The following is a 144,179-nucleotide window of genomic DNA, read 5'->3' as shown; positions in this document are numbered from 1 at the left end:
TGGTTTCCAGGCACTCGACCTGGCTCTCCCGCAGCCAGCGTCTCCCCCGCGGACGCGCCACCTTCCCTCTTTGTTTTCCTCACCTAACACCCTAAGTCCCTCAAGTATGCATCAGGCGACATTGCTTTTAGCCCCTCACCATTTGAATGACTTCCTCCTAGATCAGCTGCAGTCAGTCAGACTTTTCTGTTGATTTTCCTGTAAAAGCGCCTTCCCTGAACCCAGGTGCTGCCCTAAGTGGGTGCAGGCGGGGCACCTGAACCCCACGCGCCCAGCTTTCCACCTAAGAGGCATCAGCATCTTCGGTGGTGACATCGCGCTGTTAACTCATCGCAAGTTAGTGGTCCTCTCAAGGCTCTGCTTGGATATCTCGACCCACCCGGTGAGGGCTCAGGACTGAGAAATAAACTTGCTCTGTCTGGGTGGAGACGCAGACGCGCAGGTGAGTCCGGTGAAACTGGCGCAGCTAACCCGAGGCCTCGGCCCTGGGAGGGAGTAGCAGCCGGGAGGGCCCCCGGCGGTCGGGCCGAGGGAGGTGGGTCCACGTCTGGGGGACGTCACGAGACCCCTTTCGGATCCAGACCCCCGTCTGCATAGACGCACACTCCGGGGAGGCTGAGTTGGGTTCAGCTAGGAGCTGGACCACAGCGCGGCCCACGGCAGGACGAGCGCGCAGAGAACGGGGACCAGTGGTCGGAGGCCTGTCCTGCAGGGCAGGTGGTGGACTACCAGGCTGGACGCCGCGGGCGCCAGGGCTGCAGGGGGGGCGGCCCAGAGGCAGGTGCGGGCGGCAGAGACCCTCTTCAGCTGTCTGCAGCAGAGGGCAGCTGTCGCAGGGCTCGGAGATGCTGAGAGCGGGGGGAGCGCCTGGGGGCAGGGCCCACGAGGGCCTGGGGGTCTGCCGCGGCCCCTGTGCTGGTCTTGGGAGCAGTGGAGTTACTGCCTGGGGCACAGTGGTGTTGGAGGGCGCAGGGAACCTCAGCCTGGCGTTGAAGCAGGTGAGAGAGAGGCCTGTGCCTTCCAGGAAGCTGCTGGAAAGATGACAGGACTTCAGACAGGCAAAGACCGGGTCCTGCAAACAGCAGAGGAGAGACGGGAGACGCTGCGCCTGCAGGTGTGACGCATAGATATCAGGCCTGGGCCTGCACGTGTTTCCTTACACAGAAAGGTTCTAAACTAACCAACTGGGCATTGGTTTTAACGGAAGATTTGTGCGAGAAACGACAGTGAAATAGCCATGAAATGTTGACTTCCCTAGCTGAGGGTGTCCAGGGCCGCCCCGTGCCTGGGCCCTCTCACTGCCCTGGGCTCAGCCCTGGCCCGGCCCCCAGCTTCCCACAAGAAGCAGTCTTTCCAAGACTTGGGGCTTAGAACTGTGAGAGGCCAGGTCAGACCCCAGAGGGACAGCCTACAAGGGAGGATCGGAGGGGCTTTTCTTGACTTAAATCTTAACGGTTTGAGAATCAGGCCATTTTTACAAGTTTAATTTGAGGCTTCCTGTATCGCTTAACTTTCATAAGCGTACCAATTAGGAGGAAGTCTCAGGTGAGATTTTTCTAGTTCATTCTTTGACAATCCAATCCATAAAATTGGAATCCTACCAGGTAGATCCCTAAAAAGGCATCTACATAGTTATGCCGTGATAAGCTAGGTGACCCTTTGGAAACCCATTTGGATCCACATCTCTTTCTTAATAAGGATGTACAGACAAGTTGGAAAAAAAGAACGATTTGTCATATATATCAGTTTGAGATCTGTTTTCAGATACGTAAGACATGTCCATTTAGGCTTCTTCAAGAGGCGAGTTCTAATTCATAAGCTAGTGACTCCCTCTTTTTCTTAATTTGCCTCTTATTTTGCCCTCGACTTAGTATCTATTTTGCCTCTGTTATTTTTGCATTTATTGGATTACAACCGTCTTAATGAAATTGAAACGAAAAGTCCAAAGTGCCCAGACCAGGCGTCACATCAAGCCCACTTGGCTGGCTAGCCAGGTATCGTACCAGCAGGAACGCCTGCTTGGCAGGGCTGTGGCAGCCTCCTAATTGCTTGTGACAAGGGACTGCCTTTTGATATTGACCATGTTCTCCTAATTATTTAATCTTTGACAACATGAAAACATGTTTAACCACATACCATGAATAAAGATCCAGCATGACTTTTCTCCCGAGGCCTGGTTTAGACTGTGTGTTCTGAACGCTAACAGCAACGAAGGTGAAAACACATTTACTTCCTGTGCTCCGTGGAGGGGGACGTGGGGGTGGGCTGGGGGGAAACATCCCGGCCCCTCCAGCTCCCCTCCCGCCTCCCCCCAGGAGTCCTCCGTTCTCAGCCTGACATGACTGTCTCGTTAAAAAACAAGATGTTGATTCTGGTGTTTTAAACATGCTCATCTTTTCTACTTCGGAATGTTTACATTTACATTTATTCGGTTCATGTGTCTGTTTCTTTCACTGGACTCTAAGCTGCTTGCTGGTAGGGCCCTTACTATTTCATCTATTTACCACCTGTGCTTAGTAAATATTTGCTGGGTGAATGAATAAATGAGAAAACGAACACTCTCATGAATGACTGAATATTAACTTACGTTTGCCTTAGAGGACTGAGCTAATGGCACAAGTGGAAATGCTGAGGCCTCCCCTTGGGAAATTCAGAAGAAAATCTGCCGGTTTTATTAATTGCGGCAAAAATCTATTCACATGAAGATTCACATCCTGGGTCTGAGCAATTTAGCCCAATGTTCTGTAGCTGACCCAGGCACTCGAAACTTTTTGATCTGGTTGCATAGTTTTCTCTAAGACACCAACGTCTGAAGTTTAAACTTTCCTTCATAATTTATCACACTGATTTGCATACACCGGAGGTATTTATCTGCACTTTCCTGGCAGAAGTGCATCCTCGGGTGACAAGGGACCCATGTAGTCTGTCTACCACCTGAGCCCCTCGGTCCCCAGTGATGCTGAGAGCCTGTCCGGCACTCTGCCCCGTCAGCTTCTGTCCATGAGGGAGGCCGTGTTGGAATCTGTGCCGTTAGACTGACAATCGCACACATCTGGGGTTGTCAAACTTTTTCTGTCAAGGGTCAGGTAATAAATACTTCAGGCTCCGTGGGCTTCGTGGGTCTCTATCACAACTGCTCGACTCTGCCCTCGTAGCACAAAAGCAGACACGGACAATACATAAACAAGACGGCATGCCGTGTTCCAATAAACCTGAAATTTGAATTTCTTGTGCTCTTCCATGTCACAAGATATTAGCCTTCTTTTGATTTCTTTCCAGCCCTTTAAAAGTGTAAAAAGTATTCTTAGCTTGTGGGCTGTCGTTTGCTGACCCCAGTAATGCACGGAAAATGTCTCCTTTCTGTAATATGGGAACGAGCGTGAAGCCTGCAGGAGATCAGGGTAAAGACAGCAGGACGCAACCGGAAGAAGCCATTTTTGGGGAAAGGGCAGCATTCTTATTCACGGTGGACTTCCTTTCACTTGGCTTCTAATAAGCTTCGGGTGGCGCTCAAGGCTGCTCCGGCATCCATGTTCTGTATTTGTCTGTTTTGCCCACATCTGAGTCCCAAGGATACTTTCCAGGCTGGAGCCATGGCTGTGAGGTCCCAGGGAGCTCTCTGCTGAGGATGTGTTTCTGCTGGCGCCCTTTTCTTCTGTGTGAGAAAACAAAGGATGGATGGACCACGGCTTATTTATCCATCACCCGCTGAAGGATATCTTGGTTGCTTCCAAGTTCTGGCAATTATGAATAAAGGTCCTATGAACACCCATGCAGGTTTTTGTGTGGACAGAGGTTTTCAACTCCTTTAGGTAAATACCAAGGAGCTTGATGGCTGGATCCTACGATGAATACGTTTTTGTTAGAAACTGCCAAACTGTTTTCCCATTTTCACCAGCAATGAATGAGGTTTCCTTTTGCTTCACATCCTCACCAGCATTTGTGTCACCAGTGTTCCAGGTTTTGGTCATTCTCATAGGAGTGTAGTGGTATCTCGTTGTTTTGATTTGCATCTCACTGATGATGTATGATGTGTAGCATCTTTTCGTGTGCTCATTTGACATCTGTATATCTTCTTTGATGAGATATCTGTTAAGTTGTTTGGCCCATTTTTTAGTTAGGTTGTTTGTTGTCTTGTTAAGTTTTAAGAGTTCTTTGTATATTTTGGATAACAGTCCTTTACCAGATGTGTCTTTGGCAAATATTTTCTCCCGGTCTGTGGCTTGTCTTCTCATTTTCTTGACACTGTCTTTCATAGAGCACAAGTTCTTAATTTCAATGAAGACCAGCTTATCAATTATATCTTTTATAGATCATCTAGGTTTTCTCCTATGTTATCTTCCAGGAAGCTTATAGGTTTGCATTTTAAATTTAGGTCTCTGATCCATTTTGAGTTGATTTTTGTGAAGGTGTAAGGCCTGTGTCTAGATTCACTTTTTTGCACGAGGATGTCCCATTGTTTGAGCACATTTGTTGAAAAGACAATCTTTGCTCTGTTGAATTGCCTTTGCTCCTTTGTCAAAGATCAGTCGACTATATTTGTGTGGGTCTATTTCTGGGCTCCCAATTCTGTTCCATTGATCTATTTGTCTATTCCTTCACCAACACCATACCGTCCTGATTACTGTAGCTTTATAGTGAGTCTCGAGGTTGGGTCGTGTCAGTTCTCCACCAATATTGTGTCCCCTGATTCTTTTTTCAAACTTACTTTTGAAATGAAATGAAATGAGATATAGAGAAATATGCCTTTGAATCATCAGAAATCAACTTCGTCCCAGGACGTTTTAATTTCAGGAGGATTTTTCTGGAACTCATTCCAGAAATAGACAAAGAAAGGGGGTAAGGCTAAGGAAAGATTTATGTGCATTTTTTCTTCTTTGGTAAGTCCTGTGCTGCAACTCCCATTTGTCACACAGAGCTGCATTATCTGATACTTATACTTGAAAATCAAGAATAATACATTCACATATAGATGGAAAGTTATTCTCTTAGAAATTCAAGGAGCAAAATCAGCTGTCGATAAGCTTTTAGAAGGAAACTAAAGGATTGCCAAGAATGCGAATGTGATAGAGCATTTCTAGTAATATATGAGACCCTATTTGCAACACCTGTTCTAAACTAAATAAAACATTATATGAAGCATTTGGAGCAACCTCTTTCTGCCCACATCTTTTGTGTTATCACAGAAATACAGAATGCACACATATTCATATCATTATGGACACATGTGTCAAATTGATCATACTCCAAAATCTCTATGATCAAAAAGTTCTCAAGTAATTTTAGTCCTTGACATAATCCACTTCTCAGTTTCAAGACCTTTTAAAACCGTTTCCATGAACGCTGACTTAATTCACCCATGTGTGCGGCGCGAAGTCTGGAATGAGAAACACCACAGGGCATCAGAACCAAGAAGGGGCTCTCGTTTCAAAACAAAGCCAGTATTTGGGTTTGCTTTGCCTGCACAACTGTACTTCTGCACACATGTCTTAGTTTCAGGCACATGGTTCTTTTATTCAAAGGTTAAGAGTAGGGGCCAGGGTCTGCTCTGCTCTTATGGTTCAATTTTCCAAAATTTGTAAGCTATAAGGAAGAGATCATTCTCACTCCTTGAAACAGTTTCCACACGTGTGTCTTCGTCTCGTCACTTTGGAAGAATGTACTTCCTGGTGATCATTTGTTCTAGGCAGGCACAGCGTAGAACCAGGTGTGTGGGTCCAAGCCACCGCACCCCAGCAGCCCCCATCTAAACAAGACGTGTGGAAACACAGGAAGGCACGGGTGGCTCTCACTGTCATGGGGGAGCCGAGTCCATCTGCATTCTTTTTTTTTCTCTTTCTTTTAAAAAGATGCATTTTATTTTATTTTTTTTTACATTTTTATTGGAGTAGAATTGCTTTACAATGCTGTGTTAGTTTCTGCTTTATAACAAAGTGAATCAGTTATACATATACATATGTCCCCATATCTCCTCCCTCTTGTGTCTCCCTTCCACCCTCCCTATCCCACCCCCTCTAGGGGGTCACAAAGCACCGAGCTGATCTCCCTCTGCTATGTGGCTGCTTCCCACTATCTATCTACGTTATGTTTGGTAGTGTATATATGTCCATGCCACTCTCTCACTTCATCCCAGCTTACCCTTCCCCCTCCCCATGTCCTCAAGTCCATTCTCTAGTAGGTCTGTGTCTTTATTCCTGTCTTACCCCTAGGTTCTTCATGACCTTTTTTTTTTTTTTCTTAAATTCCATATATATGTGTTAGCATACGGTATTTGTCTTTCTCTTTCTGACTTACTTCACTCTGTATGACTAATCCTTTCTTTCATGCTTCCACCTCAGAAGTCCTCCTCTAGAGAGAGAGCCAGAAACCAAGTCCAAGCAACCCTTCAACGAGGTGCGTTTTGGGGGAGTTTTAAGGCAACTCCATGGACCCACAGAATGAGCATTTCTGGGAATCACTACAAGGGGGTGTCATGAGGGTGTCATCGTACAGCGTCTGAAGGGGACATTGTTGAAGACACGGGTGGACAGAGGTACAGAGTATGTGAGCAGAAGCAGGGCCCAGCCGTCAGTGTTCTCGGGCTGCAGTAGGTAAACTAGGAGTGTGAAGTGGCCAGATACAGTGAAAAGGCTCAGGGCATCTCACAACCCCCCAGAGAGCATTTGGGATTAAAACCGGGATGCACAGCCCTGGCAGACATGCCCGTGGACCGCGAGTCTGCAGCCTGTGGGGAGCAGGGAGCGTGTCGGCGAGGGAACCACACACACAGACAGAACGTCGGAACTCAGGGCCCGAACAAAGGCCATAAATGGAGCTGAGTTCCGGAGTCACTGCTGGGTCTTGGCAGAAATCTCGTTAAGATCCCAGTCAGAGGGTGGGAGCATCCGACCAGCAGAGGGAGGGGGACGGAGTGACAGTTCAGATGCTGCGGGAAGGCGGGCCATCACGCATTCCTTTATTTATTTATTTTTTTTTTTAAAAGGAGGTGCTTTTAAAAGAGGCCGCAGGACCGTGGGGCTCGAGGGTGGAGATGGGGGTCTGGCCTCCACAGCAACCATTCCCTCCCCTTTGGTGCCCAGGTGCCCTCCACGTCCTGCTGGTTCCCAGGGGGCTCAGGAGGCTGGACGCAGAGCCCCAGCCAGCGACTCTTCCCCCGCCCTGATCTGCTGCTTTTTCTCAATCCCGGTCTGGAGACCACCTTGAGGGGCGACAGGGAAATTCCGTTTCCAGACCCATCCTGTTCTTGGCCTCTGGGCCGCGGCTGCCCACAAGGCACCATTTAGGGGAAACAAGGGGCTGGAGGGAACCAGAAGCCGCTACCATGTTGCACGTGTGTTTTTTGACATCTCGCTTGAACTTCAGCCTGGCCTGGACTCCTGAGGGAGGGTTAAGAAGAAATAAACTCCGTCTCATACCGCCAGGTACAGCGATGGGGAGATGGGCTGGAAAAGTCCTAGATCTCTTCTGAGCCCTAGTTTGTGCTTACACGGGGGAGGGCAGCCTTTACTGCAGCACCGTCCAGCTGTGAGGCTACCAATCTAATTAGAAAGGCCAGGAGCCCAGGCCCATTGTAGCGCTGAGACAGGACACACAAGCAAATCCAGTTAGACAGCCTTCCTTCACAGGTCTGAGCTGCCCTCTGGCCAGGTGCTAATGAACGACCCGGGCCTTCCCGCCACCCCCTGGAGATGGGCTTCGCCCATAAACGGGGCCAGATGACACTGCGGTGGGTCCAGAGCACACCATCCCCATCCCCATCCCGCGATGGGCAGTGCGGGTACCTGCTGGTCGGCCTTCCTTGGGCGTCTCCCCGCCCCTGCCCCACGCAGGGCAGCCCTCCCCTCTGGACGGCCCTGCAGCCCGACTGAGCAGGTCAGACTCGCACTAACAGGTGGAAGTAAATCAGAACCACGGCTCTCACTTTTAGGAATGTTACTTTCTGTGCACCGGGGTCTTGGGTAACTCGAAACAGACCCCTGCTCTCCGCCCCGCGGCCGGCCCTCCACGCCGTCGCTGGCAGCCCCTGTGGCTTGCATTAAAGTGCCTGTGTTGGCAGATTTCTCCCCGCCAGTCGGTCATCTGTTTAGTGTTTGGCGTGTCCCACTAGGCCGCTGTGGTCACTCGTGAGTCTATTCATTAGAAGGAGAACTAGTCAGAGAACGTGGGCTGAGGGACCACGCAGCCACTTCCTACAGGAAGATGGATGTAAGGTAGGCGGCAGGTCCCACTCCGACACGTCTGATACCAGCAGCTATTGTTGGCACTCGGCATGTGAAAAGCACACTTTTGTCATCACCAGCATCCAAAAGGAGAAGCTTTCTGTCGAAAATGAGAGCCACGTTGTCTGGGTTGGTAGCGTTGGAATTGTGTCGAGGTGTCCATTTTTAAAGCTCTATTTTCGTTAGGTAACGACTCATTGAAAACATCTACTTCGTGTTGAAATCGGGCCTTATCAGGACAGGGAACACAAAGGCTCCTTAAATGCTGGGCAGAGGAAGGAACACTGTGTCTGTGGGCAGGGTGGCACCGACAGACACTTCCTTCATTCCGGTCAGCATTTCAGGGACCAAAGCGTATCTCACGCCACCGATTTATTCCCAAAGCCTCGTCACGAGACGCCGGAGCCAATTTGTTTTCGTGCAAGGAGCTGAGAGAATCGTTAGCTGGGCAAACTAACCCCAAAATAGTTTTGCTACCTCCAGCCTTGGCAGAGGTGGGAATTACTGAGTAATTATCATGTGCTTATGAATGAATGATCAATCTTCTGATGGCTTTTGACCACGAAGAATGAGATTTTGAAACTATCCTGGATAGTGAGTGTTGTAATATTCAGATCTGGTTAGCATTTTGTGAAAGTGGCAGTTTGCTTTGGCAAAGATGTCCTGTGTTGCATTGTTTCCGGAAAAAGCAGGTAAGCCGATGGATTTCCTGTTAGCCGACGTGGCTGTGAGTTGAGGACCCTGGCAAGACAGGCTGTGATGATGCTGGCTGGAACCGGTTCCTTTTTCTGTGGTTTGTGGGGCTGGGTGCCCAGGGCCGGTTGTCAACGGCATTGTCACAGAAAAGCAGGCAGGAGAAGGAAAGATACTGCAGAAAACTGAGGCCCGGTGTCGTTGGCAAATCAACGGTACCTCAACGGCAAATCATTCGGCAAAATGTACACTTGGCTCGATAAAAATCGGCTCAGCATCTACTCTGTGAAACCAGGGAACGTGCACAGACTTATCTGCGGCTTCCAGGAACTTCTAATCTAACTGGGGAGCTAGACACTTCAATGAGAAAACATAACCAAATATTTAGAACAGCCAGCTGTGTATTCATTGCAGAGGCAGGGTACGTGGTATACTGTTTGATGTGGCAATGGCAGTGTCTTTTTCAAGGTTTTAGGATAATTTTTTAAATCAGTAAAGTTAGAGAGAGCATATTTATCGAATGGGGGGGCACGGAGGTGAAGGAGGAGTTTTATGCTGGGTGAAAGAGCAGGGATCTGGAGGAAGCTTGGTACGCGGGGAAGAGGATTCTAACAGAGCAAGGTTTCATGGCAACAGAATAAAGACAAAACTTAGATCCTAAAACGCAAAGGGAAAGTATTTCAGAGCAGCCGCCCTGAGGACAGACTGCAGGATCCATGGGTCAGGAAAGGAGGAGAACTGGGCTGACATTTAGGGAGCAGCTGCTGGCAGCTCTGCTGGACTTTTCTCTTTGGTCCTCACAGCAACCCCCCACCCCCACCCCCGGGCACCTTGTAAACATCTCTGTCCAGTTTTCAGGACCAGCTTGCAGGGCGGATGCCCTCTTCCTTTTGCAGATGGGGGAGCCGAGGCTCAGAGGGGTTAAGGCACTTGGCCAGGGTCCCACCAGCAGCCAAGAAGGACAAGAGATGGGGTTTGCCAAAAAGTCCCTGCCTTTGTTTATTTATTTTTAAGCATAGCGTCTGTCTCTCCAGGATACGGTGTGTCACTTTATTCATGAATGGGCATGCAGCCCCCGTCCACAGGGAGGGAGCAGTTCTGCTCCGTCAGAGGAAGGCCCATTCCGGTACGCGGCAAGCACAGGGATTATGTCGTCAGGTGGCCTGTGTTGGACTCTGCCACTTGTGAGCTGGGTGGCCTTGGCCAAAGCTTTAAAACAGCAGCGGCATCAACATCAACACACGTCTCTAGGGGTGAGGCCCAGGCTTTGCTGCAAAAGCTCATGTGTTGAGAAGCAGGCTGTGCGAGGGTCCAGGGGCAGGAACAGGTCTGGGGTTTTCTGTGACCCCCGTGGTCACTCCAACCCTCAGTATATTGTGTGGAATTCTGCAAAGTCCGATGGTCCCCTCCCCTCAGGGGTCACTAGAGAAAGGTGTCACTCTGGATACTTCTCTCGGGACCCCTGCTGAGTCCAGGTGGGAGAAAAAGCAGGAATTTAGGCCAAATAGGGTCCCCTTGGTAGGGGGACACTGGGCCACGGGAGACAAGGAGACAGCGCCGAGAAGCAGCCCACCTGCGGTTGAGAAGCGCTTTTGTCCATGGCAGTGGCTCTTTACAGAGTCGGCTGCAGCAGGACCACGTGGTGAGATGTTTCCAGGGCTGCACCGTCACAGCTGTCATGGGGAACTGTGCCTCCACACCCGCCAGACCCCGGAGCTGGGGGCCTGCTCTCCTCACAGGTGGATGGGATGGTGCTGGGGGGCGGAGTGACCCCAGGCTTAGGAAACCCTTCTCTCTTGGGGCCTTCCTGGCGGGGCACATCCTAAGAAAGTTCTCAAAGGGCTGGTGGCCCGTAGACAGCGCACAACACATGCGGGGTGGGTGGGGGCATCTCATGGCCACGGGGTGGACGGGGCAGCACGAGATGCTTCCCTGCGCCCAGGAGCTTCGTGGCAGGGAAGGGGCGGGAGCTCAGGGCCGCGCATCTGTGCGGGCGTCCGTCCTTCCCTGAGCGACACGACGCAGCTTTGCTCTGGGTTTCCTTCTACGGGGAGTTCGCCCGTTGGGATGACTCTCTTCGAGAAGGCAGGAGCGTTCTTCAGGAGCTGAGCCTTTGCTTTTCAAAGTTTTCATTTCCTTCTTCCCTCCTCGCTGGCCCCCCAGTTGCCCCAGGAGATCGTCCCTCCCCTTCAGGCGTGCCCACCCCCCGCACGGCTCGGAGGCCGAGGCCCAACGGCCTCTCCTCTCCTGCTTCACCCTCTGGTCAGCTTCCAAAGGGACGCTTGGACAAGTTAGACACCTTTAGTTTACTTTTTTTTTTTTTTCTTTGCAGTACGTGGGCCTCTGACTGCTGTGGCCTCTCCCGTTCCGGAGCACAGGCTCCGGACACGCAGGCTCAGTGGCCATGGCTCACGGGCCCAGCCGCTCCGCGGCATGTGGGATCCTCCCGGACCGGTGCACGAACCCGTGTCCCCTGCATTGGCAGGCGGACTCTCAACCACTGCGCCACCAGGGAAGCCCTATTTTACTTTCTTAAATAGCCGGTTCCTTTCCGTTTATCTTGGGACTCATCCCCCCTCCAGCTGCCTTACTTGATATAGTGTCACATTATTTTATTTTATTTTATTTTATTTATTGGCGTAGAGTTGATTAACAATATTGTGTTAGTTTCAGGTGTACAGCAAAGTGATTCAGTTATGCATATACATGTATCTCTTCTTTTTCCAATTCTTTTCCCATTTACTTTGTTACAGAACACTGAGTAGAGTTCCCTGTGCTATACAGTAGGTCCTTGTATAGGTTTTCAGTTTTTTGAGGAACCTCCAGACTGTTCTCCATAGTGGCTGCACCAGTTTACATTCCCACCCACAGTGCAGGAGGGTTCCCTTTTCTTCACACCCTCTCCAGCGTTTACTGTTTGTAGACTTGTTGCTGATGGCCATTCTGACCCATGTGAGGTGATACCTCATTATAGTTTTGATTTGCATTTCTCTAATGATTAATGATGTTGAGCATCTTTCCATGTGCCCCTTGGCCATCTGTATGTCTTCTTTGGAGAAATGTCTATCTAGTGTCTTGTTTTAAAATAAACTGATTCGCACATGCGGACACAGCTCTGAAACCCACAAGTCATATGAAGACATATACGCCCGTCCACGTCTATAAGCAGCACCTTCTGGAAAACACCATGTGTGGTCTTCACCCCAATGCCGTCTGCTCACATCACATAAAGAGACTGGAAACATCTCCAAGGCCTTTGTCAAGCATTCTTCATCTCTGCCTGCAGACAACTGCACAAGCCCAGTGTTTAAAGGTTGGCTCTTGTTATACAAAGTGTTTGCATGAAAACCATCACAAAAATCACTTATAGAGGGAAGAAAAAATATATTTGGTTTGGAAAGTCTTAATAGAATCAAAATGAATTACTAGGTCTCATAGTCCAAATAAAAACTTTCCATTTTAGATATTCTTATAGGAATGATTTCAGGATATTCAAGTAGGTGCAACCAACCCAAACATGGATTATCTGAAAACTGTATAATTTCCACAGTGTAGTTTGGAAAAGAATTACAAATATAAGACTCAGGATTGGGGGAAATCCCATGATGAAGTCTGTCATGGTCTCTGTGGTCCGTTAGGAGCTGTGAGACACACAGAGGAAACCTGGGCTCCCCAAGGCAGCCCGTGGGTCCCCCCCTACCCCCATGGGACTGTGGATGTACCTTCTGCCAGCACTGCGTGGCTGGAGAACCACCCTTGTTAACCTGAAAAGAAATGCCATTGAAGCACCGTAGGGGGAAGAGCATCTGAAATGACGTCCAAGGGAAAAGGCTGAGAAGCCTGGTCCTTATCTTGGGTACCACCCGCCAGCTTTATCTCTGCACTTTGCAACCGGGCATTTGGGCCTGGGATTAAGAACTAAAAAGAATTCATTCTGATAATGAGAGAGAGTGTCAGGGATTTTTCTTGCCACGTAAAATAACTTAATTCCCTGAATTAAGAAATAATGGACAGGAGAGAAGCTGGCGAGCTGACCGGAGGCTCGGACATGACCTTGCAGGGGCTTGGTGGGGCTGGGGTGGGATGCAGGCAGACAAACATCCATTGATTGGAGACGTGCTTTCAAGAGCCTTCTGCACAGGAGTTGGGAGAGGCATTCAGGGTGAGGTTAACCCCTTGAGATGCACCTTCTAAACAGCCAGCTGTGGACGCCCAGGGATTTCCCCCCATCGGTGAGTCGGGATCCCCTTTAAAGCTAGTCACCCCAAATGACTCCTTGGCCTTGTCAGGGAAACAGCCAACTGTATTTGGTCCACTCTGTCCCGAAGGGATTCTAACCCGGAAGGAAATGCCATGTGTCAGAAGGTGGCTCTGAGAACCCTTTTCTGTTGTCTTTCTCTTGCCTGGAGATTGCTCCCTGTGGATCCAGATCCTCTGGGAATTAAAAGGGACAGGGGTCACCATAAGTTTGTTTTCGAAGTCTGTGAGTCTGTTTCTGTTTTGTAAATAAGTTCATTTGTATCATCTTTTTAGATTCCACATATACGTAATATCATATGGTATTTGTCTTGCTCTGTCTGGCTTACTTCACTTAGTATGATCATCTCTAGGTCCATCCATGTTGCTGCAAATGGCATTATTTCATGCTTTTTTTATGGCTGAGCAGTGTTCCAAAGGGGAAATTCACCAAAGGGGAAAGGTGGGGTGGGGGGAGGGATAAATTAGGGGTTTAGGGTTAACATATACACACTACTGTATATAAAATAGATAATCAACAAGGACCTACTGTATAGCACAGGGAACTCTACTCAATATTCTGTAATAACCTATATGGGAAAAGAATCTGAAAAAGAATAGATATGTGTATTAATATATGTATAACTGAACCACTTTACTGTCAACCTGAAACTAATACAACATTGCAAATCAACTATACTCCAATGTAAAATGAAAATTAAATTTAAAAAAATTTTAAATTCTGCTGGATCATGATCAATCAATCAATCAATCTATTGTTTATATTTCTGCTCTTAAAAAAATAAAAGAGATAGGGGTGATTCTCTCATTAACCTGTGATGGAGAGGTGTGTGTTTACTCTAAGTACCTGCAATGGGAACTGGACCCCAATTTCCCCAGGTGTTTGGTGTATGATAGCTTCATTTTGATTTGAGATGCTTCTCAAAATGCTCCCTTGCTGACCTACGTGGGCAAATCCAGAACACATATTCATGTCCGAAGGTATCAAATTTCTCATTTCCTTCAAGCTGAAAATTGATAGCTGAAAAGGCAACACAGGTCAAAAAACAACTCTGGACTCAAAAGCTCCACTAACTGTGAGACTCAGGACAAATCCCTCAAGCTTGTCAGACTTCTGTTTCCCACGCGGTCAATGAACATGACATCACTTTCTACTTTTGAATGAGGCACTGTTGGGCGAAAAACACTTTTGTACTATTTTAAAAGGTGAGCCCAATTTTAAAATTATTATTTGTTAAAGCATGAAATTACATTTTTCTCTGGGATTGCTCATAACCTGCATGCTAAATTTTGAAAGTGGTTGTCTATTTTACTAAGTGTGTGTTATTTGGGCTAATGCTTCATTTAAATGCATATACTTGTCATTTATAAAATGAGTTTAAACTAGTTTATTTAGAACAAAATGGTCAGTTGTAACACACTATCCTAGTTTCTAAATTTGCTCTTTCTGAAATTATCTGAGACAGCATGACTGTATTTGGGTTCAAACATATGAAAAGAGCAACAGTGAACAAACAAACATCCTTGATCAAGCTGTCACTTCCCATACCACATGCTTGGTGCCTACAATAATTTTTATTTAAATATCAATTGAAAAATTTAGTCTTTAATATAACTGTAAGCTAGGCCCTCCCCCCAAATCTGGGTCTGAGAAAAGATTTCCTGATTCAAAAATTATGTTTCTCTTTATATTCTATATAATTAAGCTTCAAAAATGCAGCTTTCAATGGCAGAACAATTCAAAAACATCTTTACAAACCCAGATTCCCTATAAACACAAACCCTTGGCATGTATACAGTGCTTTCAGTTTACAATGTCCCTTTCCTCTGACCTTTAGGACAGCCCTGAGAGGAAGCTAGGTTTATTTTTATGCCCATTTTATAGATGAGGATACTGAGGTTAGTATAAACTCATTCAAGATTACATAGCTAAGTGTGGGGCATGGGGAATCAAGACTAGAGCCCAGAGATCTACCCTCAGTTCTAACATTTGCTTTATTAAAGCCCAAAAGAGAAACAAACTTATGCAATTTCTCTATAGCCCGTCACCTAGAATTCTTCAAATCCAGCCTGATCTCTGAGCATATGTTAACTTATTCTAAATCATACAGAGACCAACCTATTACAGCTTAATCTTTGTAAGGTCTGTATCAGATTCAGGAATAATTCTGTCTGCCTGCTTCTATTAAGGCTCAGTTTTGGTCACTCTTTATAGAAGCTTAAGACACTGAATTACGTATTTTAGTGTTACAGGAAAAGGTTAGTTCCGGAGGATCTGTTCGATTTAACAACTAAGGATTAGAGTGTGGTAATTTATGCTTTGGTGCTTAGAAAGTTTATTTTCTGTCCTGGTTTACTCCCTGTCACAGCCAGCCACCTGAGTGTTTGGGAGAGCTGCGTGGGTGTTTTGGAGTTGAGGGCTGGCCCTTACTGTATAGACATCGGGTGAAGCACAGCAAAGGGAATGCAGTTATTTTCCGGTCGTCAGTAGCTAAAGACTTTTGAATACTTGGTTATTTTTATTACATGACTTTAGGATCCTCACCAGGCATCCTTATGGCTCATAAGAACACATGCTTTTCTTAAATGCTCATTCACACTAATTTTGGGATGAGGCCTGTGATTTCCATGAGGATGTTTCTATGTCTTCAACGCGTATGTTTCCTCGGGACAGTAGAACATCCGAAATTGCTATTGCTTTTCTGTTCTGTGTGCCTGGTCATTGTGGAAAGAGGATGTGCTGACACTGGACTGTAATTATTCCTCTCCTGTGTTGCCTAAAATGTGGCCAGCCCGCCTTCTTTAGATTTCCAGTGCACGTGCCTCGGGCTGTGGTATTTTATTTCTGAATGGGCTGCCTGTGTTTTTGTTGGTGGAGGTGACTCATTTTCATGACACCTTCAGATATGCCCCCTCTCCTCCACTTCACTGTCTTCACTCCCATTTTTTGTCCCATCTCCCTCCCCAATTCGACCTCAATTTTCTCCTTCCTTCTCTCTCACTGGAAGCATCTCCTGTGAAATAGGTGGGATTTTGCAAACCCAGGGCAGCTGCGTCCTTCTAACCCCTGAGTTGGAGCCAGCAACCCTACTCACGGTTGAGAACTGCTTTAAAGAGTGGGCTTGGGCGGTGGGCCGAGGGGGTGCTTTGCAATTACTGCTTCTCATCAAACTGGCCACCCCGAGCCATTAAGCCACTGTAATAGTTTTGCTAATTTGATTTCCTGCACATAAACAACCTTGGCTGCTCTTTGAAGTTCTCAAGAAAGGTATGAGGGGTTTCAAATTGCAATAATTCAACTCCCAGCATAAGGCGAATTCATCTTTTTTCTTTTTTTTTTTAACAAATAAATCAGTAAAACAGAAGTTAATTAAAGTGTAAACAATGGGTAGCATTGTGGCCGGGCCTCAAAAGGAGCCTGTGGAATTCTTTGTGTGATGGGTTTTACCTGATTACCCTCAGCGGGTGCGGCTCAGGAAGGATCCTGTTACTGAGGCTTTTGCTTCTTCCCTGAACATAAAAAAAGACAGAAAACCAACAACAACAGATGCTTTTATTTTCCCTCCCTGAGCTGGGTGATCACTTCCTAAGCCCACTCTTTGCCAGGGAGCCCTGCCTGGGCAGGCTATCTGAGGGCCTCCGCCGAGCGGCCCCCGCGTCGGGTGGCCACTTCCTCAGTGGCTCTGCAGAGAGGATGTCACACTGCAGAGTGGCTGACACCAGGCCAGTTTGTGCAAAGGACACTGGCTGCCCTCAGCTCTGATGCCATCGGCCCAGCTCTTCAGATGCCAACAGAGACCCCTCCCCTCACAAAATGCAGGCTTGGCCGAGACAGGTGAAGGGGAGGGAGGAGGTGCCCAAAGTGACACAAACGCCAGAGTGATTTCAGGACAGATCCGCTTATTTTGATCTTGAGAGAATACAGAGGAATGTGCTAGGAGGGCAGGCGAGAATTCCAGCATAACCAGGGACAGGACTCGTGTGTCCTTTACAGATCAGGTGGGGTCAGAGGAGGGACTATTTTGCTGAAGGAGTGAAAATCCAAAGACTAATAAAGTGGCATTGCCCACTGTCACCCATCACAGTACATCTAGCAAGTAAACGCGCTCGTCAGTGGTACCTCTTGTCCATCTACAGCGCTGATCGCCTGTGTGTGTGTGTGTGTGTGTGTGTGTGTGTGTGTGTGTGTGTAAGCACGTGAGTATGTGCACATGCCTGTACCTGTGTGTTCACGTATGTGTGGATCTCAAAGTGGGGAGAACAGCGGAGCCTGCAGACCTGGGACCAAGGCAAGCGACGCAGAAGGGGGTCCTCCACGTGGTAAGCCCTACGGAGGAAGTCTCCCCTGCAAAATAATCCATCCCAGACTGTCTAGAAAACCTTAATTTCACTTTTCCTGCCAGAATTTCTGTCATTAATGATTCAATTTTACAGTTAACAAGATTCTCTTTTAACAAGCAGGCACTCCTCTTAAATGTCTATAGGCCTTTATATATCTTAGAATCAGTTAGTCTAATGAAAAGCTTTCTTTATAACATCAAGCTAAAAAAAGTCAGCTTAACGGAGAAAAAGGAGCATAGTTTTTGAAACATACAGGTGCCATGGGGATGGGAGCCCAGAATGAGGGCTCTGGGGAAAAGTAAGGAATACAAACCGTAATAAAGGGCGTCAGAGTGGATGGGGCATCGGGAGGGAGTAGTTGCTTTCTTGCTAGTTTTTGTCAAGGGCTGATCCTGGCTGTGAGTGCCGGAGCCCAGGAAGGATTCGCAGGAGGCGGCTGGCATCTGAGGTACACGTCTACCCCTCGGTGGGAATGGGGCTCCCTGTTGCCCTCAGGTGCTCTGAGCCACGGTGAGTGTCCTGGAGCTGACAGGTTCTCTCCAGAGCTGCTGAGGTGACCAGGGTTCCCCAGCAGCATGCGGCCCATTACCTGCACCCCCGAAGGGATCTCCAGCAAAACTGTTAGCCAGGCCTCCAGGGCTGCCTGGCAGCCTCCAGCAGTGACATCCACTGACTTTGACACTGAAAAGTGGCTTTTACAATATCTGCAGCTCTAACACTTATTTATGGAGCTAAAATTTATCCATAACAACAAGTGTTGTTTTTTTTTTTTAAAGATTTATCATTAGCTACGAAATTTACTGCAGCTGGAAGGTTAGAACCACAGTCACCAAGGGCCCCAACTGTGTCACAAAGAGTGTCTATTCATTTAATCATCCCAGAGGCTCTGTCAGGTCAGCGTCTTCAGTTGCAGTATGCAGGTGGGGAAAGTGAATTCCAGAGCCAGGAAGCGTGAATGCCGGGATGCAAACACTTGTATGCCCACTCCCAGGCTGGTGATCTCCCCACATGCCAGGCTCCTGGCTGAGAATTGGTGCCCAAAACGTCACGCACATGTTTACAAATGATGGAGAGTCTGCAGGTCCAGGGCTTTAAAGAAACCTCACTGTGGGTAGGTGTCAGTTTTAATTAGAAGTTAGAGCCCAGCATTAAGCACCTGGAGACCCGTCACCGAGGGGCTTCCTCTCCCCTGCCTTTAGTCCTATGAACTCTCAGGCATGTCCACCAAAAAAAGCCAATGAAACCCAAAGTGCTTTCCTGCCTGGGGAGTCCTGAGTCTCCTCAGTTAATGGTGAGGTAGGAAAATGGTTCTGTCTCAGCCGCTGGTGACGGCTGCCCTGGGCTTTACCTGCTGACAGTTAAAAGGGAACGGACACATCAACATTTGCTTATCTCACTTAATGAAGGTTATCACGCAGAAAGGTAAATCAATAATGGCTGAGATCAAACATACCGATCTCCTTCTGAACACACAATGCCCTCATTTAATAAATCTCAGCCCTTGACGTGTCCCCCTGTGAACACAGGCGCTGCCAGCCTGGCCGAGGCCTGCAGCTCAGGGCACTGCTGTCAGAGGTGAGCCAGGGACTCTCAAGTCCAGGGGCTTCCTAATCGACCTGCTAACCGAGCAGGAGACCAGAGCGGGTGACTTGAAGTCCCTGCCTCACTCCCTTGCTGGGGAGAAAGGCTGACTGTGGCCCCGGGTGAGCCCAGGCCAGGAGCCAGGGAGGGGCAGACGTGCCATCTCCTTAGTTAGGCAGCTGCATCTTCCTCTCAGACCTTCAAAGGCAGCCTTGTGTCCCCCAAGGCCGGGTTTCTGTGTGGAGCTGGGAGCCGTCTTAAAGAGAGGATTTAAAACTTCTGCAGGAGTTTCCAACTTTGAAAAGTTCCCAGTGGTTGGGCCCCCTGCCCTCTGCTCCAAGGGCCTCTGGCTGGGGACAGAGGGGGCCAGGCTGGGAGGAGGCGCTGGAGGGGCCTGTCTTCCTCTATCTTTCCCCCCTTCCCACTTAGGCTAAGTCTCACGTCACCAAAATGAGACGACTTAATTATGCTCTCAGAAATGGGATCATCACTAGTGAGGGGATGTGCCTGTTAGACCCCTGCCATCTTCTAAAGGGAAGTAACCCAGCAATAACCAACCTGCTTTTCTGCTTCGTATAACTTCCTTGTCCCTCCCCCTCCCACCTACGAAATCTTTCGTTTTGTACAGCATCTTGGAGCTCCTGTCTGCTAGACCGGATACTGCCTGAATAGAGCCAATAAGATCTCTAGCATTTGCTCTATTGAATTTTGATTTTTAACAGTAAGGATCTATTAATTTTTAGATAATATTCGACACGTGGGATAGAAAGGCAGGGACATGCTCCTTGCACACCATGAAGCCACGGGTTGGGGGATCGTCTGAGCCTTGGTCAACTTCTCTTTGGCTTTCAAGGTGAAGAAAGTGAATTAGAGAGATTTCAGAGAGGAATTCCTGAAACTCTCTGCTTATGGAATGATAATCTCTAATGTGATATGTTACAGCAGGATTCTAGTTTAATGAGGATTCATGATGTTAAAGTTATAAGAATATTCTGTTATGCTACCTTCTAGGATTATTAATAATGGAAAAGGCAACATGTCATTCTTTAAGATTACTCATTTTTTCATTAAGATTATATGAAAGGATTACAAATCAAAAATCTCTAGAGAAAACATTCTATGTCTCTTTCTCATACCTTCTAAGTGCTCGTGGTTTAGCCAAGGAGTTAGCAAGGCTGCCATGTTGCACAGGTTGTGCACTGCTCCAATCCAGGGAGCACCACGCATAGACACCGATGGAAACAGTGCCTCCGTGGAGGTGTTCACTGCACAGTCTGCACAGCCATCAATGGTGGCACTGCTTTTTTGGCACCTGCCATGCGTTTGGAGTAGGGGCCATAGATGTAGACCATGTCTTTTCCGACAAAGGGGCTGTGTGGTCTGACTGTGCTTAGGCCATGACAGCACCCACAGTTGGCTCAGATTAACAGCCAGGGATGACCAATCAACCTCTGCTTTGAGCCTCACTCTCAGGGTCACCTGTGTCCTGGTCATTTTCTATTTTCTCCTCCAGATCTTAGCTCAGCCCTTGTCTGTCATGCCCAGGAGCCTGACCTCTCAGCCTGTGTGGCCCATGCTCCTTGGCCCTTGGGCTTCTGGTTGGATTTGGCCAAAGGGAAGCTCTGGCAGGTGGCCAGGGAGCAGGAGTTGAGAGTGTGGGCGTTCACTTGGGCTCGTCTCTCTTGTCAGGCTGTGGTTTTGGTGGCAGGTGCCCTCTCAGCTGTCCTCACAGCTCCATCCCTGGGAATGCTGCCCCCTGAGATTCCAGGATCTCCCGCGTCTCCCTCGACCCTCGCAGACCTGGGGCAGTGCCTTCCCTGGTCCTTGTCCCTGTGTCCTCCACCACGCCTTCACCCTCTGGCACAAATGTAATAACTCTCCCCAAACTCCGCTCAGTCACCCCTCAGAAAGAGCCATGTGCTCACAAATCTGCAGTTTTATTTCACTTCCTCTAGCCCACTTATGTCCTTGACGTTGGTCCCACCATGTCGTCATTTCCCATGGGCACCTGGCTGCTGTCCCCCGCCCCCAGAGAGAGCCCTGTAGCCATATCAGTTCTCCTTCTACCACGACTTGATTCTTTTTTTAAAAAAAATTTTAAAAATTTTTATTTGACCATAGTTGATCCACAATGTTATGTTAGTTTCAGGTACACAGCAAAGTGAATCAGTTATATCTATATCTATTTATATATCTATATACATATATATGGCCATTCTTTTTCAGATTCTTTTCCCATATAGGTTGTTACCGACAAGGAATTAATCTCCAAAATATACAAACAGCTCAGGCAACTTACTTCTTGAACCTTCCCTCCCACACGACTGAGCTTCAGCCATCTCATCACCAAGGTCTCCTAATATCACCGCCGGGCACTGTTTGGGAAGTTGATCTGAGCCTCTTACTGGAGTGTGAGCCCCAGAGCGTAGAGGTCGTGCATGCCACCTTTGTGTTCCCCATGGTACTTAGACAAGCCCCCTGCATGTCAAGGCCACTCAGTGTGTTTTGGTTGCACCAAGTAGCATCTGGAAGGAAGTGAATACAGCACAGACGACATTGCACGTTGTGATGGGGGCACATCCAGTCTTTCATGTGGGTCTTCTAAAACTATTGGTTCGGGTGGAATTGCACTGTATACCCTTATCTGCACTGTTTTTAGTTAACGATGTGTCTTGGAGAGCTGTCTGTATCAGCAGGGAATTTTTAGTCTGTTAGTTTATTGGTGTCTTTTTAAAATACGGAAACATCATATACGTATATATGTGAAAATCTCTCTTTCATAATGAAGAATTTTGGCATACATAAAATGCTGAGAATAATATAACAAAATCTTTACCTGATTTACGTATAACATTTTTCCATTTTGTTCAGATTTTTTTTTTTGTAACTAGGGAGGGGAGAGCTGACGCCCTCTTTGTACCTTCCTCACTGTCCCCATCGTTCCTCCTCTCCCTTGCTTTCTTCTTCCCTCTCCAGAAATCATCATTATTCTGCAGTTGGTGGATCTTTCTCATCCATGATTTTATACTTATACCACCTATGAATGTACCCATAAACAGTAGTATAGTGTTACTTTTTGTATTTAAAATCATCACAAATTCTGCTGTAAACTCTCTTTTAACATTAAAATTTTTTTTATTTGGTAATAATTTGAAACTTTAAAGAAAAGTTGCACTTAACCCAGATTCACCAGTTTTCAATATTTTGAAAATATTGAAATAATAATAAATTAATAATAATAATACATATTATTTATAATAAATTATAAATAAAAATAAATAATAATAATAAATAATGTATCATTCCCTCACACACAGACACACACAGGCATGCACACACACACAATATTTTCCTGAAGCACTGGAGAGTAGTTTATACACATCATGTCTGTTGACCCTTTAATATGTCAATGTTTCTTCTTAAGAACAAGAATAAGGATATTATCAAATTTAGGAAATTTAAGATTGACATAACATATTCATCTAATCGGCAGCCCATATATTAATTTCATCATTTATCCCAATAATGTCTTTTATAATAACTTTTTCCAGTACACACCTTAGCCCAAGATCATGCACTGAATTTAATTGCCATGTCTACCCCCTTTATCTGGAATATTCCTCAGCTGTTCGTTACCTTTTATAATGACATATTTTAAAGCACATTGGCCAGTTATTTTATCAGGTATCTCTAGATTGGAGCTATCTGATATTTCCTCATGATTACACTCAGCTGCAATACCATTATGATTATTAACAGATCGGAACTTAGTTCTTCTTTCTCTGTCTCTGCCTGTCTCTTGATATACCAAGCTTTCTCTTTATTGGATTAATTGGATTTGCATTATTCGTCATTTCCTCTGTATTGGTTAATAAGTTACAGGACTCCCCCTCTTTTTAGTAGTTACCTTCAACATTTTAATATACATGTGACTCAAAGTCTCCAAGTCTTAATATTGTGGTCTAGTATTATTGTTCCCGTTAAAAATGCTTTCACTTTAGCCGTTTATAGGCTGAAGTCTACAATTTACATTCCTGTCATGTTCTTCTGTGGAAGGAACCTACATCTGTGACTTTCGCCAGCCCCCTCAGGTGAGGAGGCAGACCTTAACTGTTGATGAATTTGGGGGAGGAACTGAGCTTGTAGAGAAGATTCTCCCTTCATTCCTTCTCCTTGGGATCTGGTCCTCACAGCTAGGATCCTGCTGGTCCTCCATTCTGTGTCCGTTACCTGGGAAACGGCACTCGCCACAGTGATACGCACAGTTCTGGGAATCAGGATAAAGAGGCCCGTTACTGACATCATCTTACTTTCTCAAATATCAGCTTTTTTTTTTTTTAGTTATGAGGGTAATATTTGATCTCCAACTACCTACTCTTTTGTGTTTTGTGTTGACTAGTTCCCTACTCAGGTGTGACAGATGCATGCATTTTATTGAACTTCTTTAAACCCTACTTAATAGCTACTATTTCCATTGTTGTTATCATTATTATTAATGTAGTAACACTTTGATGTATGAATATAATTTTATTGTTAGTATTTTTCTTAGTTTTTGCTTCTTGAATCTTGATACTTTCTTCTGAGGTCAATTTTGTAACTAAAAGGTGCTCTTTAATCTTCTAAATATTGTTAATCTATCATCTTTTTTAGGATTATCCTATTATCTCAAGTTCTGGGGGTGTTTGTTCTTCTATTTGTTCTTTTGTTCTTCTGTCTTTCCTAGTGTTTTATTTCTTTTTCTGACATTAACTTTTTTGGGAAGCCCATCCAAATGGGGGTTGTTTTTCTAAGAGTTCTGTATGTATAATTCATGTTGACAGTGTCTCTGCAAAGCAGTTTTGCATTTATTTTTATCTGGGCCCTAGAGTTTCTTAACTGTCATCATTTTCTCATATTGTAGCTTCTGTCACTTAGAGGCATAGTATAAATATTGTTGCCCAACACACACACGGCTCATGTTTGGAGTTTGTGTTCCTCCCCTTTTCCAACCTAATCTTCAGTCAGAGAGGAAGTTCCCAATGTCCTTTGCTGGGGAGTCATGGAATTTTTTTGTGTCACCTTTTCACGGACCAGAGACAGTACGGTCTCTCAAGCCCACTGCCCTGATTTGTGCCAATGTGCCAGAAGTTTTATTCACCAAGGTTTTGTACCACTGATGCAAATGCCAATACAGTAAAAAAAAAAAACAAAAAACAAAAAAAAGCCATAGTGTCCTAGTATTATTATAAAAATAGTTTTGACCTTTCAGATCCCACGTCAGGACCACATTCTGAGAACCAATGTTTTAAGACGTTGTACGTTGCTATTCATATAGGTTTAACAGCGAAGGGTATGGCTTTGGTTCCCCTTAGGTTTTCACACCAGCAGGGAGCTCTCCAGAACCCTCTGAAATGCTGGTCAGGTGGTTTTCTGCTGGACTGGACAAACTCTGGTGGCATCTGGCAACTTTCCCCAGGCAGCAAAAAATAGAGTCCATGACTGTTGTGTCATCTATGTAATCACAAGGGACCTGTGGCTCTTCCTACCTCTCCTCCCCCCAGATCTCTGGAACGTGGCACAGAGTCACAGACGCTCAAAACTTATTTGAACGAAACTGGATTTGACTGAATGTGGCACTTACTTCGTATGAAGTTTTAAATTATATCAGACTTCTTTTTAAACATCTTTCTTGCAGTATAATTGCTTTACAGTGGTGTGTTAGCTTCTGCTTTATAACAAAGTGAATCAGCTATACATATACATATGTTCCCATATCCCCTCCCTCTTGCCTCTCCCTCTCACCCTCCCTGTCCCACCCCTCTAGGTGGTCACAAAGAACTGAGCTGATCTCCCTGTGCTATGCGGCTGCTTCTCACTCTAAGATATATTGAAAAAGGATCCCACAGAATTAGATTTATATGTTTGACTTGATGTGGAATAATCTCTTCATTCCACAAACAGGTACCATGCACCTCTCACGCAGACCCGACAGATATGAAGGAGCAAGCTGGTTCTTGACATTAGTGGTTTACAGCCCAGCGTATGTACTAAGAAATACAAAAAGAGGTGCTTTATAGAAACTAGAGAAGTAGACGTGAGACAGAGTGGAGGTTCAGGGAAGAGAGCGTTCACCTTTACCTGGAGGCAGGTGGGGTCCAGAAAGGTCTCTTAGAAGAGCTAAAGGTTTGAAGTGAGCCTTACAGGATGAGTGGATGTTTGCCAGGCAGTCAAGTGTGGGAAGGGTATTGCGGGCAGAGAGACAGCTTGTGAAAATGCAAGAATGCAAACACTATGTAGCTCAGTGTGGCTGGAACATGGGCGATGTAGAGAAGTGAGGGTTAAGGGTGAGGAAAAGATGAACAGGGAAAGTAGGAAGAAGCCAGATTATGTAGGATTTTTAGGTAAGGCATATGGATACCATCCTGAAAAGGAGGAGGAACCACTAGAATGTTTTAGGATGAGGTTGCTTTTCCGAGAAGTCACTCAAACACAGACCTTCGTGGTGGAAGAGGGGACAGCGTTTGAGGACCACTGTTGGGCTGGGAATCCGTCCTAACAGCCTAGAACTGAGGGAGAAAGAAGAGGGCAGTGGCTACAGACTGAGGGACTTGGCTGTGTGCTCAGTTCAGCTTATAAAGCACAGTGGATCAGTAGGATAATTAGAATTCTGAAATCATTCATGCACGACAAATTTTGTTACATCATGTACATTGTTTCGGACTCATTAACAGCCTGAGTTGGAGCTGAAGCTATTTGAGATTTGTGGCTGGAATACATCGGTTTCTGTTCACACAACTGTTTACATTATTTGGGTAATTTCTCATACCTTAGGCATTAGAAATGGAGGACACACTTTATTCTTGGTGGTTTTTGTCGAAGTGCAATATTCTTAATCTCAGTCCTTGATCTTTACAACGCTCTCTATAGTATATGCCAAGAAATGTAACCAAAGGCTTTATGGTCTGAGAATTTCATTCCTTTCATTATGTCATACTAGAACCTATAATCACAAAATATCTTTTAAAGCACTAACTTCTGAATTAAGCATTTACTGTGAAGTTGAAATTTAAGTTCCACTCACATAAAGCAAACATTCTTGTGAATAACCCTTGGATTTTATGTCTTATATTTGTTTCTATCCTTTGAATTATAGCCTTAGGCTTGTTAAATAAAATGCATGCATAAATATATAATAAAGTAATAGGGGCTTCAATTTCTTGAAAACACTTAGGGACATCATCAGCTGTGGAAGGTGCCGTGTGCTGCTCAAGGCATCACCTTCCAGCAAGCCTGTCGGCCTTGGTATTTTTCACCATTATTCAAGTTGGGGATTCAGTCTTGAACTGCCCTGATCACAAAGGTGTGTAGATGGTTGACTTCTCATCACTTTCCTCTAAACGTGATAAGATACACTGGAAGATTTTATAGTCATTTTATCACTCTCCATGTAGAAGAAGCCACGTGTTCTTAGGCCACTTTCTATTGACATTTTTTCCTTATGGTCAGTGTTGACCCTTCTATGCTGTTCCAAGGGTGTGAAGAGGTCGGTAGAGTCCTATGTACAAGGCAGCCTTCTCTCCTTCTAGTGTTCCTCAAAACTTATCTTCACCTTTAGAGCAAATCAATTGTAGTGGAAATTCTTGATTTCCCCAAGCACTAGTGTTTTAGAAATGAAATATAACTTTCCAAATTTTAGATTCCCCTGGAAATGGAAAAGAGGAAATTGTTAGGAGACAGTCATTTGTTCATTCTTCCCGCATTCATTCTGTGCTCACTCTGGGGCAGTGTCGTGTACAGCTCTGAGGATATAAGGATGAATAGACAATCCTTCTCGCCTTTAAGGATCTTAGTGTCTGATGGAGAGAAAGACGTCTTTGTAATTAACTGGAGTGTGAGACAGACTCGAAAGATGTAGAAGAAAAGTGTAGGCGAAAATTAAAGTTAAGATGTGTAACTGACAAGATAAAGCACAAATTATGTCAAGGTACGTTGTGATTTACATGTGGGTCATGACACCTTATACCCTATCGGATAAGGGCCACAGAAACTGTCATCATTTGATAATAAAGGTAGGCATTGGCTCATTTCAGAACGCATCTGAGATATTATATATGCTAATAGTGTTGATAGTAATGACAGTAAGTGTAAAATGAATAGTGGATAGCTCCAACGTGCCAAGAACTTATAAAGGATTTTAGGAATGTATCGCATTTGATCCTAGAGATAAAACCAGGTGTCAGGGAAACAGCAGAGCAGGTGGTTCATGAAAAGGACGTGGGATCAGATACCCTGAGCTGCAGCCCTGGGTCCATCCTAGTTACACACGTGACTACATGCAAGTTACCGAACAACTCCAAGTCTCGGTTTTATTTCTTGGGGAGAATGGGGGTGACTCATTCAGAGTCACTCTTATGAGAATATTGAATTAATTCACCTAGCACAGTATGTTACTATTTTTTTAACCTATGGGAAAAACCCTGGTTTAGAGAGTTTATATAACTTTCCAAATTCCACAGGCAAGTTAGCGGCTGAGCTGAGGTTCACCCAGATCTACAGACTCCAAAGCCTGAATTCTTTTTATACTAATATTGGACATATTTTAACAAGTCTTTATATATATTGATGATATAGTTATAAATCATATAAATCTTAAAGACTTCCAACTTCAACCACCATGACATCTAGAAATAAAAGTTGATTTTACTTCCTCATTTTAGATTACAACTTTGTGTGCACTTCTCGTGTGTCTAATAAGTTTAGCTTTAATTAAATGACATGATTTTATGTGGTATTAAAAGTTGGCCTGTCTAAATCATCCCATGAGCTGATATCTGATTAGATTTAGAAAAGTCTGCGTTATGATGGAGATGTGTAAACACTGACCCACTCAGACATACAGAGTTCCCTTTCCTGACCACTGCCTACATGATGCTATCTTTAGTTTTATTAGTTTTGGAACAATTTGGGGAATGCGTTTTACAGCTGAATAGTGAAACTAATATTTAAGTAATGCTAACACAGCAAAAACAAAGCAAAAAAAAGACTCTCTGCTATTTTCTTTGCTGTTGTTGTGAGAAGGAGCACGTTAAAAGGAGAGGACTTGGCAGCCAGGGTAGAATGGTAAGGCTGGCAATGGCAGGGGTGTGCTCTGTGCTGCAAAACTTACAAAATTGCTTCACTGCCACATACGCCTCAGTTTTCTTGAAGTTCTGTTCTTTCTTTCTAATGTGCAAACCATTAGAAAGTACCAAACCAAGGCGTAAAGCACTAGGAATTTCTTTTTTTTTTTTAACATCTTTATTGGAGTATAATTGCTTTACAATGGTGTGTTAGTTTCTGCTGTATAACAAAGTGAATCATCTATACATATACATATATCCCCATATCCCCTCCCTCTTGCGTCTCCCTCCCACCCTCCCTATCCCACCCCTCTAGGGGCTCACAAAGCACCGAGCTGATCTCCCTGTGCTATGCGGCTGCTTCCCACTAGCTATCTATTTTACATTTGGTAGTGTATACATGTCCATGCCACTCTCTCACTTCATCCCAGATTCGTCCCTTCCCCCTCCCCGTGTCCTCATGTCCATTCTCTACATCTGTGTCTTTATTCCTGTCCTGCCCCTAGGTTGTTCAGAACTTTTTTTTTTTTTTAGATTCCGTATATATGTGTTAGCATATGGTATTTTTTTTTTCTCTTTCTGACTTACTTCACTCTGTATGACAGACTCTAGGTCCATCCACCTCACTACAAATAACTCAGTTTCATTCCTTTTTATGGCTGAGTAATATTCCATTGTATATATGTACCACATCTTCTTTATCCATTCATCTGTCGATGGACACTTAGGTTGCTTCCATGTCCTGGCTATTGTAAATAAGCACTAGGAATTTCTGGTAAGCTTTAGGGAAGGGAATCAGTGGATGATTCCTCCTTCAGCACCTGAAAAATGTTGTGTTACTTTATTCTGGCCTCCATGATTTCTGATGAGAAATCTACTGTCATTCAAATTATTTTTCCCTATAGGTAATATATTATTTCTCTCTTGCTTTTTTCAAGATTTTAAAATTTGTCTTCAGTCTTCAGAAATTTAACTATACTGTGTCTTGAGGTGGATTTCTTTGGATCTGTGCTGTTCAGAGTTTTCTTAAATTCCTGAATCTTTAGGTTTATAGTCTTCTGCCAAATTTGGGACGTTGCAGGCATTATTTCATTGAATACTTTTTCAGCTTCATCCTCTTCTGCCTTTCCTTCCAAGATTCCAGTGACAGGAATGTTAGATCTTCTGTTACAATCCCATAGGTCCCTGAGGCTCTGTTCATTTTTTCAGTCTCTTTACTGCAGTAGATTCTAATATTAACTGCTAATTCAGCCTCACAAGGAGCTGGTGAAATCCTTAAGAAAACAGCCTCTATTCTAATTCCAATACGAATTTATCTTCTTTCATTGCCCTGGCTCTATTTAGTGTGTGTTACATATTATTCCTGTCTATTTTATGCTAGTAATAAATAATCATTATGATGATAGTAATAGTAGAGTGGTAGTAACTGACACCTATATAGTTCCTTCTACATAAATTAAATGATTTAATACAATGACTCAATAATTAGTTACCCTTATTATTCTCTTAATACAGATGAGAATTAATGAAGGGGGTGACTCAGTGACTTGCCAAGTTCCCTCAGTTAGTAAGTGGCACAGCTGGGGTTTGAACTAAGACAGATGTGGTCACTTTTCTGTTTCAGAGAGTTTAGCGAAAAGAGCAGAGAACTCTTACTAAATCTTTCAATTGGCCATTACTTCAAGTCCAAACTTGAAGCACAGTCTTGACCCCTCACTTATTTCTCAAGTGGCTTTGATTTCTTTGAAATGTCTGCCACCAGTGATTAATTATCCTACGAATGGCTTCTCTGGCTGATGTTCTCTGGTGCGAGACCCTCCATCTAACATGGGTTTCTGAGGCTCACACATGTCTTGCTATGTCTCCTGAGCATGCAAGTCCCTGACTGCCCTTTACCTGGGCCATTTCTCAGGGCTCTGTTTGCACTGAGAACAACCTTGAGGGAGCAGATACCATCTCCTCTTGAAAAAGGAGCAGGTTTACGTCCACTAACTATGAAAGCAGTGTTCCCCCCAAACTTAGGGTTTCTCACCTGCAATGCAACCCAGGATAGGAGGAGGTGTCCTCCGTATCCCCATGCTCTTGTGGGGTGTGGGGCTTGGGGAATTGAGGCAACTATGCTGACACCCCAGCTACTGTTTTGCTGTGAGTAATAACATTTTTTATCTCTGCCCCAGATGTCCTGGGTCTTCTGGAGCATCAGTGAAAGCATGGCAGGCTAACTTGTTAGTTTGCAGGTAGGGAAGAGTTCCAGACCCTTCAGGTTTGACAGTGATGCTGGTCCCCTCTTGCTTCCTAATTGGAAGTGCTCTGGGGCTCAGCTCACACTTAGATGTGGGATGAGTAAGTCAAAAATTGAGTTCAGGCAGAAAATAAGTCCAGAAGCATGAACTTTCTGATTCTTCCTGTGTAACGTTATTAGAAAATTTCCTTGATTAGAGCAGTTTCACATTCATCATTCCATGCCCACAGCCAAAGAGACTAAATTGATCTTTTGGTAATTTGTTATCTTATCCATCTAACTACCCAGGGGAAAATTCTAGAAGATACAGGCTAATACCTGCTTTTTTCGTCAAGTCAAAAAATAAAGACATTTTGGAGAAATGTGATGAAAATAAAGGCTTTATGCTTGAGAGAAGTGTCAGGATTAAAAAAAAAGATGAGATGAAATAAAAGTGGAACATACTCACTTGGAAGTTATTACTTTACACATAATGAAGGCAATGTTTGCTTTTGTTTGATTTAAACTTATATTTTGCCTCCGAAGTCTTAACTTTCTAGATACTCTTTTAAGGTGCTGGGTTTGTCACCTGCCTGTGACACAGCCCTCACTGGGTTCACCTGAGGTCACAAATCCATCCATCATCTTTAACAGTAAACACCAGACATGATGATGATCACAAGACAGGAGGGCGTAGCCTGTCCCAGAACCATTATGCAGGGTTCATGCAAACACTTAGCCGATACTGTGTGAGTGATGTGTAGTAGTAGTAGCCTTGAAGGTGGTAGAGAGTTTATTGTCTGAAAAGAGGCAACTGCAAGAAACATGAACAGAACTAATCTAATGACAGTCTGGAGTGGGGTTAGGAACTGCTAGGAAATGTCAGCAAATTAGCATCAAATATTCCTCTTCTGAGCTTCCCTGGTGGCGCAGTGGTTGAGGGTCCGCCTGCCGATGCAGGGGACACGGGTTCGTGCCCCGGTCCGGGAGGATCCCACATGCCGCGGAGCGGCTACGCCCGTGAGCCATGGCCGCTGAGCCTGCGCGTCCGGAGCCTGTGCTCCGCAACAGGAGAGGCCACAACAGTGAGAGGCCCGCATACCGCAAAAAAAAAAAAAAAAAAAAAAATTCCTCTTCTGTTGTTTTTTCTTCCAGTATCATACCAACACACACACACACACACACACACACACACACACACACATACACACGATTCTCACACAAACTAAAAGATTCAAGGGAGAAACTGTCTTCAGAGAACAGACTTATGTTTGTCAAGGGGGAGGAGGGAGGGCGGAGGGAGATGGACCGGGAGGTTGGGGTCAGCAGATGCAAACTAGTGTATACAGGATGGATAAACAACAAGGTCCTCCTGTAGAGCACAGGGAACTGTATTCAATATCCTGGGATAAACCATAATGGAAGAGAATATGAAGAAGAATATATATATATAAAGCTGAGTCACTTTGCTGTACAGCAGACATTAACACAACATTGTAAATCAACTGTACTTCCATAACATAAATTTTAAAAAAAAGCAAAAGAGAAACTGTCTTCTAACGACTTCAGACTAAGCTGTGTCCTTCCAGCAACCCAGACAAAGTGGAGATGAGAACAGGCCGGGAAGTTAAAGTTTAAAAGTTTCCCCCTCAGTTTCCTCCTTACTGAGAGAGGTCTGGCACAGTAGGTGATTTCCTCAGGGCAGGACACTCTGGAGGAAGACGAGTTTCAGTGTCTCCGTGCTCCCCATTTCTGTCCTTTCTCCCTCCCGGCCACCCCGGTTTCTAAACAGACTTGCCCATGCTGGGTTTTTTTTTTTTTTTCATAGTTTGCTAAATATGCCTTTTAAATATCCTATTTTCTTTAATTTCCTCTATTTTTTCCTCTGGTTTTTGTCTTTGTTTGTCTGGTTTCTGGGCAGGAGGCTCAGCCTGGTTTACATGTCTTTTTGTGTATGTGCTCTTTTCAAAACAATTCCTTCCTTTCTCATTCATTTATTTTCTCATCAGAGAATTGAGTGATGTGCAAAAGGGACTTCCTAACTGATCCTTCGGGGTGAATGTTTCCTTCTGTGTCTTTAAAAATATTCTTTGATGATGTTGGAAGATGGGGTTTAGTGTCTTCCTTACATATTTTGCTGCTGAGTGAAATGATATTTGTTTTGACGGATGATGCTCACTTCTCTTTCCTTCCTCTACTGACCTGGGTAGAAATTGTGCACATCTCTGTGTGTTTGCAAGCCTGAGTGTGGCGTAGCTGCTGAGGAAATGCTCTGTTTGTGCTGGTGTGTTTGTGTGTCTGCGGGTTTGTGTGACCGTGTACGAGGCAGGGGAGATGCATGGAAGAATGCTCCACTGCGCTTTGGCATGTTTATTTTGGAATGTCATCTCCAATCAAATCTAACATTTATAACTGGCCTCCCTTCGTGGCTTTCTGGGCCACAGTTTAAATGCCCAAGAATAAACAAGTCAGCTCTGAATGGAAGATTGTGGTAACAACCGAGGCAGCTTGCATCTCAGCAGCTGCTTAAAGAGTAAAATTTCTTTCGTGGGTAGACTTGCTTACAGCTCTGCCTATGGGCTGTGAAGAAAGCAGATATTTCATGGAGTGAATGTGATAAGGGCTATAAGATGTTGAAAAATAGACAAGATACCTTGTCTGTCATAACAGAGAGCCCCCAGAGTATAGGAAGTTGAGCCAGAATGCTTTAAAAAGAATTTCTCCCAAAACACCACATTCTAGTGATTTTAGAATCAAAGAAGATTCAGTTTTTCAGTGGGATATCTATTCTGCAGTTATTAATACCCAGAATCGTATATTCCTGTGGAAGTGCATAGGTTTTAAAGATGTCTAGTTGCAAAGAGAAGTGTAACTTAAGTTTTATTTTCTATTTGAAAGTAGAGAGTGTTTTTTCACAAATAACTCTACCCAACTTACTGACGCCTTCTCTGGATTTATCAAGCAAAACAGCACAGTGTCAGGAGTAATTTGCCAGTGTCTTCAGCAAGCATGAACTTCATACGTGTTTCACATTTAAGAAGCCAGCAGAAGCTGTCAGCTTGCCCAGCCCAGGGGTGTCCCACTGAGATGGTCCACGGCTGTCAAGTGAAGGCAATGATATATTACTTCGCTGGTGATGGTGCAGGGTGCCTGATTCAGAGGCTTCTCTTATGAGATGTTACTCACCGTGGTGCTTTCCTTGATCATTATAAAATATATTGATTCCTCCCCTTTGCTCTGGCCAATTGAAGTGGTCTGAGAAAAGGGGTTTCACAAACAATTCAAATGGATTCTATATCATATAACGCTAGCCTTACTGCTATCGTAGCTCGAGGCTTTATCAGTGAAATCTAACCATTTTCTGGATCCTCACATGAACAAATAATAAGGCAGGAGTTTATTCCTTGAAACATCAAACTGTGGCATTGGGGGTAGTAATGGTGGCCAGAGTGACACATGACATGTTCCCAAATGCTTCATCATGTCCCCAGACTTTAGTCCGAGAGAGAAGCAGACCAGCAGCTGTTGACCCAGAAAGGTGGATCAACAATCATGGCTGCAGCGTGTATTAGTTTCCTTATCTCTGCAAGCTGGGTCCTGTTGGGTTTCAAAGCCAGCCACCTCCGATGGACAGAATGCCTCGAGCCATGACACGTGAAGGGGTTACCAGGTATCGCCTAATTCTGTGTTTGCTTGTAAACAGGCAGGTGGAACGCACTGAAACTGATGAGGACAGCTCCAGCCAGGATGAGACCACAGCCCACGGCAGTTACAAGAAGTCCATAAATTTTTTCAAGGAGCACTTAGCTTGTTAAATGATTGTTTAAAAAATGTCGCTTCCATGTATTAAGTCTGAATTGTCTTTAGATGAATAGCAGGAAGTTATGTCTATCTTTTTAAAAAATATAATGTCTATGTTCATGCAAACAAAATGAAGTAAAGCATTGAAGCTTTATCTGTATACTTCAAGGCCCTAACTTGCCTTTGTCTGAATATTACAGGAGAAAAATCTTGCTGGATGTGAATAGGACCTAAACTCTCTGCAGAATTGATCTAATTCTCATTTTATGGTTTTATTTTTCATATAACCTACAGGACATGACTTTTAACAAAATAAAAAAAGAAGACATTGTTATTGAATACAGGTTACATATTGACAGGAAAAACTGCCTCAAGATTGGTTGAAAGAGACATTGATAGGGTTTAATCATCTTCCATCTTAATTTCAACTGTCACCAATTAGACATAGTTGGTGTTACGCCACCAATAAAATTTGGACTCTGATTTCTGTAGTCTCTAAAGTTCTACAATTGTAGAGTTTATAGCTCTGTTGTCTTTAAATTTAAGTATCATTAATGTATTTACAGATATTTTTACTGTTTTTTTTTCTGTGGCAGTTATGCACATACTAATCTTTTTTTCCCATGCTTACTGTAAAAATAAAATTCACCAATGGTTATCTAATGATATATATCTGACAACCCCTTGGTTACGGTAAATTTCACACATACTGACATTACTTTGTGAAAACCGATTTTTACCTCCACTCCCATCCCAGGAGAATGTTCTGACTACCTCAGTAAAGTCCAGCAGATGAGATCAAGACCTGGGTCAGCTGGTGAGCACATGTGAGATTATCAAGAAAATTGGCCTGAACAGCTCAAATTCACCAATAAGCCATGCCCTGCATGGTATTTTATTTATCAGGAATCTTCATAAACACTTCCATCATAATTCTCTTCAAAGTCGCCTTGGCACACTCGGATTTCTTCCTTCTTAGGGTCTTTATAACTCTGCAAGCATGAACTGATAAACTGACAGATGCGTGGGGGGACTCAGCCATCCCATGCCCAGGTCCTGCTCTGAGAGCCAGCGAACACTGACTGTCGAAGAGTGAATTAGCTGCCTCTCTAAGGCCTTTAACAGAAGAAGTTTCTCCAGTAGTTGTTCGAAGCCTTTCTTAACCTTAAGTGGCACCTGAAAGAAAGCTGTAGGGCTTCCCTGGTGAGGCAGTGGTTGAGAGTCCGCCTGCCGATGCAGGGGACACAGGTTCGTGCCCCGGTCCGGGAGGATCCCACATGCCGGAGAGTGGCTGGGCCCGTGAGCCATGGCCGCTGAGCCTGCGCGTCCGGAGCCTGTGCTCCGCAACGGGAGAGACCACAACACCGAGAGGTCCGCCTACCACAAAAAAAAAAAAAAAAGAAAGAAAAAGAAAACTGTAGATATTAGAGGGTTGGGAAGGGGATTGTTGGACTCTGGTGATTCTTGGCCGTGCACGAAGCCTGCTACATTCCCTTTACTGGGATCTAACACAGATGGAGGGCTTACTGGGGGTGCTAGGTGCCTTGGCAAGTGCTCTCTACTCAGAGTAGAAAGTACTATGAGAAGCCCTTTCCCCCCAGAGAAAATGGGTGGAGCTCTTCTTATGGAAACCAACGAATCTGAGTACATGTGACACAGGGGTTCCTGACTAATAGCGGGAGAGAAGCAGATAAGTCACTGACTTGGTCCATTCAAGGCGTTATAGCAAAATACCACTGAGTAGGTTACTTATAAACATGAGAAATGTATCGCTCACAGTTCTGGAAGCTGGGAAGTCCAACATCAAGGCACCAGCATAGTCACCTTCTGGGAAATCCCTCTTCCTGGTTTACCCCCAGTGCCGTCTTGCTGTGTCCTCACCTGGCGGAAGGGTCGAGGGATCCGCCTGGAGCATTAAACCTCCCAACATCATCAGCCTCGGGGGTTAGGATTTCAGCATGTGAGTTTGGGGTGAGGCAGAAACATTCAAACCAGAGTAATCACGTCTGCACACCTAAGACCAAGACTCATTCAAGGGCCCAGAAAAAGGTATGGAATTTATTTGAAATTATTAAGGAGTTTTATTTTTCTACCAAAGCAAATACTTTCTTCTTCTAAATGTCTGTGCAGCAAACTCTTTACTATTTTTTTTTTTCACTGCGTGTGCCACCCTACTGGCCTCTTTATTCCATCAGAGACAAAGAAAAAACGGTGTGAGGATCAACCTTTCCTTGGGAGTGGGTTTAAGTGATGCCAAGAGAATGGTTTCCAGGGGGAGAAAAACTACGCAGGAAACCTGAACAACTTTTATTTTTTATAGAGCCAAGATGTTGATCTATTGCCTGTATCCAGATCAAAATTAGAGAAAATAACATTAGATCATTATAATTACAAAAAAGTAGCATAAAACTTGAGGCAAAGTATAGAAAATGTTATTACACAATACTTAGTAATTGTATTGAATCTTCCTCTTCTTGCTAATTTAAACCCAAGGACCACTCATTACTATAATTCTACCCCCCAAACTCCACTAGAGCCTCCCACCCGGCTCCCATCCCTTCACCCTCTGCAGGTAACCTAACCTGTTTTACTGAGACAAAGTTATACACAAGAGATGTGAAACCGTTCAACACCCTGCCTTCTTATTACAGCTCTGCCTGCTCAGCGAAACTTCCCTTTTGTCTCTGGCTCCTGCCCCAAGCCAGCCTCTCCCCAGGGCCACTGATCCTACATTCTTTCGTCCCATCACTGTGTATCTGCAGTGTGTTCCTTCTGCACTAATTTCTTTTCCTCAATCTATACACACGGTCGATTGGCCCATCCTTGGAGAAGCTCCTGGGCCCACCCCATTCTCTAATCATGGTCCCTTCTTTCTTTCTCATCCAATGTCATCCATTCATTCAACAGAGGTTCACTGAGCATCTATTAATTGCCAGGCAACGTGCTAAGCTATTTTTATCCTATAATAAAAATAACACATTCTTTTTCAGATGGAAAAAAGCACATAAATTTTAGGTTAAGCACATAAGTATAGAAATGAATAGAGAATAAAAATCACAAATACTCCTACTTATATACTAAACGTTATTAATACTTAATGTATAGCCAACCATTTATGTATAACTACATATTGATAATGATGTACTTTAGATGTAGATATAGAAAAATACAAAATGTGACTTACAATGTAGCCACCGTTCTCTCTCTTCTTTTTTAAGGTTGACATTATGAAATGTTCCTCATACTCTTGGATTGTCTTTGAGGCACAATTTGTGATAGTTGCACGGTGTTCCGTGTGACCTGAGTAGCTAGCACATGACCAGACACTCATGGTCTTATTTAATTTTGTAAAATTGGTCTGGGATGTGGCTACCCTGCTAAGATTAAGTTTCCTAGCCCACTTTCCTTAAGGTAGGACCATTAATAGTGGTGTGTGTTACTTCTGGGCCAAAGCAGTTAAGAACCAGGCATTTCTTCTCCAAGCCATGACTTCCCTTATCTATTGACTGGAAATCAATGGCCAAGGTCACTCTGGAAGCCATGTGTTGAAGACTGACAGACACTCTGTCAATTAGGGACACTACTGACTCCCAGAGTTAAGTGCCATCCTATCTACCCCTACGGCCAGCTACATTTTACATAATGAGAAATAAAATGTTATGGGATTAAGCCATTGAGATATGGGGTTTGTCTGTTATATTAATTAGTGCTACTTTAATACAGACATTAGTACTGTAAAGTGGATGCTGCCAGATGAAAGTCTTAAAATATGTGGCATTGTTTCAGAGACCAGGCGGGATACAGTAGGAAACCCGACCCTGAAGGCTGGGAGGATGGAGGTCCGGGTCATGGCGTGACAGGCCATCTGGCTGAACTGTCTCCTCTTTGCCTTCTTCCCGGCACTTCTAAACTCGTTCTAATCAGGCTGCCACCGCACTGAGCAAGTGGAAACCCTTCTCCAGAGTCTGTAATGACTTCCCAGTGATGAGGTCAAAAGGACATAGTGAATTCCTTGTCTGACTTCAACTCTTTTTTTTTTTTAATGCTTGGCTTTTTATTTATTTATTTGTTTGTTTGTTTGTTTGTTTTTGGCTGTGTTGGGTCTTCGTTTCTGTGCGAGGGTTTTCTCCAGTTGTGGCAAGCGGGGGCCACTCTTCATCGCGGTACACGGGCCTCTCACTATCGCGGCCTCTCTTGTCGCGGAGCACAGGCTCCAGACGCGCAGGCTCAGTAGTTGTGGCTCACGGGCTTAGTTGCTCCGCGGCATGTGGGATATTCCCAGCCCAGGGCGCGAACCCATGTCCCCTGCATTAGCAGGCAGATTCTCAACCACTGCGCCACCAGGGAAGCCCTGACTTCAACTCTTTATAGCATTTCTGAGACAGCGGACAGGGACTTTTTCTTCCTTGTTGCTCTCTGCTTCCTTGGCTCCTGGGTTTGTCATTTCATCGTCGCATCACTGTGATGATTCAGTATTCGTCACCATGCCTTCTGTTCCTTCCTGGGTCTCCTCCCCGGCCCGGTCCTTGCACGCTGGGGATGCTTGCTGTCCTGCCTTTGTGCTTCGCACTCGCGTTTTCTCCCTCCGTGCACGCTCCAGAACGTGCCTCCTGGGTGCTAGCAGCTTCCGTGTCTGTGTGCTCACCTCTCCCGGGTGCTGCGTCTGGCTGCTACGGAATAGTCCCCACCTCGGTGTCCACCCAAGACCTCCCACGAAACAGAACCGATTTCACGGTTTTTTCCTCCTGCAAACCTGCTTGCTCTTCTATTCCTCGTGTGGGTTGGTTGCTCCACGATTCACTTATTCCCTGGGCCGTTGAAGTCATTCAGTCTTCTTAAATATCCACATCCCGTTCTGTGGAGTTGCCAATATTCTTCGTCCACGTTTTGTGCCCCACGTTCAGCTCGTCATCACCTGCAGCATAACTGTCCTTTTGGGTTCCCTTGCCTTCGGTTCTCACGTGGTCCACAGCCCCGTTCTCCGTATCAGCCCCTTAGTGAGCCTCCTAAGGCACGGTGTGATGGTGCCGGTGCCCATCATAATAAAGTCTGTTTGTGCCCGTCAGCATACGGGACCCAGGAGGAAGCCCAGTACCCCGCGAGGTCCTGTCTAGGTTTGCAGATTCAGGCCCACAGCCCAGGAATATGCAGCTGCTAAGTTTCCCTGTTCAGATGCGGTTTCACAGTGTTGCGCCTCGGCGAGTACTTCTTTCCCTTGGATGAAAGTCTGTTCTTCTATTATTATGAATATTGCTGCTGTTGTCACTGTTATACTCTGTAAACTTGTATTATTATTGTTATTATGCTAAGTGTATTATTGTTGTTACTGTTATTTTCTGTAATCTTGTAGTTATTTAACAAAACTCACTCGTCAATGGCACAGGAGGGGCCTCCTAGACAACATTCTCCTCTGTTACTATTGTTTCTGTGCATGATGTGCTCCTATCATCGCTGTATCACACTGTGCCATTAGCCGTTTTTAATCTGCTTGCCATTCGTGTCTCTCTCGCTAGACTCTGAGCAAAGACCTTGTATTCACGGCACACAGCGCAGTGCTGTGCTCAGCAGCTGCTGTACGTGTTTGTCAAGTAACAGAAGCTCAAATCAAGGAAGATTCAAAGAGCAATACTCTCATACATAGAACTTCTTTTCCATTATGGGTCTCATACATTTGTGAATCTAAGTTTCTCCCCAGTTCCTACACCAGAAGCGTTTACTAGGGAGTGTACACGTAAAGAGAAAGCCGAGCCAGCTCGGGCTACCTCACTGTCACTTGGTTGGCGATGTCTTCCCACGTCAGGCAGGGCAGGAGGCAAAGGGAATGTGCTGACGGGCAATGCACGGCCCATCAAATGGCAGCATTTAGAGGGAGACTGAGACACAGGGAGGTTTAATGACCTTACCCAAATCACACTTCTGTGATTAAGGCAGGATTAGAGCTTGGTCAGGTTCTAGAGCTTTCCTCTCAGATGCTGACTACACTGCCATCGTGCAGGATAAAAAAAAAGATGGTGGAATTGTAGGTAGAAGATGATCACAATAGTCCAAAGTAGAATCTGAAATTGGAGATGAGAGCGTGGCCGGGAGAGCAGAGCGGGTCTGAGCCATGTGTTGGGGGCGTGATGGAGAGACGATGGTGACCAGTGTTGGCATGTGTGTGGGGGGGTGTGCGGGAGACATGCGGCCCCCACTGCCAGCCTCCTGGCCTTCACCCTCCTGGGTGATCCCCTCCCCTTGGGCTTGGCTGGACCCGGTGACCTTCTCCTAATGCAGAGGGGGGGAAATTGATGGGCGTCACTTCTGAGGTTCGGTCACAGACTCTGTGCCTTCTCCCCGCTGACCCTCTCCCCCTAGAGCAGAGGGTGTCTGGGATGGACCCACCAGCCTGTCAGGCCGAAAGCTGCCTACAACCATGGACACAGCTCGGAAGCCGAGACTCGGCTTCATTTGAGCCCTGGGATGACCGTGGCCTTGAGCGACACCTTGATCCCAACCTGGTGAGAAATCCTGAGCAGAAAACCCAGCTCAGCCCTGCCTAGCTCCTGACCAAGGAAACTGATGAGACAGGTGTGGCGTTTTGGTTACACAGTAACAGATCACTAATACAGGGAATAAGAAAACAAACATCATTATGTTAACATTTCTGAATTGTAACTTTTGAAATCTGTGATTATTAATGAGGGGAATTCTTAGTGGTAATATTCAGATACCTCTTAATACTGGTGTGTCGAAATATCATGTTTTAGCTTCTCTTGGCATATATGATGTGACAGAAGTATTTTTCTTAAACGTATTTATTCATTCTTGGTATAGGTACTACATGAGAATTATACATGTGTGTCTCAATGGTCAAGAAATTATGTAAATGTTCATTAATCATAAAGTAATTAGAATACATGGTTAAATTAAACCTCAGTTATTGACAGATAGCTATAAAGAATCAAAGCAATGTCCCTTGGCCTTACCTTGTATTAACATTTCCTTGTGTAACAAAAGTGCCCCCAATTCCTTGAAAACATGCACAGCATTTGGCTCTTCCAACGCAAATTTAAGTTATCATTTTACATACCCTACAACGTAGCAAGTGGCTGCAGCTCCCAGGGTCCTGGCTAATTACGTGTGTATGTGACTTAATTTAAGTGGCCGTCTTGTTCTGGTCATTACCTTAATACTCCCACCTCCCTATCTCTGTTTGAAATTACCTCCAGGATGAAACAGAACGCTCTCATTCTAAGGGTAGAAAAACATTCCTTGTAAGCCACTTTTCAGTCACAGGTCAACAATTTTGATAGCTGGCATTCCACTGGCCAGCAGGGTGGAGACCGACGGTCTCGTGGCTCGGGGACTTACCGAGGTACTAAATACCCGCCAGAGGATAAAGACAGGTGTCGTCAAGGAGGGCAAGTACCATGGCACATTTTATTGTGAGCTATGGCTGCATGATGAAGTTTGGTTCCCCAACAGGCATAAATCACATTCACAGATTAAACTCGTTTTCTGTGGCCTAAAGGAGCTTTTCTAGATTCGGTCATTAAATTTTTCATTTAATGATTTTCATATGTGGAAAAAATGATGTTTTCTACAGAGATGGAATGGTTATCCGTACTCCAGAGAAATTTACAGCATTATATTGCCGGAGCTTAATAGAGATTTAGGTTTCATGTGGGGAATATACCGAAGATAAAATTTAATGGTGCGTAGAACCACAAAGGTGACTGGTCCTTGTAAGTCATACGAAAAAGCCGTAAGTGATGAGACTAGCTATCTCCTCACTGAAAGAAAACTGTGAAAACCCACATTTACAATAATGCCTGTATCATAAATTTTTATTTCTATGTACTCTTGCCTATCACCAAGTATCACATAAGAGCACTCCCTTCATTCTTAGATGTGTTGACTGTAAGTCTATATTTAACACTAAAAAATGACAGCAGGTGGTGTTCTACTAATCTACAATTTAAAAAGATGCTTTCTCCCTCTTTGTACTTACAACACAAAATAAAAGCAGGTGGATTTAAATGATTTAGTGGGTTTCTCCTAAGTTTTCCTCCTCACAAAGGATCCCCAGACACCCTGTACGTCCCCATAAAACTGTATTTTTTCCGCCTCATTTTGGCACCCAACATGAACTAGCTTTTCTATATGGTGCCTTTTGCTCTGGACCTTTTGTGTCTCTTCACTCCAACCAACATTTTCAGTCCTATGTTTTTATTCCCTCAATTGTTCAGAAGAGGGCTGTCAAATAGAAATTTCTTGATGATGAAAATATTCCACATCTGAGCTGCCTGAGATGGTGACCACCAGTCATGTGTGGTTATTCCTCCCTCGAAATGTGACTAGTGCAACTGAGGAGCTAAGTTCTTAATTTCATTGCATTTTAATGAGTTACAATATAAATAGTCACCATGTGGCTACAGTATTGAGTGGCGCAGTTCAGATAATCAAGGGATTTACATGCTTCGTTTAAATGTATTGTTCCTCTCAGTATACAACTCATTGTGTTCCCTTAGCATTTTATTTATTTTATTTGGTTTTATTGAGCGCTTGTTATGTGTCAGGCACTGTGCAATGTTCATCAACACAGATGAACATTGTATTTCTAATTTCCATTATTTTTATTTATTTCTGAACACTAATTGGCTACTGAGCCTCGTAGGAAACTACCTTTGACCTTAGAGTGACTTGAGGGTGCTTGGAGCTTTCACATGGAGCGTTGTGGTTCTCTCAGCGATGTGCCCTTGGCGCTGGGCCTCCTGCTGGGATTTCACAGTCAGCTGGGGGCGGTCTCTACCATGCACAGTCAGTGAAACTGTGCATATGATTCAATGGAAAATACGTTAAATAAAAGGACTTTTCTGTCTCTCTTTTTTGCCTTTTCCCAAATTCTCTTTGAGATTTTACATTAAAGCAGTGAGATTTCCTTCTAACGGATTAAGAACCTTGTATCTAAAAAAAATGATATGACTTATCATGAACTTATTTATACAAAACAGAAATAGACTCACAGACATAGAAAACAAACTTATGGTAGCCAAAGGAGAAAGGCAGGGAGGGATTAATTAGGAGTTTGGGATTAACAGATGCAAACTACTATATATAAAATAGATATGCCACAAGATAAGCTACTGTATAGCACAGGAAACTATACTCAGTATCTTGTAATAACCTATAATGGAGAAGAATCTAAAAAAGAATATACATATGTATAACTGAATCAATTTGCTGTATACCTGAAACTAACATAATATTGTAAATCAACTATATCTCAATAAATTTTTTAAAAGAACCTCGTATTGTAATGTCTATGGCATTTTCATAGATTCTCTGAAAACTAAATCCCAAATTCCCATATATAAAAAGACACCACTGAATGCATTTTACTTAAAAGTGTTCAGGTATTATAGTAACAACTAAGTAAATTTTTCAGAACATTTCTGCCTGATTTGATTAAGATCAAATTTATTAAAATATGTCCGAACCAATTAAGTACATTGTGATATAATGTAAAGTACAAAACACCCAGCAATGATAATAATTTCTATCAACATTTCACATCTGCAGTTAACGTAAAGCAGATGCTATAAGACATGGCCCATTGTTTTATATTTGCATGTGACAACATATTTTGATGTTTGCTTTTTAATTGTAACATCATGTAATGCAGCTTTTAAAAAGTACGTGTGTGGTAAGTGTCAAAGGCTGAGTTAAAATTTTATTTCCAAAACTCTTTGTAGCATTTCCAATGATCCTATCTTTTTCCATATACTTGACAGGATCAACAGATTTGGATTGCTGAGAATGGAGTTATGGGCTCCACACTGCAGTGAGCAGGCACACACACACTTTGCTTGTGCTGTTTCCTATGTCTAGATGATGAATCAAAATTATCCTTTTTTTATTTTCACCAAGGAACTTCTTTCTAATTTACGGGTGGGGGGCCAGTGGTGGCCTAGCCTTTCAGAGATGCCCTGTGACTCACACATGAGAAAAGCTGGGACCCTTTACTTTAGGGAACAAGTAGGAAAATGGGGAGAATCCTCAAATTTTCTTTTTCTTCTTGGTCTCAAAGTGACTGTGCATGGATGTAGGAGAAAAAACTTTCCCAATTAAGAAAAGTTCTTATTACCATTAAGATGTGTCTGAGCAAAATTGGTTAAAATGTAATGACTGCCTTGAGATAGAATTAAATGAGAGGCATATTAGAACGTGAAAGTACATTTTATTAACATACTTTTTAAAGTTTATTAAAGTAAATATTTGCACAGAAACCATAATTCAATAGCACAAGTGGAACTAGGTTAAAGGAAACACGTGGACTTCAGATCTGGTGCCTTGGGGCCCACCTAGTTCTTGACTTTCTATGAACACTTGCTGGTAACACTCCCAGGTGGGCCAGAGCGCAGACGCCCCGTCTTCGTGGCATCCTTGAGCCCATGGTCCCTCTTTACTGCACCTCTTTCTTCCTTCTTCCCTATGACGCCCTCACCATGCAGTTAATCAGTAGGTGCTGTGCGAGGGTCCCTCTCCCACCCCCATGAACTTCTCCAGCAGGGGGCCTGTGAGGAGACCAGGGCCCAGCTTCCAGGAGCCCCACAGGGTCCCCGGTGGAGACCCAGACACGGCATTTGGCAAAGAACTGAAGACAAGGCCAGGCACAAACACAGAGTCAAGGCTCAAACACATAGTCCAAATCCAGTGTTCTGGGTCCATGGTTACAACCAGTCCCAGCAAGGAGATCACAGGGAGGGAAAAAAGGACAGGGAAGGTGTTGGCCCAGAGAGGGCACAGGGGTCGGTAGAAGATGTTTCACTTCTACACAGACTCTGTGACCTACGGGCACTGGAGCTATTTTGGAAAGTAGGAGGAGACCAATGTGTATAATGAATGGTCTTATCAAGGAGCTCTTGGTGAGGAAATGTATCGCTTGCTGCTAAGGAGAAATCATCACATGTTCAAAAGATACTGACAGGTAGGGTCTAGTTGAGGTGGAAATGATCCTTATAAGAATGGGACACACATGGGCTTCCCTGGTGGCACAGTGGTTGAGAGTCCGCCTGCCGATGCAGGGGACGTGGGTTCGTGCCCCGGTCCAGGAGGATCCCACATGCCGCAGAGTGGCTGGGCCCGTGAGCCATGGCCACTGAGCTTGCGCGTCCGGAGCCTGTGCTCCGCAACAGGAGAGGCCACAGCAGTGAGAGTCCCGCGTACCGCCAAAAAAAAAAAAAAAAAGTATGGGACACACTTTCTTTGCAGAGCATGGTCATTGCTAGTCCATACATGTGATGTTGTTTGTTGTTTTCCTTATTTTTCTCCCAGAGGCAATTCCTGCGTCACTCACTGAATTGCCATGTGGTTGGTCCACCTGGACAGTTTTCAAAGAGTAACTCGCAGGGTTGGATGGTGCTACGGTTTGGTTCCTCCAGGCCTCAGAACAAAGGGGTCCAACTGACTTACAGTCCATTCACGTGTAATGGCCTTGGCCATTACTGTAGTGCACGTGCACACACACACACACACACACACACACACACTGCAGCCCTTGTAGAGATCTGACCATCAGCTTGTCAAATAGACAAATGATTCCAAATCCTGAAATAGACCTCAAGAATATAGAAATGGAGTCTTCATCATGACAGGAGACTTCATCATTCTGCTCTAAATTATGCCTTTTATAAAAATTCTCCAGGTTATTTTTACAGAATGCAAGGACAGTTGGAAACTGGTTGATGGTTAAAGATCAAACTGGAGAAGAAGAATATACCTTATTTTCCACACAGAAAATTAAACAACCAGTTCCTATCAAACATATGTGTGGTTCTGACATAAAGACAGAGTCTGTGTGTGTGTGTGTGTGTGTCTGTGTGTGATGTATTTTCGGCTTTCTTTCTCTAGCAATAATAGACACAGAGAATGATGCCAAAGGGAATTTTCTCACTTTTTTCCTTGTTTTCCATTGAAATGTGTTAAAAGTCTTCACATACAATAGCATGTGTAGTGGATTAAGATGGTTTCTTCCTGGGTTACTTACTTTAGGATCAAGGTTTTGACATTGTTCTAACTGCATTAGTTTTTAACTGTTGAGGGTGAAGGCCTCTTTGAAAATCTTATTAAAGATGTGGACTCTCTTCCTAGAAAAAGTATATAAACATACTTGAAACCTTGGCCCATGGGACTGCCACCCCGGGTCTCTCCCACAGGGCCACACAGCTGAAGCCTGGGGTTCTCAGGCTGGTCCCCAGACCAGCAACCTCAGCACTACTTGGGAGTTTGTTAGCAAGGCAGATTCTTGGGCCACTCCCCAGACCCACTCAATGAGGAACTCTGGGGGTGGCCCTGGAAATCTAGACTTAACAGAGTGATACTCATGGATCCTGAAGTTCTGAGGACTGTTGTCCCAGGGAAACTTGGAGCTAGGAATGCAGCAGCTTCTAGGTAAGCAATCAGTGCTCCTGCAGGGCATAAACCCTCACCTGGATGATGAGAGAGGACACATGTCTCTGGGTGGATCGTGAGGAAGTTAGCCCTTCCTGCTGACATCGTAAGCTATCGGGAATCCACTTTGGCTCCGTATAGAATGATGATCAGGCTTAACACTCCTCTTGTTCTTCATGACATGAGCACCCAGCATAGGGTCCAGCTCAACACAAACACATCAGTGTATGTAACAGATTCAACCATTGTAGAGGTATGTGTCTACAGATTCTTACGCTCCATCTAACGATACAAAAACTATACCAAAAAGGACAGATTCTGTTTGAAATGTGTGGAGATACATAGAAAACACTAGGAGAATTCTTGAAATATAATCTAAATGATGACAAACATCCTATGAATTGTCTGGTCGTGACGTGTAGAAGCGCCTTGAAGGTTTGTGACTGTTGGTTTCCAAGGAAGTACTTTTGGTAAAGTGAGAAATCACAGGAATTAAAATCTGAAGATCTCAGCTCAAGCCAGCTCCACGGCTCACAGGAGCTGTGCAAACCTGTACAATTGCTTAACTTCCTCGAGCCTTGGTTTCCTTCTCTGTAAAATGGAGCTAATATTATCTACCTCACAGGAATATTAGGAGGACCAAGCTTAACACATTGTCTAACATGTGGCATGTGTTTTTCCATAAGTATGTTTTCTTCATTTTTCCCCAGCTAGAGTATTTATTTTCATCTTTCCTCACTCCCCTGCCCTAGCCCAATATATCAATTCTTTTTATATGAGGAGTTAGTACAGCATAAACTTTCCAATAGGCTATTGAATCAACTTGGTATAATACAATATTTAGGGCGTATTTCTATCAGTATACCTTTAAAAGAAAATAAATGCAGAACATCTGCTTTATTGCTTTTCTAGATTAAAAACAATCATTCTAAAGGAGTAGAGGTCTCAACTTTCTGCATCTTGATCCTACTGGGAAGAATGTAAAAGAGTTTAAGAGGCAGAATCACTTTATGTCTCTAGAGACTTTTGTGTTTCCCTCATTTCGTAGGAGAACTGGGAGTAACTTTTGCATTGGACATAATTTCACTTGGATTGAATTAGATCATTTAAGCATTTTGCTTCTATGAGACTTCTTTTTGAAAACACCTTTTGATGGGAAAAGGGAGGGGAGATCTGGGTGACTTCTGGAATGCTTTTGACACATGTCTCTGAGAGCTGAGGATAATGGATCTTGTTTTGGGGGAAGGTTCTGTAGCATCTTGCTACTCAATACACTCTCCACAGGGACCATCAACATTGGCCACCATGGGGGCTGTTCAGAAATGCAGAATCTCAGGCCCATCCTCAGAGGTACAAAACCAGAATCTGCAGTTCAACAACATTCTCAAGTGATCTGTACTCACTTTACAATTGGAGAAGTGTGGGCTTCCCTCGTGGCGCAGTGGTTGAGAGTCCGCCTGCCAATGCAGCGGACACGGGTTCGTGCCCCGGTCCGGGAAGACCCCACATGCCGCAGAGCGGCTGGGCCCGTGAGCCATGGCTGTTAAGCCTGCACGTCCGGAGCCTGTGCTCCACAACGGGAGAGGCCATGGCAGTGAGAGGCCCATGTACCACCAAAAAAAAAAAAAAAAATTGGAAAAGTGCTAATCTGGTGTTTGCTTTTGACAAAATGTAACCTTTTGTATCTGTGTGCCTACTTGTGATATACTAAGGGAGGATTTCCCAGGCTGTTAGAATGAGCCTTCCTTTCCATAGAAGGAGGGAAAATCAAATATGATAGAGCGCTTCCTATAGCCTCCCAATGGACCCAACATTCGAACTCGGGTCTAAGAGCTTTTCATCAAGCCATATTATCCATGGGATATAAAAAAGCAAGAGTTTAGAACTCAAACACCCATAGACCCAACCCTGAGTGAGAGTGTGAGGTAGGGTGTTAGTTCACGCTGTCCCCACGTCACTGTCCTGCACACCCTCCATCCCAGCCTTAAGCACACCCTCTTCCTCCTTCTGTTTCTTTCTCACCTAAGAATTCCTTAAGCAGTGACAGTAGCATATTTATGAATAGAGTTGTCTTTCCTAGAGATCTTTATTACAGCCTTTTAAAAACTGAGGCCCCCAAAGTCTTGATACCCAAAGGAGGGTAAGTATAACTGTGAGATTCTAGACGTCATAATGGATTGAGCTTTGGAAGTAAGATCCCCCATCTTGAACTCTTTTTTGTTTTCATTTGTTTTAAATTCAATTTTTTTAATTTTAGATTGGAGTATAGTTGATTTACAATGTTGTGTTAGTCTCAGGTGTACAGAAAAGTGATTCGGTTGTACATATACATGTATCGATTCTTTTTCAGATTCTTTTCCCATATAGGTCATTACAGAGTACTGAGTAGAGTTTCCTGTGCTTTACAGTAGGTCCCGTTGATTATCTATTTTATATATAGTAGTGTGTGTATGCTGAATGCTTTAAAACACACTAGGGACGTGTCTGTTGGTTTGTAAAGTCTGTTTAAAACCCAAGAACTGTGTCTGTGTCAGAGATATAGGGGAGGCTGCCATGTGCATGACACTTGGAGTCAATTTTCTTCTTGGGTTTACCATCTTGCAAGGTTTCCACCAGCAGGAAGCTACGGTGGACCCAAATTTGTAATGTAGCTGGTGCCCCCTGCTGGAATAGGGTTTCTTAAATTTCCATCTCTTGGGGTGTCTGTGCCAGCAACCCTGTTAAGACAACAGCCTTGCCAACATAGCCTACGGGCATCTGGGTAAGTCATTTAATTAACCTCCGCTTCAGGTCTCTGACATGTAAGAGTGGGGTAACAATAGCAGCCAATCCTAAATTTCTTGTTGAAAGGTAGAATTAATTAGGGAAGACAGTAAAATACTTTATGAAAACCAGGGACTGAAGAGTGATAAATGTTTGAACATGCCTCTGCTATTCTTGGGCAGGAAGATGACCATGTGATATGTATTCTTATTAAACCTGCTGTTGCTAATTTTGTCTCCTTATTAATTCTCACTACTCTCCGAGTTGAAATGCATAGACACACCTCACACGTCCCAGTTGATGTTATATAAGCTAAAGGATCTGGGTGATCGTGGGCTCTGGCTCATGGGTGTGGGGAGGACGGAGCGCCCCCGTCTGCAGGTGCATCTCGGCACTGCAGGTATTGACACTTTGGAAATCTGCTCCGATCTGTGCTTTCATTGATAAGGAAGCAGGCTATCTCTCTGCACAATAGTGAGAGTGCCGTCAGGATCCCAAAGAACGAATTCCCCTGGAAGACAGAAGGGAGTGGAAGATTGAAGACGACCTTCCTGATACAGGAGGAAGAAGTGTCCTCTCCTTCTGGTAGAGCAGCTGATGGGAAAAAGAAGAGAGAATGGATTTGAGTGATAAGATCAGCATGGGTCCCGTTTCCTTCCTTGAACTAGAACCCCAGTGGGGCAGGGGGAAGTCTGCAGACAGAGTAAAGATCTAGGAACTTTCCAGGAGCAGTGGCTATAGCTGGGGGGCTGCTTGTCTCCAAGAGGAGCTGTGCTCACATTTGCATCCTGCCTGAGGCACCAGCGGCAGAAGCATAGGGGTGAAACAGGCAGGCCTGTGGTTCCCGCTGCCTGTGTGCGGTGTGCCAGAGGTCAAGAAACAATCCCGGTGGGAAATGGTGAAGGAGTGAGGGATCCTGGGCTTAAGACCAAGGGTGCAGTTTGCTAAACCTTCAGGATTTGGGGCAGGTGGCTGGGACCATGGATTTCGGCAAGGAGAGCCATCACAATGCCCGGATGGTCCTGGTATCAGACACACCATAGCGGCTGTGGGCCGGCGGGTAGACAAGATCACCCACCCGCAGCAGACACTTGAGGATGTTATGGATCCAGACGACCCTGCTCTCCGACCACAGTAGGTCCACTCCAAGTGCCCAGATGCTGTCTAGGAGGGATAAGGACCACTGAGGATTCACCCAAAAGAAATAGTAAATTATTGGATCAGACTAAATTCACCAGATGGAGAAAGTAGATAAGCCCCAAGAAGTGGAGAAGCTCTCGTGCACAGCCTACTTTAGTGTACACATTTGTGGCCCCTCTACATGGCTGAAAAACTGTACCAAAAATGCACAGATTTCCACCGATGGCCCAAGTATTTTAAGTATTATCCAGTACAAAATTGTTTTATTGATACTGTCGCCTGCACCGTGGAACTTGTTACGAAGGACCTGGTCTGTGTTAACCTATGAACTAAATGGATTTTTGTAGGCCCTTAAAGACGTAAAGTGGCCTTTACCACATGATGTCCAGTTAATAAAATTATTATGGGATATGACGTAAACAGAAAGGATATATGCCATGCATGGAGAAGAAATCGGCGATGGAGGATTTTAGCTTAGATAATAGCCAAATTTGTTCTCTGTAATGATACAGAGGTCTGAGCAAGAACCAAGAAGCCAGATTCACTGACATTTACAAACAAGAGGAATCTGGGCTGTTCTCTGGGTTTTTGTTGTTGTTGTTGTTGTTGATGCTGCTTTACAGACTCAAGGCCCACTTTTAAAATAAATGTATGGGACATATACACACTACCATGTGTAAAACAGATAGCTAGTGGGAAGCAGCTGCATAGCACAGGGAGATCAGCTCGGTGCTTTGTGACCCCCTAGAGGGGTGGGATAAGGAGGGTGGGAGGGAGACGCAAGAGGGAGGGGATATGGGGATATATGTATATGTATAACTGATTCACTTTGTTATAACGCAGAAGCTAACACACCATTGTAAAGCAATTATACTCCAATAAAGATGTGAAAAATAAATAAATAAATAACTGTATGGAATGGACAGTTGGAGAAAGTATGTTTTCCTGCTTAAAGCCATTGTCAGTGACGTTGATACTAACGACATCACTATTATGACTGTTGCCATTTCATCTAATATTCATTCACTTAACTAAACAGCAGGACTGAAAAGACCCATGGGATTTGGACAAGCGTGTCCCTGGGGATGTCCAGTCTGGACTGGACGGTGTAGCCCCATCTCTTCCTGCTTCTCCCTGATAAATACAACTATACATCCTGGAAATAAAGCAATAGACAACCGAAGGAGAAAGTGAGAGGAGGAGTGAAGAAGACAGACTGACCGGCGACCCCTGAGAGGAGGGGACCCATGGGGGTGTCCATCCAGCAACGAGGCCGTCAGGCCTGGTGTTGCCTGACATGCAGCTGGGCAGAAGGTAGGCCCTGGTCCAAGGGGAGTCCTGCCGGAAACGTCACTTACCACCTGGAGATGCCTGGCAGGAGCCCTTCTACAACAAGCCCACCTGTCCAGGAAGTGCCTTTCACATCGACCTCAAAGCCAACACTAATTAAAAATGATGAGAGGGCTTCCCTGGTGGTGCAGTGGTTGAGAGTCCGCCTGCCGATGCAGGGGACGCGGGTTTGTGCCCTGGTCCGGGAGGATCCCACGTGCCGTGGAGCGGCTGGGCCCGTGAGCCATGGCCGCTGAGCCTGCGCGTCCGGAGCCTGTGCTCCACAACGAGACAGGCCACAACAGTGAGAGGCCCGCGTACCACAAAAAAAAAAAAAAAAAAAAAAAAATGATGAGAGACTCGGGTTCTGTATGGATGTCAATGTAAAACCTAAATAAAATGTTAACACATAGGACCCAGGATCACATTAGAAGAATAATATACCATGGTCGGTGGGTTTATCTCAGGAATACAGCCTGTATAATATTCACAAATTATAATACACAATACTATACCATGGGTTTACCATGTCGCTTGGCACTTGGTGACCATTTGGTAAAGTTTTGTGAGATGGATGAAGTAAAACAAGTTGGAGACCAGCAGCCTTGGCCATGGGGGAGACAGCCACTCTCGGGCGCGCCGTGATCTGTGACTGGTCCCCGCACTGCCTGCTAGCAAGCAACCTCCTGTGGAGACCAGGAAAACAAATCGCAGGAATGAGAGGAATGGCAGGCCTTCCTGATGGAGCATCGGGCCCGGATTCCACGCTCAGGAAAAGGGAGCAGCCATCCCTGACACAGTTGGGAATATCTTTTTAGTGTTTGAGTAATTCTCAGTGTCAGATCCATTTAAATTTTCCGAACGTGCAATGTAAAACAAGTGCTCAGCTGGGGAGAAAAGTCCAAGAGGAGAAAAGACTAGAGGCTGCAGACTTGTTTCCACTAGCCGGTGGCCAATAAATGATGTCTAGACGCTGTGTCTTGCCCCATCTGGAGAGTTCTTACATAATACACGAATCGGGAGAAACAGCGGGCTCTCCGCATTTTGCTTCCTTTACGATGTCCTTGCCGACAGGAAGACAGCTATTCTACTGAGGCCAGTGAACCCCATGCAAACTGCCTTCTGCCCAGCCTTTCTCCCCCTCTGACTAGCCAAGCGGTTTGGGGTCGCCAAGTCGTATCTTGGCTCAGGACTTTCTTATACTCTGAGAATTCATACGAAGAGTATTATATACACTTTATGACTTCTTTTTTCAGAGCCTGAAACCAAAGAAATGTTTAAACGTTTTAGTCTCTCTCTCTGGTGATTACGTGTGTGTAAGCGATCAGTGTTTTCTAAGGGAAAGAAAAGTGCAGATTTTGTTTGGGGAAGGGAGCAGCAAAGGAAGAGTGTGTTTCTTGTGAAACTGCGAGCAAATGAAATAAGCGTGACGAAGAGAGCGTGCGACTGCCTCCTGGCCTTGCACAGCTCCTTACCGTTGGGTAGACTGCAGCTATCTATGCTTCACTGAGCTTTCTTTGTTGCCCAGGTTCCTGCGCAAAGGAGAACAAGTCTCTTCATTCCCCAGGCCTTCCTAGGGGGAGGGGTGCTGTCCCAGGGGGAGGGCTCGGGCCCCAGGAAGGAACCTGGCCCCTCACAGCGGGCAGGAGCGGAGCTCTTGGAATTTTCCAGAGCGTCCTGTGGTGCCCCTTGGCCCCACCTCCTGCGTCTTTGGATGGCTGGCAGGAGGGAAGCTGTGGGAGGCTTTGAGAATGGTTCCTGAGCAGGTGTGGTCCCAGCTCGGCTGCTGTCCCGGGCACCTACGGTTGGCCTTGGGCTCTGGAAGGTGCAGTCTGAGTGCCCGTCTGGGAGGTCACGCCCCGTGTAGGGACCGAATTCTGTCAACGGCTGCCGAGCCGTACACACCTATGACTCTGCTCGTTAGTAGAGATGTCTCTGCTACTTTGCTTGGGGGGCGTGTGACATGCTTTGATGGGACAGGACATAAAAGCACGAAGCCCGTCCTCCTTTGGTCGAAGGCACACAGCTCAGCGCTCCCTCTTCAATTCGCCACGGCTTTGTTTCTAACTGGTACGTTTCCGTGTTTGTCTGTCTTGGGCTGGCGGTTCCTGCCGCGCATCTGGAACAGGGAAGCAGTTGTTACTCACGCTTTCCTCATCCTCCGAATTCTAGGTCCTCATGCTTCTCTCACACCCGAGAGTCCGGCTGCTGCAGCTCCGCACGCAGCCCTCTTACAGGCGTCTTTTACTTGCCATCATCTCTAAAACCTCAGTGTTTTAACAAGAACGACAAGTATAACTCTGAAACCTGCCGTGGGCTCAAGAGCAGGGGGAGCGTCTCATTATTTCCTGGCCGCTAATATTTAGAATGAAAGCTTGGGCTAGATAGGGCTCAGTAAAATGTGGTGTCTGCTGAGGTTCCGTTTAGGTGAAATTCCTCCAGAATTAGACCCCGAGACAAGGATCTGAACGCGTATAGTTTGGGGGGGAGGTCCTGGGTCAGGATAGAAGGAGGGGGGAAGTGATACAGGGAAGGGAAGGGAAGGCAGCCGATAAAATGTACCTTACCCAATCTACTACCACAGGGCCCACGGGAGCTTAATCCCACCGAGAGATTCTGGGACACATTGTAAAACACGTGCTTCCGAATTTTCCCACCCAAGAAGCAATGGAGCCAGTGCGATTAACCAGCAACTTCTGAAAGTAGATTAAGGGCTGTTTCCTGGAGTGTTCATTCCCTGCCACTTCCAGCTTGCCTTGCTGGGACCAGAGTGACCTTCCATGGCTCAGGAACTGAATGCCCTCGGACACAAAGATGCAGATAGAAGCAGCTGGAATTCCACCAGACACACTGACAGCCCAAGGTCGTCCAAGGGCACTGATAGAATCTGCTCCAGTTAGTTGTTTCTAAGTGAAAGTAGTTGTTTATTGTACTAATGTCTCTGGCTATAATTTTAAGGCTATCAATGACATTTTTATCACAGTCATTTCAGTAATATAAAAATAAATGCTATTTTAATAAAGTCCAAATTATCTCTTTTTTATCCCTCATACTTTTGGTGTCATGTCTAAGAATCCACTGCCAATTCAGGTCATGAACGTTTGCCTCTGTTTTCTTCTAAGACTTTTATGGTTTCAGTGCTTATATTTAGGTTGTTGATTGACTCTGAGTTAACTTTTGTACATATGTGAGATAAGGGGTCAAGTTCACTCATTTACGTGTGGATATTCAGTTGTCTCAGCACCGCTATTCCTTCCACAGTGAGTGATCTTGGCGCCCTTGTCAAAAATCCACAGGCCATGATGTATGGTTGATTTCTGGACTTTCAGTTCTACTCCATTGGTCTAAATATCTATTCCTATGCCAGCACTACACTGTTTTGATCACTGTGTCCTTGCAGCAAGTTTTGAAATTGGGAAGGAGGAGTCCTCCAACTTTGTTCTCTTTTTCAAAATTGTGTTGGGTATTTGGAGCCCCTTATAGTTCCATATGAATCTGATGAACTGATTAACCATTTCTGTAAAAAAAAAAAAGACCACTTGAGTTTTGATAGGGATTGTACTGAATCTGCAGGTCACTTTGGGCAGTATAGCCATCTTAACAATATTAAGCATTCTAATCCATGAATATGGGATGTTTTTCATTTATTTAGGTCTTTTAAATTTTCTTTCAGAAATTAAAACAGTTTTACAGTTTTCACTACACAACTCTTTCACCTACTTAGTTGATTTTACTCCTAGATATTTCATTCTTTGAATGCTATTGTAAATAGAATTATTTTCTTTCTGGATGGTAATTACTGGTATATAGAAACACTGATATTGGCATGTAGATCTTGTACTCTGCAATTTGCTGGATCATTTGTTAGCTCCAGTTTTTGTGCGGATGCTTTGGGATTTTCTATATATAGGGTCATAACATCATGAAAAAAGATAGTTTTACATCTTCCTTTTCAATTTAGATAACTTTCATTATTTTTCTTGCCTAATCTATCTGGCTGTAACTCCTAGCACAATGAAATCAGGGATCTGTGTCTTATTCCTGATATTGGGGGAAAGCTGCTAGTCTTTCACCATCAAGTGTGATGTTAGCTGTGGGTTTGTCATAAGTACTTTTCATTATGTTGAGGATACATGATATTCTATTCCTGTCTCTGAATGTACATTATGAAAGGGTGTTTGATTTGGGGAAATGCTCTTGTGCATTTCTGTCAAATTAGATGATCATGTGACTTTTCCCCTTCATTCTATTAATGTCATTTATTACACTGACTGATTTTCAATGTAATATTGAAATGTTGAAACACCCTTGCATTCCGAACTTTTGTACATCAAAAGACATTATCAGGAAAGTAAAAAGACAACGTACAGAATGGAAGTAAATATTTGCAAATCATATGTCTAAAAAGGGTCTAGTATCTAGAAAATATAAAGAACTCTTACAACAGAGGGGAGAGGGTTAATCACCAAGTCAGCCATGGTACAACACCAAATTCCTAAACCTGTACACATGAGAGACCATATTCTGCGAAGCTGTGGTGGTTTGAAAGCAATCCCCTGTGCTCATTTATGGAGGGAAAAACGATGTTTTCTATGAATCAGGCGCCAGTTATTGGAATTGTGTTTATGGCTCTCAACTTGGCAGAAATTCTTTTAATAACTTTTTAATATTTTATCTTGGCATATGTCACTTCATTATGGTATCGTGCTTCTTGATTTTGAAGTCCCTCCCTTCCTTCCTTCCTTTTTTTTCTTTATGTTGTTTGTTGTTATTGTTTATGTCCTGGAAAAGTCTCAGCTAATAACTCTTTAATATTTCTTCTCTCATTCTCTATTATTTCTTATGGGACTCTGATGAGGTGTATAATACATCTTTTCACTTTGTCTTCCATATCTTTAGGTTTCTCTTTTATACTTTCTATTTTTTGGTACTACTTTCTGGGGAGTGTTTTCAAAGCTATTTGTCATTCACTGTCTCTTCAGCCCTATCTAATGTATTGATCAGACATGATACACTTGATTTTTTACTCTCTATGGTGATATTGTTTTTTTCTGTGATACATATTTGTTTCAAATCTGATCATTTTAATTATCAGAAGGAAGGAAGGAAGGAAGGAAGGAAGGGAGGGACTTCACAATCAAGAAGCACGATACCATAATGAAGTGATATAGAGCCATAGACAGAAAGGAACATCGCAAAAGCATCAGAGATAAAAACAAATGACCTACAGATGGATGACCATTAGACTAACAGCAGGTGTCCCAAAAGCAACAATGTAAATCAGAGGATGAGATGCTAACCTTAATATCCTGAGAGAAAATAATGACCAACATCAAATTATACGATATATGTTGGTACAAAACAAGCCATTAATAATTCTTAAAGAAGATAATCTATACATTAAAAAATAATTCCACTGAAAGTCTAAAGTCCTAGACTTTAAATGACAAAGACTAATTATCTAACACCTTGATCAGTTTTTCTTGTCCCTCTTGTAGATCCTTAGGCAAACTTGGCATTTATATCTCATAAATTAACATTGGCAGTCTAGGTTAGTTGTATTCAGTTTTAGGTTGCTTTTGCTGAGTCTCACTCCCACTGGATCTTTTTTCTGATTTGTTTTGTGATTTTCTTTTTAATTGTCAGTATATGATTCTTGAAACTTTGTGAAAATTATTTGAGTTCTGGGTTTCAGAGAGTTTTTTCTGTCATTCACCTGGGACAAGCTAAAACTAGATACTGTCCATGGATTTTTGGAGGTCATGGAAATAGTGTGTCCTCTAGCCCCCAAACACACATAAGGTCGCCCCTCTGTTGTGAATTCGAATGGAGACGGCTTGCAGTTCTCCTAATTAGCCATGTCCTCTCTTATCTGTCACCCTGCTTTTGCCTAGAGTCTGCTCTCTCTTTTTCAAGGCTAGGGAAGCATTTCCTAACCAACCAGCCCTACTCTGATTAATTAAGGTTTCCTCAGGCTGGCACATCACCTAGTTCTTAGCAGTTTTTTTTTTCCCTTAAATAAATAAATTTATTTTTTTTGGCCATGCCTCGCAGCTTGTGGGATCTTAGTCCCCGGACCAGGAATGGAACCCGTGCCCCCTGCAGTGGAAGCACGGAGTGTTAACCGCTGGACCACCAGGGAATTCCCTCTTAGCAGTTTTGACACTGTATTTCAATCATCTGAAACCTTCTTGAAAGCAGGCACACTATCTTTTCCATCTCTTATCCTCAGGGCTGAGCACAGTCTTTGCCACATCCTAGACATGTCATAAATCTTTGCTGAACAAATGAATAAAGACAGTTCAAAATGAATAAAAACAAAAACATAATACTCCCCTCTTGCTGATGGCTTGACTGCAGCATCACATTTCAGGCCCAATGGTGAAGAATAATTGAACATATTTACCAGTTCCTGTCATCAGGGACAGTTAAAAACAAATTACCGCTCAAACCAAAATCATGATATTGGGAGAGACTCCTCAGGATTACTGCATGGGTAACACTAAACAACACATGCAACAAACTCGCTCATCTCATTATGTGGGGACCATGGAATGTGTAGCTTAATCATCCCAGTGGAACCGTCTTCGAGCAGCTCTTTCCAAAAGCCAAAGTTGATGTCAGTAGAAAGAACAGCCTGCAACTCCCTGACGGCCGCCTGACCTTGTGCTCCTGACACACCTCTGCACACATTTGGGGGTTTCTGGGAGGTGGCCTCTTGATGCAATTGTGCAGATCTGAAATTGTTGTTTTGAGGAAGTACGGATTCTGCCTTTCCAGCTTTTCCTGCACAAATCTGTAAAACGTGGTTAGAATACAAGCAAATTTCCTTGATTTACATCAGTTTGTCATCTACACTGCTGGCATCTCAAGCTTTGGCTGTTCTTTTGACGAATAACACAAAAACACTCACACTCCAGTTGCTTTTCAGCTTTTTATGATTTGCCAAATATCCAGCTAAGAAAGAGGACCTTCAAAGGGGAAAGTATGAGCAGTGTTCACTCTTCCTTCTTTAGAGCCCAAATCTCTGTCTCTGTATCACATCAGAATATCAGAAAGTCAAGAGCTGGAGTTGATTCCCTTGGATGTCCATAGAAATTTTTATAGTTCAAGAATAGATGCCTCGATTCAAGGTCAGGGTAAGAAATGAACATGAAGAATTTGTTGTTGAAACCAGACCTTACCCTAACCTACGCGATAGATTGCTTCTTATTTAGCCTAGTGATATTTATGGAGCACTTATTGTGCCAAGAAAAGTTTATCTTTTCAAGAACTAGTAGACTATCATTAGTTACATAAGTCAAACTATGCTGTGCCTTGAACTTCCTTCTTCACTTTTGCTGCCAGAAAGTTTAAAAGTAATTTGGGGGCTCAACTGCAGTGATTTCCTTTTAACCTCACATTCCTAGTGCTGTTCTGTCTCCTCCACTCTCTTCCCGCCCTCCTGGTTCCGTTCTCTTCTTGGGTCTTCTTATTGCACCCCTATTCAATCTTATTAAGGTTTAAACATTTATATTTAGTGACCTAAAAAAAGACAAGTTTCTTTATAATAAATAGTGGTGCAGCAGCACTGCATTTTTATTCTTTGTCAACCAGCGGTCCAGGGCAGCATTAAGAGTCTTAAAGATCATGATGAAATACACCAAGTATTTCTGGCTTAAAGGAACTTAGTGTCAGGTGGAAACTGGAATACCTGGGCTCTACAAACTCAAAGTCCTGAACAATGAAGCTATTTTTAAGGGCTTAACTGCTTTTCCTCAGTTCTGTTGTATTGTGAGATCGGATGAAGCAGCACTGCTGACATGGCATTTAGAGTTGGCTGTAGCATGACAAAAGCCATCATTCTGGGCCACCATCTCTCATCCAGCGAAAACAACTCAGAAATTAGGAGCTTTTTTTTTTTTTTTTTGCCAGTTGGATATGATGGTAGCACAAGTTACCTAAGTTTCTGAAGCACCTAAGCTAACATATGACCTGTCACATCTATGTAAAAGTTTTTAATAAAGGCCCATTTATGTATCAATATCATCTGTTAGCAAAGAAGGTATGATGATGACTTATTGAAACACAATCTAAATGATTTTGAAACAACAACAATAGGCATACTAAATTGTAGCCCAGCAATCGAGGGGGTGGATATTTTAGAAGATAAGAAATATCCTACCTTATAATCCCTGTAGACTATGTAGTGTGTGTGTACTGTTCACACAATCATCTTGCTCAGTTTTCACAATGCTGTGCGTTGACTAGGGCAAGATTAGTACCTAAGATTCTAAGGTTCAGAAAACTCAATTCCAATTCTAAATCTCTGAGACAGCAATTAAAATAAGTAAACTAGATTTACTTGTATCATCATATATATATATATATATATATATATATATATATATATAACTAAAATAATAAATAATGATTAATAAAAGTTAATTGCAATGCATGCAAACATACTTCAGGAATAATGATTACACTTGGGAGATATACAGAGGATGAGGTGGACAGTTGTGTCTATAACATGTCATACAAAAAATAAAATATAATAAATAAACAGGGAAAAAGCTAACATTCCTTTAATCTGGATTGTGAGTATATAAGTGCCTGCTATAATGTTTTTTTGATGTTTGAAACATTTATTTCAAATAATTAAAATTTTAAATTAAAAATCCTCTATGTCTTTGTGATCTCATCACTTATCCATGGTCACATGCATAGGAGTTTGATTGGAGCTCTTCCTACAAAAAACATGTCTGCCCAAAACATCAGAATGTGGCTTTATTTGGAATAAGTTCTTTGCAGATGTAACTAAGGTCAAGATCTCAAGATGAGATCGTCCTGGATTAGGGCGGGCCCTAAAACCAATGACAAATGTCCTAAAAGACAGAGAAGGAAAAGAAACAGAGATACAGGGGAGGAGGCCATGTGATGATGGGGCAGAGACTGGGGTGACGTGTCTACAAGCCAAGAACGCCTGGAGCCACCAGGAGCTGGAGAAGGAAGGATCCTCCCTGGAGCCTCCAGAGGGAGCCGGCCCTGCCGACATCTTGATTTAGTACTTGGCCTCCAGAACTGTGAGAAAACACATTTCTGTTGTTTTAAGCCACCAAGTTTGTGGTGATTTGTTATGGCAGCCCTGAGAAACTGATACAGAGGGAAATATAAGACACTCACTGCATTTCCAGACTCGAGTGCCTCTTGCATTTACTTCTAGAGAGATTCCAGGAAGCCAAAGTAGCCAAGATGCAGACTTGCCAGGCTCTGCCGCATCATGGGTCACGCACAGGTACTTGGAGCCTTTATAAATACACAGGGAACGATGCCTTTCCAACAGCAGCAAAGGTGGATGGTTTCCTGCAAGATGGTGAGGAAAAGAATGTTCTTCTTTTCCATTTAAAGGTTTTTCAGCAAAATGTCCAGATTTCTCTGTGTTCTTCCTTTACCATTTGCGGGACTTAAACAGGCACCCAACTCAGGCTGCCAGACGAATCCTACACTTGAGAGTCCTGTCCTGGGTGGAAGGAGATAAACATGGGGCCCTTGGGAGGTCAGATGTGGAGCCATGGTCAGACCAAGCACCGAGCATGAGGTCAGGGCTGGGCTCGGCCAGTGTGACCCCGGGTCCTGAGACCAGGGAGCAGCTGGGGACCAGGGAGGGAGACTGCAGGCTGGTACACACAGTCGACCCCTCTGCCGGTGCAGTTGGAAGCTGGGGACTCAGCTCTCAACCTGTCCACCCCTCCCAGCTGAGCAGCAGGGCGAGCCCCGTGTGTCCTTGGCCGCTGCCCGCTAGCTGAGCTCAGCTGGCTCGGCCAGAGAGGCTTGTCTGAGCTTCCTCGCTTTCTTGGCAGGAAGACCAGAGAAAAACATCAGCTTTGGAACGAGCCTGTACTGGCGAGTGCAGCTCACTGCTCTGTGGACAGCAGATCATTTTTCCATGTGTGTGTGAGGCTTGCATGTGGGCTACAGGTTGGTGGGTGTAATGGACCCACCCTTGAGCTTTGGTCTCGGTTCCACAAGGAATTGATGTTTCTTGAGGGGGCTTGAGGTCACGCAGCAGATCGCTGGTATTTCACCCGAGTGGGCCAATGCTTTTGCTTCTTTTTCATTTTCTTGCCCTATTTCCTTCTCTCTCTTCCCCTCTCTGTCTTCCTCTGTCCCTTTCTCTTTCTTTCCTCCCTCCCTCCCTCCTTTCCGTCTTTCATTCTCTCTCCCTCCTTCCCTCTTCCTTCCTTCCTTCCTTCCCCATCCTCCCTTCCTTTCTCTTTTTTTTTCTTTCCCTCCCTGTCTGGATTCTCCTTCTTCTTCTGTGTCTGTTAGCAATGGGTATTCAGTGGGCTGTGGTAGGGCAACTGGGGAGCCATAGAGCTGAGAGGTTCTCAAAGCATCATAGATCAAACCCCTTTTTAAAAATATTAAAAGAGACTCTAACTCTCCTGAAGACAGTGGGAGCGGTGCAGTGTGGACTAAGGCAGTTCATTCCCAGCACGAGGATGCTTACTGAGACCACCGTGTGACTGGCTCCCTGCCAGGCACTGCAGAGGTCAGAACATCTGTGTCATCTTACAAATCCAAGTTTGCACAAGTCTTTCTCCTGATGCTTGGCCCGTACTAAGGAAAAGACAAGAGTTCTGCTTTTCAAAACACGTTCAGTACTACTGGGGAGACAAGGGGATTTTTCAGAGCAAAACCAACCAAACAGAACAAAATATGTATATAAAAATAAAGGAGAGGAGGAAATGGCTTGAGTAATGGTCTCTCTGCATCAGAAGGGTTTCCTGACACCAACCTGGAGCATGGTTAGTCCTGTGGGAGGGCCCCACCCGCAGGAGCAGCATCAACAGAAGGATTATAACCTCAGGAACCGAGGACTCTGACTTGGCCATGGCGCAGCCTTCGTGCCGGATGACGGTGAGGACTATAAGCCTGGATACGTGGGTTGTTAAAAAAGGGTGAAGCTTTGTCACGTTTGTCCTTGGCTCCATTCTAGGTGGGCTAATGGTCTCCTTCTTTGACCACAGATTGGGCCCTGGGATTGGGCTGTGAGAACACAGCACCTTGCGATGGGGATCCTGACCCGACCTGGATCTGGCTGCAGTGGGCCTGCTCAGGGGTGTTTGTGACCCCCATGGGCATGTCCATGGCCACACACATACTACTGCACATCCAGCCCACGTCCCCATCTCCCGGGACCAGCACTTCTGCATCCTCCGGCCCCACCTGGACAGGGAATACCGATTCTCTCTGCCAGGCCTGATTCCCCTTTGCGAATTGATCCCAGTTTTTCCTATTTCTTTCAGAAAATGGTCCTTTCAGGAAGCCTCCTGCCCTGCCACAAAATCAATTCATCATTTCTTCCTTTCAAATCATTATCACTCTAAGTGGGTCAATGTTTTCCAAATTCTAAATCAAACGGACAAAACTTCCCTCTTAAAATCAAACAAAAGAAGGACATAAAAAAGAAAATTACTTTTTGCATAACTTTTCCCCCCAGTACAGTCACGTCCCACTTATTCACACACATCCAAAATTTTCAAAGAAATTGACCCTTATTTACTTAAATTAGTTCACTGTGTGTTTGTTTGCTTGTTTTTTTTTAACTTGGCTTCTGCTCTACAACACAACTGAAATCATTCCTACGAATGTCATCAAACATCTCCCCTTTGTTACGCTGAACGGACCTTTCGGGTTCTCAGACCCTTCACTCATCCCCACATTTGGGACCGTTAACCGTCTTCTCTTTGAGGTATTCCTCGTTCTCTCTCTGTGTGTCTCTGAACATCACTTGTTTCTCTGAGTTCTCTTTCTCCTCCCATTTTCCAGTCAATACGGTTCATTGGAGCTTCCTACCTGTGCCTTTCTGTCCACAATCTCCTCCCGGCGCTGCAGCTGGGACCTCTCTGCGTGTGACCTCAGCCCGTCCCCATCTCCCCCTCGTTCTCGTTTTAACCGTCATCCCCCACCCCCCATCTTTGCCTCCTGCTTAATGCAGTGGGTCCAAAACGGTCCCCCTCATTTCCCCAGACGTACCAGTGTCTCCTCTTAACTGTTCTATTCCTGGAATCATGCAGTGGACACATCTGTAAATTCCTCTTATTCTCTAAATACTCTTAGTCATCAATTCTTAGTGCGGAAAAGCATTTTGTACCTTTTTTATATTCCCGCTGCCCCTGCATCTCCCTGTCTCTGTTGTCAGCAGCTTTATTGAGATATAATTCACATGCCATACAATTCACCCATTTAAAGTGTACCATTCAATGTTTTTTGGTGTATTACACCACTAGCTTTCAAAATTGTGGTAAAATATCTATTACATAAAATTTCCCACTTTAACCATTTTTCAGTTTCAATTAAGTGGCATTAATTACATTCGTGATGTTGTGCAACCCTTTAGTTGTACAACTATTTAGTTCCACACTTTTTCACCATCTCGAACAGAAACTCTGTAACCATTAAGTAATAATAACTCCCCCACTCCCCTCTCTTCTCAGCCCCTGGTAATCTGTAATCTACCTTCTGTTTTTAAGAATTTTCCTATTCCAGGTACCTCAGATAAATGAAATAATATAACATTTGTCTTTGGTTGTCTGACTTATTTTGCTCAGCATAATGTTTTCGAGGTTTATCCATGCTGTAGCATGTTTCAGAATTTCACTCTTTTTTATGGCTGGAATATTCCACTGTATGTGTATTCCACATTTTGTTCATCCATTTATCTGTTGATGGACATTTGGGTCGTTTCATCTTTTGGCTGCTGTGAATAGTGCTGCAATGAGCATTGGTGTACAGGTATCTGTTCAAGGCCCTGCATTCACTTCCTCTGGGCGTAATAGGAGTGGACTTGCTGGGTCATGTGACATTCTACGTTTAGCTCTTTGAAGAACAGCCAAACTGTTTTTGTAGCAGCTGCAACATTTTGCATTCTCACAAGAAATGTACAAGAGTTCCAACTTCTCCACATCTTCACTATTATTATTATTATCACTATTATTATTATTATTACATCCTCACAGGTATCAAGTGGTATGTATCTCTCTTATTATTATCTGGTGCCTGGGCTATTATAATAATCTCCTACCTGATCTTCCTGCTATCGTGTTTCTTTTTGAATACATCCAGCATGCTAATGCTACGTTCTCTTACCTAAAAAAAATTCCCTGATCAACAGCTTTCAATGACTCTTTATTGCCTCTTGAAGAAAGTCTAGACTCTGCTGGCCTGCAAAACTTGTCATTTTCTTGGCCCCAATCTATCTGACCTGAACATGGGGAGCATAATATTCCTCATAGGGTATTTGGAAAGAAAAGATAACACTCGGTTAGCATAGTTGTCTAACACATGTGCTCAGTAAAGGTTTCCTCTTTTGAAGTAACAGCACCTTATTTGCAGATGAAAAAAGTAAAGTCCTGAAAAGATAAGTGGCTTAACCAAGACTAGCTGCTCAGTCTGAGATGAAGTCCGATTCTCAGCTGCCCAGGGTCACGTTAGAATGAACTAACCCCCTACTTGTTCTACTGGTCCATGTAGAATTATGAAACAAGGATGATTCACGGCCCTGTGAGACGTCGTTTGATGGTCAGATTAAGGAATGACCCTATCACGGTCCACCCATCTCCTGGTGTAACATCTAATCTTCGGTTTGGTTCCACCTCTATAGCCACTTTGGCATAATCTCTGCCTTATCCTGATGACCATATATCATTGCAAAGACTCTGTTTTAATCCAATGGCAATTTAGTCACATGAATAAAATCATTCTTCTGCTCGTATGTGGACTTCACACTCAGAGGGGTCTCCCCGGCCCGGGGGTCGGCGGCGGGGAGCTAACCACCACCTCCTCATCCTAGGCCGCCTCCATTGTGCTCGGTTGTGATGGGTCCACCTCCGTGTCCAATATGCCTCTGAATCCACCAAAGTACCCTTCCTCTGTCTTCCCCATTGTTTCCTGAGAGCAATAACCTTTGATTTATAATATGTATCTCCTCTCCCTTGATGTTTTTAAAGGTCTTTGTCTTATTTAGGTGATAAGCCCAAGGGATCCAAGCAGCTCTGTTTTCTAAATTCAGAGCAGCTCCAAGTATGCTGCCAGCATTTAATTATTAACGCATGAAAACAGTAAAAACAATACCAGCAACGACAGGCAGAACCCACCATCTGCTACTGCTTCGGGCTAAAAGGGGTGCACGTCCAAGGCCAGCTGTTTTGGGGGGCTTCACTTTTTCCTGCACCATTTGCTTTCCATTTGAGGGCACCGGGGCCTCAGAACATTTTTAGAATTTGTTTCCCTACTGACATGGTACTGATTTCCATATTATCATCTTATGGCTCTAACATTCTCATTTCTATGTCATATTAAAAATTCTGCTGGAATATTTCATAGCTTTTCCCATATCCTTTTTACCCAGTGGAGATCAGAACTGCCAAAAAGGTTCCAGATGCACTTGAACCGGCTGTGCAGAGCAGAGCCATTGCTTCCTTGTCCCCCAGGCGAGGGTCCCCCATAGAAACCCGAGATGGGCCTGCTTCCCCGCAACGCTGGGAATGCAGGGAGTAGGCACTACACCCAGATTCTGGATCTGTAGCGTCTGCTCACACCCACTCCTCCACGCAGAGCAAAGATGCCATGTTTTGATACCTTCATTAAATATCAAGTCAGCTTACTTTCCCTCCATCTGATCCGGTGTTTAGTAAATGGTCCCCTAGGATTCAAAATATTCACAGAGGCTTCTTCAAACCAAAATTGGAAACCAGCTGGAGACAGATTTGCTACCTTGACTGTTTTAACACATATTAAATGAATAATACTTGAAATAGACTTCCAGCAATATGTTTTTCTGGAAAGGTGAATGTTAGAGTCAAGTGCAATATCTATGAATTAAACTATGTCCTGCATAATGTTAATAGAACTTTCAGAAGTAAATGTTTCTTCCCTGTACTTGAAAATTCTATATTGTAGGTTATTAAGATATCTCAGTATAAGGCTTGTGAGAGAGGTCTTCCATATATATCATATAATTTTTTTTCACTAACACGTGTGAAAACCTTTTAAAATTCATGGTTGAACATAATTCCTCGAAGCCGTCCTTATTTGGGGGACATTTTTTCACTTGAGGTACAATTAAAACCAATGAAATAGTAAGCTATGTTGTTACAGGCTTTCCTCCAGAACAGCCGGTAACTTGAATGGTCCCCGAGGCTGTTCCAAGCTCACATAATTTGCTAAAGTTCCCAATCTCATCACACTTCCACACGTCCCAGCACACTTTCTGTATTATTTTGCCTTCAACGTGAGCAAGAAAACAGAGGTCACTAGAGGTGAACGTTCTCTCCATCCTTATCCTTTCACTTTACATTACATTTTATACCTGTCTCTGTTCACACTTAACTATTTACCTTCCACTTCTCAAAATCAAGCCATGGCCCTCTTCCTTTTTACTGGAAATCCCTCTGTGACTCGGTCATGGGAGAGCTTGGGCATGGAGTCATCCAGACTTCTGTCTGAACTCCAGACTTATTGACTAGTTGCCTTCTGTTGGACCAATTGCTTCATCTCTTTGAACCTTTGTTTCTCCATCTGGGACAGAGAAGGGGATGCAGTGTGGTGAGCCAACAGTAGACACTCAAAGCATGATTCTCCTTCCAAAATCTTCCAGGGCCTTTTTTCTCTTGACTATCTCTTATTTCTTGGACATATTCCTTCCCTATCGTCATTGGCTTCCTCCTCGGTGAACAAACAAATTTCCCATTTTGAAACAACAAATAAGTTTTTAAGTGGAGCCTTCCTCTTGTTAGTGTTTCTCCTTTAAGCCACACTTCCATTTCTTTTTCCAACTTGTTTCGATGTTTCTTAAAATCATACATTCACTGTGCCACTGTTCACATTGCTTTATTTCTTAACCACAACCCCTGGTTCCTTTCACTGCTTTATCCAAGGTCTCCATTGGGCTTCTATCAGTTCTGATTCTGCCAGACGCATATGGAACTTTTTACCGTATTGAGGAGCCCCTCCTAAAAATTGTGACATGGTTTCTGAAATTGAGCCCTCAACTCAGTTCGATTTCTAGCCCTCTAGCTCCTTTTTGACGTCCTTCTCTAACTATGCTTCTTCTGATCACCTGTTAAGTTAAGCTGTCCCCGACATTCTTTCCTGGGACATTGTTATTTTTGCCCTCTCCTTGGACAATTTTATTTTCTTCCATGCCTTTGAATTTATGGAAACAACTTACACTTGATCTTTATACCTGAATATACAAATATAGTGAATGTCTGTGTCACAACAATGTTAGCAGATGTACCTTCTGAAAAAATAAATGTTGGACTATCTATTTTTCCTCCATATTTTTTTCAACTCTACTGGTTCACTCCAAGTTTTACCTATGTTGCCTTTAAGCCAATTGTTCCCCATGCAAATAAAAAACTAATTTATTTGCCAAAACGACATTTTTAAATGTTGGCCAGAACAAAGGCCATCAATTTTGAGAAAAGTAATGACATTCCAGTATAAAACATGATCTCTAGTGACCTTTCCTAAACGTAGAATAGCTGAGGGAATTAGAAGCCACCCCTGAAGACCTATTTCTGTGAGAAAGGATTATAAGGAAACATTATGAGTGACATATGCCAATACATTAGACAACATAGATGAAATGGAAAAATACATAGGAATACATAAGTTACTCAAAGTGATGCAAAAAGTAATAGAAAATCTCATTCAACCTCTACCTAATAAAGAAACAATTGAATTGATAATTAAAATCTTCCCACTAAGAAAAGCCAGGGCTCTCATGGTTTCAGTGGTGAACTCTATCAAAATTTTAAGAAAAAATAATAAAACCCCACATAAACTCTTTTAGAAAATAGAGAAGGAAGGAACACTTTTCAACTTAATCTACAACCTTGATATGTTTAGTATAACACTGATACAAAGCCCATCAAACACATCACAAGAAAAGAAAACCACAGACTTATATCCCTCATGAGCTAACTGCAAACATCCTTAAATTTTTAGCAGTGTCCATCAACATTAAAAATTGATTGCATATCATAACCAAGTGGCATTAATCCCTGGAATGTAAGGTTGATTTAGCATCTGAAAGATCAATCATTGTAAAGTACCATATAAGTACAACAAAGGGGGAAAAAAAAGCATGATCATTTCAATTGACACATTAAAAATTGACGAAATTAAACACTCATTCATGATAACAACTCTCAATAAACTTGGAACAGAAAATACTCTCCTTAAACCAACTAAATGCATCCATGAAAAATCTACAGCTAACATTATATTTAATGCTGAAAGACTAAATGCCTAAGATTGAGGAAAAGGCAAGGGTTTTCATTCTCACCATTTTTATGCAACATTGTGCTGGAGGGACTATCCATTGCAATGAGATAAGAAAAATAAATTAATGGAATACAGATTTGAAAGAAAGGAAGTACAACTGTCTTTATTTACAGAATACAGGATTCTCTGTGCAGAAAATCCTGAGGATTCTACAGAAAAATGACTATAAGTAATCAAGTTTAGCAAGGTTGCAGGTTACAAAAATCTATGTTATTTCTGCAAGTTAGCATCAAAACATCAGAAAACAAAATTGGAAATACAATTTCATTCACAATAACTTATGAATACATTAAATACTTAGGAATACATTTTCACTTAGTGCAAGAGCTGTACACTGAAAATTACAAAATATTACTGAGACAAATTAAAAATCTGTATAACTGGAAAGACATAACAAGCTCAGGTATTGGAAAACTCCATATTTAGATGACACTTCTCCCCAAATTTATGTGTAGATTTGACACAAAATCTCATGCAGAATTATGTATAAATTCACAAGCTGATCCTAAAATTTATAAGGAAATGCAAAGGACCTAGAAGAGTCAAAATAATTTTGAAAAAGAAGAACAAAGTTGGAAGACTAACACTACCTAATTTCTAAACATACTATATTGCTATAGTAATCAAGACAGAGTGGCATTGGTTGTAAATATATATATTTACATATATATACATATATGTTTACAAATTTAGATATATATTTACATATATGATATATACATATAATACATATAAATGTAATAGATTAGAGAGTTCAGAAATAAACTTAATTTTATGGTCAATTGACTTTTAAAAGGTGTCAGATTTAATTCAATGGAAGAAAAATACTCTTCAATAAATGCTACTGAAAAATTGGATATTCCATATGCAGAAATATTAACTTAGGCCCCTCAAAGCATAAATAAAAAATTTATTAAAATATATCATTATTCTATATTTAAGTGCCAAAGCTATAAAACTTCTAGAAGTAAACATTAGAGAAAATCTTTGTAATCTTGGGTTAGATATATATATTTAGACATGACACTAAACGCACAACACATTACAAATAATACATTGAATTTCATGAATATTTAAAGCTTTTTTCTTCAAAGACACCATTAACAAAACATAAAGACAAGCCACTGACAAGAAAATAGTTGCAAATATTTCTTGTAAAGAAATTGTATCCAGACATATAAAAAGTTCTTGCAACTCATTAATAAGAAGACAAACAACCCAATTAAAAAATCAGCAATAAATTTGAATAGACATCTCACCAAAGAAGATATGAAAAACCAATAAGAATTATGGATGAACAGCTAATAAGAAAATGAAAGAATGGTCACCATCATTGTCATTAGTGAAATTCAGATTAAACCCAAAATTCCATACCATTAAATACCCACTAGTATATCTATAATCCAATATATGACAATAACAAGCATTGACCCTGATGTGGAGAACCTGGAACCCTCCTACACTGCTGATGGGAAAAAATAATGATATAGGAACCTTGGAAAACAGTTTGGCAGTTTTTATAATTTTCCATATAATCCAGAAATTTCATTTCTGTCCACACAAAGACTAGTATGCAAAAGTTCATACCAGCATTTTTCATAAGCGACAAAGACTGAGAAAAATCCACTTGTCCATCAACTTGTGCATGGAAGCAAACTGTGGTATTTCTGTATAATGGAATACTACTCAGCAATAAAGACAAACTATCGGTACGTGCAACAATACAGATAATTATCCAAAATATTATGCTAAGTGAAAAAAGCCACAAAAAGACAACATATTGTATGGTTCCATTCATAAGAGATTTTAGAAAAGGCAAATCTATAGAGACAGAGGGCAGATCCAAGGTTGTTTGGGACTGGGGGCAGAAACAGGAATTGACTGAAAACCAACATGAAGGAACTTCCTGTAGTGATGGACAAATTCTAAATTTTGAATTAGGGTAATGATGGTACAACTGTATGCATTTAATAAAAATCACTAATAACTGAATCCCTTTGCTGTACACTTGAAACACTGTAAATCAATTATACTTCAATAAAAAATATTTTAAAATTTCATAAAAGTAAAAAAATAAATAAAAGTAATCCCACCCCGCCAAAAAAAGTCTAGTGAAATTCTAAGTTGCCTGAAGCAAATAAAAGAAAAAAATAAATGTCTCACAATATTTGAAAAAAAAATCATTAAACTTTGCACTTACAAAGGGTGAATTTTTTTCTACTTAAATATAGTTGTTAAAAACTTTATCCTGTCACTTCAAAAATTTAGCAAAACTGGAAATGTATTACAATTCTAAGTGTGCCTACTAATCATAACAGTAATAAATGTTATATATTAAATTTAGGAAATCGGGAGGGAGGAAATTTGTAGTTTTGATTGGTATTTAACAAAGAGATGGGTTGTCAAGAAGTTGTACATTAAACATGAGCTTCAGATGATGTAACTAATTGAAAACCAATAACACCAATAAAGTTTCTCTTTATTGAGTCTCATTCTGTAAACCCCAACACAGCGATCTTGTAAGTCCTAATTTCTTCCATCATTTAAAGAAGTCATAATTCTTGAAATACATATTGCCGCACTTCCTTAGACACAAGCACTGTATATTTGCTAAGTCGTAATATGAATAATAAACACTATTTCAACACTTGAAAAATTGAAAGTACATTCATCTGAACAATATAGATGTCATTTGTTTTAAATCACTTTGTTATAAAGCAGAAACTAACACACCATTGTAAAGCAATTATATTCCAATAAAGATGTTTAAAAAAAAAGCAATCTGAAGTCTTTAAATGTAAAATAATCTATTCACAGCTTCATAAGTAATTTTTTGGTGGATCCAGGTCTAGAACTTGCCAGACAGGTATTTTGTGACCACATATATTCATTATTTGGCTTTGAAGGGATACCATATTTCAGAGATGCTGGAGTCCATTGATTTGTAAAGTGTGGGCCATGACCCATTTATAGGCTGTGAGTATAAATCAGCTCGAGGGCTGTGAATATAAATTTTTCTTTTAATGAAAGAGAATATTACAATAGAAAAAATATGAAGCCCAGGCAGTAAATTGTGGTAGAGATTATTATTCTTTCAGAATTTTTCTTTTCCTTCCCACTCTTGCAATAATTTGGCCTTTGGCTTTGGGCTTGTCTATACAATTTACTGTGACCAATAGAACATGGACAGAAGTGGCAACACGCAGTTCTCAGCAGAGGCTTTAAGGGGATCACATGTCACCACACATGCTCTTGGGCACCTGTACAATTTCACAGGAGACTCTGGTGCAAGATGGGGAGACCAGTGAAGTAAGCCCAATTCCAGCTCTCAACCTGGAGCCTGACCCAGCAGGTCCTGACTATTCCTAGCAGAATCACAGCTGACACACACAACCCGGTTTGAGGAAGAAATGCTTGTTACTGTAAGCCATTAAGGTTTGGCGTTGTTTGTTACATAGCATTAATACCGCAAAACCAATTAATACCCAAAGTTTACTACTGTATCATGAAAAATTTTTTTTCACTTAGGACACATATGTTTATGTTTGAGGAACTGAGCCATCCCTACAGTTGGGATATAAAATACATTTCATCTTGAGTGGTCAAAAATTGGAAAATTATTTCCTTAACTGACTAAAAAGGGAAACTCCTTTTAGACAAAGGAAGATACGTATTTCTCTCTAGGGAGTTATCAGCTGTTTTTTTGCATCACTTTGTACCTAGTGGTCAAATTCATAATTTTTTTTTTCAAAATATCTGGGTTAGAAGTACAGTCAGGAAGGGGTAACGTGGAGCATCAGTTAAAGCTGGAACAATTGGGCATCCTTAATTGTTAAGAGCCTGCAGGAGAAGAAAGCATTCCCTGGGGTTGCGGCTTGTTTCAAGTACAGGCAGGAAGAGTGTGTGACGATGGTGCCTCCTGATGAAGTGTGCCTACGGTGGAATGTTCCAGAAACTCAGAACCACAGAACCAGTGTGGAGATGATGCAAGCCAATTAACTAAGAAGTATCTCTGAGCCGCAAGATGTGGGGAGGGAGATTTTATTCTCTTTTTGATTTTTTAAAGCTCTATGGGAAAATACTACTCTGTAAGAACTTTTTTGGTATAGTAATATTAAAAAATTATATAAGTGAAGTCAATTTTTTAGGTTTAAACCCTAGGAATGGCCCAAATATTTCCTGCCTGCAGGAAATATTTGGGTAGAAATAGCTGAACCCAAAGTTGGAAGTCATTAGAAAAATTAAATTAAAGCGATAATTTATATCCAGATACGTTTTAACAAAGAATTCAATTAAGAATTTTAAAAATTTCTGGAGTAGGTTAGAGGAAAATAGGATTTGCCTAAAGTATCAGGTCTTTTTGATCCGATTCTGGGAACCCTACAAATCAGATAGCTAAAATGAATGAAGATAAAGTGCATATAATAATGCTTAAAACCTGATTAAGCATGATCACAGGACTAATTTTGGCTGAAATAAAATGTATGTTGTGTAACCCTTAGTGCACAAATTAGAGAACTTACGAAATTCTAGGGAAAAAAAAAAGAGAGTTTGGTTTTAATCTGAGGTGTTCAATTTTCCTGAGGAGGAGGTGAAATGATAAGTTCCGTGCTTACTAAATGGTTCTCAACTTTGGCTGCATAAAAAGCACGTCCACTGCTCAGGCCTTATCCCACCCAGTCAGCAGCATCTCTGGGGGGTGGGACCACCGGTGACTTCTGATGCAGCTTAGGTTGAGAATCACTGCTTTAAATATTCTAAATAAGTGTTTAATAGAAATATATGATCATTTATCAATATTTGGAAAGTGGGAAATGATAAAAAGTGATATGAAAGTTTTTAAAACTTTTTCTTCAGTGGGGCTGAGAAGAGTATTAGAGCTGTAGCCTTAAGGTAAACTTTTGATAAATTTGGATACTTTGTCCAACATTTGACTGATGGCTCAACATGTTACTAAAGTCATACGGGGCTCTGGTGCTAGAGCATTTCCTGAACATACCTGGGATCTTCTAGATTTAACCATTTCCATCTGGACTGGGAGAACACTGGATCTTATCAGTAGCCCAAGTCCTTTAGTAAAAAAATAACGAATTGTAAATAAACCCAAAATAATGGTAAACACCAAGTCTTATTTTTTGATTCATTTTGGCAATGCAACCTTTCAAGCTGGACTACATATATGTCAGAGGGAAGGGAGGTTGCTGTTTTATGGGTCTAAGAGGAACATTTTCTATTAAGGTTCAATCTGTAACATTTGCCATATTTTTCAAATAATAAATTGTCATAAAATTTATTTTTATAGAGCCACTGTGAGCTCTGTATATTAACAAGTGGGACTCTTGTGTCTCACTTGTATCCAGCCCAATACCCAGCCCATAGTAAATACTTAATAAATATCTGTGGAATAACAGTGGAATAATTCTATGCTCGTCTTTCAGTGAATTAAATGAAATGCCATCCTAAATTATTTTTACTAGCTACACTAGGTCCCCGCCCCCCCAGCCCCCGGCCTCCATTTTGCTTTCCGAGGTTTCAGATACCTGTGGTCCACCAAGGTCCGAAACTCTTACATGGAAAATTCCAGAAATGAACAGTTTATAAGTTCTAAACTGCGCGCCGTTCCGAGCAGCTGATGGAATCTCGCGATACCATGTCGTCCCGCCGGGAGGGACGTGAATCACGCTTGGTCCAGCACGTCCCGCCCGCCCGTGAGTCAGTTGGTGGCTGTCTGGGTTATCAGAGCGACTGGGGTGTTGCAGGGCTTGTGCTCAAGTGACCTTTATTCTACTTAATAACGACCGCAAAGCAAGAGGAGTGAAGCTGGCAATTCCGACACGCCAGAGAGAGGACGCACAGTGCCTCCTTTGAGGGAAACGGCGAAAGTTCTGGACTTAATAAGGAAAGAAAAAAGGTGTGTGCCGAGGTTGCTGAGATCCACGGTAAGAACCAGTCTTCTGTGATGTCGTGAAGCAGGAAAAAGAAACGCTTGCTCGGTTTGCTGTCACATCTCAAACTGCAAAAGCGACAGCCGCAGCGCGTGGTCAGTGCTTAGTTACGATGGAAAGGCATTAACTTTGTACAATAAGATTTTTGAGACAGAGACAACTTCACGGAAGTTTTGACAGTAGGTTGTCATAGTTGTTCTGTTTATTCGTCATTGTTGTTCATGTGTTCCTGTGCCTAAGTTACAAGTCAAAACTTAACCGCAGCTCTGTGTGTAGCGGGAAATATATGCAGGACTATGTGAGGTTCCAGGGATCCACTGGGGGTCCTGGAAGTATCCCCTGCGGACACGGGGGGACGACTGCATAACCTAAATAATCTCTCTCTCTCTCCTGTCTACCTCTCTGTTTCTCTACTATTCAATAGTAAATTGAATGACCAGGAACAATATATGTCTCCAACTATCCTTTCACTATATACTTGGTGAGAGAACTTTTTCTTCAATTGCTAGTGCGTGCCTTTTCTATTCTTTCATAGGTAATAATAATAATGTCACAAAGAGTTTCACTAAGTTATTTGTATGTAATTATATATCATATTTAAGATCTATTTATATACATATAAATGTATAAGATCTATATATCATATAGATATGATACATCAGTATCGATATAGATGTCATATATCATTTGTAAGATCTATATATCATATTTATCATATTTAAGATCTAAAGCTATACATTTCCTTAGATTTAATAATTAAAGTTTACAACTCCATTTAATGTAGATTTCTCCTCCCTGGAGCCCTGGGAGGGACCTGCCTTCAGAGCAGTGTCTGGCGGTTCTGTCTCTTGTTTTCTTCCTTCCTCCCCTACTTTCTGGCTGCTGTTTGCACCCCTTCTGGTGGGGGGAGGGAGGGATGGAACTCGTGGACCCCACCGTATCAGATTCCATGCTCATTCCCACATTAATGCACAAAAACCTCAAAAACATCTATGATGTGAAAACGCACCCTGCATTCCCCCCTGAGACTAAAGCCAACGTCAGTGCCCAAAAGGAAAATACGAGCTCTCTGCTGAATGTAGAGATCTCTCAACAAACCCTGTTTGATTCCAGATACAGCTTTTCCTGTCAAAGTTGTATTAATTCCAAGCCTTGACAGCAGAAATTGTTCTATGATCAGGTGAAGCATAGATCTCTTTATAAGACATAACGATCTAAAGCGTTAAAAAAAAAGAACAAGGAACGAGGAGAAAAGAGAAGTAGATCAGAATGTGGAGTAGAAACTATGATTAGTGGTGGAAGGTTGAAGATGTGTCTAAAAATACGTGATTGCTGACTCTCCTCGGCTGATAATGTAGATATCGCTAATGCAACAGTCACTCAAAGAGATCAATAAAGGTTCCTAATGCCCGTATTTGTATTAATCTGAGCAAGTCCCTGCACTGATTTCCAAAGATCTGCTGTTCTGTAGGCCTCTTGGACTTGTCACATCCTTAAGGAAGCTGCTTGGTGTACGATGTTTATATTTTGCTTTGTTTCTTTTGAATTGGTGAAGGCAGCGTGGAGGGCTGGAGAGAGAGGTTTTCAAGAACTGTGGGTGGAAATCATACGAATACTGTGAACAGTACTTGCCACATGCAAATAAGAGGTGCCAGATAAAATAGGGGTGTTCAGTGAAATGTACCCTTTACCCCAATTTCCCCCCTGATTAGTAGTCCTGGGAAGGACAAAAAAACAAGTTGCAGATCAGAAAAGACTTGCTTGCTGCCGTGTCTGGGAAAGCTTTTTGGGAGCGGGTGGTGTGAGCTCCGTCTGGGTGGCAGTCCGCATTGGTCTGTGTACCCTATGTGCATTTTCCACCGTGAGGGGCAGTGCCTTTCAAGTCCAAATAGTGACGTTGGGAAGATCAGAGAGATTGTTTACTTTTTCCACACACTGCACAGGGCTTCCTGAGACATTTCATCATCATGGCCTGCACTGCCAAGTTTAACCCCCTGGATACTCCCTCACTTGACAAAGCTTTTAACACTTTTTGGTTTTAAATCCAGATGCTCTTTTCCACAAACACCTGTGCTGTAAATGAGAACATTTTTTCTGTAACTATCTAATAGTCAGTGGCTGACAACACAGGAGCTAAGATAGCTGTTGTATTAAGTGCAGAGGCGTACGGGATGCTCTCCGTCATCCTTTTATGTGACTGGTCTGTTTGTGATCTTTGTCTTTTGGGGTGGGCCCAGGATTTGCTGGGAACCAGAGAGCTTTACCACCAGCAAACAATACTTTTGTATTTTCCCTCACGTATGTGACTTGGAAGCAGGTTTGGGGGTGTGACCGTATGTAGCTGTTGTTATTTTAGATGACTCCCAAAATAGAAGCTGCTGAAGCACTTTGTAAATGAAAGATTCTAACACCTCTTGGTAATGGTAGGCGTGATCACTGAAGAATAAAAAAGCAACTTTTGGGGTCTCAAAGTGAAAAGATAATTATGCAGAACACCGCACCTGGTTCTGCGGGCTTGTCTCATTACAGGAACAGGATATTGAAGGTTTTCATTTTCCACAGTCCTTCACATCACTCCAGCTGGATCATTTTCTAAGATGTGGTCCTATCACATCTCTCGTGGAGGCGTCCTGCCCGCAGCCACCTCACTGTGTCTTTCCGTGAACTCACATTTCTTACTGCATAGAGAGTTCATTTTGCAGTCAGTCTTATTTTGTTCTGTGAATTTAGTTTCTGTTTGAGAGCTGGCATTTTCTTCCCCCATGCATTTAGGACTCTTCATTTCAACAGAAATGAAGTCCTTCTCGAGGGGAGGGACTGTCTTAATAATACCCTAAATACTAAATACCCCCAATAGTACTTTGCACATGGAAGGATTTTATTAAGCATTTAAAAAAATTCATTGCTTTGGATAAAAATTAGTGATCTGATGAGCATCTCGTAGAGGCATCTTAAAGGAGTCACTTTATTAGCCTTTGAGGACATGACAGTGGTGTGTCCAGAATGTGAGAAATGGCTTACACGTGGAACCTGGAATCACACACAATTTATGAAGTTTCTTAATAGAGGATGATCACCCAAAAGAAAGTGCTCAGCAAATGTGACTTGTGAGTCATCGTATGTGGGAGTCTTTCAAGGCTGGCCTCACTTTCAGTCTAGTGTAGAAGCTCATTAAATGTGTAAGATACACCCAGAAAACCAGGTCTTCAAACTCCTTCTCAGTTGGTTCAATCCACCTCTTGTTAGGGGTTTTCTCTCCTTTCCTTTGCTTTGCTTTGCTTTTTCTTTTTAACAAGTGACTACTGTCTGCTGTGCTCTTTCTGGGCCTTTGCCAAGATTTCGTTTCCAATCTTAATAACCAACTTACAAATGCACTTTAATTTCTTAGGGCACTGTAAAATTGATCAAAAGCAACTTGACTTTTACTTCTTATTAAGTTAACATGAATACTTTATTTAAAATGTGTAGAGAAATCTAATATCTTTCAGGTGCCACTAAAAGTACTTCCAAGCAGTTGTGATTTATTCAGTTTCCAAATAGTATCTTTTCATTCACAAAGAGAAAAGTATCAAATTTCTTAAATGAAATATAATTGTATTATTTTGTAAATTTATGGTAAATATTCTTGGTACTCATCCCATTTATATATAGTTATTTTAAATTTTTTTGAAGTTTTTAGTTTTGTGGGCAGTTTTAGGTTTACAGCAACATCAAGGGGAAGGCACAGAGGTTTCCCACATACTCCCTGTTCCCAGAGGTGTACAGCCTCAGCCATGATCAACATCGTGCCCAGAAGGGTGCACGTTTCACCAGGTACCAGGATGATCTTACACAGACACATCATAACAACGCAAGGACCTTAGTGCACCTGAGCATTCACATGGTTGTTGTACATTGGATGTAAATAGTTATTTTTGACATTATCATTTCATAATTCTCTTAATAAAATATTTGAAAATGATCTGTTTCTGTTAATTTTTATAATACAGCAAACAAAATAGTGTTTTGCTATAGTTGCTGGTTTATTAACATGAATTTGGTAGTTCTCTGATATAAATGATTTGATAAAAATGAATGGTTTACACTGTCACATTTTCATTTATACTTGCATAAGTTCCAGCATTCAGGAGTTCTCAAAAAGAAAAAAAAAAAAAGAGAGAAAAGAAGAGAAACGAGATAATAAAAAAGGGAATCTCTCTAGAGAATTTCTTTGGTGAAGCATTTACACACACAGACATTTTCATCTCCAAGGCAGTCATCAGAAATAGGATTTTCATAAGTGTAGATTAAGGTGAGTATAGCAACTAAAATAATATCTAATCATAGTTGTCAGTTTATTATGGAAATATTTAATTTTCCAGGGATTTTGAAATTATTGAGTTATATTTTATATTACTTTTTATTGGATAAATGTAAGTGAACATATTTTAAAATATGAGAAATTGGAATCAATGCAAAGTGGCCAGAAAGGAATTACAGGTTTAACCCCATAGGAGAGAGTTCCAGTATAAGGAATATGTGGATATCTGGCCATGGAGCTGGTCTTCACACAAATGATTTTTTGAATCAAACAAACATTTTTGGGGGTTAATTGATGATATTCTATGAATCACCTTTACATTCCAAGATACCTCCCTTTGCTTTCAGAGCTCATGGGTTTAATACCAATCAAGTCACCATTTTCTTCTCTTAAGCTTAATTAAGTCTGAGAAAGAAAACCAGGTAGGTGAACAAATAGGAAGCCGATGAAAAGAGCACCTATTTAGAGAAGTAGCAGTGAAAATATTTTCATTTGTAATTGAGCAATATTAAGTTACTGGTGCTAACATCCATGTGATATGCTCAAAGATCATCTTTTCTTCCTGGGCACACAACCAAGTACAGTTCTGGTCTCATAGTTCATGGGACCATGTGACTGAGTTCTGGCCAAGAAATGTGGGCCATCCACGGGTGCCACTCCCAGTGCTGGCCTTTCAGGGGTCTTCCCAGCACTCTGTTTGCTAAGGGGACGGCCAGGGACTAAAGACCTAGTGGAGGTCTCCAGGGCCTTCTGGGTTCCCAGGTCAGTGGATGGCAGACACTTAGATGGAAGCAGCCTGAAAGCCTGAGTCATTTCATGGCCGAAGCTGTGGGAGGACACCACCCAAAGTGGGACATCTGCACTGGACGTTTGTGAATGAAAAATAAACTATTACCTGGGACTTACCTGGTGGTCCAGTGGTTAAGACTTAGCCTTCCAGTGCAGGAGGTGTGGGATCGATCCCCAGTCGGGGAGCTAAGATCCCACATGTCTTTGCGGCCCAAGACCAAAAAAAAAAACCCAACATAAAACAGAAGCAATACTGTAACAAATTCAATAAAGACTTTAAAAATGGTCCACATCAAAACAATCTTTAAAAAAAACCCCAAAATAAACCATTACCATGTCAAGCCCTTGTGATACTGGGTTGGTTTGTTACAAGGCTTAGTCAGTACAAGACTAGCACTTCCCTCTGGATTCCCTGAAATATTTACGAGACTGCCTCTGCTTTAGGAAGAAGCTAGAGGTTATGTATCTCCAATGGAACGAATGAAATGGGGAGAAGATATGTTCACGTATGTGTATTTTTATTTAATACAAGGCTTCTGGTCTTATAGATAATTCTTTTACTCATCAACTTTGAAAAGGCTTAGCTTAGAAAATGATTTGGCTCTGACTTAAGTGAATCGTAGCTATGTCTACACAGCGCTAAAGCTGAGCAACAGAGGGTGCAAACCTAGGAGCCCCAGTTGGATTATACAGTCAATTGTTTTCAAAGAAGTAGTCTGTGCGCCGGCACAGGATTCTACCCAGTTGCCAAATGACGGAAAGGGATTGCTTCCTTTCCCTCTGATTCCGTGTCTGCCACAATCCTAGACTATCCAGACAGGGTCATGGTGATTGCCTGAATTAATCAGAGAAAACATTCTAATAAATTCTCCAACATCCCAGCATCTGCCATACTTGTAACAGTAGCGGCAGAACCCAGAAGATAACAAGCGGCCCGAATTGTGTCATGTCTCACCTCAAGTGAGATTTGATGTACTTTAAGTTTTAACCACTTAATTCCAAAAATATTTAGAGGTGGCAAATGTCTAGGGAAACCTTCTTGTATTGGATATAAGTGATTAGCTCACAAGGCTGGGACTGTATCTATTGGGGGGTATGGTTCATCTCAGGAAGTATAGGACAAGGTGGTTTAATCACAGGCTTGGGTTTCTTAATAGCAAAACCAGGGCTCCTGGGGGAAGTGTTTCTGTGACACACGCTCCCTGAATCCATCAGGGCTGCCTTGACTGAGGGGAAATTTCTGGTTGGAATGAATAGCTCCGAGGTGAGAATGAATGCAGCTGCTGTGGTCTTTTAGTGTCGATGCTGGGGGCTGCTCGCTGAATGGCAGGGGTGTTAAACCTGCCAGTGTGGGCACCGTTAGCCTTCGGTGAAGAGGTATCAGGTTACTGCCTGCTTGTGGGACCTCTGCAGCAGTCTTTAAGCAAAAGTTGTTATGGTCCAGTTGGAAGTTAAGAGCTGGGGCTTCCTTTCCTTCTGTCTCTTGTTTAAATCACTAAACTACGCCCTTTAAAATGTGTTTGTGTATATAATATGCATGCAGTTTCCCCCTCTGGAAATTTAACAAGATACCTCCTATTTCATGATAATTATGTATTCCTTATTTAGATTAGGAACTATTGTGTGTATTTTTTTTAATTTATGCTTTGGGGCCTTGTAAAAAAATTGGTGATTAATTAGTGTAGATTTTGATATTGGAACCGAGATAGCAGAAATAGTTAAGAAGTTTCCAATTTAGAAGAAATCAAGAATTTGAAGCAAAATTAAAAACTGAAGTTAAATAATATCATGACATAGTCTTTTGAAATGTCGTCTGTTGTGTGAATTTAATACACACTTTAAAAAGGAGACTAGGTTTGGTGAGAGCTTAAAAAGAATGGGGCTAGGTGTTTGGTAGCTTGATAACAAATTAAGTATTCTCTAAGCTTGATTTTTATAATTTGTTCTTTTATGCCTTATAGGGAATTTATATTTGAAAGAAAATACTTGCTTGATTTTAGTCAGTTGATGAAAAAGTTGATAGAATCTAGGGATCATATCTAGGAGGGAGAGAATGACATTGAGAAGGACATGTGTGTGATTTGGAAACCTATTTCTAATGTGGGATATATCCTATGTACACTATAGACTTCCCTTTCAGGTAGGGACTGCATTACTAAGAAGTGTGTCTGTTAATGCTTAAAAATTTTCAGTGTGAGTAAGACTTTACCTTACATTTTATAATGGTTTTCCTTTTCTTTTTTTTTCTTTTGTGGTAGGCGAGCCTCCCACTGCTGTGGCCTCTCCCGTCGCGGAGCACAGGCTCTGGACACGCAGGCTCAGCGGCCATGGCTCATGGGCCCAGCCGCTCCGTGGCATGTGGGATCCTCCCGGACTGAGGCATGAACCCGCGTCCCCTGCATTGGCAGGTGGACTTTCAACCACTGCACCACCAGGGAAACCTTTTCTAGTGTATTTTTCATTTCAGTTATTGTATTGTTCATCTCTGTTTGTTTGTTCTTTAATTCTTCTAGGTGTTTATTCTTTAATTCTTCTAGGTCTTTGTTAAACATTTCTTGCATCTTCTCGATCTTTGCCTCCATTCTTTGTCCGAGGTCCTGGATCATCTTCACTATCATTATTCTGAATTCTTTTTCTGGAAGGTTGCCACTCTCCACTTCATTTAGTTGTTTTTCTGGGGTTTTATCTTGTTCCTTCATCTGGTACATAGCCCTCTGCCTTTTCATCTTGTCTATCTATCTGTGAATGTGGTTTTTGTTCTACAGGCTGCAGGATTGTAGTTCTTCTTGCTTCTGCTGTCTGCCCTCTGGTGGATGAGGCTATCTAAGAGGATTGTGCAAGTTTCCTGATGGGAGGGACTGGTGGTGGGTAGAGCTGGCTGTTGCTCTGGTGGGCAGAGCTCAGTAAAACTTTAATCCACTTGTCTGCTGGTGGGTGGGGCTGGGTTCCTTCCCTGTTGGTTGTTTGGCCTGAGGCGACCCAACACTGGATGCTACCCGGGCTCTTTGGTGGGGCTAATAACAGACTCTGGGAGGGCTCATGCCAAGGAGTACTTCCCAGAACTTCTGCTGCCAGTGTCCTTGTCCCCACGGTGAGCCACAGCCACCACCCGCCTCTGCAGGAGACCCTCCAACACTAGCAGGTAGGTCTGGTTCAGTCTCCCATGGGGTCACTGCTCCTTCCTCTGGGTTCTGATGTGCACACTACTTTGTGTGTGCCCTCCAAGAGTGGAGTCTCTGTTTCCCCCAGTCCTGTCGAAGTCCTGCAATCAAATCCTGCTAACCTTCAAAGTCTGATTCTCTGGGAATTCCTCCTCCTATTGCCGGATCCCCAGGTTAGGAAGCCTGACGTGGGGCTCAGAACCTTCACTCCAGTGGGTGGACTTCTGTGGTATAAGTGTTCTCCAGTTTATGAGTCACCCACCCAGCAGTTATGGGATTTGATTTTATTGTGATTGCACCCCTCCTACCGTCTCATTGTGGCTTCTCCTTTGTCTTTGGATGTGAGGTATCTTTTTTGGTTAGTTCCAGTGTCTTCCAGTTGATGATTGTTCAGCAGTTAGTTGTGATTCCGGTTCTCTCGCAAGAGGGAGTCGGGATTTTCGAAATTATTAATGAGGAAGTGGAAGAGAGTTTGCACTACCAACAAAATGTTTGCAGTCCACTTGATGTTTCTAGTAGCTGAAGGACCCTCCCTTGACTCAGCACCTCAGAGACACTCTTCATGGAGTGAATCGTGACCGCACTGTGTATGTGCTCACCACTCCTCTCTGTAGGATGACAGTTCCCAGGTTGGGCATATAGAGATAATAGACACACCATCCATTAATGTTTAAGGAACAAGTATGAGTCTGAGGATGTGCTAAAGAGCACTCTTAAAGATCTTAATTAAATGGAGGAAATAATCTTTTACTTATTTTGAAGCATCCCAATGAGCCTTCAACATGAACTTTAGCATCATTGCTTTAGAACGTGCCTGCTTTTGTGTATAAAGGCATATTTTAAGGTACTAAAACTTCTTCCAGAACAGGACACAGGATGATTTAAGAAGAAGAAAGTGACTAGACTTATTATGGTGATCATTTCACAATATATACAAATATTGACTCATCAGTTTGTACACCTGAAACTAATATAATGTTGTATGTCTATTATACCTCAATAAAAAGCCAAAATGTCAGATGCAGAAAAGAATGAAGATCAGTGAAAATGATAAATATGTGTGTAAGTACAAACATTTACTATTTAAATATTTAAATCAGATATACACAAAAATAGCATTTAAATTTACTTGTGAAGATATTTTAAATATTCTGAAGTCCTTTCATTATCTGGTAAAATAATTATTAACATTTGATTTTAATAAGTCATGAACACATGCTCTAATATCTAAGGTGATCATTAAAAGAAGAGAGCAAAGGATAAATCAATCAAATTAATAGTGAGAAAATAATGGATAAATAAAATGGAATGGATAAATAAAATAAAATGCAGTGTTTATTTTTCAATTCGAAATTGGGATAAGGGAGAGAAAAATGACTCAACAACTGGTGATGCAAATAAAGAGTATGTAGTAGTATGGCAAATTTAAACTCAAATTATACATATTTACAACAGATATAGATGGATTATATGCTCATTATAAAAGACAAAGATTATCACAATGAGTATTTTTTAAATGTCGAACTATACTATAAACATATGACAATGTTATCAAAAACGTCATGCTAGAGAGGTTGGAAGTAAATCGTTGGAAAACATATGCCATGCAAATATCACCAAAAGAACTTTTATAGTGATTCTTCAGACAAAATATTCTTTAATGGAAAAGGCGTTATTGGAAGCAAAATGTGTTACTACATATTGATTAAAGGTCATGTATTTATATGCTCTTCAGAGCATGGCTTCATAATGTATAAAACAAAATTAATAGAGCCAGAGGACCAATACATAAATCTACAGTGGTAATGACAGATTTTAGTAGATTTCTCTCAAACTGATAAAACAAAAGATAAAAAGTGAGCAGATTTTAACATTATGCTTAAAATGAACTTACAGACCATATATAATCCCCTGCACCAAAAAGTGTAATACAGATTTTTTTGAAGCACACATAATATTTTTAAAAATTGATCCTATTTTGTGACCTGAACTCTCCAAATTTCACCAAACTGAAACCATATAGACTATATTCTTTGATTATGATTTAAGGATGCTAGAAATTAATAACAAAAAGATAATTAGAAAACACTTATATTGTGGTGCATTGAGAAATATACCACTAAGTAACCCCTATATCAGGAGAGACTGACAGATTGGGGCTCTCCACTGGTCTTCTCCCCAGTAAAACTTGTGAAAACTAATTTTTACAAAACCCAAACATTTAAAGCCTGTGGAAATTATCCTAAGGGTAAGTAGGACAAATGCAGGAACATCTGTTTAAGAACATCTATAAAAATTCAGTGAGAAAGGTATGAATTAGTGATATTTAAACCCAGACTGCTCCCTCCCTCCACCTTTTGAGGTGGGCATTCACTCGAAGCTGCAGCCCAGAACACAGGGGAGCCTCTCTGGTCTCAGAGGGCTTTCTTCCCAGGAGGAGCAGGATGTCATTGTTTTCATCCTGCCCTCAATTACCTGTTGCTGAGCCTAAGTCCCGGGTGAGTGTGGTTGAGGGGTGAGGAGCCCCCTCCCACAGCCCCCCCTTATGGAATGGAGACTCTACTTTGGGTGCAGTGTGCTGAGATTGCTGGGACCCTGGTCACCCTTTTCCAGGTTCATGAGGTAGTGGATATATGCCAGGAGAGACGAGCAGAGAGGTTCATAGAGAAGATGCAGAAAAAAATGTTGAAAAGAACGATGGTTTAAACTTTTCAAAATTTATTAAAAACAATAACCTACACATCCAAGAAGCTTACAGAATTCCAAGTAGGATAAACACATAGAAAACCGCAAACAGACATACAAAAGAAAAAATGCTGAAAGTCAAAGATGAGGAGGAAATCTTGAAAACTACAAGAGAAAAATAAATCACTACTTACAAGGGAATCCCAATAAGATTAACAGCCAATTTCTCAGCAGAAACAATGGAAGCCAGAATACCATTGTATAACATATTCAAAGTGCTCAAAGGAAAACAGCTGTCAACTGTGACACCTATATCCTGAAAAACTATCTTTCTAAAATGAAGGGAAAATAAAGCATGTCTCAGATAAACAAATACTGAGAATATTTATTGCTGGCATACCTAACTTACAAGTAATACTAAAGGAGTTTCTTCAGGGTTAAAGCAAATGACCAGGTTGTTAATTTGAATCCACATGAAAAAAATGAAAAACACCAGTAACTTAATTATGTAATTATTAAAAAACGATGGAAGTGCGCATTTTTTCTTCCTTCTTAACTTTATTTTAAAAAGCAACTGGGGCTACAGGACTTCCGGGTAAGATGGCGGAAGAGTAAGACGCGGAGATCACCTTCCTCCCCACGGATACACCAGAAATACAGCTACACGTGGAACAACTCCTACAGAACACCTACTGAACACTGGCAGAAGACCCCAGACCTCCCAAAAGGCAAGAAACTCCCCACATACCTGGGTAGGGCAAAGCGGAGAGATTCCCGCACAGAGGATCGGTGCCGAGCGGCACTCACCAGCCCGAGAGCCTTGTCTGCTCGCCCGCCGGGGCGGGCGGCGCTGGAAGCTGAGGCTCGGGCTTCGGTCAGAGCGCAGGGAGAGGACTGGGGCTGGCGGCGAGAACTCAGCCTGAAGGGGGCTAATGTGCCACAGCTAGCCGGGAGGGAGTCCGGGAAAACTCTGGAGCTGCCGAAGAGGCAAGAGACTTTTTCTACCCTCTTGGTTTCCTGGTGCGCGAGGAGAGGGGATTAAGAGCGCTGCTTAAAGGGGCTCCACAGACGGGCGCGAGTCGCGACTGAAAGCGCGGAGCCCAGAGACGGGCGTGGGACGCTGGGGCTGCTGCTGCCGCCGCCAAGAAGCCTGTGTGCGAGCGCAGGTCACTGTCCACACCGCCCTTCCGGGAGCCTGTGCAGCCCGCCACTGCCGGGGCCCCGGGATCCAGGGGCGGCTTCCCTGGGAGAACGCACGGCGCGCCTCGGGCTGGTGCAACGTCACTCCGACCTCTGCCGCTGCAGGCTCGCCCCGCACTCCGTGCCCCTCCCTCCCGCCCGGCCTGAGTGAGCCAGAGTTCCCGAAGAGGCTGCTCCTTTAACCCTTTCCTGTCTGAGCGAAGAACAGACGCCCTCCGGCGACCTACACGCAGAGGCGGGGCCAAATCCAAAGCTGAGACCCGGGAGCTGTGAGAACAAAGAAGAGAAAGGGAAACCTCTCCCAGCAGCCTCAGAAGCAGCGGATTAAAGCTCCACAATCAACTTGATGTACCCTGCATCTGTGGAATACATGAATAGACAACAAATCATCCCAAATTGAGGAGCCAGGAGTCAGTGCTGTGCCTCTGAGGTGGGAGAGCCAACTTCAGGACACTGGTCCACAAGACACCTCTCAGCTCCACATAATATCAAACGGCGAAAATCTTCCAGAGATCTCCATCTCAACACCAGCACCCAGCTTCACTCAACGACCAGCAAGCTACAGTGCTGGACACCCTATGCCAAACAACTAGCAAGACAGGAACACAACGCCACCCATTAGCAGAGAGGTGGCCTAAAATCATAAAAAGTCCGCAGACACCCCAAAACACACCACCAGACGTGGACCTGCCCACCAGAAAGACAAGATCCAGCCTCATCCACCAGAACACAGGCACTAGTCCCCTCCACCAGGAAGCCTACACAACCCACTAAACCAACCTTAGCCACTGGGGACAGACACCAAAAACAACGGGAACTACGAACCTGCAGCCTGCAAAAAGGAGACCCCAAACACAGTAAGATAAGCAAAATGAGAAGACAGAAAAACACACAGCAGGAGAAGGAGCAAGATAAAAACCCACCAGACCTAACAAATGAAGAGGTAATAGGCAGTCTACCTGAAAAAGAATTCAGAATAATGATGGTAAAGATGATCCAAGATTCTATTTCCCAGATCCAAAATCTTGGAAATAGAATAGACAAAATGCAAGAAACAGTTAACAAGGACCTAGAAGAACTAAAGATGAATCAAGCATCGATTAAAAACACAATAAATGAAATAAAAAATACTCTAGATGGGATCAATAGCAGAATAACTGAGGCAGAAGAATGGATAAGTGAGGTGGAAGATAAAATAGTGGAAATAACTAATGCAGAGCAAAATAAAGAAAAAAGAATGAAAAGAACAGAGGACAGTCTCAGAGACCTCTGGGACAACATTAAACGCACCAACATTCGAATTATAGGGGTTCCAGAAGAAGAAGAGAAAAAGAAAGGGACTGAGAAAATATTTGAAGAGATTATAGTTGAAAACTTCCCTAATATGGGAAAGGAAATAGTTAATCAAGTCCAGGAGGCACAGAGAGTCCCATACAGAATAAATCCAAGGAGAAATACGCCAAGACACATATTAATCAAACTGTCAAAAATTAAACACAAAGAAATCATATTAAAAGCAGCAAGGCAAAAACAACAAATAACACACAAGGGAATCCCCATCAGGATAACAGCTGATCTCTCAGCAGAAACTCTACAAGCCAGAAGGGAGTGGCAGGACATAATTAAAGTGATGAAGGAGAAAAACCTGCAACCAAGATTACTCTACCCAGCAAGGATCTCATTCAGATTTGATGGAGAAATTAAAACGTTTACAGACAAGCAAAAGCTGAGAGAGTTCAGCACCACCAAACCAGCTTTACAACAAATGCTAAAGGAACTTCTCTAGGCAAGAAACACAACAGAAGGAAAAGACCTACTAATAACGAACCCAAAACAATTAAGAAAATGGGAATAGGAACATACATATCGATAATTACCTTAAATGTAAATGGACTAAATGCTCCCACCAAAAGACACAGATTGGCTGAATGGATATAAAAACAAGACCCATATATATGCTGTCTACAAGAGACCCACTTCAGACCTAGAGACACATACAGACTGAAAGTAAGGGGACGGAAAAAGATATTCCATGCAAATGGAAACCAAAAGAAAGCTGGAGTAGCAATTCTCATATCAGACAAAATAGACTTTAAAATAAAGACTACTAGAAGAGACAAAGAAGGACACTACATAATGATCAAGGGGTCGATCCAAAAAGAAGATATAACAATTGTAAATATTTATGCACCCAACATAGGAGCACCTCAATACATAAGGCAAACACTAACAGCCATAAAAGGAGAAATCGACAGTAACACAATCATAGTAGGGGACTTTAACACCCCACTTTCACCAATGGACAGATCATCCAAAATGAAAATAAATAAGGAAACACAAGCTTTAAATGATACATTAAACAAGATGGACTTAATTGATATTTATAGGACATTCCATCCAAAAACAACAGAATACACATTTTTCTCAAGTGCTCATGGAACATTCTCCAGGATAGATCATATCTTGGGTCACAAATCAAGCCTTGGTAAATTTAAGAAAATTGAAATTGTATCAAGTATCTTTTCCGACCACAATGCTATGAGACTAGGTATCAATTACAGGAAAAGAGCTATAAAAAATACAAACACATGGAGGCTAAACAATACATTACTTAATAACGAAGTGATCACTGAAGAAATCAAAGAGGAAATTTAAAAATACCTAGAAACAAATGACAATGGAGACACGACGACCCAAAACCTATGGGATGCAGCAAAAGCAGTTCTAAGAGGGAAGTTTATAGCAATACAATCCCACCTTAAGAAACAGGAAATATCTCGACTAAACAACCTAACCTTGCACCTAAAGCAATTAGAGAAAGAAGAACAAAAACATCCCAATGTTAGCAGAAGGAAAGAAATCATAAAAATCAGATCAGAAATAAATGAAAAAGAAATGAAGGAAACAATAGCAAAGATCAATAAAACTAAAAGCTGGTTCTTTGAGAAGATAAACAAAATTGATAAACCGTTAGCCAGACTCATCAAGAAAAAAAGGGAGAAGACTCAAATCAATAGAATTAGAAATGAAAAAGGAGAAGTAACAACTGACACTGCAGAAATACAAAAGATCATGAGAGATTACTATAAGCAACTCTATGCCAATAAAATGGACAACCTGGAAGAAATGGACAAATTCTTAGAAATGCACAACCTGCCAAGACTGAATCAGGAAGAAATAGAACATATGAACAGACCAATCACAAGCACTGAAATTGAAACTGTGATAAAAAATCTTCCAACAAACAAAAGCCCAGGACCAGATGGCTTCACAGGCGAATTCTATCAAGCATTTAGAGAAGAGCTAACACCTATCCTTCTCAAACTCTTCCAAAATATAGCAGAGGGAGGAACACTCCCAAACTCATTCTACGAGGCCACCATCACCTTGATACCAAAACCAGACAAGGATGTCACAAAGAAAGAAAACTACAGGCCAATATCACTGATGAACATAGATGCAAAAATCCTCAACAAAATACTAGCCAACAGAATCCAACAGCACATTAAAAGGATCATACACCATGATCAAGTGGGGTTTATCCCAGGAATGCAAGGATTCTTCAATATACGCAAATCAATCAACGTGATACACCATATTAACAAATTGAAGGAGAAAAACCATATGATCATCTCAATAGATGCAGAGAAAGCTTTCGACAAAAGTCAACACCCATTTATGATAAAAACCCTGCAGAAAGTAGGCATAGAGGGAACTTTCCTCAACATAATAAAGGCCATATATGACAAACCCACAGCCAGCATCGTCCTCAATGGTGAAAAACTGAAACCATTTCCACTAAGATCAGGAACAAGACAAGGTTGCCCACTCTCACCACTCTTATTCAACATAGTTTTGGAAGTGTTAGCCACAGCAATCAGAGAAGAAAAGGAAATAAAAGGAATCCAAATCGGAAAAGAAGAAGTAAAGCTGTCACTGTTTGCAGATGACATGATACTATACATAGAGAATCCTAAAGATGCTACCAGAAAACTACTAGAGCTAATCAATGAATTTGGTAAAGTTGCAGGATACAAAATTAATGCACAGAAATCTCTGGCATTCCTATATACTAATGATGAAAAATCTGAAAGTGAAATCAAGGAAACACTCCCATTTACCATTGCAACAAAAAGAATAAAATATCTAGGAATAAACCTACCTAAGGAGACAAAAGACCTGTATGCAGAAAATTATAAGACACTGATGAAAGAAATTAAAGATGATACAAATAGATGGCGAGATGTACCATGTTCTTGGATTGGAAGAATCAACATTGTGAAAATGACTCTACTACCCAAAGCAATCTACAGATTCAATGCAATCCCTATCAAACTACCACTGGCATTTTTCACAGAACTAGAACAAAAAATTTCACAATTTGTATGGAAACACAAAAGACCCCGAATAGCCAAAGCAATCTTGAGAACGAAAAATGGAGCTGGAGGAATCAGGCTCCCTGACTTCAGACTATACTACAAAGCTACAGTAATCAAGACAGTATGGTACTGGCACAAAAACAGGCAGATAGATCAATGGAACAGGATAGAAAGCCCAGAGATAAACCCACGGACATATGGTCACCTTATCTTTGATAAAGGGGGCAGGAATGTACAGTGGAGAAAGGACAGTCTCTTCAATAAGTGGTGTTGGGAAAACTGGACAGGGACATGTAAAAGTATGAGATTAGATCACTCCCTAACACCATACACAAAAATAAGCTCAAAATGGATTAAAGACCTAAATGTAAGGCCAGACACTATCAAACTCTTAGAGGAAAACATAGGCAGAACACTCTATGACATAAATCACAGCAAGATCCTTTTTGACCCACCTCCTAGAGAAATGGAAATAAAGACAAAAATAAACACATGGGACCTAATGAAACTTAAAAGCTTTTGCACAGCAAAGGAAACCATAAACAAGACCAAAAGACAACCCTCAGAATGGGAGAAAATATTTGCAAATGAAGCAACTGACAAAGGATTAATCTCCAAAATTTATAAGCAGCTCATGCAGCTCAATAACAAAAAAACAAACAACCCAATCCAAAAATGGGCAGAAGACCTAAATAGACATTTCTCCACAGAAGATATACAGACTGCCAACAAACACATGAAAGGATGCTCAACATCTTTACTCATTAGAGAAATGCAAATCAAAACTGCAATGAGATATCATCTCACACCAGTCAGAATGGCCATCATCAAAAAATCTAGAAACAATAAATGCTGGAGAGGGTGTGGAAAAAAGGGAACACTCTTGCACTGCTGGTGGGAATGTGAATTGGTACAGCCACTATGGAGAACGGTATGGAGGTTCCTTAAAAAACTACAAATAGAACTACCATATGACCCAGCAATCCCACTACTGGGCATATACCCTGAGAAAACCATAATTCAAAAAGAGACATGTACCAAAATGTTCATAGCAGCCCTATTTACAATAGCCCGGAGATGGAAACAACCTAAGTGTCCATCATCGGATGAATGGGTAAAGAAGATGTGGCACATATATACAATGGAATATTACTCAGCCATAAAAAGAAATGAAATTGAACTATTTGTAATGAGGTGGATGGACCTAGAGTCTGTCATACAGAGTGAAGTAAGTCAGAAAGAGAAAGACAAATACTGTATGCTGACACATATATATGGAATTTAAGAAAAAAAAAATGTCATGAAGAACATAGGGGTAAGACAGGAATAAAGACACAGACCTACTAGAGAATGGACTTGAGGATATGGGGAGGGGGAAGGGTAAGCTGTGACAAAGTGAAAGAGTGGCATGGACATATATACACTACCAAACGTAAGGTAGATAGCTAGTGGGAAGCAGCCGCATAGCACAGGGAGATCAGCTCGGTGCTTTGTGACCGCCTGGAGGGGTGGGATAGGGAGGGTGGGAGGGAGACGCAAAAGGGAGGGGATATGGGAACATATGTATACATATAACTGATTAAATTTGTGATAAAGCAAAAAATAAAAAATTAAAAAAAATAAAAATTAAAAAATAAAAAAAAAGAGGCTACAGAGAGATCCCTCCCCTCTCGGCCATGTGAGGGTACAATTAGAAGTCTGCAACCTGGAAGAGGGCTCTCACATCATCATGTCAGCACACGGATCTTGGACTTCCAGCTTTCAGAACTGTGAGAAATAAATTTCTGTTGTTTATAAAAAAAAAAAAAAAGCAACTGTACAGTATAATATGTATATAATGTGTTATTGAGCCTATAACATACAGAAACATAATATATGTGTTACATTTTCCAATAACATTACAAAGGAAGAATACATTTGTTTTGGGCTAAAGAAATGACTATAAATTAATAATTATAACAATATATTGTTGGTTTCATAACATTAATAGATACAATATGTACAGCAGTATTATCACAAAGAAGGAGAGAAAAAGGGAATAAAGCTATATAGGAACAACATTTCTATATAACACCAGAATTAAGTTAGTGTAAGTCAGAAGCTGATTCAGATAAATTAAGGTGTATATGATAAACCCTAAAATTACTATTAAAAATAACTTTTAAAATAGTTTAAAAGTCATTAAAGAAATTAAAATGGTCCATTAGAAAAATACTCAGTACAAAAGAAGGAGGAAAAGAACAATAAAAAGACATGGGACATATTGAAAAGAAAAAGTAAAATGACAGGCAGAAATCCACTATGTTAATAATAATGCTAAATGTGAATGGATTAAATAATCATATCAAAAGACAAAGATTGTCTGATTGACTACAGAAAAAATAAACCGTGTACAGCTACATGGTGTCTTCAGGAGACACAGTTCAAATTCAAAGATTCAAACAGATTGAAAGCAATATGATAGAAAAAGACATATCATGCAAACAACAACCACAAGAAATCTGAAGAGCCTTTACTTTTATGATATAAAATAGACCTTAAAACAAAAAAGTTACAATAGATAAAGAGGGACATTTAGCAATGATAAAACAGTTAATACATCAGGAAGGCATAAAAATTATAAACATATACACCTAATAGCAAAACACCACAATACATGTAGTAAAAATCACAGAAATGAAGTGAGAAATATGTAATTAAACATCAACAGTTGGAAACTTCAATAACCCACTTTCAGTAATGGATGGGACAATTAGATAGAAATTCAGTAAGAAACTGGAAGACTTGAAAAACACCATAAGCCAACTAGATCTAAATGACATCTTAGAACCCTCCACCCAGCAACAGCAGAATACACATTCTTCTCAAGTGCACATGGAACTTTCTCTGGAATCGAGAATACTCTGAGCCATAAAACAAACCTCAATAAATTTAAAAGAACAAAATTAATACAAACTATGTTCCCTGATCACAATGGAATGAAATTAGAAATCAATAGCAGGAGAAAATTTGGGGAAACTCATAAAATACACTTCCAATGGGTCAAAGAAGAAATCAAAATGGAAATCAGAAATGAAAATGAAGGTACAATATACATAAGAGTTCTAGGAAGTAGGTAAAATAGAGGGAAATGTATAGCTGTAAATACCTATATTAAGAAAGGGAAAGATCTCAATTCACTATCCTAATAATCCATCATAAGACACTGGAAAAATAAAAGCACACCAAGCTCAGGTAAGCAGAAGGAATAAAATAATAAACATTAGAGCAGATATTATTTAAAAAGAGAATAGTAAAACATAGAGATAATAAATGAAGCCAAAAGCTGATTCTTTGAAGAGGTTGAGAAAACTAACAAATATTTAGCTACAAAAAAAAAGTCTCAGGCTTCCTTGGTGGTGCAGTGGTTGAGAGTCCGCCTGCCGATGCAGGGGACATGGGTTCGTGCCCCGGTCCGGGAAGATCCCACATGCCGCGGAGTGGCTGGGCCCGTGAGCCATGGCCGCTGAGCCTGCGCGTCCGGAGCCTGTGCTCCACAACGGGAGAGGCCACAACAGTGAGAGGCCTGCGTACCGCAAAAAAAAAAAAAAAGTCTCAAGTGACTAGAATTTGAAATGAAAGAAGAGACATTACTACTAATCCTCAGAAATAAAAAAGATGAAAAGAAACACAATGAACAACTGTAGGCCAACAAGTTAAATAACCTAATAACTAGAGAGACACAAACTATTGAATCTGACTCAAGAAGAAACACTCTAAGTAGACCTATAACATACGAAGAGATTAAAGTAGCAATCAGAAACTACCCACAGAGAAAAGCCCAGGCCCACATGGCTTTACTACTGAATTCTACCAAAGATTTAAAGCAGAATTATTACCAGTTGCTATAGTCTGAGGGGTAATAATTACTGATACTGGTCAAAACTCTGACCGTGATTTCCTAAGAGAAGTTTTCCATTTATAGGCACACCTCAGCACCCACTATGTATTGTAATTCTAATTTCTTTCTTTAGATGCACGGCTGTGAAGAGTAAAATCTGGCAGCGTTCCTGATGATGTGAGGTCAGAGTGGTGAAATATTGACTTCACCCTGGAAACATGCATCATCTTTACTTTATTCAGCATGCTCTTGCTGCTGTTTGTGTAGATAGACAGTATCCATGTCCTGACATAAATAAACAGGGTGGAATGTTTCCTCTAGTACAGGTGAGGTGTGTATTGATTTGTCCCCTATTCTCAGTTCCTAATGACCCTGCCCATAAATATGAGATTGCTGTCTACAGCCAGGTGTCATCTGTGGCCATGTGGCCACACACATATGCAGGTGTGGTTTGCACCCAAGGCTCTGGTCTCATAATTCTACCCTCCTCTAAACCGAGCCAGCCAACAAGAAGATAACCTGTGTGAGTCAAATGTCTAGAAATTCTTCACTGTGATAATGCAGTTTCCTGAAGGAGAAACAACAGACACCCTTTAATACAAATAAAAATAAAATAAAATTTGAGCTGTCAAATTCATATAAGCTTTCACAGAAGAAAAATGTCCTTTGAGTCTTAAAATAATGCTATTTTAGGAGGTGTATTATGGGACCACAAGATAGGTGAAGTTGGATTACAACAAAGTCTTGGCTGATTCTAGTAATTTGAGAACTTCCAAATTTAAATCTTCTGCGCTGAATTGCGTCTTATAATCACATTGTAGAAAAACAAGGTGATTTTGACAAACCAGTTCTTAATTTGGAAGCCTTCTTCCTTGTGTAATGTTCCTGTCAAGCTCTTTTGAATGTTGTAGAGTTTTAACAAAGCACAGCACAGTGTGTGGGGAAATGGTATTTCCAGTGAAACTCTACCCTGCAGGGGTAAAGTCTGTGATACTGTGAATTTTTCATGGGATTTTCTAATAATGAACATGTTTTTCATTCTCAAAACTTTAGTTACCACACAGGAATTTGCCCGTTAATTACAGTGTGAGCGCATGCTATTTCCTGATAGCCCTGTAGATAGCACAGTTGGCATATTCCACACTGCAGCTCTCTGCCAGATTCCTGCCCAATTACAAGTGAATCATAACGACAGAAAGATGACATTATTTTATATTCTGGAGAACTGCAAGGAGATCTGAGAATGTCAGGTAACATGGTAATTACGTTTAAAGTAACTTGGTAATTCAAAAAAATATATTACTAAGTAATCTGCTGAAGCATGTAGTTATTATGTGGCTACATGTCTCTTTCCATTATGTTAGCACCAAATTATGGGTTAGAATTCCTATATCTACCTCTTTTACTCTCTCAACAAAAGATGCCGAGTTGAAATGCTGGTGAGGGGGAGGAGTTTTTTCCCTACTACAGTTGACAAAAGAATGAAAGTTTCAAGCACAATGCAACATATAATTTATTTCAAGTTTCTTCTTAAGCCGACATCTAAGCAGAGCAGGGAGGCCCTCTGGAAGACTATTTCTGTCATTTTGAAGCTGGCGTCATGTTCTGCTGATGGAAGAAAGCAAGAGAGGGTGTCATTCAAAGCGCTCTTTGCCGTGGCCATCCGGGGCTTCATCTGAATGTCTGCAGAGATGAAGCCCTCTGGGCATCCCAAAGGATTCCTGTTACCCTGGGGCTGTAGTCACCACGGACACTGGCAGACTGTTCTAAGTCCCCAGGAGGTGGGCGTGGAGTTTATTGTAAGGTGTGATCACACAGGTTAAGGGGGTAGATTAGAATTGCGTTTGGCAGAGTCAAAGGAATAAATATATACATTCAATAATACCAACGTTTGTTTCTGGGAAATAATGCGAAAGGGAAGGCAGGTCAAGTCCCTGGTGAGAATGTGTGTTCTCTGACGAGGCAGGAGAGAGGTGTAAGCTATTGGCACTGCGTAAATGCTCGGAGTCATTATTGGTGCTGTTTCTAGAGTACAGGCATGTTGGAAATGCTGGGCCGTCTGTTCAGGATAGACTTTCTGATGAGAATGGAGTGTGCCATTAAAGCTTATGGGAATGGGGGCTTCTCTGGTGGCACAGTGGTTGAGAGTCCGCCTACCGATGCAGGGGACACGGGTTTGTACCCCGGCCCGGGAAGATCCCACATGCCGTGGAGCGGCTGGGCCCGTGAGCCATGGCTGCTGAGCCTGCGCGTCCGGAGCCTGTGCTCCGCAATGGGAGAGGCCACAACAGTGAGAGGCCCGCGTAACGCAAAAAAAAAGCTTATGGGAATGGAAGGTAAGTCGACGACGAAGGATGGGACCAAGAGCAAGAGCCCCGAGTGAGAACTTTGGGGCAAACAAGAAAGGAATAAATAGGTGTTTAAATCATACTCTCTAGGTACATGGTTTTCAAAGAGCTTTTCTTTGTAGCTCAGTGGCGGTTCCTGATGGTCTGTGAGGTACTCTTTGATGGGTCACAATCAATACTGAGTATCCTTAACTTTTCATCGTTTTCTCAGTTTGACGAGAACGCTGGCTTAACTGTGATACAGCAACTCCACCAACATTGGCATCTCCACCATCACTCTCCTCCTCCCCATACTCAATTTATCTTTAAAGTTTAACTTTTTAATTGAACTTACAATAACATGTGCTGAAAATGTCGGAATTTTCGTTGTTGACATGATTATATCCAAAAGTTTTACTTTAACTCTATGACTCAGGAAAACAGCATTATTATTGAAACTGTTAACTGTTAACTGATGACAATGATTTAAGACTTGCATCACGCAACTATTTATAAAGTTATTCTGCTCATGGAGGAACACAAGAAATAACCACCAGTTCACTTTTTGCACATTCACTGAAAATTACATTTGGAGATTAATTAAAGAGGCCAGTTATTTGGTCTTAGTGACAAATCTTGTTTTATAAAATAATAGGCAAACATGGAACTATGTGATGGATTGTCATCTTCGGTCAAAGTCTTTGCAAAAGTAACTACTAATTTTGAAGCAGATGCTGTTGCTTGGCCAGGAAGTTTGCATTTTCTATCAGGGTGGTCACTGATGTTCCCACTGCTCCCACAGTAAATAGTAAATGTTAATGAATACTTTGTGCAAGTGCACATCATCTTTCCGAGAAATTAAATTCAGTACTTCTAAAACAATTATTGGGTATTCATTCTCTCTCTTTCTAGCTCACTTCTGCCAGTAGAGGAGTCTGAAGCCTTGGTGTCTGTAACTACAACAAACATTAAACATGGCCTGACTCCTTGTCAGATTAATCTAAATCCTCACACTAAAGGTCAATTTATGCCATGCTCATACCAGTTACCTTTTGTAACATGTCCGCTTTAAAAAAAAATTACAAGACATGCCAAAGGCGAGGAAAAACACAGTCTGAAGGGACATAGCGACCCATCAGAACCAGACCCAGATATGGCACAGATGTTGGAATTATCACAAAGGGAATTAAAATAACTATTAATAATTTAATGGGAAAATAAACAACATGAAAGACCAGATGCATAACACCAGCAGACAGGTGAAAAATACAAGAAAGGATCAAAAGGAAATGCTAGAAATCAAAAGCACAGTAATAGAAATGAAAAGTGCCTTCTACAGATTCATCAGTTGATTAGGTTTAACCACAGAAAGATTCAGTAGATTTGAAGAGAGATCCACAGACACTTCCAAAACTCCAACATAAAATGAAAATTAAAAAAATAAAGCATACAAGAACTGGGGGGTGGTGGCAATACCTAATATAACATAAGTATATTTGGAAGAAGAGAGAAAAAGGCAGAAGAAATATTTGAAGAGATATGGCTGAGAACTTTCCAACACTGATGTTAGACCAGAAAACTCAGAGAATCTCCAAGCAGGACGAATACAAAATAACAATAACAAAAAACCTAGACATGCATATTCAAATTACAGAAATCCAAAGAGAAAATCTTGAAAGAAACCAGACAGAAAGGAAACCTTACTTACAGCCAGAAAATATTGAATTTAGTAAAATCATGTTCAATTTATTAGAAATGAAATATAGGAAATTAAGCCTATAGGATGGAGGACTTGAGTTATAGTTCAAGTGACCTACCGTCAAGTTTTGAGGACATTTTGAGGATATATTGCAGCTTAACTCATCTAATATACGATAGAATAATTATTGCTTTAATAAAGTTTTATTTTCACTTATTAACAGCTATGATTTTTTAAAATGTACCTTTTTACTGATCTACAGTGTTAGAGACATTGCTAGAGCTTTTGTATGTTTTAAGTTTTAGGGACAAGTACTTGACATTTTCTCCTTGTAGAGCTGCACTGTTTAAGTGGCACCCAAAGGACATCTCAATCGGGGGGGGGCCCTTAGTGGTGTGGTCCTATTGCTGGTTATGCCCATGTGAAGCTGTGACCTCGGTGAATAGTTATTTATTGTTATTTAGCTTATACAAGCCGAGAGAACTCGCTATTAGCATAGGAAATAGAATGAAGCATACCAAAAAGTAGGATGCTGGGTTGAAATAATAAGCAGAGATAAAGTCTTGAATTTGTATTCCACCTGTGTATTTCTGCATGGGATGGGAGAGTCAGGTTGTCTGTTTGTTCCTGTATGTGTACTGCGTGTGCGTGCTGAGGGATGTGCAAAACAGCATCTTGGGTTTTTAGTTGCTCATGAACTCATAAAATGGGGGCTATTCAGCCAGGATAAGAGAAGTCTCACAGTGGGATTGTTGCTGCCTTTTAAGTATCTGAAGTTCCGTCGTGTTGAATATATAATAGACTGTTCAGCTTTGCTCTTGGAAGGCAGAGCTGTGAACAACTGTCGAAAGTGACAGAATATGGTCACCTGGCTTAATATGAAATGGACATTTCCAGCTTCTAGTGCTTTTCAATCAAACACACCTGAGTTCTTCCTTTTCCAGAATACAGGATGGAACCATGGAGTTTTCTTTTTACTGAGAGTCAGGGCTTTGAAATTGTCTCTAAGTAGCACAATAAATAAAACTTTATGGTAAATTAGTTGGTAAATCATTACTGCAGTTACAAGTTAAAAATAATTACTCTTCTTCACATGGCTTCAAATCAGTCTGGGTAATTATAATAAAATATATTTCCACGTGTATTGGGATAGGTTATGACCCTTCGTTCAAGTTTCCTAATATTTTATTTTTAAGGTGATTACCTAAAAACTTAACAAAATAATCTGATGTGAAGCAATATTTTATTAAAATCCACCATTTTGAATAAACATTTTGACATTTCTTTTATTAAACAAAAAGTAGAAAAATTTTATCCATGAGCTTATGAAAGCTGTCACCACAACATTATTTGCACACATAAGTAAGAGGCAAGGTAATTGTGATGGAATTATTCCCACTTTTTGCCCTATAATCAGATATCTAAAGACGTTTTCTAGAAAAAGGAGGGAAATGCAATGTCCGGAAGGACTGTCGTTAATATGAAGTATATGAGAAGAAATGTTTTGATATGGTTGTGAGGCAGGAGGCATGATGTGGTTTCTGGTCAGAGTTGGAGAACTTCCTGCCGGGTTCTCAGGGGAAGAGATGCTCCTGGTTCCAGGCTAGAGCCTGGAGGACAAAACTAAGGGTGTTCTTGCACACACGTGGCCAACCACAGGAAGATAGAAGTCATGCTTCAGAGAGCAGAGCCCTTGCTAACTAAAGGAAAGAGACAAGGACCTGTGTGGGAAGGACGTTGCAAAATAAGAGGAAGATGAAATCGTGGGGAGTGTGACCTTTGACCTGGGAACTCAATAAATGGGCCTGACAGTTGGAGGGAGGGACTGTGCAGTGCTGGTAGAGCGGGAACAGCATCAGTCGGTCCTGGGGCTGCGTGATAGGCTGGATGGAAATTCCAGCCTTCAAATTCCTTAGGGTTAAACAGTCCTTGAAAGCTCATTCGCCTTCCCTTGGTCCTCCTATTCTTTAGCCCCCAAATTCACTCTCCCATGGCGGAGGGGAGGGGGAGACATTCTTATCAGGGTGGTCCCTTCCTCTCATCCATCCCTGCACCTCCTCTCCCTCCACGTGCTGTGTTCTACTCCACAGCAGTAGGGGTAGCACTTCTACACTGTCACCTCCTTCCCTGGACCTCTGGGTTTGTACTCCCCTTCTGCCCCGCTTGCCTTTATCTTGATCAAGATTCTGTCCAGGCAGAACCTTCCCATCCTTTCCTACTAGATGAGACGGGCATGTAAAGCCAGCCGGCAGGTCCTAAAGGCACAGGGTGCGGGGAAGGCACTGAGTCGTGTTCATCTTGCCAGAGAAGCAGTGTACGGGCTGAGCAGTTGCTTTTATGGAAACCTTGGTAAATGCCTCCTGATCGGATCATACCAGGTTATGGACCATACAACATGGTTCAGTGTTCCAGAATTCTCCATTAACTAATGGTCGTCCAGGTCTCCTAACCACTCAAGGGCCAGATTCCCTCATTTATTTGTACAGACTATTTTATAAATACAAATTCCCCAAATGACTGTGTGAGTTGAATGGGATGTCAAGAGTAAAATACACTTTGTGAACAAGACAACAGAAGTGGTGGTTATTTTTTCATAACAGCCTGGCAGTTGGAGGGAGGGACTGTGCAGTGCTGGTAGAGCGGGAACAGCATCAGTCGGGGCCGCGTGATAGGCTGGATGGAAATTCCAGCCTTCAAATTCCTTAGGGTTAAACAGTCCTTGGAAACTCATTCACTTTCCCTTGGTCCTCCTATTCTTTAGCTCCCAAATTCACAGCCTGGCCTCAAATCATTGGCCATTTCAATTTTTCCTTCTAAAGGCCGATGTAATGTGTCATCCATGATCTCTCATTATTTTCTTATTCCTGATTATGTGAACAAAGCTGCAAAATAATGAAATTTCGACATTAAAGAATGGGCAATTAAAAGGTTAGAAGCCTCAGGAATATCAGGATAAAATCAAGAAATTTGAGGTCAGCATAGTCATAAGTAGTAAGTGGGCATCACCCATCTATTTGTTGTTTATCCAACAAACTGTGACCAAGTGCTGATTAAGAACCAAACACTTGTGGGAGGAGGACCTCACACTCTGTGTGTTTCCACTGGGGGGGAGTCGCACTTGAATAATTACTGACCTCTGTCTCTCCTGCTCTGTGAAGTGACTTAACCGGCTTGCCTGACTGGATTCTTTTCCTCTTTTCTCTCTTTGCTCTTTTCACCTTTTGAGAACGACTCTGAGTATCCATGGCTGTGACTCTGGGCAAATTCAATCCAGAGGAATAATACCAACCAGCTCACTTGGCCAACAGACAAGAAAGTCATGCTCGTTAACCTACATTTTATCAGAAGCGAAGGTAATATCTTAGTCTCCATTTGTTTGACTCACTTCGTTCTCAAATGTGTGTGTGGAGTGAGGGAAGGAGATTTTTGTTGCCTGACCCTCACACTGCAACAGGTACTAGACTATAGATGACCATGACATAATCAGGCCTTAAGATATTTTCTAATAGGTAGGATGAAAGAGTGAGCACAAACAGACAATTCAGACACCGGGGTTTTGAGTCTCAACTCTACCGTTTACTAGCTGTATGCTTTGGGGGAAAGTTGGTTTAATCTCTTTGAGGTTCGATTTCCTCATATGTAGAGAGTAATAACCCCTGCCTCATAGCGATAAGATCAAAGATAATATTGCTGTGAAAAATTTTATAAGCTCTGGTGCTAAGTAAAACCTTGTCCTAGCTTGTCTTCCTTAAATCAGTCCCCTCCCATCCCTTACCTGCCAAGTCCCTACCCTGATTATTTAGCTGGCATTCCACAATACTTTCCTTGTCTCCAAACATGGATTGGACCAGTATCCCTGAAATTCAGTTCCTAAATTGGAAAGCACCAAAAAGTGATGCCAGTCCCAAATTCCGTTTTTCAGCCATTACCTGTTGCTGACCTCAGATGGTTTCACCCAGAGTTTGTCATCCACCCGCTCCAGCCTCTACTCTTTCTACAATTGGTTGTCCTATACTCCTGCTAAAATTGTTTGCCCTATTTCCCTAGCTCTGTGCTTTTCACATCTTCCTAAACTTATTCCTATATGTATATGCCAATATGTAATAATGTCCAGAAGGCAGAATGTTGAAAATTTCTTTTTGTCTTTTTAAATCGGCGATATATGATGGTCGAATCCAACTCCTATAGTATGAGTTAGTTCCAAATAAAAATTTGTGACCTTGAAACCTTATAATCCGAGTCACTCTTGGTAAAAGCAGCTGAAACTTCCATTTATAGAACTTATTTAGAAATTTTCCAGATAATGAGGGTTGAAGAGGAAACACCAAAGACTGCCCCAGAATAGCAACAAGGCCCACCTTGGGCAGCTGCAGCCAATCGGAGGGGGCTTGAAATCTGTCTCAGACCTGAACTGAGACTCTGAAACTTGACCAGCTTGCTAACAATAGTGTATGGTGCTGAGTAATTGCTAAGGGGGGAAAGACACACAAAAGAGAAAAAAAATAATACAGCATGTTACTCATATTATTTGAAGGTACCTATGAGTCATTCGAGAGAAAATTCACCTGAAAACATACAATATTGCACATGTCAACTCCCACTTGTTAAAAAAAAAAAAACAGTAATGATTCTCCTATTACTGAAAGGAGATGCAAATGCAGATATATTTTTAGAATGGAATGACCATTGCTCTCTGAATTAAGACACTTGGGCCCCATCTACATGAGGTCAGTTATTCCACCTTCACTGTGTAATTTGGCCCCGACATCACCTCTGCCTTGCATTGTCAGGCAGAGTGTAAGTGTGGGAGGCTGTTACTGATGACAGGGTGATAACAATCTCTGAGGTCTAATGTGGAGAGACATTCCATCCTTGACCTTGGTACTGCATGCCAGGATCTATCAACCCACAGGGCCAGGTCCTCTAGCCAAGTTGTTTGGTCCGTCCTCAGCAACATGGAGGCTGGTCAAGTTCCCCCCAGAGAGGAGGCCTGCAGCCCTGAGTAGATTCCAAAAGACATGTGTGGGCTCCACCAAATGGAGGATCCAACAGAGAAGTACCTCTAAATCTCCCAGTACTTTGTCGGTTTGGGGATAGGAGGTTGTATGCCGAGGTACTGTTGTTAAAACAGAATCCAGAAATGATGTTTCTAGGTCTCCTGGGTCTTTGAGTTGGGAGCAGCACAAGTGGCAATTGAATTCATTTGATTTTCCAAATATGACGGAAGAAAATAAAGGAAAACATTTGTGATTGGGGGCTAGAGAAAGCCTTCTGGAGAAAGAGTTAAAATTCAGAAGACTTCAAGGAAAAGACAGATTTACCAACATCATACGTATAAACTGACGGTTGGGGAAAACATCAAAAATAACATTAAAACTTAGGAGGCATTCTAGAAGAAAATATTTGGAACCAGACTAGACATATGATTCACATCCTGAATACACACAAAGCTACTAAAAATCAACAAGCGAAAGATAAACGACGCAGTAGAAAAAAGGTGACAAGATATGAACAAGTAACTAATTCATAAAAGAAAACAATACAAAATAAGGCATAAAAACAGTAACTATAATTAGACAGAAGCAAATTAAAACAGTATCATTTTTATATCCCACATTTCCCAAACAAACAAAAAATAAACAAGATGTAACAGCCTAGCTTGTCAAGGATGTGGAGAAACAGCGAATATGACAGTGCTGGTGGGGCTGAATTTTGGCCCAGCTTTTTTTGGAAGGTTATCAGGACGTATTTGACAAAACAAACAATGAGCAAATGCTATTATTCAGCAATTTCAGTTCTTGACAGTGACCTGCAAAATGCTTACTCATGTGTATAATGATACGTACACAGGGGTGTCCAATCCATACCGTTTGTAAAGACAAATGGAAACAATCTAAATAAGAATAGAATGATTTATAAACTGTTACAGTATATCCATACAACATATTATTATGTAGCCACTAAAAAGGACCATGGAAATGTTTCATGATATTTTTAGTGCAAAAAGCAAGTTACATAGCAAAATGATGCTGTGTTTATAAAATAAATTGTGTATACCTTTCTGTATATGTGCATATTAAACAGAAAAAGCCTGAAATGTTATCCTCCAAACTTTGATCATGGTAACCTCGACTGGATGAATTGGATGTAATAGCTTCTCTCTCTCCCTGTCTGAATATGTGTAAAATATGAGATATTTTGACAGTTTTCTTGTGTTTCTCATATTTTCAACAAATTCACCTCAGTTGTGTAAAATAGTTATTTATAAGTTATCAAACTATGCATTTTTAAAAATGTGATTTATAATTATAGTAGCATAGAAGAAAAATCTAAATAATGATATTTCTAATGTCAAGGTGGCTTGAAAAGGCCATCAGCATGACATGTGATGCTAATGGTTGTGAATGCATTAAATATTAAGTCGACAACCATCAAAATTAATGAGGAATTTCTACTGCCATAATATTAGGCATAATTTACATTTGTGTGTCACAAAATAACCCAGATGGTGTATTATGAGACATTTCAAGGAAAATATTCTGGAATCAGAATAATCAAATTGAAAAAAATTTTTCTCATTTTGCCAATAACAACCATGTTTTTTTTTTTTTTACATCTTTATTGGAGTATAATTGCTTTACAATGGTGTGTTAGTTTGTGCTTTATAACAAAGTGAATCAGTTATACATATACATATATTCCCATATCTCTTCCCTCTTGCACCTCCCTCCCTTCCACCCTCCCTATCCCACCCCTCTAGGTGGTCACAAAGCACCGAGCTGATCTCCCTGTGCCATGTGGCTGCTTCCCACTAGCTATCTATTTTACGTTTGGTAGTGTATATATGTCCATGCCACTCTCTCACTTTGTCACAGCTTACCCTTCCCCCTCCCCATATCCTCAAGTCCATTCTCTAGTAGGTATGCTAACAACCATATTTTTAGTAAAATCTTAAGAAGTTTTAAAAACATGTTGATGTGTTGTCCCTGTTACGTTTTAAGTAAGCACAGAAACAAAGCCTTACCGTTTGTAAGTTCAGAAAAACCTGTTTCTATGCCTCTGTCTTAATTCATGTAAATGGAGGAAGAGTTCTCAGTGAAGACCTAACCGAACTCCTCATTTTGCAAATGAGAAAGCCGAGGTCGAGGGACGAGAGATAATCACCAAGGGTGACAGGGCGTGTTGGACTCCGCTGGATTAGACCTTGCCTGCAGCCTGAGTCCCGGGAAGTCGTTGGCCTCCCTGCTCTTGTGCGAGTGGGTAGAGAAATAAGAGTAGAGGGACAGGAATGAAGGAGCTAGAAATGCGTGGCATGCTGTGTTGCTTAAGGGGTGTGCAGTGACTAGGGACACGAGTGTGTGATACGAGATGAGGAAGGAAGCTGTGCTGGGAAGTCCGGAGGTGATGGGCTGTAGAGACACCAGGGAAGCAGCAATGGACCTGAACACCAGCAGAAGATGAGTCTCAGGTTGTCTTAGTAGAACTAGCATCCTTGGAGGCACTACAATAGCAAATTCTTACAAAGTGCATGAGGTATGCCAGGCATTGCTCTCTGTGCTTTAGATATCACAGCATAAGTTAGTTATCGTTATAGGACAGTTAACTACGGCCAAAATCATGCTGTGTAACAAGCACCACTGAACCTGGTGAGCACAGGACAGCAAGCTCTCCCTCACTCCCTGAGTTTCAGGCAGGCTGTTCCTGGCTGGCTTGCTGGTGTGTCTGAGAACATGCTGCTCTGGCTTGAGCTCAGCTGGGGTCTCCTGCCTCTGCTTCCCTGTCTCTCCTCTTCCTGGTCGAATAGGTCAGCCCTGACACGATATTCCCTGGGTGATGGCAGATGTGCAGGACAGGGAGCCCAGCTGCAGAGGAAGTTTCCAGCCTTTAGTCACTCATCCCGGGTATAACGTCTCGTTGGAAAAAAAAGTCACGGAGCCAAACCCAAACTCAAGGCTTGTGTAAGCACCCTGACTCACAGAGGGAGGTGGGCTGCAGTGACTGTTCTGAGCCGGGAATCTGCATTTCCGCAGGCGGGCACTAGTATTACCTCCATAATATAACATCATAATTTGCTCAAGGACACAGGGGTAATGAGCAGAAAAACCAGGTAGATTGTGGGCAGGGGGTTCATGCTCTCAACACTGAGATACACATGGGGACCACTCTTAGGGGGACCGCACAGTTTTGGGGGAGCTAAACGGCCCCCAAAGTGCTATGTGCACAGTGAGGGCCTCCACCCTGCAGACTGGCTCCAGAGGCTCCCTGCCCCCATCCCCACCAAGTCTCCTCTTCAGTGGCCACGTGGCCACGGGCCTCCAGGCTCTAAGATACTACAGCCCTTCTCCTGACAATGCAGGAGAAAGCCTTTATGTTCCTGTAAAAAGGCCCCTATAAAGAGAATCTTAGGGCCCACAGCTCTGAGGAGCTCCTGGGCTGGCCTGGCGCTGGGCACTCGGGCCAGCTGGCTTTCCTGGGGAAGTGCCTTTCTTCACTGACACATGAAGTCCTGGTAAGTGAGACAAACATAGGCTGAAGCCCAACTATTCACTGCGATTCGCTTGAGGAATATTTCCTCCCCTGTGCAAAAGAGGGAGTGGAAATGTGGATGCTGCCTGATTTATATAATTCATGTTTATATTCACAGTTCATGTAAGAACTCATTTGTTCTCACAATAGAGTTTTCAGAGATGAATATATTAACATACAAATATGGTTTATAGTCACAAAGGACTTGAACTTTTTGTCACGGGTCATTCTGCAGACAGGCAGTGAAAAATAAATGAATGTTTTCTTTTCTACATTGTGCACGCAAGTGCTCTTTTGGTTTATTGCCTTTTGCTCTCATTTTAAAAGGAGGAAAGAAATTCTCTCACCCCATTTCCTAGTGATCCAAGTCTGACAGTCTACCTCTTGCCCTATTTTTATCACTTCTTACAGTTTTCAAAGTTATGTTGTTCATCTTTGTTGAAGGCATATTTTACTATTCTTTTCTTATACTTTCATCATCCTATTCAGCTTACCTTATAGCTGCTAGGAATTCTTTTATTGTCATGCGAAAAAATTTCACATTTAACTTGACTGAACTTCTCGTAAATGTAAAGGACTGTGTGAGCCTTTCATGTATCTTGTATCGTTGAACCTGTAAAATTCTGTGAGATAGATATTACTTTCAAGATGGGCAAAGCGAATCTCATAAAGGGTAGCCCAATTTCTCGAACTCCGATAACCAGGTAATGTTGGAAGAGACATTTTGGGTGCCCTGACTGCATCACCACAAAGCTGCCCATGAGCGACTTCTTACCTCCCCCTGGCGTACCTCACACCACTTTCCTCTTTCCCCACTAAGTTCCAGGCATAGGGGCTTCGTTTCTGTTTTTCTGATGCTCCAAGCTCCTTCTCATCTTGAGGACTTTGTGCCAACTCCCCGCTCTGTCTTCACAACAAGCTGCATGAGTGGGGCTCCTCCTCTCATCCCACGGTCAATGTCACCACCTCCCAGAATTTTGTCCACTGCAGGGGAGCTGGCCAGCCGCTGTCCCATCTCCCGACTTCACACCTTGGCACAGCCCTGAGAAGCATCTACCACACTTGCTGCCTCGTCTTCTGGGTACCAGTCTCCATTCATGAGAATACAAGCCCCGTAAGAGCACAAACACTGTCCATTTCCTCTGTGTCCCCAGCTCCTAGAGCACCCCCTCTAAGGTCTCCAGCAAGGGTTTGATGAATGAATAGATGACTGTCTCTGACTTGCTGAGACAGAGCTAAGTTCTGGGAGGACCACACGGCCTGGTCTTGGCCCTCAGAACGTGGAACCCAGCACCTGGTGTGTCTTTATGCAGAAAAGGGCATGTGGGACTAGAATTAGATTAAGACGGTGAGGCTCGATTTAGCAGCAACTAAAAATAAGCACTGATATGTAAATTTGGATGTTAGCAAATCCATTCCAGATCTTTAAACTATTTTTATACATAGACATAAACTTATAACATGCTGTCTTAAAAAATACCACATAACAAGGACTTAACTACAAAGTAAGTTTGGAAGACTGCTGTGGCCACACTTTGAAGCCGTCTTGAGCTAGAAAAAGATGATTTAGTGAGATGCCTGGGAGAAGCCTTAAAGGAGTCTGTGATAAGGAGACAGAGAGAGAGAGAGAAAACCAAGGGAGCTGAGGCCAGAGACCTCAGGGAGCGGAATGGACGTCTCCTTGAGAGGAGGGGCCACTACGTGTGTGATGGGTCGCCCACCTGGTTCCCACCTTATCACCCCCATCGATGACAAACACACATGTGCTGAGTGGATGAGAGGCTATAGGATTCCAGTCCAGCGGATATGGCATGATTCCAATTCCAAACAGAGTTTATCTCAGGCATTCAAAGGCCTGGGGCTCCCCAGAGGCAGCTGGAGCTTGTCCTGGGGGAGCCCTAAAGAGCGCCTAACGCTCCGTTAGGTGTTTGCTTTCTTTCCTTAGAGGGAGTCGGTGGTGCTAAAGCTGTGTTTTTGAAATCTTAACAGGAATCTAAAGACTAGTGTGAAATTGGTTGTCAGTCTCACCATATACTTTATTAATCAACATTTCAAGAAAAGATATAAAATAGGGGTAATATTTTTATACAAATATTTGCACTAATCTAATACAAAAGTATTTCGCTTCTATTCTAGTAGTTGTGAGGACTGCAAATTTCTGTGTTTTCTTGCCATTTTTAAAAAACTTAATTTTCCCTAATTATTACAGCCATGAGAAGCAGAAACACTCGCTATATTTTCACCACCCAAGAACAACTGTAAATATTTTGATGTTATTTCTTAACAGGTTTCTTTTGCATAATTAACAGTCATTATGATTATATTGCTTATTGAGTTTTCTGTACTGATGGAAAATAAATTTGTACATAAATTTTCACAGTTTTTAAAATTAATGCAAAATATTATTCCATGTAGGAGGTGATATAATTTACTTAACTACTTGGTCAATATTGAACATAGATTTCCACTTCCCCCTTGTTTACATAAAGCTCTTTTATAGTTTAGATTATTTGTGATCTGAATATTATATATGTTATAAATTCAGATTTTGATTTCAGATTATACTCTTATATTCCCCCCAATTTTAAACAGGTAAGGAAATCTTAAGTTTATTGATATCTATTTTTAAACTGTTTTCAAAAGTTTGTGAAAAACATCGTCTCAGCGACCTGTAAATAAGATTCTTATCTCATCACACACCCATCAGCATTTAACAACATCTTTAAAATACAACTTCTAATTTTACAAGTGAAAAAAGAAGTTTCTTCCCCAACTGGAATATCTTTGTTTACAGAGTGAGATAAAACATTTTCAAAACGGGTTTTGACCCTTTCCTCCTTTGTTCTTGGTTACTCACTTTCTTGAACATACCATACCCATGTGGTGGTTTCTATAGCCAGCTTCTTTTTCTACAGTTGGGCTGGAACAAGTTATAAGTCCAGCCTCTTTCAGGAGCTGTGACTCACTCACATATCCGGGAGTAACTAGTGGCAAAGAAAGACATGAGCAGTGCAGTCTCACATTGTTAGGTCAGATGTGCTTAGGCAAAATCTTACAAGTCTTTATTTTTAAAAAAGAGGAGAAATATTCAGAGTTGAAATAATGTGTCCATCTGATGATTAGTATAATTAGAATTCTAAGACTTTGTGTGTGAAGTGCTCGTCGATGGAGGGTGGATCACCAGGGAGGAGGGGCAGCCTGGGTGGGACCGTGAGCTTTCCCACCATCACTGACGTTTTCTGCCAACACCTTCCAATATGTGCCTTTTCCTCGACTCATCCAGAGCTGTGCACCAGAGAAGAAAATGCAGCCATGGGTGTCATTACCTTTCACCGTGAGGCCATTGGACCCACTGGCAAAGACACCTTCCGATGATTGTCCGGAACTAGCATGCTTCTTGGAAGAGCAGCTCGGGTGTAAGACTGTTCCCCTCAATCCCTTCATCCACCCCTGAGAGCAGGATGCATCTCCTGCAGGTCTCTGCTTTCTGAGCTGGCATTTGCTACACATGGCTCAAATGTACACGGTGTTTGAAAACCGATCCTTTGTCTGAACAAACTTTTGAGAGCTCGTGACACAGGCCGTGCACAAAGCTGGAGATGTACCGTGGACCTGGGAGCCAAGGGGTGTTTCCAGATGCCGCCACGGCTTTGCTCCTGCTTTACCCCCTCCGTCGTGGGACTGTCATCCTGGGCGCCCTCCTTTCACTGACAATTGTCCTGCCTGTAGCTTCGTGGTGCTGAGCTGTGGACACCCAAGAAATTAAAATGGTTGAAAGTAAAGCCTATCAGTGTTCCCAACGTTGTCAGACAGGAAGTTTTCCAAAGCCATTTATGAATATGCTGATCTCTCTACATTAACATCTTCTCCACGTCCTGATTTTGAAATGTCCCAAGTGCAAGTTCATTTCTCTCAGAGCGAGTGTGCATCACGCCGAGGGCCCGTCAGCGCCAAGACTGTGAGTGACCCACAGAGAAGGACACTAGGCAGGAGAAGAGCCCTCCCTGCTCAGCGGTCACTGTCGTGAACACACACCCCCGTCACCAGCTGGGCTCTCACCTGACGGGGACCGACGTCTTTATTGATTGTTGTCATTTAACATGATGAGTATGGAAGGGAGACTGGGAAGTAACGCCGGTGTAGTGAACTGTTCCTTAGAACAGATGCTGTAAATATTCTTCCATCTCTTCCCTCCCTCCTCCTGTCTCCTCAGTGCATAGGTGTTCGTGTAGGACGAGAAGCAGGAGCCGTGTTTCCAGGTGAATAGGACTGGTTTGTCCCGACCAACCAACCTGCAAGCACGTTCTTCACAAGCAGGGCCTGAGTGAGATGGGGGGGTGAGCCCGCTTCTGTCCGGACGCGGGTGGAGAAGGCAGGCGTCTTTGTTCAACATGTGGATCTTTTGTCCATTATGAATGTTCATGGCAATTTTGAGTTTGAAAAATATCGCATTAAAATATGATGTATCTGATTCCCGAGTTTATTGGCACGACTTAAATCTGGGCTGCAGGTCAATGCCCTGCTTGCCTCCCCCTGCGACTCTCCAGAAACACATGCTGGAGAGAGAAGATGAAGAAAACCTCTGCTCAGAAAGTAAACTCATTGGTAAGAAGCTACCAGAGACAAGGAGAGATAAACTCCAATTCTACAAAACCCACCTTGGGTCATGGAGAAGGAACAGCAAGATGAAGATTCAGTACTTTTGCAAAATCATCGCATTTATGCTCCTCTGTGACTTTTTAACAAGCCCTATGCCCATCCCACTTCTGTGCTTTTCAACGGGAAAATAATACATTCTGAAGTAGCACATCCATCACTCATTCAAATTCCTTTTCCATTTAAGAGATTCTTTTGAAAAGTGGGATTTATGTTGTTCTTTTTTTTAATCAAAAAGAACATACATCGTCCTTTTAACTAGTATTTTCCAATTGCCTCATTACTTTTCGGAACCATATCTTGGCTTCTTTGTTTTAGAAATGTCTGCGATTTATCAAATGTGTTTTTCTTCCTAGCTGTGTGAAGTTGGAGGAATAAATAGGCTTGTTCCTATCCACTCTGCTTAGTTAGTTCTCAGAGGCTTTTCACTGTGTATTTTTAAAACTCTTCACCGTGGATTCAGCTGGTAGTAGGATCACCAGGCGTAGGGGTTTTGAATAATTCTATTTCCCAGTGCTCATCACACCCAACATGGCACCAGGCACCTGCCATCACAATTACATCTGAAAGGAGGGATTGCTTGAGGCATAAGTCTCTGTACTCGGAGTTTTCTTACCTCAGAGAATTTCTGTGAGTAATTACCACACAGGCGTGTCGCTAGTAAAGAAGATACTCAATCAGAGCACCCTCCCTCTCAGCCCCTCACCCCGTCTATACTGTGATTGATACTGTGATACTCTCACATCTATGCTGCCCTTTCCGCTGAAGAATTCAGAGCTCTTCCAGTATAATTACTCTTGAGATCCCCAGTGCCACGACTGGGGAAAAGTGGAGGAAACGAAGAGTCTTGCTAGATGAGTTTGTGGGTCTTTTTCCTGCAACCGTGCAAGGTGTCTGCTTTTCTTCAGAGCCCATAACTTTCGGCTAGGTTCCCTGCCGTTCCACATTTAATTTAGAGAAGTCCCATTTGGAAATATGCAGAAGAGTGCTTCTGAGCTGCTTTCCCAGCAGAGAGGAGGAGACATCTGCCTTTGATCCAGCTCCTGATCAGGTCCGCAGAGGCAGAGATGAAATAAGGTGAAGAGATGATACACTGACAGCAGAACTGAGGTTTTGGAGGAAGGAAAGAACAGCAACGATTAAGCAAAAATCCATACCGCGGCCCTGAGGTCTACACACCCTAGGTCCCCTCTTCTGGTCCGGCCGGGGACGTTCACGAGTCTGTCCCCATTCATCATGCCCTCCCTGGCAGCTGCGGATCACAGCGCATGTCACACCCGCATGGAGGAATATCTGCGTCCGCCCGGGTCTCCCTGGCAGAGGGCACATCCATCACCCCGGGGGTGGGGCACGTCTGTTGGAGCAGCTGTGGCTGGGACACTGCACAGAAGGACAGGGGTCTGCGGGTTCCTCTGTCAGCTTGGTCTGCTCTGTGGTTATAAACCTAAGGAATGTCTGAACCTGGAGTTGTCAAAAAGAAGAAGGCTGTTTTTGCTGGAATGTCTGGGATTTTATTCATTTTCCCCAAGATCCCCACTTCAGAAGCTTTACATTTTATGGGTATTTTTTAAACAATAAGATGTTGAGTTTGTAAATGTGGTTCTAAGACATAGAACCCCTGAGAAGTCTAGATTTGGTTCACCCGGAAAACCCAAGCCACACGCCTTGAACTTAACCTGAACTCCTCCCCTCTCTCCACAATTGCAGCGTTTTCCACTTACAACATCACTGCAGTATAACTTGGGTCTCTGGCAAGTGTGTCATCCGTGATTAGTAAAACACTGACACAATGACATCATGTCTATAAAATAATCACAAAAAATGCTAACTATTAATGACTAAGTCTCAAGATGGAATGTGAGCAATGCCAGTGATGGCTAGGTTTGCTTTCTGTATACTGATCTAATGAAAATTAATGGATTTGATTCCCACCTTCTCCTCCTGCCTAGTTTCTGCCCTTTGGCTGGTTCTCCACTGGCCCAGCCCCTTCCCTTTCCCAAGGAGTTTTTAGTAAGAAGGCCTGTTGAGTTTCAAAACTACCCAGTTTGCCTTCTGATCTGTACTGGGAGCTTTTGCTCATTTCCAGCTAGCAGCACAGCTCTTCTGTGAATCGAGGTCCTGCTTGAGCTTCCAGGCACTCCACGGTTCACGAGCGGCGGGAGAGGCATGGAAATTTGAAAGCACACGCATTGTCCAGATGAAGGCACATAAAAATCTGTCTTGCCTACTTGGATGGCGGAAACCAGGAGTATTGCTCACGGAAGTCATGGAATGTTAGACGCTCGCAAAGCAATGGAATGTTAGGGTTTGAATTCACTCCAACACCTCCACGGACTGTCGTGAATATTTTAAAAACACAGTAGGCTTTTAAGCTTAAGCCAGAGTGAATTGTAAAGGAAATACCATCCATGCGGAGAAACTTCCAAAGTGCCCTGCCCCATTGCTAACCCCCTGGCCCTGCTCAGCTCACTGTTGCTAGGTCAGCTGTGAATCTTAAAGTCTATATTTTTGGAAGAAATGCATGTGTATTTATTTATTCAGTAAATATTAAGAACATGTTCTCCCGTGTTAGATGTGAGGGTTTTCTTTTCTTTTTTTTCTTTTTTAAGCAGTGGTCCAGCATTTAGAGTGTGACACGGAGCCCAAGTTTTGTACAAATCTATTTATACACTTCAGGTCTGTCGTGGAGATTTCCTAGCTCACTTGAGTTCACAATAGCTCACTTTTCTGTTTGGGTATAAATTCCCAAAGGGCAGGAACTCTTGTGATGCGCCGTCCTCCTTCCCTGGGGGAGGAGATGCTCAGTAAATATTTGTTAGAATCAATCAGTCAATCAGTGCATGTTGTTCTTGATAATATTTTATTTGAAAAAAATAAAGTTTTAACGTTACTGCTCTACACGATGGCTAGAAACGCTTAGGCTGATGTGAACTCAGCTGACTCACCACTGTGATTTCTGAACGTTGAGTTGTGGTACCGACGCCCAAAGCAGCATCCTGCTTACTCCACTGCTGGTGACACTTTCTGGACTCCTGTGCTGGTTTGCGTCCGTGATTCCTGCTGCAGAGTTCTCAAGCATGCAGTGATTTTCATGAGGCCGGTAGATTTTGAGGCCCCAAATTAAGCACCTAGAAAAAACCCAGACTGGGCAGCCCTTATAACAAGCCCTCTCTGTTCAGCATCAGTAACTTTGCATGAACTCTATAGGTGACCTTTTTCCTTTCTCTGCTTCCACTTAATCAGATCATGTGACCTCTGGGAGCCTGGTGCTGGGATGTTGACGAGTACATGAAAGCATGAAAACACACACTTTTTTGGGTCCACGCCTTTGGAGGCATATTAAAACCCTCTTGAATGCTGTTGTCTTTTTCTCATTGAAAATATCAAGTCTGTTTTCTATATAAACAGGCATTTTCTTTTATCTTGCTGATATTGTTTTACATTCCAACCTTATGGCTTAAATATTTTATTTGTCTCAAAATCATTTTTTTAACATGGCCTGATTATTTGAAACAAGCACGCTCATGTTGGAAAAGAATTGTTAGTGACCTTTCTTTCAACTGAAGAGGAAAACAAACATACAAATAGTTTTTCCCCTAAATGATTTGCAGTGGTTAGTCATACACATTTCTCTGAGTTAAGCATAACCTGAAATTGAAAGAGAAGCATGAAAATGAGCTTTCTGAGTATCCATCCCATATGGCATTGGCATGGAGATGCTGGCCTAGGCCACCAGCTTGAGGAGAAAAAAATGACTTCAGTATTTGGAGACTAGAACAGTAGTGTATTCATTTTATGTCTTTTTAAAAATTGAAGTATAGTTAATTTACAGCGTTGTGTTAGTTTCAAGTGTACAGCAAAATGATTCAGTTATACATATGCATGTATGCATATATATATATACATATATTCTTTTTCAACTTCTTTTCAATCATAGGTTATTACAAGATACTGAGTGTTCATTTTATGTTTTACATGAAGGTGAGTCAGAGATCAGAGCATTAGAAGCCTTATGGATAGAAGATTAGGTGATCTGTATTTGCAAATTGGGTTCATTGATTCATGGCAAAGTCACAGAGCAGAAGACATTTGTCTTTACTGTCACTGGGGTCCTAACCCTCTTATCTTGCCCGTCCTGCTTCTTGCCCTCCCAGCCCTCCCCCAAGTCCCATTCTGTAAAGATGTCCACTCATATCTCTGCCAACTATACTGAAAGCAGAGGCTGGCAAACGTTTTCTGTAAAGGCCAAGCTAGAGCACTGCTGTGAAGGCCCTTCCCGACTCCATGTTTGACCTGAGTGTTTTACTGTAGAGACGACACCTCCCCAAAGGCGGTGCCTTCAGCTGCTTTCTTCAGGCTGAATCGTGGCTGGGTATAGAAGGAAAGCACTGGCGGGGGGTTCTCTGGGGCCTCACCCCACCCCCAACCATGGCAGGGGGCAGTCCTGGTGTCCCTCTTCTATTTCTGAACCGGGGGACTGACTGCTTCCGTCCTGGCAACCAGAGTCTCCTGGTTTCTGAAAACGGGCTCTTTGCCCCAACCATTTTTTGGTTATTAGGAATTTCTCTTTGACTCTGGAATAAATTTGATTGTTGTCCCTTATTTTCAGCCAGTGGTGTTAGAAATGTGTACTTACTATGTGTCTTTCCAGCTACACCATGCGAGTCACATTTAAAATATCAGCCTGGGGGCTTCCCTGGTGGCACAGTGGTTGGGCGTCCGCCTGCCAATGCAGGGAACACGGGTTCGTGCCCCAGTCCGGGAAGATTCCACATGCCGCGGAGCGGCTGGGCCCGTGAGCCATGGCCGCTGAGCCTGCGCGTCCGGAGCCTGTGCTCTGCAATGGGAGAGGCCACGACAGTGAGAGGCCCGCGTACTGCAAAAATAAATAAATAAATAAATAAATAAATAAATAAATAAAATAAAATAAAATATCAGCCTGGGTCCTCTTTCCTGCTCACATCGTGCTTTTCTGTACTAAAGTGACCCAGACCTGGGAACGGAGTGAAGGCTTTGGACTCATACCCTCATCGCCATCAAGCACTGATGGAACATTACCTGTAGAGTTGCCGCTATGGTTTTCACGGTAGCGCCATAGTTCCACAGATACAGATGGAATAATAACAATACATTTTGGAGGAAGAATTCACTCTGAGGTATTTATTAAGATTTTGTCACACAGATGTCATTTACCTCAATATTTGGAGAAGTTACAACCACTGGATGTATTTGAAAAGCAGTTTTATCCTCTAAACGGGATGTGCTTGAATAAGGCTGCCATGACCTGTCTCACCATTAGACCCTGGAAACGCCAAGTCCGGATTGAGCATCCCTGGCAGAGTAAGGCAACTGGATAATGTGGAAGCCTGGGCCTTGCTGAGCCAGATTTCTCCCTGGGAGAACTTAACATGGTGTTTAGTGTAATTTAGAGATTCTTGCCAAATATGGTTGTAAAGACCCTAAAGGTGAAGAACAGAGGCCCAAAGAAAGGAGACTTAGCTAAGCTCACAAGTTAGTTTCAGAGATTGGACTACACCCTGGGTGCCCTGGCTTACATCTCCGCTTTTCCTTCCCCATTCCCATGCGTCTATATCTGAGTCCTCCATCCCTGATGTAACCCACTCAGTGAAGGCCCTGTCTGTGCACATCTTTGTGTGTCCCTGCAGAACCCAGTGCAGGGTAACGATCGCTTAAACAGCATTTGCTAAGGTAGATGATCGGCCCTAAATGTCTCCTGACCTCCAACATCTCACATCCTTTGTTGGCTCGTGTACCTGTGTCTAGGCAAGGCCTCAGGTCTCCTGATTATCTCCTATAATTTTCTCCACAATAGAAACCATCAAGGTCAGTTATGTGTCATTTAGGTGTTTCAATCTTTGCACAGAAATGTTATTTTTTTCTTGCCATCCTGGAAGAATTTCAGAAGAATTTCAGAGACTGACTAAATGATTGCAGAATTTCTGCATTTCCACCAAATTGTGTTTAACAATATCAACAGAGATAAATAGCATTAGCCCAAAAGTCGTGCCGAAGTAGGTTCAGGCGAGAACAAAGCAGGACATGTGTGCGTTGGCCGCCTGACGCAGGTCTCACCACCCCGCTCTGCTGCCAGCAGGGGTGACCCCAAGAAGGCCCTGGCAAGGCTGCCGCATGCTTATTTGTTTTGGGGCTTTGATACTATGTTGGCTGTGATGTGATCTTTGTTACACGGAGAGATGTAAAACGCAGATTGTTTTCAAAAGCCGTTGCCAATGACTGACTGTATTTATTTCAGTGGCACCAGAGATCTGAGCGTCCCACGTCATTCCACACTTGCTCACTTTTCCATGAACAACTTGCCACGTAAAGAGGACGTGTTTGGACTCAGTTGACCTCATTGTATAACCCCAGCTTCATGAGGGATGTCTCGGCAGGCTGGGGGAGAATTGTCGTGTCTCTAGGACAATTGACTGTGCTTCAGTTCTTGATTTAGCTCTTACTGTAGGTGAAGGCCCAAGCGCTTTCTTTTGTGATGAAATATTCAACAGAGCAGCATTCACAAGTTGTTCTGAGGCCTTTCTGCTTAGTTCATCCAAGTATGATGGTTTCTCTCGTTGTAGGGGGGGGATTTATGTATAAGTGTGTTTGTAAATAAGAACTACAAAGACATCTGGTTTTGTAAAAACATGCAGGGATGACCTTATCAAAGCCAGAGAGCAGATTGCTTGTGTACCATCAGAACAATTTCCTCAAGGAATTTTTGCCAAGAGAGTTGGAGAAGTTGCATTTTGGAGGTGTTTTAATGAAAAGCCTCCTGGGAAAATCACGGGCGGTGGGTCACTCCCAATTTCATGGGTTTTCCCTTCATTAGACCACACCTAGGTTTACTGTTGAGTTTACATCATTGCACTGAGGGGTTACGAGTTAAGGAGGGAGGGGGGGAGGGCAGTTGTTCAGGAGCACAGGGTACAGTCACCCTTCTGGTGGGGGAGGAAGGAGGGGGACCAGGGGGAAGGGTGGAGGTGAGGAGAGGAGTGCAGAGGGGGTGATGTACACATGTCCTGACCCTAGGTCTCCAGACAACGGGAAGCTCTGTTCCAGGGATTGAAAACTGGCGAAGGATTTTGGAGCACTTTGAGTTTGAGGGATTTTCAATGGAGCACATGCTCTCCAGTCCCACAGACTTTGATGTTTCCACAGCCTCATGCCTGGGCTAGAGCTCTTGGCTTTCGGAACTCAAATCCACCATGCTTGATCTGTGTGTAGAGCAGCAGCCCTCCAGAAGATTGTTTCTTCTTCGCTTTAATTTCTAGAGCATGCTGATCTATGTTTCTGCAGGGGATCGAGAATTGGGCTTTTATTTCATCAGAAAAGGAAAAGAAATCCACTGGTTTCTTTCATATATTTTCTAATTTGAGCATGAATTGTGTACCAAGCATTGTCTTTATTACAACCAATCTTATTAAGAAAGCCATCTTTGGCATCCTCTATTTCTCTCCGCACCCCACCCTAATCATTCCACAACCTGCTGGAGGCTGGCTTCTTTTCCTTATCACCTCATCCAGACAGTCCTAAACATTAATGGTCTTCATCTTACCTAATTTAGGGGGTTGTTTTCCAATCTTCCTCTTATTTGACCTCTCAGCAATGTGATCCTTGATCAGTCTCCAAATCTTCTGAAGTGTTTGTCCCTTCTGTGACGGTATCACCTGCTGACCTTCCACATCTCCACTCACTCATCATTTTCCTTTACTTTCTCGTCCTCTTCTTCTGGTCATTAAACTTTAGAATTCCTTATGACTCAGTCCTGGGCATTCTTTACTTCTTTATATACACATTTTGGGACCACATAAACCCAGACTTGTTTCCCAGGTTTTAATATCCAGTCCTGACCAGTCAAGAGCTCCAGTCCCACATCCCCACTGTGTACTCAAGATTTCTTCTTGGACATCTTGAGGACATCATAAACTCAGTACGTCAAAGAGAAGAAAATTCAGCCCCACCCATGCAGCCAATACTGTTCCACTGTTCTCAGTTTACTTGTGTCTTTGGATCTAAAGTGAGTTACTTGTAGACAGCATATAGTTTGATCATTAAAAAAAATTATTCTGACCATCTCTGCTTTTTAATTGGAGAGTTTAATCCATTTATATTGAATGTAATTACTGATAATCCTTTCCAACATAAGGTCTTTGCATCTCACTAGTTCCTCTACCTGAAACGTCCTCTCTTTCTCCTACCACAAAACAAAACAAAAAGCTCGTTATCTAGTTAATGCCTATTATGTCTTCAGATCTTGGCTCAAATATCTCCTCTTCAGGAAAGCCCTTGTGGATAACCAGTCTAGGTCAGAGCCCTTTGCCGTCTGCCTATTTACCACATCTTTCCTTTTCTTCAGAGTTCTTATGATACTTTTTACTTGTACATTTATTAATGAAATGATTTGATTAAGGATGCATACATGATTCAATAGACTATCAGCTTTTTAAAAGGAAGGCTTGCATTGTATTTTCTGCCTGTTGTTTACTCCCTGTCTAGTGCTGTCAAATTTTTGTTTATTGAAGAAATGAATGAGAAAATGACCTGTCAAGAGGTTTTAACTATTGTCTCATTTAATCATTCATCATTTTAGGCAGGTAATATTTTCTGCAATTTAGAGTTGGGGAAAATGAGGTTTAGAAAGATTAAGTGGCTTGTCTAAATTAAAACAACTACTCATGGTAGTGTCATGATTCAAAACAAAGTTTCTCTTACTATAAATCTACACTTTCAACCAAACTGTTACACTACTTCACCCAATTCCAGATGAATCTGTACCACATTTCAAGGAAAGCTCTTAGTGGAAGGAGCTAAGTCATGTAGCAAAGACAGAAGAGTTTGTGATCCATGATAGAAATGCATGATGAGCTATGAAGGGGGCACACTCAATCCACTCAGGGTGACAGCTGGATGGAGAGTGAAGGCTATGAACATTTCCCAAAGTCTTCAGTGAAGGAAAGAAATGGCCCAGAGGTTGGTGCATGACATTCATGAGAAGGGGAAAGGGGATGTTAGAGTCAAGTGGTACGGAACCCCAAACAGAGTGATGAGAACATCCTCGAAAGCAAAGACAAGGCTCCCCTGACCTCTTCTGCAAATACTAAGTTGTGAGAGAAGAAACTTCTGGGAGGGGTTAGGGAAAATGATTTCCTCAGGTGAAGACTGATCTCCGTGAAGCCAAGGAGAAGAAGGAGAGCTCTAGGAAGAGTGTGTCAATTGTTGGGTCTTGAAAGGCAGTTCCCAAAGGTGCGTTAGAAATGTGTGGGAAGTGGGTGAGGACTAGAGGTCTGGGTGAGGTGCCAGGAAGTAAAGACATGATGGGAATCGACTGATGAAGAGAAATTAGAGCCCTAATGGATTTGGTCCTAATGGTCTGTTTGAGGTTGTGGTCTGGATGCAGAGTAGTGTCCAGATGACTTGGCTTATTTGCCTCGGGGATAATGGGCGTTCTGGTACCTGCAGTCTGAGTTCACGGGGCCTAGGGACGTGGAATAAGACAGCAGAGCTTGGGTGGTGCTGAGCCTGTGGATACGGAAGCACTCAAGTGGTGAGAAGGTATGACAACTGGACTGACGGCAGCCCTACAAATGTTTTAAGTGTATTTAAATCTCAAGTATTCATATCTAATGCACAAAATTTTTTTAACATTTCTTTTTCCTATTGCTATGGTTCTTATACTCTTGAAAAACATGAGGCTGGTGAGACTAGTGTAAATTCACTTTTGTGAAGACCCGTGTCTTCACAAAGAAGAGAGAATGCAGTCTTCAAGATAAATGGCTGGTGATGAGCAAGGAGAGAAGGCCTGGGAGAGAGGAATTCAGGAAGGCAGGGCTGGGAGAGCTGAGAGAAGATCAGAGGGTGGGGGTTTCAGTACAGAGAGAATTTGACTCAGGTTTTGTGGAGAAGGCAGATGATACAGCTAACCAGCGCTCTTTCGTTTGTTTATTCTAATCCTCTTTTGGTGAACGGATATACTTTCCTCACTACATCCGTATTTCAAAATGTGACGGGGGTGGTGGTGGTGAGATGACTTGGGAGATTGGGATTGACATATATACACTAATATGTATAAAATAGGGAAATAATAAGAACCTGCTGTATAACAAATAAATAAAATAAAGTAAAATAAAATTTAAAAAAAGAACCTGCTGTATAAAAAATAAATAAAATAAAGTAAAATAAAATTTAAAAAAAGAACCTGCTGTATAAAAAATAAATTATAATAAAAAAAATTGACTTGGAATCTTAATGAACGACTTCTGTAGTCATCTCCATCCATCCCTCACGTGTAACGGGATTGTTTAGATCAATCTGTGACATGAAGATTTCCAATTGTTCCTACTTTCAAGTTAAACAAACAAAAAAAACCTTCCACCTCCCCATCCCTGCCCCCAAAATTCCAGCGGAAAATTTTTATTATAGAGATCGATCTCATTTCCTGTCAGGCAGAAGAATAAAGGTAATAGGGTGCTGTTTGGGAAACGCATCCTGCTTTCCAGTTAAGTTTATGCTATTTAAATTATAAAATCAAAAAGAGAAGTTTATTTAGTCATCGTGTGTGTTGCATGTAGCTGGTAATTTCTGTCTGTACTTTCTCCTTTCAAAGAATAAATATGATAGTCTTAAGGCATCAGAAAAAAAATACAATTCACTTTGATTCCTCCCTTGTGGCCCATAATATATACCACACATGGTCATAGAGTGGAAGAAATCTCCATTTCCCTATCCCACAATAATCTGAAGATAAATTCTCCTATTACTAGGTAACCTTGAAGAATGTTTACCCCTTTAGGCTTATGATCAGCAGAATGGGTTCTAGAATAGTTTAAAATTGAGATCATGTCTACAAATCCAAAGAACCAAATACTGCTGTCAGGGGTTTAGTGGTAAAAGCAAAGAGAAAATGTTACCAGATCCCTTTTCTGACCATGGCAGCCAACTATAAATTCTCTGACCTCTTTTTGGCTTGTTCATTTTCCCCGACGGAATGCACTTTAATCATGTAAAAACTTGTTCCATTGAAGCCCCAGTTCTAGGCACAGTACTTCCTCATTCTCAGATCTCGTGATAAGATAAACACCGCCCTGTGGAAAAGATCCCCGTAAAGGAGAGTAGCTCTACTGTTTGATTGTACAGGACATGATTATAAGTATATTTAAATAGGACTAGAGTGAAGTTAATTTTTACCTAATTCAGGTAGCTTTTGACACACATAGAGCAAGTGTTTTTGAGCTGTGAAAAAAACATTCCTGGAAGAAAGTGCAGGTTTGGCTAATTTTTGCTGATATAATAAAGAGACAAGACTGGAAATTTAACGTTGAGGACTGCATCAGAAATCATGAGTATTTAAATGTTTCTCAGTCTAAAAAGTTGCAGAGCCAAAGCTTTAATTCTTTCCAATTAAAACAGTAATTAATAACAGCTTAATTTATTATTTATGCATTAGACCCTGTCAAATGGCAAATTGGGGGGGAAATAAACAGTATCCATGCAAACCATTTGAAAAGGCAAAATAATGCATTTTTTTGGTTCCTTTTCCACCAAGATTTTATTATCAATGTCTATTATCTCTAGTTGACTTGTTTGGATTCAGACTCCAAGGCCAGTGATCTAAGTTTATTGACTGTTAGTCCTGCTGCAGTATTCCAGGACTTCTTGATGCTGCCCTAGAATGTGGACACCAGATGTTAGCAATGAACTGAAAAATTAGCTTAACTGATCCTTAATCATAGTCACGGGGTATTTGAGCACATTGATCAATGGACCTCAGCCCTCCCTCTGTATCTGATGAAGAGCTACTGTACCTGACACATAGGTGAGATTAACCTTAACCTGGCCAATTTCTTCATCTATTCAGCTGTAAGGGACCTACATACTCAGATGCATTCATGACCTCTGGAGTCACCGTGTCCTGCGGCTCGGACCGTGCCCTCTACGATGAGGCTGGGGTGACCTTGTCATGCACGCTCTGATCTTTCTCTAGGGGCTCCCCCTGCCCCCAGTGTTCTACTGCTTTTCGTTCTCACGCTGCCCTTTGATTCCTCCTGTCTCTGTCCCCACTCTTCCTGTTTTCGTCTTCCACCTGTGCCCTCTGAAAGCCCACTTCCATCATGAATTCCTATCCTATGCCACCGTCCTCTCACAGAACTTTCCCTCCATCTCTTAAAGAAACCCTGGCTCTACCCTGCATTTGTTCCTTTTATGCTGTCTCTGAAGCAAAAGTTCCCAGGCTACTCAAAGCCTAGGAGAGGGATTGGTATTCCTTGAACTCCTCAATGTTATTTCCACAGAATTGTTCTTGCGTCTTCATGAAAAACTGCTTTCTTTCCAAGTTAACATGACCTTGCTTTCCCGTCTTTAACCCTCCTGTCTGTTGTAATGCGGTCACCTACGTTTTGGTCATCCTGCTACAATTACTGAAGATGCGGGTACCTAGGTCACAATCACCCTTCGTTGCCCACATTGAGCCATGAGATTGGCCAGTTTCAATGTTCACATGGCCAAAGCAGCCAACTCCTCAGAGCCCAGCTTCTCGGAAACCATCAGGGTTATTGACCTTCACCTTGGCCTGCTTTCAACCCCCTTCATTCTTTGATTCCGTGTCAGAGAATCTAAACTCTTCCGTGACTGCTTCCTGTCTCTCTGCCTCACATTCTGCTGTTCACTGGACTCGCTCATCTTCCTTCCGAGGCCTCCAGGTTCTTTATTCTTCAACCATCCTTCTCTATCCATCTGTCGTACGTACCTGAGCTCATTTGTTTCCTTCCTTATCTACTCAGTTCAGCGGACAGCTGAGGGCTTTCTCGTGGACCTCTCTTGCATTCTGGCTCTTTCCTTGTGTCCCCCTAAGAACACTCACTGGGGAAACGGAGGCCTTCTAACAGGAGCTGTGCTCACCTCCCCCTGCTCCCCCCCAAAGGTGGTGAAAGCTACACCTGCTCTTACCTCATTTAGCCCTTCTCAGCTCAACGCCAGGCCCTCCTCCTGTATTCAAGGCCCCACTCGCTTCTGCTGCTTCTAGGGTCTTGTCCGTCAATGAGGCATCTTTTCCCTTGTATGGTAAGTCTTTCCTTTTTACGCAGACTCTTCTTTCTCTGTTTCTATTTTCAATGAATGATGTCACTTTTCAGAGTCACTCAGGTTCAAAATTGGGAGCTATTCTGCGTGTTTTTACCTTTTATGGCCATATCCACCTCAGAATACGAGTAGTGCTACTATTCAGTTATAGAGGGATTGCTGTCTGCTGGCACTAGGTTCTCTGCACGTGAGTTTTCACTTCATCTTCACAGCAGTTCTAAGAACTTGATATTACGCTTGTCATCATTGTGCAGGTGAAGACACCGAGGCACAAAGAAGTGAGGTGGCCACCCCAAGCGCCCACTGCTGGTAAGTGGTGAATCAGAGACAGAGCATCAGATGCTGGGTGTATCTCCTGAATATATCACGGATTTTCCTACGATAGTAATATTGTCTTATTTCAGGCCCTTGACAACTCTTGTATCAGGAGCAAAAGTCCCCAGAACAGCCTTGCTGGCTCTTGTCTTACACCCCTGGTGTCTTTGTAGTGATAGACAAATCAGTCAATCATAGATACTAATGTAACTCCACTGTTTACAACTATGAGTGCTTGAGGTAGAAATGATGACTGTTTTGTTTGGAGCAATCCGGTAACATCTTTTCATCTTAATTTACATTGATGATTTATAAATGTTTAAATTGGGCTGAAGATAGCTTATAGAGGGAATGTAGTGAAGTAGTTAACCTTAGGTTGATACTTTCAAATCCTGACTTCAGCACTTACTAGCTATTGGACTTGGGGCAAGTTACTTCACCTCTCTGTGCATTAGTTCCCCACTTTTAACATGGGGATCATAATTGTACCCCACATACAGTTATGTATTTATGTACCCCATATACAATTACATATATATTCCTAACAACCACCCTATGATACGGGTGGGTGTTAGGACTAAATTAAATTATTTAACGTATGTAAAGTGTTTTTTTTTTTAAGAAGATGTTGGGGGTAGGAGTTTATTACTTAATTAATTTATTTTTGCTGTGTTGGGTCTTCGTTTCTGTGCGAGGGCTTTCTCTAGTTGTGGCAAGCGGGGGCCACTCTTCACCGCAGTGCTCCGGCCTCTCACTATCACGGCCTCTCTTGTTGCGGAGCGCAGGCTCCAGACGCGCAGGCTCAGTAGTTGTGGCTCACGGGCCTAGTTGCTCCGCGGCATGTGGGATACTCCCAGACCAGGGCTCGAACCCGTGTCCCCTGCATTAGCAGGCAGATTCTCAACCACTGCGCCACCAGGGAAGCCCTATGTAAAGTGTTTTTAAGGGCACCTGCTAAGGAGTAAATTGCTATATCAGTGTTAGCCATTATTATCCACATGTGCACGCTATACAAACGGGTGGAAGATCGGGCTTCGAATTCAGAATCGTCTTGATAAACCATCATACTTTTCATCAGAAGACAATGATAGTTTGCTTGCTGGAATTCCTTATAATAAATATCAGTGACGAGCTGCATGATATTGCTTTGTGATGTAGACCTTGCACTTTGGAGACTGAATCGTGTTGAAGCCTGTCTTCTAGGATTTGAAGTTGCCCTCCTTGACTTGGAAGCAGAAATAAAAGCCATTGCCAAAGTAACTCCATATAGACATGGATCCTCTTCCAAACAAGTGTAAAGTTTCTTTGAGAAAAGCGTAAGGGTTCTAATCCACATGACATAATTTTGAAGAGACTATGTTAGAGGCCAGTAGGCCAGGAAATCAATCTTCCAGGCACCACAACCCTGTAGGAAACATCTGTTGGACCATTTGCCATAAAAAAGAATGAAAGTAGGCATGGGGGCCCGGGGTTAGCAGGGGAGCTCCATCTGGAAGTGCTGACTGAGGCACCCTCTGGCTTGGGAAGGGTAGCTTTCTCCAAGTTTTGAAGGCATAGAAGGGACATAAAAGATGGTTTGGACAATGGTTCATGCTGACTCGTCCTCCAGACCATCCAACTACTGGGAATAGTTATCATTCAAAATCTGTCTCTTGACCTAATGCCTACTCCACCTTTTGTGAGCTCTGAAAGACCTAGGCTTGCCCACTGGACATGCACTTTTGTACAAAATTTGACTCCAATTGTTATAGTCCAATAATTTATCTTCTAAGTTAAAACTGGACACACTTGGCAGTCAGGCACATTAAGCAATGCTAGATTTGAAGTGTGGGATAAAGAAAGAAGACTAAAGATGGATTCAACCTGACCTTGGAAATAAGCGAGTAGCTTACAAAAAGAGGAGGGGGCCTGGGAACCAACAGAGACAGCTCCGCAGCAGACAGAAAACGATTTAACACTCAGACAGGGAAGAAAATTGAGATCCTCAGTGATGGCCAAAAGATACAACCCACACGAACTGCATCGAAACGAGAGCTGAGGGCAGGCTGTGTTACAGAGACTTTCCCATCACGAGATGTAAGCTAATCTACTTTGCTAAAAACAAACACATTTCACCCCTGAGAGTGTATTAAATGCTCTGAAAAGGGTCTGGGATTTAATTTGCAAGACACATTTCATCAGATATTTAGAATTTTCACTGTAGAATTCCTGGCCTCGAGTGTTCTTTATTTTCTGATTCCTGAGAGGTAATCAGAACCATATCCACTCAATAGTGGAGCAAGTTGCAGGCGAACATTTTCCTAACCCTTGTATTGCCCAATAAGGAAACTCTCATATATCAATTTTTTTTCTAAATAAGGGTTTCAAGGCATTTAACAACAAACCACCCACGCAATACTATTCTTTATAAATAAAGCAATGGTCTAAAGAAGCTAGAAATCACTTTATCCATTGCCCTTTCTGAGGTGGAAGTGTTAACAATTGCACATGTTTTTCTGTGATGATACTTTTGGTATTTTCAACTTTAAAACTTTGAAGATTATCTTAATTGTTCAGTAAATTTTTTTTGAGCACCGACTGTATCTGTCCTATAACATAGCATAGCTGTACCTTGTTTAGTCTTCTTGTAAATCAAAACAGATACAAAGAAAATAAATTGTATGTTCACAATATGGCTTTAAACCACTTAAGAGAAAATGTATTTTTCTCTGTGCTCGACGATCAGAGAACACACAGTGATTAGAATAAGAGTTGACAATGAACCCACCATCGGATTACTTGACTTATACTGACTCAGATACTAAAAATACTTTGCGGAAGTATATCAAATTATCTGATAGGCCTGTGGTTAAAAGATGATAAATATTGGGGATAGGAGATTAGCAGGAAAATGAACACATGTTAATTCGAGTGGTATGTAAAGAGAAATGACACACATGCCCTTAAAACTGAAAAACATAGGACTTTCCACATCGTGCTTTATTTGAAAGACCTGTCATAGAAGCATCCTTAAAAGATAGCCCAATAGAATGTGGCATTCTGGGAGTTGCCTGTTTCCCTCATTTTTAGTTCATTCCTCTCTATCAGATATTGTTATTTCTAGAAATCCTTTCTCCTGGTGCTTTGCTCTGGGCTCGTCTCTTTCCTCTCCATTCCTCCTTCAACTGTCAAGTATAAGACTTCAAAGTTGACAGGTGCAGTGGCTTTCAAACTGCTCTGTGTCCTCCAAGCTGTAAGCAGAGACCTACCTAGAACACTGTATAAACACATCATTTTCTTGCTTAAAATCTCTTGGTGGTTTTCTAGAACACAGTGATTGAATCTAAGCTGGACCAAAACACTGGAGGTAAGACTGAAATATAAGGAAAAGGACAATGGATATGTAAGAAGTTAGGGCTGGGAGGATTGGTACAGAAGCCTTGGATACAAAGCCAGGGTGTCCCACTCCATTTGACAGGCAGTGGCCATCTATCAGGGAAGAAAGGTGGAGAACTGCCCTGCATCAGCTGTGAGGGGCTGGGGGTCCCACACCGTGGGCGACCCTTGATCAGAACAGGGGGCCGTGGTGCTCTCACCGCGAGGACACTGCAGTTGCCCTCCAGCTGTGTGGCGCGGTGCTGAGATCGCTGTCCTGTCCCACACTCCTGACAGCTCGGTAAACATCATAAATACACACACAGTACATTTACCTAGTTTACTGGGTTTAAGGGTTTTCAGCTGGGAGAAGACCTTTGTACAGCTGTTCGTGTGTTATTTCTAGCAGGATGTGAAGCTCTGAGTTCTGGAAATCTTAGAAGTCTGCCTTTCCCTCTGAGCCTGACTGAGATCAAGTCCACCTACGACTTCGTATAAAAAGCTGTTGGGCCACTTTCTTCTACGGCAGGGAGGATCCACTGGTTGGATGAACGACCAGAACTTTCCAGCTGTGCCCGCTTGTAGCCAAATGTGCGTTGCTGGGTTCACAACTTAACAACCAGACCCTACGGCACTCGCTGGAAATGAGTGAGCGGGGAGAGGGAGCAGGCTGGCAGGTTTGGATTTTCCATCACCCTCTCCCATTTCAGATCCAAAGAAACATCACACACATGGCTGGCTGAGCAGGTCAGGGACCAGGCCCAGTGGCATGGAGGAGGCCATTCTTTGGAAATCATAAAGGCCAAAATGCTGTTTTTAGAAGGAGCGTACTTCCAGGGCAATACTGTGGCCTTTATTAGCCAATTAAAGAAAGAAATTCTCTCAAAAGAGTCATGCAAATAAAAGGGAGCTGCCCAAGGCTGTTTCCAGGGGAAGAAAAGAGCCTTTTGCGCCACAAGGCCAGAGGTGTGGGTGTAATGTTTTCCAAGGAGTATTGTGAAAACCTTTCAAAAATTCATTAGAGGCTCTCCACGGGCTCCTGCCCTGGGGATCTGTGGGTTCCTGATCATAGATATAGGAGGAGGCCTCTCAGAAAGGTCTTACTGGAGAAACTTGAAAATTTTTATCTATATTCCCATTTTCCAAACTTATTTTCGGTTGGATTAAATAAGCAACACGTTTAATAATATCATCTGGAGTTTTAAAAAACTGTATTATGACAGCAATAAATTTAAAATATTAAAATATAAAATACTTTCAATAAAATTTAAGGATCCTCTTTAAAATTGAAATCTTGGCCTTTTTAGATGCTATTTGTCAAATGTGGGGATTCCAAAACAGTTCTCATCAGTTCTAAACTTTCTCGATTCAGTTGGATTTAGGAATTATCTCCAAACATATGATGCCCCGAAGTACATCTTTAATTGGGGAACTTTTTCCAATGATTATATATATTCTATCGTAGCCTTTGTTCTCAAAGAAGTCGTATTCAAGTGGGGAAAGACAGTTAAAAAAACTCAAATAAATATATAATATGTCAGTGTTGAGGATAGAGGAAGGAGGATTGAGTGTGTGTAAGGAGGGCATCTCATGATGATTGATACATAATAAAAAGGTAATAAATTCATAAAAACCTCAGGTTATCATCTGAATCATTCAGGGTCTTCAACACCTGTGAATGTAAAAATAAAAGGCAATTTATTTTTCATGTTGGCTTTCTTCACAGATTTAACTCATGAGGTGATTCGTTACCCTTTTTATTTTGTTTGGTCTCATGTGATCTCATAAGTTTAGTTTCTTCAGGAAAATGAGTGGTGACAAAATCTTGTTCAGAAAGCATCTCCTAGTGTTTGGAGGAACAGGATACTCACATATACAAGGTATTTAATGTCAGTGGACCAAACTGTTCCTTCCTCACTAAGTTTCATCTATTCTTGTGTCCTTCAATCTTAATAGACTCACTCACCTTGAAGAGTTACCCACCATAAATGTTTCTCCCTGGACAGATATTTATTCACAGTTGAGGGAAACCAAGCAGTTTGTATTTGAATGATGCTGAAGACTGCAGGCATTTTTCAGATATTTGGAAAAAGTGTAGTTCTGTACGAAAAACTATAGTTCTTTCTCTACCATTGACTATTTCCATGGAGTTGGTTGAAACACATAATATCTTTTCTTTCCACAGAAATAGAAAAATGTCCTTTGGAAACGGTAAATGTTCTCAAATGGCAAATGTATCAGCTTTTCCTCAATACTGAGTCCCTGAGTTTAAATAATTTCCAATAAGTCAAAATGTTTAGTGCCCTTCAGCCCATGTGTTCAACACGGTGGACTTCCTAAGTCTTGCATCTGCTTTAATGATAGTGCTTTGTCAACCTGTGACTATTTCCGTTGAAAGAAGTCGTGTATCTACCACTTGATCTCACACTAGCATGTGGCAGTAAGCACATTTCTAATCCACTTCTGCTCTGATTCTGCAGAAACTCTTTCTATGCATTTTATGTGATTATTTACAAAACAAATTTCATAAATTTTCCTTATTCTAAAACAAACTCATGCCCGTTTTAAGAAGCTCGGGGACATTACGCATAAACTTGCTATGCAAAAAAACAGCTTTCTGGGCGTGTACCTACATTTACGCTTCTGCATGAATGCTTACATTTTGGGGGGGGTGTTCATAGAGTCTTGTGAATGATTTCCCTCTCTCACTGTGCGTACGTGAAAACGTTCTTATTTCGAGAATCAGCATAGTAGCCGGTGAGGGAGTCTCTGCAGCCTGTTGTATGGGGAGCTGCTTGGGAGACCTTAGTCAAGGTGTTCTACATCCACAGCACCCCGTTGTCAGCAGTTCCTGCAGGGCGCTCTGGGTGTCTTCCTCTCTTTTACTCTTCATCAGTCTTGCCACACTGTTTTACCTGGTATAATAAACACATTGGCGTTCAGTAATATATTTTTCCATATATTTCATTGCTTTCTGCCCTACCTTTATTACTTTCTCTTTACTTGATTCTTCTGTTTGTTGCTCTTTTTTTCCATCACGGGGCTACAGAAAGAAAACCAAAATTTTCTGTGTATTAGTTTCCTAGGGCTGCCGTAACAAAGTACCACAGACAGTGAGGCTTAAACGGCATCAGTGTATTTTTTTTTTTTTTTACAGTTCTGGAGACCAGAAGTCTGAGATCAAGGTGTCATGATGTTGGTTCCTTCTGAGGGTATGAGGGCCAATGTACAGAACAGAGTCAGCAATGACCAATCACACAACAATACAAGGCAACACAAAGATACATTTTTTTTTTAAAAGGACAACCAAAATAGAAGGACAAAGACTTCAAACATTCAAACTATTAGACAGGTTGTAGATCCATTATGCTTCTATAAGTAAACAGATGCAAGGCCTTAAGAGTGAAAGTACCTTTAGGAAAACAAAAAGCTGTATTAAGTGACCTAACAGGTTTGAAAATGATCCAAATTAAATTTTTGGAAAAGAACAAAAAGATTAAAGTTGTAACAAGAATAAAATTGGTAAGAGTGCAGGTGAATCTAAATGACCACTGCTTGGTAAGGGAGGGATGTTGACGCTCTGATGACTCTGAGATAGCTGATGGCACCCAGGAGCTCACAGTAGCATATGACCACCTAAATCCCTCCCTTACTCTCCCGACATTGCAGTCAAATTTGGAATCACCGAATCCGACCAATGGAGCAATGGGTTAGTTGGGAGTTTGGAGTCAGATTTCATAAATTCAAAATTCACACCAGCTACTTAATTAATGGGACCCTAGGTATTTACTTTCCTCTCCCTAGAAGAATCTCTGTATTGGAGGTAGAATACACCTGACACATAGGGTGTCAGGAGGATAAAAGGAGATGGCTTCTGTAGAGTGTTCATTGTCCCGATGGAGATGCAACAAATGTTACTTCTTATCACAACCACTACAAAGCAAGTTGAAGTTAGAAAATCATTTTTTAAGAGAAGATTTCTTTTCATGTAAGAAATAGAAAATGGTATGGTCAAATGACACTGTGGGATTTCAAGATACTGGAAGTTTTCAAAGATAAGTCATTTCAGAAATAATATAGTCAGTCACCTCATAGCAAGACCTGGGGGGAGGGGAGGGGAACTAGGGAGGGGGGAGGGGAGACTCCTACACATGTGTGTGTATGTATGTATGTACATGTGTATATGTCTCTATATTAAGGGAATCAACTCAGAGTATATTTATATATTTCTTATATAATAAAAATAAATGTTATAAAAACTAAAGGCATGCTGTAGATAGTCAATCAACTGGATGGAATTTTTTAGGATAAGTATAAAGGTATACTTTTTGGTTGACATTTGATAGAAAATTGTATAATCTCACTTATGTTATTAGCTTAACAATTACTCCTTGAAAGTCTTTTGGGGAACAACATATGAGATTTAGCAAACTTAAAATAAGGGAATTGGAGAAGATGAAAAAATCTAGGTAGCTCATCTACTCAGGATCAAATATAATTCTGAAGCCCACTTCATATAGATGAAAATCCATGAAAACTCATTTCATGCTTCTGTAAAATTGCTTTCAATTATTTTCAAGGATTAGTAAACATTGGGAAAGGTGAATAGAACAGGCTGGTGCCGCGAAGATTTAACAGTATGGCTAAAATTAGCCTTTACAATGAAAACTGCATTTTTAAATTAAGAAATTGGACAAAGTCCTGCTGAGGCTTATCTGGGTTTGGCGCTGAGCCTGCAAAAGTACTTATTATGGTCAAAGTCGGCTACTGAAACATTTATTACAGCTGGATGGAGACAGACCTGGTCAAGGGGCAGGATGCTTCTCACTGCATTCACATTCAATGCCTATGTTTTTCACCATATTTCAGTTCAAAATAGTCTATTTCGTCAGGACAGATTTCTCTATCCTCTTCCCATTAAAATTTTTTAAGTAAAATTTTTACTGAGGAGATGTAGAGCTTGCTTAAGCTATAGAAGAGGATTGGTCTTATGTACCAACGCCCAGATCAAGAAACAGATCAGACACTATTCAACATGCCCAAAGTCCTCCTAGTTCTTCCTCCTTCTTGCTACCCCCCTGAAAGAAACCACTGTTGTGATTTACCTGCTGTATAACTTTGTAGACATGGAATTATATAGTAGAGACTCTTTTGTTTTGACACTGTGTTTTGACTTCCAAACATGTTTTTGCATGTAGCAAGAGTTTGCTCATGCTTACTGCTGTAAAATACTTCATTCCAAGAATGTACCACAATTTATTTGCCAGACCTACTGTGCGTGAATGAGTAGTAGGACCCCCAGATCTGGGCTATTATGCATAGTGCCACTGTGAATTTTTAAATACTTTTTATTGAATATCTGTATGTCTTTCCATTATCCATAGTCTAGAACATATTGCAGAGCTGGAATCCCTGTGTCATAAGGTGTGTACATGTTCAGACTTAGTAGATGCCATCAGTTTTCTAAGGAGATTGTAACAATTTACACCCCTGCCAGCAGAGTTTGGAGTGTGATGAGTCCCTGTTACTTAAATCCTTGCCCACACTTGGTTTCCTCCCTTCCTCTCTTCCTTCCTTCCCTCCTTCCTTCCTTCTTTCCTTCATTTTATTTCCTTCATTTTAACCACATAAGTCCTTCAGCTTTTTTTTCTCAAAACTACCTTGACTGTAGTTGGCCCTTTATAATTAGTTTGCAATTTTCACAAAATCTGCTGAGACATAGATTGGAATTGCATTAAATCTATATATCAATTTAGGGAGAATTAACACCTTTACAATACTGAGCCTTCTAATACATAAACATCATATATCCTTCCAGATATATTTAGGTCTTTTAAAAGTGCTCTGAATAATGTTTTCTCATTTCAGTGCAGAGTTCCTGCACACCTTTTGTTAGATTTATTCCTAAGTACTTATTTTTATACTATAGTAAACAATATTTAAAATTTTCAGTTTTTATTAGTTTCTGATATATAGCATGGATTTTTGCATATTGACCTATTCTCCAGTAATTTTGCCAAGTTCACTTATTAATTTTAGTATTTTATCTTAAAATTTGGGGGATTTTCTATCTACACAACCACCTTAACTCTGAATAATGTGTACTTAGCATATCTCAATAAATTTTCCCTCAACCCATATATCACTCTTATCAAATTGTCTACATACTATGTATATGAAACATATTTGGTGAAATTATGTCAAATTTAGAGTACAAATATAATCAATTATGCTGGGCTTTGGTCTGGTATAGTTTATGTGCATATGCTTTATTCAGACTTGCCTACAGGTAGCAAAATATTAAGTCAACCATATGTTACTTCTAGCCTGAATTCCTTCTCTCACCATAGAATCCCTTCATAGTATAACCTTTGACATATAGAATGTACGCAGTATATTTTTTGTAAAATCCCCTACTTTGTCTTTACATGATACTCCAATAGTAAAATCCAAGTATTAAAGTGGTTTTGCATTTGTTCATTAGGACAACATTGCTTTTAATTAAGCACTCATTTATAGTTATTACCAGGATGGCTATTTTTGTAACTATGGACATTTCAGCACAATTGTTTTCTATTCTAATCACTTATTTTAATAATCTTTAAATTATTTTCTTGTCCAGTTAATTTTTATTCATTTTTATAATTTTAAAATGTCATGTCAAGAAAGATTATACAACAATTTAAACTTAAAGTAAACATTTCACATTAAAAAACAAGGACAATATTTATAATTTCCACCTTAAGTGAAAACTGCACATGTGAAGTCGAAATAATCCAGGAATTTCCTTCTCTCTAGACGCTCGTGTCATTCTACCTTCTTATAGTTTAAGCTTAAGATGTCATCGAATTAAATTTCTGTGCAGTGTGAAGAAGCCAATTTATCAAACGCCAGTCATTGAGAAAATCAACTCACCACCTTCCACATCGTGGTTAATCTAAGCTCCTGCAGATAATATCTTTATTCTCTCTCGCGGGCCACTCACAGAATGATTTACTAAAGGAGGTGGCGTGTTTTTTTGTCCTCCAGAAAAAGAATCCTAAAAAAGATTACCCTGAGGGCACTAGACACAAAGATATTGATATGTCACGCCTGCAAGCGGTGACAATTTACCACCAGGGAAAACACCCAGGGCTGGGTTCTGACCATCAATGTGTCTGAGAAAACAAATATATATATACAGACTTTACAACAGAACAGCTTACTTTCTTAGTATAGATTATCAAATGAAAAGAGTGGGTTAGCAATTATGCAGCTTCTAGCATCTTACATCAGGAATAGAAATAACCCAGATCCAAAATAACTTGCAGGCCCATCAGTCAATCAAATAAGGGCACTACTGGAAAAAAAAAAAAAAAAAAAAAAAAGATCTAAATACCTCAGTCACAACAAAGACAACTATTTTCAGAGAGGGCACTGCAGACACAGACTGTTTGCAGCTGCAGCCCAGCCTTGAGGAGAATGGTGTGAGCAAAGCAAGCCCTGCAGCCTAACCCTTCAGGGAGAAAGGAGGGTGAGGGGCCTTTTTTAGAACCCACAGTTGTCCGAGGAGCCTTGGGGCACAAAGCAGGCACAACTGCTCCCTCGAATAGACATGTGTTTGGGTTAGTGTCATGAGGGAGTGCACAGTTGGCTGTTCTCCAAGGCCCCGTGTTTTGATGGCTGGAAATAGGGAATGAAGGAATGGTAGCTAGTGGGCCCAGGGAAGAAGGAAAGGCCCGTGCGAGGGTCTCAGAGCACATCCGCAAGGGCCTGCCCTCCCTGCTGGGGGAATCTGCAGGGTCTGCTGATGGAAGGGGAGAGGCCGCATGGCCCGGCGGGGATGGTGATGGAGTCCGGAGGAGACAGGCAGCTCTGGCAGCGCAGCTGCTTCTGCTCGGAGCCTCGTGTAAAGCCCGGTCTCCAGACCCTGGAGAAGAAGGAGCCGTACACTGTCCCTTGGGTGGGATAGAGGCTCTGCCTGAGTCGATCCATTGCTTCACTCAGATACTTTGAACAATTGGGAAAACAACGGATTCATCTCACTTTAAAGTGAAATCATCTTGCAAAACCACTTTGGTTCTTAGAAAAATGTCAGGTGGGTATTGATATTTGCAATTGGAACCAAGGGCTTTTTGTGTGTGTGTGTGGTATGCGGGCCTCTCACTGTTGTGGCCTCTCCCGTTGCGGAGCACAGGCCCCGGACGCGCAGGCTCAGCGGCCGTGGCTCACGGGCCCAGCCGCTCCGCGGCATGTGGGATCTTCCCGGACTGGGGCACGAACCTGTGTCCCCTGCATCGGCAGGCGGACTCTCAACCACTGCGCCACCAAGGAAGCCCGGAACCAAGGGCGTTTGACAGCAAACGATTAAAGTGACGTGACCGTTCATGCCATCAGTCACCTGCACAGGAGCAGTTTTGAGGAAGATGCAGAGTGGGGGGGATAAAAAGCTCACCTTGTCCCCTTCCTCGGATCTCCCAGAAGCAGGACACTGATCCCACCCAGTTCAGTGTCTATAAGAGGCCTGTCCCTGTTTTTCCTGTGCCCCTGAGTGAACCCTGGGCTGGGAAACCCTATTTGTGCCCCTCCCCCAGCCTCCTGAAACTGTGGTGAATCAGTTTTCTGAGGGTATTTATAAGTTACAGATATACTTCTAAGTACCATTTTCCAGAGTACTCAATTAATGATGTATCATCACTTAGATGTAACAATTCAGTGGTTTATTTACTCCCTCGCTCTTATTTATTTTTCTTATGTTACTGATTATTTATAGTGTGCCAGGCACGAGGTCCAGCTTTACACAAAACAGGACACAGGCCTGAGGTATGGCTTCCATGTATGATGAAGCAAACATAAAAAGAGATCATTGGAACAAACCTACCATCTGCACCAGGAGCTAAGGAAGTCACCAGTCAACCCAGTTGAAGTTGAGACAAAAGTTCATAAGATACATCCTCTGGAGGACATGTCAGCTGAGCAAAGTCTAATTTTAAATGTTTAAGTGCGTGAAGCCTCTGTACATCACCTGGCAAAGCCAGATGTGGGTTCTGATTAGTAGAAATATTTCAGTTACCGGTTCATTGGCCCATATACTTCCCACTCCATCCATTCCCTTTAGGGTATAGGAAATTTGATAGCTACTAAGCACATAAAATGGAGAAGGTGATAAAAAGCAGCCCTGAAACTCTATGTGCCTAATATATATTTCCTTGCTCTGTCAGCCGAGAGGCCTAGAAGCAATGACACCCCAGAGGCAATGAGTACCCCAAGTGCCCTGATCCTGGCTCCTAATACCATCTCCAGTAAAAGGAACCTGAGCCCTTTGCAGAAATAGCTGACTCTAGGGCTGAAGAGGGAGCTATCAAAGATGAGCCTGGGGCATCTTGCAGTGCCAGTACAAAGTGCTTACAAAAAACAAAAACAAACAAAAAACAAAAAATAAAACAACCCACCTGAGAGTGATGGGGTTATGTCCAAGGGACCAAGAACCAACTGAAAGGGCTCCAATAACCAAGTTTGGGGTGATGTGAGCAGGTAAAAGCCCAGTATTAGATCATAATTCAGATATTAGAATAAATATCCATGTGTCCTTACTGATATAGATTAATGATTGATTGAATAAACAAATAAATGGAAGAGAAGAGGTAAATCTATGCAGAATGATTTCATGTAATTTATGCTAATACTCCACCTTCTGTGCGGTAGGACATACTCCTTACCCCATAAGTGTGGGCTGTGTGTCGTGGCATCCGTAAAAGAAGTGCAGTGAGAAAAGGCTCGGGAAGGTAGGTGTATGGTGGAGAAAACCGACAAGCACAACCTCAGCCAGGGGTTCACATGGGCATCAATGGTGAAGAATCATAGTGACACCAGGTGTCCTTGAGCTGATGGGAAGATGGGTGCTCCACCTCTGGCCTCTTCCTCCCAAACCCACACTGTCCCATCATGAGAAAACCATCAGAGAAACACAAATTGAGGGGAATTTTGCGAAATACCTGACCAGTACTCCTCAAAACTGTCAGGGTCATCAAAAACCAAGCAACTCTGAGAAACTGTCCCATCCCAGAAGAGCCTACGGGAACGTGATGACTAAATGTCGTGTGGTTTCCTGGGTAGAATTCTGGAACAGAAAAAGGACATTAGGCAAAAATTAAGAAAGTCTGAATAAGGCATGGCTTTGTTTAATAATAACTTCATCAGTATTGTTCCCTTGGTTTTGAAAAAATACAGCACTGTCATATAAGATGCTAACAGCAAGGGAAACTGGGTTGGGGTATACGGGACCTGTTTTGTATCTTTGCAACTTTTTTTGGTAAATCCACAACTACTCTCAAAATATTATTTTGAGGGGCTTCCCTGGTGGCACAGTGGTTGAGAGTCTGCCTGCCGATGCAGGGGACACGGGTTTGTGCCCCGGTCTGGGAAGATCCCACATGCCACTGAGCGGCTGGGCCCGTGAGCCATGGCCGCTGAGCCTGCGCGTCCGGAGCCTGTGCTCCGCAACGGGAGAGGCCACGGCAGTGAGAGCCCCGTGTACGGCAAAAAAAAAATTATTTTAAAAAGAGATACACGTCTACATCCCTTCCAGCTGGCTCTCTGCTCTCCTCCATCACAAGACTGTAGGTGGTGAGAGTGAGGGCGGTGAGAGATTCCCCGCTCCGCTCTCTCCCGGGGCCGATCTGACTTTATCCTGTCCCAAGAGGTGAGAGGGACAGCTGTGGTCAGAGGTGCCTCTGTCTGTCTGACAGGTCTTGAATCCTGGAGAAGGACGGACATTCGGAAGGGGCACAGAGGGGAAACTGAGGAAGTTGTCCAGAGCTAGGACGCTGAGCCACTGTAACGATCACACTGAAACTACTTTCCACCTAGAATTAAATACATATACTCTTACCAAAGAAAGGAGATTTTCTTTTTTTTGAGTGAGATTTCTTTTAAAAGCATCCCTTGCTCTTTATGAGTTCCCAGTGATGACGTGTTCATGGTCATAAAAATATAGCAAAAGTAGGAGAGACGTATCATCTTTTGTCCACACTTAGACAAACAGTGAACATTTAGAAAATGTTAGGTTGTTGCTGTCAAAGCACCATTACCACCATCAATATGAGCTGCGGCCGCTGAGGCTGAGCCCTAAAATGGAATCTCTCTGAGTCAGGGTCTGTGCCCACAGGATCAGCCGGAGGTCAGCCCACGTCAGGGAGCAGCTGCAGGGGATGAATCACGCTCCTTCCTCACCAGGACAGGCCCCAGCATCCTCGCTGGGGGAGGGCCAGCACCCCTCGCCGGTTGACCCCTCCGACCCGCTTCCCAGTGTCCAGCGGCCTCTGCCTGCACCCCTGTCCCCTCTCCCAGCTCCCGCCTGAGTTTCCCTTTGACGGAAAGTGTGGTTTGGGTCCTGGCAAATTAACCCATCAGACGTGATTCCTGTATCCTCTGTTACTGAGCAGTACGGTGCCTGATACACGTGGTCCCTTCCTTCCGAGCGGACGCAGGCACTTTTCAGATGCTGCACAGATCCCGGGGGCCGAGGAGGTGAGCGTTGTCCTCAGGGACAGTTGTCTGGGAAGCCAGTGATGCTTCCTGAGCTCTGAGAGTTGGGGGCAGGTGGGGTTCAGTGGGAGGAAATTAGAACCGCCCAGAGCGCATTCTCTTACTCACTACACACACTCCTGGAAACAAAGCTACGCTCGCTTCTGGCCAGAGGTGCCCACCTCGCACGGGACATCACTGTCACGGTGAGAGCGTCCTGCCCCTCGGAGGCTGAGCTCGGGTGATAACTGGTCCTTCCGTGCGGCTAGGTAATTCATCACGATCCCAAACCTCTGCATGGTGAGATGGTCCCCCGCCTCCCCTGGGCCCTGCGACACCTGGCCCCCATGTGACTCACAACTAAAGGTGCCTGACATGGTGGGGGCAGCTATGTGTACAGGGCCCTGCCTCAGTGCCCCAGCCTTGGCACGTGGGATGCCAGTGCCAGTCGTTAAATATTTTGAGCATCACTCCCGGCTGTGCTGAGGGTAGAGAGCTGCCATGGGTGGCCTGAGGCTGGGGAAGTCTCTATTTTTTGATGATTCACCAGATTGGGAACTGTTGATCACGTCCTCTTACCACTCCTGTTCTCTGAATATCTGCCAGTAAAGTGGTAAGTGTGTGTGTGTGTGTGTGTGTGTGTGTAATTGTAGTGTGTAAACTGGGCATGCTGAAGTAGTAAGGAGCTAAGACAGTTGCAAAGAAAATAATATGCAGACTATTTATCAAGAAATAGGACAGCTTACCTGAAATAAATCTCCTACCATCACTGAGCCTGCCACTGCTTTTAAAATGTCTAATCCCACAGGTGCCATAAGCACTTATTCTTTCGTTGGTTCCCCTCCTGAAGTATGTTTTTAAACGCGCCCCTTCTCCACTCCCTGTGTCGTTGATCTTCCAGGCATGAATGGCTTCGATCAATTCCTCCTCGTGTCCCTATATCCGGGCCCCCCCCGTCTTCACACGAACCTCCCTCACGATCACAGCCACCAGAGGGGCCACTGCAGACCCGGAGCCGCCAGGCCATCCCACTGCCCCGATTCCTTGCTCGTCTCCATCATGCTCGGGGTCCCGTGCTAGCCTCTGAGCGTGGCCGGGAGGGGTTTATGATCTGGCATGTGTGCGTTCATCTCTCAGCACTACCCCCCCGTAGACGCGGCTCCCTCCGCCACGCAGCCTGTTACTCCCTCCTCTCTCCTCGTCTCCACCCTCATCCCCAGTTTGCTGGTTGGTTGCTGTGCTCTAAACCACTGAATTGTTACATCTAAGCTGGAATGCTGGGCTGTTTCTCGTGAAAGCCGGTTCTCGACCATCCCTGCAGAGGAAGGAACCATTGCCTTCATACACCAAAGAGCGTGTGCACGCCTCAGCCACAGCCCCTGTCACCAGACGCTTCATACCTTCATGGTGATCCCAGACCATGACACAAAGGAAAGTCAGGCCTCATCAGCCTGTGGAACTGTGTTTGGCTTAGTTTTCTCACCTCAGCGGGCGCTCCCACTCACTCACCCACTGTATCCTCTATTCTAGCTACATTGACCTTCTCATGGCCTTGACTAACTCTTCCTGCCTTAGAGAGTTTGCATATGCTGTGCTTTCTGCCTACAATGCCTTGCCCTTTTTCTTTACATGCTGCTTCCCCTGACATGTCACCTAAATAGCGTCTACGCATGAGCCTCGGCCATTTTTTCCCTAAGCATCGCCTTCACAGCACATTTCTAAATCTGTAATTACATACTTATTAGTTTACCTGTTTATGATCTCTCTGCCTCTCCTGATCTTTGTACTCTGTGGAGGCAAGGCCCGTATTTATTTGGTCTGTGCTCTGTATCTACGCCTTGCATAGAGCTTGCATGATAGACTTGTTAATAGATGTTTGTGATAAAACTATGCCAGCCATTGCTGTGTGAGTAGATATATATTGCTCAAGGAAATGAGGGTGGATACATCCCCATTGATGGCAGGAATAAATAATAATGTCCATTATTATTACTATCATTTAAATTACCAAGCAAAGTAAATTGAGAATAAACACATTAATATGTATAAATGTCATCAAAGAGGAGATAAACATCCGTTTTTGCTGCTGCTGCTGCTAATATGATTACCTACTAGAAATCCAAGGAATTGAAACAAAATGCTATAGATACAGTAGATTTAGCAGAGTCCACAATTTTTTAAAAGAAGCTTTTTTTAGTGTGCAAATCAATTGTGCTATCATAAACTAACAGTAAACATCCAAAAATGTGATGTAAAAGACTCGTGCAAAAGATTAAGATGCTCAGGAATAAACTTAATGAGTTGTAGGGCCTAGGTGGAGAAAATCATGACATATATAAAAAAAAATTTGTAACTAGAGAGAGGTACCACATTTTTGGATGGGAAAACAGTATTTTTAATATATTGGTTCTCTACAAATTAACATCCATTTCACCTACTTCCAATGAAATCTTCAGCAAGATAATTTTGAACAATGACAAAGGTTTGTAAAATGTACCTGTAAAACTAAACATTTTTGAATATCAGAAAAATCCTGGCAAAAAGATAAATATATGGGAAACAAGCTTTACAATGGGTTAGTAGTCTGGGGTAAAATGGAAATGATATAGCATTACAAACCTGTATTAATGTGACAGAATAGAGAGTGCAGAAATGGACTGAAGTATTACCTAAAGGAATTTAACATAAGAAATGTTATCATTTTATCTTTTAAATATAATCATGTTTTTGAACAGGTAATAAGTGAATATCATACAAAAGTCATGTAATGAAAAGTAAGTCACCCTCCCTTCTGGTCCTCCAGCTGTTCAACTTCTTTGCCCAGAGGCAACCAGTATTACCTGGCTTATGTTTCTGTGCATATGTAAGAATCCCTGCTGATTACTGCTGGAGTTTGCACCAATGATAGCAAAGTACAGGTGATGCCTCTGCACCGCCCCCTCCCATTTACTGGTTTTACTTACCTTAGTAAAGTGTCTTAGAGGCTTAGCAATACTTAGTAGCTACTTAGCAATAGTATCTTAGAGACTAGTCCATGTCAGTAGTTTGGTATTATCTCATCGTTTCTAATGCTGTGTAGTGTCCCGTCTACGAATGCTACTACATCCTGCACTGGATGTTCTGTTACACACATGCCTTCTCCCGCGTGTGA

This window comes from Hyperoodon ampullatus (genome assembly GCF_949752795.1).
Source record: "Hyperoodon ampullatus genome assembly, chromosome: 16".
Taxonomy (NCBI): Eukaryota; Metazoa; Chordata; class Mammalia; order Artiodactyla; family Ziphiidae; genus Hyperoodon; species Hyperoodon ampullatus.
Note: the sequence above shows the minus strand (reverse complement) of the source record.